The 128,852-nt window shown below is 42.1% G+C and overlaps 4 protein-coding genes and 1 long non-coding RNA gene across 11 annotated transcripts; 2 read left to right on the forward strand and 3 right to left on the reverse strand.

Moving 5' to 3' along the window:
* Positions 1-2,646: 2,646 nt before the first annotated feature.
* On the reverse strand, positions 2,647-17,571 carry LOC142664841 (extracellular tyrosine-protein kinase PKDCC-like). The gene is made up of 7 exons (XM_075844222.1): positions 17,037-17,571; positions 12,223-12,345; positions 8,883-9,154; positions 8,117-8,196; positions 7,935-8,036; positions 6,432-6,611; positions 2,647-3,253 (listed from the first exon to the last, which is right to left on the reverse strand). The coding sequence occupies exons 1-7, from the start codon at positions 17,520-17,522 to the stop codon at positions 3,147-3,149; spliced, it is 1,350 nt and encodes a 449-aa protein (XP_075700337.1). The 5' UTR covers positions 17,523-17,571; the 3' UTR covers positions 2,647-3,146.
* On the forward strand, positions 14,748-32,931 carry LOC142664840 (cholesterol 24-hydroxylase-like). Of its 2 annotated transcripts, none has more exons than XM_075844221.1 (15): positions 14,748-15,120; positions 24,641-24,718; positions 25,134-25,215; positions 25,925-25,995; positions 26,117-26,203; positions 26,804-26,942; positions 27,285-27,395; positions 28,645-28,801; positions 28,993-29,055; positions 29,151-29,223; positions 30,881-30,965; positions 31,705-31,815; positions 32,056-32,144; positions 32,277-32,343; positions 32,605-32,931. In XM_075844221.1, exons 2-15 carry the CDS (start codon positions 24,669-24,671, stop codon positions 32,752-32,754), a joined length of 1,335 nt encoding a protein of 444 aa, XP_075700336.1. In that variant the 5' UTR covers positions 14,748-15,120; positions 24,641-24,668; the 3' UTR covers positions 32,755-32,931. The 2 variants fall into 2 exon arrangements, with proteins under 2 accessions (XP_075700336.1, XP_075700335.1); XM_075844220.1 differs by lacking the exon at positions 14,748-15,120 and adding an exon at positions 22,340-22,681.
* Positions 32,932-34,599: 1,668 nt separating this feature from the next.
* On the reverse strand, positions 34,600-44,198 carry WARS1 (tryptophanyl-tRNA synthetase 1). Of its 2 annotated transcripts, none has more exons than XM_075844225.1 (11): positions 44,113-44,198; positions 42,253-42,440; positions 41,152-41,365; positions 40,464-40,572; positions 39,160-39,279; positions 38,585-38,767; positions 37,678-37,778; positions 37,473-37,585; positions 35,768-35,941; positions 35,027-35,167; positions 34,600-34,889 (listed from the first exon to the last, which is right to left on the reverse strand). In XM_075844225.1, the coding sequence occupies exons 2-11, from the start codon at positions 42,364-42,366 to the stop codon at positions 34,731-34,733; spliced, it is 1,428 nt and encodes a 475-aa protein (XP_075700340.1). In that variant the 5' UTR covers positions 42,367-42,440; positions 44,113-44,198; the 3' UTR covers positions 34,600-34,730. The 2 variants fall into 2 exon arrangements, with proteins under 2 accessions (XP_075700340.1, XP_075700341.1); XM_075844226.1 differs by lacking the exon at positions 44,113-44,198 and adding an exon at positions 43,894-44,055.
* A 66-nt stretch (positions 44,199-44,264) lies between these two features.
* WDR25 (WD repeat domain 25) lies at positions 44,265-119,902 on the forward strand. 5 transcript variants are annotated; one of them, XM_075844229.1, is made up of 7 exons: positions 44,265-44,288; positions 46,053-46,702; positions 81,344-81,491; positions 85,051-85,181; positions 108,799-108,969; positions 112,480-112,620; positions 118,773-119,902. In XM_075844229.1, the coding sequence occupies exons 2-7, from the start codon at positions 46,091-46,093 to the stop codon at positions 118,992-118,994; spliced, it is 1,425 nt and encodes a 474-aa protein (XP_075700344.1). In that variant the 5' UTR covers positions 44,265-44,288; positions 46,053-46,090; the 3' UTR covers positions 118,995-119,902. The 5 variants fall into 5 exon arrangements, with proteins under 5 accessions (XP_075700344.1, XP_075700343.1, XP_075700342.1 ...); XM_075844228.1 differs by lacking the exon at positions 44,265-44,288 and adding an exon at positions 44,432-44,510; XM_075844227.1 differs by lacking the exon at positions 44,265-44,288 and adding an exon at positions 44,459-44,545.
* LOC142665124 (uncharacterized) lies at positions 50,279-54,779 on the reverse strand. Its single transcript, XR_012851437.1, has 2 exons — positions 54,698-54,779; positions 50,279-50,481 (listed from the first exon to the last, which is right to left on the reverse strand). It is a non-coding gene; the product is annotated as an uncharacterized LOC142665124 (long non-coding RNA).
* Positions 119,903-128,852: the final 8,950 nt, after the last annotated feature.

Consider the following 128,852-nt stretch of genomic DNA (forward strand, 5'->3'; position numbering starts at 1 on the left):
TATAACTACTATAATACTGCCCCCTATATACAAGAATATAACTACTATAACACTGCCCCTATATACAAGACTATAACTACTATAAGGGCATGACCACACATGGCGGATTTGCTCCGCAACTGTCCGCATCAATGCCGCACAGAATCTGCGTTGCAGATTCTGCTGCGGATCTGCACAAAATGTGCAGAAAATTGATGCGGACTAGCTGCTGCGGACTGCGGGAAAAGTGCTTCCCTTCTCCCTATCAGTGCAGGATAGAGAGAAGGGACAGCACTTTCCCTAGGGAAAGTAAAAGAATTTCATACTTACCGGCCGTTGTCTTGGTGACGCGTCCCTCTTTCGGCATCCAGCCCGACCTCCCTGGATGACGCACCAGTCCATGTGACCGCTGCAGCCTGTGCTTGGCCTGTGATTGGCTGCAGCCGTCACTTAGACTGAAACGTCATCCTGGGAGGCTGGACTGGAGACAGAAGCAGGGAGTTCTCGGTAAGTATGAACTTATATGTTTTTTACAGATACATGTATATTGAGATCGGTAGTCACTGTCCCGGGTGCAGAAACAGTTACTGCCGATCGCTTAACTCTTTCAGCACCCTGGACAGTGACTATTTACAGACGTCTCCTAGCAACGCTCCCGTCATTACGGGAGCCCCATTGACTTCCTCAGTCTGGCTGTAGACCTAGAAATACATAGGTCCAGCCAGAATGAAGAAATGTCATGGTAGTAAAAACAATACGCTCCGCAGCACACATAAGATCTGCGGACTTCATTGCGGAATTTTGACTCTCCATTGAAGTCAATGGAGAAATTCCGCCATGAGTCCGCCACTGCTCCGCAACAGACAGAGCATGCTGCGGACACCAAATTCCGCTCCGCAGCCTATGCTCCGCAGCGGAATTTTACGCCTCGTCTAAACGAACACTGCTAAATTAAAGTGTAAGTCAATGGACAAACGGCACCGCTGCGGATTAACGCTGCGGAGTGTCCGCAGCGGAATTTTAGTGAAATTCCGCCACGTGTGAACCCGCCCTAATACTGCTCCTATATACAAGAATATAACTACTATAATACTGCTCCTATATACAAGACTATAACTACTATAATACTGCTCCTATATACAAGAATATAACTACTATAATACTGCCTCTATATACAAGAATATAACTACTATAATACTGCCCCCTATATACAAGAATATAACTACTATAATACTGCCCCCTATATACAAGAATATAACTACTATAATACGGCCTCCTATATACAAGAATATAACTACTATAATACTGCTCCTATATACAAGAATATAACTACTATAATACTGCCCCCTATATACAAGAATATAACTACTATAATACTGCTCCTATATGCAAGAATATAACTACTATAATACTGCCCCTCTATACAAGAATATAACTACTATAATACTGCCTCCTATATACAAGAATATAACTACTATAAGGGCATGACCACACATGGCGGAATTCCTCCGCAACTGTCCGCATCAATGCCGCACAGAATCTGCGTTGCAGATTCTGCAGCGGATCTGCACAAAATGTGCAGAAAATTGATGCGGACTGGCCGCTGCGGACTGCAGGAAAAGTGCTTCTCTTCTCCCTATTCAGTGCAGGATAGAGAGAAGGGACAGCACTTTCCCTAGTGAAAGTCAAAGAAATTCATACTTACCGCCCGTTGTCTTGGTGACGCGTCCCTCTTTCGGCATCCGGCCCGACCTCCCTGGATGACGCTCCAGTCCATGTGACCGCTGCAGCCTGTGCTTGGCCTGTGATTGGCTGCAGCCGTCACTTACACTGAAACGTCATCCTGGGAGGCCGGACTGGAGACAGACGCAGGGAGTTCTCGGTAAGTATGAACTTATATTTTTTTTTACAGATACATGTATATTGAGATCGGTAGTCACTGTCCCGGGTGCAGAAACAGTTACTGCCGATCGCTTAACTCTTTCAGCACCCTGGACAGTGACTATTTACAGACGTCTCCTAGCAACGCTCCCGTCATTACGGGAGCCCCATTGACTTCCTCAGTCTGGCTGTAGACCTAGAAATACATAGGTCCAGCCAGAATGAAGAAATGTCATGGTAGTAAAAACAATACGCTCCGCAGCACACATAAGATCTGCGGACTTCATTGCGGAATTTTGACTCTCCATTGAAGTCAATGGAGAAATTCCGCCATGAGTCCGCAACCAGTCCGCCACTGCTCCGCAACAGACAGAGCATGCTGCGGACACCAAATTCCGCTCCGCAGCCTATGCTCCGCAGCGGAATTGTATGCATCGTGTAAACGAACACTGCTAAATTAAAGTGAAAGTCAATGGAGAAACGGCTCCGCTGCGGATTAACGCTGCGGAGTGTCCGCAGCGGAATTTAAGTGAAATTCCGCTATGTGTGAACCCGCCCTAATACTGCCCCTATATACAAGAATATAACTACTATAATCCTGCCCCCTATATACAAGAATATAACTACTATAATACTGCCCCTATATACAAGAATATAACTACTATAATACTGCTCCTATATACAAGAATATAACTACTATAATACTGCCCCTATATACAAGAATATAACTACTATAATACTGCCCCTATATACAAGAATATAACTACTATAATCCTGCCCCCTATATACAAGAATATAACTACTATAATACTGCCCCCTATGAACAAAATTATTTATCTAAATGGGTACAAGTGTTTGACTGGAATTGCGCTTTAAATTTAAATTGGCTTTTTGCCAGCTACATAACTATATACACATATATATTTATAGAATAAGACAGTAAATTACTCCACGTGGGGGGAGCAGCAGCTAATTATAGAAAGACAACTCTTTCCTTTCAGAGACAAAACTGGCAGAGGAAGCTGTATCAGTCCATAGCTGATAGGTACTGGTCCTGGTACCTAAGGGGCCCCAAAATCTTGTCTACCACATAAGACACACTAGCATTATAAATGACCCATGGAATGTGGGGGGCCTGTTATACATTTAGTATTGGGGCCAGCAGCTACGCCTCGTGACTTGTAGATATGTAGCTGAGCCGCTTCTGTTTCCATATCATTTCCGTAGTGGAATCAGCTCTGGATATAATATGTAGCCCTGGTGATGATGATATATGGAGTCCTCTCTCATCTCTTCTGCATGTCGCTGTGACCTGATCGTTTCACATAGAGACTGTAGGTTTCATCCGGAACAAGATGGAGGCAATTTTTAGTGAACGCAGTAAGATAGCGGCCTGTGAAAAAAATAAAAACACGAAGTTAAAAGGATTGTCCAGATTAGAAAAACAATTTTCACATGCCCTATAAGAGAATTCTAAGTTGATAAGAGGGGAACCTCATCTCTAAACCAGAAAGGGGAGTGACTGCAAGGAGTGTCTCTCTGTGGGACGCGGCATGTATGTAATGCTTCATTTCTCCTGTGGTGGCACTGCAGGGGAATCGAACACTTGTTGGATTCCGTCGCAGATTACAACTGATCGCTCAGGGTCATAGCAGCGGAACATTCTGTGATCAACTTAATTTCAGGGAAGATTGTAAAAAGTGGACGACCCTTTTAAGTTCAATGCTAGGTTTTTATGAATTCTTAATGAAATTAATTTAAAAACAAGCGTTGTTGTGCGGTTTTTCTAACAGAATTTCCGCTACGGAAGAAAGTCCTCATACTTCGACCCCATGCACACGACCGTGCCCGTAATTACGGTCCATGGTTTGGGGGCTGTGCTCCAATTAAAACGTTTGGGAGCACAGTCCGTAAAATAAAAAAATGGGACATGTCCTATTTTTTACGGTTTCTACGGCCTCTGGTCTTGTACATGGGGCCTTACCGCCTCCGTATTCTCTGCGCGTAGTCCGGCCTCCTACGATGACGTCGCAGGCCATGTAGCGTTGCAGCCTGTGATTGGCTGCAGCGGTCACATGGGATGAAATTCATCCCAGAAGGCAAGACTGCAGGAAGGAGGAGGGTGTTCTGGGTAAGTATGATTTTTTTTTCCCCCGGAGTTGCGACTTTTGCGGCGTAATCGCTGCAATTACGCCACAAAAGTTGCAGCACTTGGCTTTCTGTTGCGGGTTTTGCATCCCTATAAGGGTATGTTCACACACACTAATTACGGACGTAAATCGGGCATATTAACCCCCGAATTACGTCCGAAATTACGGCTTGAAAGCGTTGACAAACATCTGAACATTGAAAGCAATGGGCTGACGTTTGATTGTTCACACGAGGCGTATATTTACGCGCCACTGTCAAATGACGGCGTGGACGCACGCGTCAAAGAAGTGACCCGTCACTTCTTGGGGCGTAATTGGAGCCGTTATTCATGGACTCCAATGAAAAGCAGCGCCAATTACGTCCGTAATGGACGCGGCGTTCAAGCGCCTGCACATGCCGTTACGGCTGAAATTACGGGGATGTTTTCTCCTGAAAACATCCCCGTAATTTCAGCCGTTTCGGACGCTGTCGTGTGAACATACCCTCAATGCTGCGGAATTTCCGCACAGAATTCCGTTGCAGAAATTCTGCAGCATTTGCGCTACGTGGGAACCCGGTCTAAAGAGCAAAAAAGAAAAAAACGTAGAAAAAAAATATCTCCCATCCATAACAAAAATATATATATATACCGTACATTTTTGTATATTTTAATTACCAATAAATGTGACCGCAGATCCGGCCGCCCTCTATTGTTTATGTCCAGCTTTTTTTTGGCCACACCTGCTACTTGGACCGGACCCCCCCCCCCCTCCCCTCCCCCCGTTGGCTTGAATGGTAAAAGCTATTCAGTAAGGGAACAGAGGCTCCAAATGTCCCTAAACCGTGGTATTCCAAATACAAACAGCCTGGACCTGCGCCTAGATCCCAATCAGCAGATTTTCGTGCACGTAACCCTGACATGGGGACACGAGGCGCATGTAATGTATTTCAGAATTTGTCCGCTGAGCACTTTTCCAAAGATTAAAAAGTATATATACAAAGAGTTCTGAGATATTGTCAACACCACGAGCCCTGTGGCACATTATGTGCTGGCATTCAATAAAAGCCTCCTTAATATAATCAAAATGTTGCGCTGCCAGGATACACGTATCTCCCAGAGCCATCGCACACCCGAAATATAATTACCAGGATAACGGCCGTGATATGGATCTAAAGAGCAGAGAGATGCTGGGAAACGCTCCTACAATTAAAGGAGAATTTACAGCAATTCAGCGCCGAGATCTCGTGAAGTGAAGGACGATCAGAATTAAGGGGCAAATTTGGTTTAAAGGGAAATTCAGGGTGAAAATATAGGAGGAAGGACTGAGGTTCTATCATCTGTTACAATATAGCGACACACAACGCTGATAAAGGCACAAACAAGCACAGGCAGAAAACTACACACATATAGACACACATATTCTGTATTAATTCTTCACTGTTAAGATCTCTGCTTGCTGTTATTTAGTAGGACTCTTCGTTGTTTACTTCCAGTGGATAAAATTCTGTCCCGGTCATGTGATGGACACACAGGTGCACGTCTCGTTACAGGGTCATGTGATGGACACACAGGTGCACGGCTCGTTACAGGGTCATGTGATGGACACACAGGTGCACGGCTCGTTACAGGGTCATGTGATGGACACACAGGTGCATGGCTCGTTACAGGGTCATGTGATGGACACACAGGTGCACGGCTCGTTACAGGGTCATGTGATGGACACACAGGTGCACGTCTCGTTACAGGGTCATGTGATGGACACACAGGTGCACGGCTCGTTACAGGGTCATGTGATGGACACACAGGTGCACGTCTCGTTACAGGGTCATGTGATGGAGACACAGATGCACGGCTCGTTACAGGGTCATGTGATGGACACACAGGTGAATGGCTCGTTACATGGTCATGTGATGGACACACAGGTGCATGGCTCGTTACAGTGTGTGTATCAGAGCTGAGTCTTGTAACGATCCGTCACCTGTGTGTCCATCACATGACCATGGACAGAATTGTATCCACCGGAAGTAAACAATGAATGTTCCTACTGAATAACAGCAAGCAGAGATCTTGAAAACGGTGAAGAATTAATACAGAAAGTATATTGGAACAGTATATAGCTTTTAATTATATATTAAAAATATAACATTAGTTTGTTAAAACTGGACAAACCCTTTAACAGATTAAGTCTCTCTTAACAGTGGCCTTTTTGCCAGTCCGTCAGCGTTTCTGGTATTTTTGATGGTGAGATCTGGATTTGTCTGTATTCGTTTGCAAACAAGTCCGTCATAGCTGTCATGGCCCCGTTATATCATTCACCCATTAAATTAGTAGTTGGAAATCAAGGCGCCCCCTGCTGTCTGTGTCCATTCCTCCCCATCAGCTCGCTCTAGTCTACAGGGACATCGTACACTATGACTGATACCAGTCCCCGGCTACGTACCAGTCCATGTCCTCTGCTGACTTATAATAAAGTTGCGACACTGTGGATGTCCGTTGCAGAACTCGGCAGCCTCCGCCGCACTGTGCATGGACAGCAGACATCCCTGGTGGTTGTAGGACGGCCAGCACCTGAAATCTCCGTCCGTGTCATTCATGCGGTGTCCTCGCAGCACGGTGTAGTCTGGGATATAGAGCAGGAGAGGATTAGGTTCTGGGCTGAAGTTCAGATTCAGTTTAACCCTTACTTCTCTCCCGAGCGAAAAAGGTCTAGAGCACATGTAGCCAATTTTTGTCACACATAACTGGTGTAATGAGATGATACATATGTCAAAAACAATGGCGCACACAGTGGTGGGGGATGGTATGACAGCTTTAGACCCTCCAGCACACCAACCTCCCTCTTCCATGTGCATTGGCAGCACTGGTCATTCGGGGTTTGTGCTCCGGATGCCAAGCAGAATTATTTCCAAACCATGGTAGCAGTACGAGCCGCACTGCTGTGTAAAGAGGGGGCATGTGGCTGGCACTGTTGGTGCGGGCTATAGGCTGTCACTATTTATGGGGCGTGTGGCAGGCACTATTAAGGCTTGTAGCTTACACTATTGGTTGGGTAATGAGGCTGACACTGTTGATGGGGCATTTGGCTGACACTATTGATGGGGCATGTGGCTGGCCGTATTGATGGGGCATGTGGCTGGCACTATTATTGGGGCCTGTAGCTGGCTGTATTGATGGGGCATGTGGCTGGCACTATTGATAGGGCATTTGGCTGGCCCAATTGGTGCATGTGAATGGCACTATTAATGGGGCACGTGAATGGCACTTTTGATGGGGCATGTGGCTGGCATTATTGGTGCATGTGGGTGGCACTTTTTGTGGTGGCATAGGGCTGACACTATTGATGGGGTATGTAGCTGGCACTGTTAGGGCATGTGGCTGGCACTTTTGCTGCATTTAGCTGATACCATTTATGGGGCATGGGGCTTAGACTATTGATGTGTCATTTGCCTGGCACTATTGGGGCATGTGTCTGGCACTGTTGAAGCATGGGCTGGCACTAATGATGGGGGATGTAGCTGGCACTAATCATGGGGCATGTGTCTCACACTATTGATTCTGCATGTGGTAGGTACAATTGATGGGGCATATGGATGGCACTAATGATGGGGCAGGTGGCTGGCACTGTTGGTTGGAATTGTTGAGGGGGAATAAGGATGCCACTGGTAAGAGAGGCATGCAGTTGTAGTTGTTAGGGGGGACCATGTAACCACCAGTATTAACACTTAGATCACCATCAACCGCTAGAAATCCTAAAAAATGATCTTCAGCGCGCTGTTGGACGACTCCTATGACCCGCCAGGTCAGAATTCTGGGTGTGCCCCTCAATACAATGTTGTGTGGGGGCAGAAATTGGTGCAACCCGTTAATAACTAGTGCGAACATGTCATAAACTGAGTGAGGTTATTGCGCCATTTTCCGGGAAGATAACGTAGTTGTAACTCACCATGTAAGTGATGGGTTTGGCTGTGATTCCTTCCTGACTTGTACAAATGTAATACATCATCAAAAGCCTCGAGCGTCTCGTTTATCCCGATATGTAAATCCCCTGCAATGAAAAACCGTGTCAGAACCTGTACAGGAAAAAAGATAAAGTCCAAACAGGAAACATGGAGGAGAGGACATTACCCGTCACATTCATAATGTCTTCAAGGAGCGCTCGGAGAGCAGGAGGAGCGGCGTGAGGTAAGAGGTACGTGAAGAAAAATCTGAAACATCAAAAACCAGCATTATACAACCAATCCCATACACCCAGGTAGTGAATGACCCCCAAACCTACATGAGATACTCACCTATAAAATGTGGCGCTGTTCCTGCGCCGCTGATCACTGGAGCCCCCTGAACACGTCGCTACGACGATCAGCGATTGGTTGCTGCAGTCATGTGATGTGCTGGATGACATAAGAATCGATGGGGGACTCCAGTGATCAGCGGCACCAAACTTTAAAGGTGACTTTATTCCCCAAAAATTTTTAGGGCTATTTCAAGCCGATCGGAGGATTATATTAGGGCATGTTCACACGGCGCAAAAAAAAAAACGGAGTGCAAAAGTGTCAAATACGCTAGCGTTTTTATAAAAATACAGGCGGTTTTAATGTGTTTTCCGTGTGTTTTTTTTTAACGTGTTTTGTGAGCGTTTTTTGCGTGTTTTTGGGCGCGTAGTTGGGACTCCCATTGATATGAGAATATTTGTCACGTTTCCTGCACCAAAGAATTGATATGACGTGATTTAAATACGCTCGCGTAAAAAAAAAAGCGTATGTACTAACGACTCGTTTTCCCATTGATGTCAAGCATTTTTTAACTCTTATTTCTGCGGGTAAAAGGCGTCAAAATACGCTTCAAATACACGCTGTGTGAACAGGGCCTTAGGGGCTGGATTCCGGAGTTATACCTGTAGGCATTGTAGAGGTTCCTCTTCTCGTTGGACCCCGCGCACCTCCCAGTATCTAAGCAGGTCATGGTGAATGTCTTGGCAGGGAAGGCGAGTGCGCAGTCTGCATCTCGTCTACACGTCGGCTCCTCGCTGCTGGCGTCATCCATGTCAGTCACTTTCAGGCTTCCGTCCACCAGGACAAACTGTCTGGGCTGGAAATCCAGGAGGGCGACGGAGCCCATGGGGGAGTTTGCCAAATAATGCAACAACTGCACCAATTCCCAACAAATCTGTTCACAAATACAAAAAGAGTGAAATAAATCCATACGTAGCCCCACCGCCATGTCCTGTGAACCCTATATAGTCTGATCTGAGTGGACGTCACATTGGGCCTTGTATGGCCAAATTAAAGGGGAGATTTATCAAAACTAGTGCAAAGGAAAAGGGGAGCAGTTGCCCATGGCAACCAATCAGCTCTCAATTCTTAAAGACCCTTTTTAAAATGAAAGCTGGAATCTGATTGGTTGCCATGGACAACTGCTCCACTTTTCCCTTTATCCAGTTTTGATAAATCTCCTTCCTGAGTTTCAGGATTCTCCACGATTTCCTGCAGCGGAGGGCTCCCATCCTCCTCATGTTTGGCTTGGCCGAGCATACATGTTATTTCAATGGGGGGAAGGGTTTTTATAAATGGCTGCCCAAGCCGGATGCATCTTTATATAAAACGTTCACAATCCTATTAACCAGTCATAGCTCTCGTCTTAGGGAATGTTCACACGGTAAACAAAAAACGGCTGTAAAATACGGAGCTATTTTCAAGGGAACACAGCCTCTGATTTTCTGCCGTTTTTTATGCATCAGGCGTTTTTTGCTGCGTTTTTTTCCCGGCCTTTTTTGGAGCTGTTTTTCTATTGACCCAATGAAAAAACGGCTCCAAAAACGTCTCAAGACGTGACATGCACTTCTTTTTATGAGGCGTTTTTTTTACGGGCTATTTTTTCAAACGCCCGCGTAAAAAAAACGCCCCGTCGGAAAGAAGCGCCGTTTTTCTCATTGAAATAAATGGGCGTTCAGCCTCCATATTTTTTGCCGTTTTTCGGGCGTTTACGGCCCGAAAAACTGCTGAGAATAAGCCGTGTGAACATATCCTTCCGTTATTCAATATGTTGCCACGGGAACGGTTTCTCCAGTCTTATATTAGTAAAGCGAAGTCGTGTTCATGTTGTCATCGGTTACCATTTTTTCACATTGAAGCTTAGTTAATGTATGATGTAAATTTCTGCAACTTTCACTATTTTCGAGATCTCTGCTTGTTGTCAGTGAACGGGAACATTTCGGTTTGCATCTCCGGTTAGCTTACTGTTACATTGTAACAACTGTCAGCTGTGTGAGAAGGACTGGGTTTTCATCCTCTGAATGTAAACAACATTGGCGTGGATTTGTGAATACTGTCCTAAAATTAGACAGAATAAAACCAGACCTGACCGTGAAAAACCGCGGCAATTTTTTTTTACAGTGGTGCACGCTGTCTGAAATATTTGGCGCATCTTGCTGGACATGTTAAACACCTTTCTCTTTCTCATGCCACCTCATGGCTGGCGGCACACTTTACACCAATATTTGACGCCAAAAGAATGACACGCGTCGTTATTAAATTTGGCGCCTTTTACGATTCCACTTTTCAAGACTATCTAGAGAGGCGTAAAGAGTGTCTAAAACACATAATTAATTTTGCACACGGTGTGTACGCCAGTTATTTGGCGCAATTTGAGACAGAATTCTGGCGCATTATTCTTTGTAAATCTCCCTTATTGTTTCCGTTCACAGACAGCAAGCATACACCTTGAAAATGGTGAAGAACTGAAACACACGGGGGAATTGACTAAAACGGTTGTCTCTTAAACTCATGTGCGCTGGAGTACAAATTTATTAAAAACCGCACACCTTATAAATAATTTGATGTTTCTTTGAGAGTTGCAGAACTTTTTGATGGAACGGCTGAAAATACGGAGCGGATTTCAAGGAAAAAGCAACTTGTGTTTTTTGCAGCGTTTTTTTACGGCCGTTTTTGGAGCTGTTTTTCTTTAGAATCAATCAAAAACGGCTCAAGAAGTGTCATGCACTTCTTTCTACATAGCGTCTTTTTATGCGCCGTTATTTGAAAATGAGGCTTAAAATAACGCCCCGTCGGAACAGAACGCCGTATTTCCCATTGAAATCAATGGGTAGATGTTTGTAGTCGCTCTGCTTCCAATTTTTCAGCCGTTTTTCGGGACGTGAAAAACGCCCGAGGTGCATTCGTGCTCAGCGCTGCGGTACGCAATGTCACGCATCCACCATAGTTGAGAGTCTATGGAGGGATGCGTGAGGCGCGAAAAGAACGGACATGTCCTATTTTCACACGGACCCTTCACACGGTCTGTTGAAACAACGGCTGTGTGAACGGCCACATTGAATAACATAGGTCCGTGGGACGGCCGCTGTTTCAACGGCCGTCCCACGGACGTTTAGCACGCTCGTGTAAATAAGGCCTTAGGATGCGGTTAGAAACGTATAAAAAAACACCAGCCTTTTTTGATGTGGTTGAGGTAAAGAAAGCAGCCGCCTCGAAAAACGCACCAAATGTCAGTAAGGGTTTTACGGAAGAAAATGGTGCGTATTTTGCTACGTTTTTCTCGATGTTGGGGGATGGTGACGCCTCCTCTGAAAAACGCAGCACTTCAGTCCACTTTCCGCAGCAGGAATTGATGTGCTGCGGAACTAAAAAAAAAAACGCACCGCAGCTGAATTCCGGGACGGAAATGTTACGCAGCGCGTGGATGAGACTCGTTACATCTCGCCCGCCTCGCCGCTGCTGTATTCCGCTGCGTATTTTCCATCCGCAATTCCGCTACGTGTGGACGAGCCCTCAGTGTAGCCTAGAAGCGCGCAGTAGTATGAGATTTTGTTGCAGCAATGTATCACGCCGTGGGGTTCCATACGTTGATACCAGGAATGCGGTGCCATAAAAATTCCCTTTCTGCCCTCCGTATCTTACAGTATAATGACTCCTTGTGTGACCTCCGACCTGTTTACTGTGCCACTTATAAAAACACAGATCTGAGCTGTGAATTGTAAATGGCCGCTCACCCACCCCCGGTGACCCTGCGGAGGGGACATTGCCCGGCTGTTTGCACAGACCTCTATGGTAATCCCTTTTGCTCAGGGAATCCTTGACTCATTAACCATCGCACAGCTGGAGGGAGATTGCATTGAACAGGGGTGCAATAAGCTGCCAGCAATTCCCAGCTGTTCGCCGGTTAATATCACCTGCCATGCAGGGCCACTGACACAATTGCCATTGTTTGCCTTCACTTACTTTAAATCTCTCCTCCCAGGGGGTTTGCAGGAGCTGAATCATCTCCAGGGGAGATCCCAGTTCCAGCATAGCTGTGACCCTGATGTCAGGGGGCGCACCATTAACATCGCACTGGCCATGTAACTGCAGAGAGAAAGAATTAGTTGGGGTCAAACAATGAGAAAATGAGGCGTGAGGTATATCGTACCTCTGTGATCGCATATTAGTATGCGTACAGTGTGACGATGGGAGTGATAACGTAATTATATAGAACTACGAGCATTGATAGCGAATCCACATGTGATGCCACTTTAAAGGGGTTCTCTACTCTGGACAATCCCTACTTGTTAGAAGGGTCCCTTCACAATAAACTGATCACAAAGTGGTGGGACCCCCACCGATCAGCTAAAAACTGTGCGGAAACCTGGCAGTAAGTGTTTCATTTCCCTGCAGCGCCACCACAGGAGAAATGAAGCATTACACAGTGTCAGGGTGGATTTACACGAACGTGATTTACGTCCGAGCAACCCGCGTGATTTTCACGCGGGTCGCACGGACCCATGCAAGTCTATGGGGCAGTGCAGACTGTCTGTGATTTTTGCGCAGCGTGAATCCGCTGCGTAAAACTCACGACAGGTTCTATATTTCAGCGTTTTTCGCGCATCGCTCACCCATTGAAGTCAATGGGTGCGTGAAAATCACACGCAGCATATAGAAGCACTTCCGTGGGACGCGCGTTATTCGCGCAACGGCAGTAAAAAAAAGAATGTAAACAGAAAAGCACCACGTGCTTTTCTGTTTGCAAACATCCAAACGGAGTGTCATTTATGAGGGCGGCTGCGTGAAAAGCACGCAGCCGCGCACCATATGAACATGACACACGGAGCTGTTAAGTGCCTTTTGCGCACGCAAAACGCTGCATTTTTTGCGTGCGCAAAACGCACACGCTCGTGTAAATCCGCCCTAACACAGGACAGGTCAGGTCCTCCAGAGGGAGAGACGCTCTTTATAATGGCTCCCTACTCTGACCAAGCAATGAGGGTCCTGAACAGAGGACCCCCCCTCTATTAACTCAGAATCCCCTAAGGATATGTTCACACGCAGTGACCAAAAGCGTCTGAAAATACGGAGCTGTTTTCAGGACGAAAACAGCTCCTGATTTTCAGACGTTTTTGTAGCAACTCACGTTTTTCGCGGCGTATTTTACGGACATTATTGGAGCTGTTTTTCAATGGAGTCAATGAAAGACGGCTCCAAAAAACGACCCAAGAAAGTTACATACAGTTCTTTTTCGCGGGCGTCTTTTTACGCGCCGTATTTTTACAGCGACGCGTAAAATTACACCTCGTAGGAACAGAACACCGTAAAACCCATTGAAAGCAACGAGCAGATGTTTGTAGGCGTAATGGAGACGTTTTTTCAGGCGTAATTCAAGACGTAATACGCCCGAATTACGTCTGAAAACACTGCGTGTGAACATACCCTAATAGGCTGTATGGAAATGGGTTTTCTAAACTAGACAACCCCGTTGCGACAATCACAACGTCTGCACACATAACCCTTAGGGCTTATTCAGACGAACGTGATATACGTCCATGCAACGCGCGTGATTTTTATGCCACACGGAGCTGTTAAGTGCCTATTGCGCTCGCAAACGCAGCCTTTTTTTGCGCGCGCAAAACGCACACGCTCGTGTAAATCCGGCCTTAGGCTATGTTTACACGCAAAACAAAAAACAGCTGTAAAATGCGTTTTTTACGGCCATTTTTGGAGCTGTTTACCATATTGATCCAATGAAAAATGGCTCCAAAAACGGCTCAAGAAGTGACATGCACTTCTTTTTACGAGGCGGTTTTTTATGGGCCGTTCTTTCAAACGGCAGTGTAAAAAAATGGCCCGTCGGAACGGAACGCCGTTTTTCCCATTGAAATCAATGGGCAAATGTTTGGAGGCATTTTTCAAGGCGTTTACGGCCTGAAAAACAGCTGAAAATCGCCCGTGTGAACATACCCTTAATGTCCACTTCTTGTATAATGACGTGTGAGATGTGGATTTTGTCGCCCGGTCATTTATATTACTCTCCGTTATCTGGGCCCGAGTAAAGATGGCATTTGCTAATTTACTCCATGACACCCATTAGTAAACAGGAAGTTAATAAATCTAGGAAAGCTGGATGACAAGCAAAATATCTGCCATTACATCTCCCACAAGGGTCGTCACTCGGCTCTCCTAGAGTCCTGAATGGCTCATCTGTCTAGTAATATAATACAATATCCGCTCGTATATCACTGTATAGAGAGGCAGGAGCCCCTTATCTGAATTCTGGGAACGCCATTTGTTGAGGGACATATATATGTGTGATAACCCTGTAAATTCCGTTTTGGCGCCATATTGGTTGTCACCCAGCCTTCTCACAAACAGATATTATGTTTAATTCTGAGGCCTAAAACATGTAAGATCCTGTAAGTATAAAGTGGGAGTGATGCTCTGCAGAAAGTGCCGTATACTGTGTATGAGATGACATAGTGGCACCGAGGCGTTGTCACTTCACACGTGTAAAGCAAACCGGCTCCCTGTTTATCCAAGGAAGTGTCCTGAGGAGTCGTGAGGTAGACACGAGCCTCCTGCTCTGTCCCCGGTATCACTGCTGCACACACGGGACAATCTAAGGTCACTACTGGTCTCCACCCTGACAATAGACCTATTAGGGTATATGGACGCCATAGATCGGGGGGTCTTCATCTCCGGGGGAACTCGCTTTGACCATGATTTCAATTAGCATCGTGTCAGTGTCAGGAACAAATGTTTGTGTGGAAGAAAAAAAACAAAAACAAAAAAAAACACCTCAAAATTTGGCTGAAATGGTCACAATCGTGACAGGAATTCTGCCTAATCTACTGATGTTCTTCTGATCTTCTGGTGAGTCATAGAGATCTGTCGACAGATGACATCATCAGGGGTGTGAGCCAGGGCTGCTGCGCTCAGTAAGGCTAAAGCGACACGGCGGCTTTGGCCACGAAACAGGTCGCGTGCCCAAAGATCGTTGTGTCGAGCTGCGTACATTGAAGTAACGTAAGTGAATGCGGTGGCTCTGCGACCAGCAAGACACCAAAGTCGCAAGAAGTGCAGCGGGTTTGGATTCCTTGCGACTGTAGTGTCGCTGTCGCAGTAACTTGCGGGTCACAAAGCGACCACATCGACTTTAATTAGGCAGCGCGACACAGCGATCTTTGCCCGCTCGGCCGTAGTCACTGAGTAGCCCTGGCCTCAGGCTGCCTTCATACAGTTTTTTGTAGCCTTTTTTTTTTATTTTATTTTTTTTATCGTAAATGCGTCTTTTATTATGTTTTGTGCCATTTTTTTTTTTAAAGTGTGTTTTATTACCTGCGTTTGTTTTGTATGACTTTATTTACATTTTTTTTTACAAGTTTTTTTGTAGTCACACATTTTTTACCAGGCAGGTTGGAATTGATTGATAGAGCAGAGTTGTGTCGGCGCGTCCAATTTCTGGACATATCCAACCAGTGCGGAAGATCTTCGGGACCATACTGTGCACTATATAAGGCCTCCAACCAAAGTTTATGCTATATTGGCCCCATACATGGTCAGACAACTATCATGGGAATGTCTAGCCGGTGTCAAAGGGGTTCGGACATTTCACCCAGGAGAATTGCAACTCCGTCTGGGAATTACTGGTGGTCCCAATGGATCCCACCATCTCTATACGACTTATCAGAAGATAGATGGAGATGGAATTCCCCTTTAATGTCTATGGCCGTCTTTTGTTCTCTTGTATTTACAGCCCCAACCCAGAGCTGGAAGATAAGCGGGGGAGGGGAGGGGGTGTAAAGATGACAGCAGGGAGGTGAACCAGACCCACTAATTACTTCTCTCATATGTTTACAACTGTTACTTATGGGGCTTTGATGTGTGGAGGCTCTAATGATTAATAATATTAAGAGGGTTCTGCCCCGGAGGCCCGGGAGTATGGGTCATTTCATCATACGGGGTGCCAGCCCCATACACATGCCATCAAGTTAGTTTACAATTTGTCACAGTGTATTTTGCGTTTTTTTATTGTCTCTTTTGTGCCGTTTTTTTTTTTCAGAATAAATCATGTTTTGCAAAGGGAAATATTTGAGTCACTTGATTTGCAAAGTAAAAAATGACACATAAAAAGAGCAGGTAATAAACACACTATTAAAAAGAAGACAAAAAACGCTGGAAAAAGCGCATATATCATTAAAAAAACAGTGTGTTTTTACACGCGTTTTTGTGAAGAAAGCCTAAAATGCGCAACCAATTCTCCTCTTTTATTTGACACCCTAATGAAAGAACACATAGGACTTGACACGTTTGGCATTTCAACAAAGATCACTAATCATTTTTCTTTTACAAAAATTTTCAAAAATTTACAAAAGTGAAAGCGGATTTTAATCATTTTCGAAACAATTCCAATTCTTTTTTTAAAAAAACAAAAAACTAAATGAGCAACAGTCATAGTCCCTTCACGGCCAACTATTTCTGTTCCCGGCCCCATTTCAGGTGACACCACCTAATCCTTGGACACAATGCCAGTAAGGCACCGATCAGCCACCACATCTAATCAAAAACTCCACAACTCTACAAGCCAATGGCACTTGCTCTTAAAAAAAATAATCCCCCATATTACACAGCATCACAATGCAGATTATTACCCAGTCTGGACTGGTCCTTTAAGACCCATCAGACTCCTATGCACTTTTTTCAAAAACATTTTTTAAGATTGGAAGGAATGAGATTAATTCTGACTACCCCTAAAAATATCAGTTTATTACATGACGTGGTAGATTCACCTGGATTATTCCTGGATGGCGGAGGATCTGCAGTAGAGCAATCTCCTTTTGCAGTTTATAGGTGGCCAGTCGGTGGCAGCCGGAGTGGTCGCCATATTGGCGTACACATTTCTTCATGTCATTGCCTTCACCATGGACGGACTTGAGGGCGATGGATTTGCCATTCAGTAACGTTCCTTTCACCACCACCTTGGTAAAACCTGATCCAACATAATCCAGTGCTGTTATATGGCTTAGATCCTTACAGGTCAATGTCTGAGGGACCTCCAGGTCCACCTCCAGGTATCTCATAGCGTCCTCCGGGGAACCTTCTTTAATCCCCAATAGGGTTTGATAGAAAAAGGCCAAATCCTTGTGTCTCTCCATAATTTCTCGCCTCATCTGCCGGCTGTGTTGGGAATACAGGAACGGTCCAGGAATGGAGAACTTAAGATACAAAGCTATAAGCATGAGTGCGGCTGCAGAGAAGACGATGTGTCCTTTCATTGTGCTGTTTTGGCCAACTTCTCACCTCTGTCCTCTTACTGTAAATGAGTTCATTAAGAAAGGAATGCCTGCCCCTGTTCGGCTAATGGGGTGGGTTAATGGGACTGTGGACACCCATTGAGGAGGGTCTAATAAAACTCATCCCTTACCTGACCTCACTCTGCAAACTTTTGATCCTTGGGTACAGTCAGCTCTCTGCTGCCACCTAGTGGGGAAAAAGTGGGAACAACAAGGTAACAGAACTCAGATGCAGAAGGGACATTCCAGAGTCCTGACACACACACAATACAGACAAATATTTGCACGGTTTTATTATCACGAAGGTACAGTATTTTTAGCTTACTAGAGGGAAATACTTTTGATCTATGTGAGGTTCACATTGGAAACGAACGTCACAGTTTAGTATTGATATAAGAGCAAAGTCGCGATATAGCAGAGTTGAAATTAAATATCACGCTTAAACAAAATCTCATATTAATCTAATATATATATATATATGTATATGTATATATTGATATTACATGGGACGTTCAGTCTTATGTACATAAAACTAAAAGGAGTTGGCCCCATGACAACCCTTTATTTTACTTTTATAACCTGTCAATCAGACAGGTTATAAAAGTAAGAAGGGTGGGGGTCTGACCTCTGGTTGCCGGGAAGGAGGGGCCCTTAGTCTCCATTCTCGGCTAGAGAGCAGGATGACAGACAAACATGCACTATCACTCTCCTAAGACTTGAATGGGGGTGTCAGGAATAGCCAAACACCCCAATTCAAGTCTATAGGGAGTGCCCCTTGTTCTCCACAATGGTGGGGTCCCAAAATTGTTGTCGTGGGAAAACCTCTTTAATTTCTGTATAAAAAAAAGTTCTACCGCTTTCTAATATACTTTGTGTTGAAATTCCCCACGATTTTCAAGATATCTGCTTAGGGCTTATTTACACGAGCGTAGTTCACGTTCGTGATATGCTCGTGAAAATCACGCGCGTCGCACGGACCTATGTAAGGCAATGGGGACACTCAGACATTCCGTGTTTTTCACACAGCGTGTGTCCGCTGCGTGAGACTCACGACATGTCCTATACTTGAGCGTTTTTTTGCGCATCACGCACCCATTGAAGTCAATGGGTGCGTGAAAATCACGCGCAGGACACGGACGTGATTTGCGCAACATTAGATCAAGAAATGAAGGGAAAAATAAAACCACCTCCTTCATTTATTTTTCTAAACCTCAAAACCGCGTGTCATAAGGATGGCATATGTGTGAAAATCACGCCGCCAACACTTATGACAGACGGAACTGCAACGCGCAAAAAAAGCAGCGTTTTTTGCGCGTGCAAAACGCACACGTTCGTGTAAATAAGACCTTACTGTCAGTAAATAGAAGCATACGCGTTTATATATAGGGGCTGAAAAGCCCTCCTAACTTAGTCTTGCTCACATAGCGTTTGCTACAATGTATCTGTGCAGGTAAGAGCATCAGCCTCAGGGCTTATTCAGACGAACGTATAAGGGTATGTTCACACGGCCTATTTACGGACGTAATTCGGGCGTTTTTGCCCCGAATTACGTCCGAAAATAGCGCCTCAATAGCGCTGACAAACATCTGCCCATTGAAAGCAATGGGCAGACGTTTGTCTGTTCACACGAGGCGTAATTTACGCGCCGCTGTCAAAAGACGGCGCGTAAATAGACGCCCGCGTCAAAGAAGTGACCTGTCACTTCTTTGGCCGTAATTGGAGCCGTTATTCATTGACTCCAATGAATAGCAGCGCCAATTACGGCCGTAATGGACGCGGCGTTCAAGCGCCTGCACATGCCGTTACGGCTGAAATTACGGGGATGTTTTCAGGCTGAAACATCCCCGTAATTTCAGCCGTTACGGACGCCCTCGTGTGAACATACCCTAATACATCCGTGCTACGCGCGTGATTTTCACGCGCCTCGCACGGACCTATGTTAGTGAATGGGGACGTTCAGACTGTCAGTGAATTTCACGCAGCGTGTGTCCGCTGCGTAAAACTCACAACATGTCCTATATTTGCCCGTTTTTCGCGCATCACGCACCCATTGAAGTCAATGGGTGCGTGAAAACCGCACACGGCACACAGAAGCATTTCCGTGTGACGAGCGTCATTCGCGCTACAGTAGTCAAAACTATGAATAAAAACAGAAAAGCACCACGTGCTATCCTGTTTACAAACATAAAAATAGCGAAAATCACGCAGCCGCGCACCATATGACGATGACACACGGAGCTTTTGCGGACCTTTTGCGCGCGCAAAACGCCATGTTTTTTGCGCGCGCAAAACGCACACGCTCGTGTCAATCCGGCCTCAGGCACAGTTGTGCTTCGTTTAGCTTCCAGAGAATTGCCTGGACTGATACGTTATAACAAACTACAGCTGTGTGAGCAGGATTAGGTCAGGATGGGGTTTTTCAATTTCTGAACGTCTACAATATTTACATTCACTGACAGGAAGCAGAGATCTTGTTAATGATGAGGAATTGATATGAGACAGTTGTATACATTTTTCATTATACAAGTATTCTATGGTTTTCTTGGACAGTGCTTTTTTGTTAGAAGGGTCTCCTGATAATAAGCTAATTACAAGGTATCATTCTGCTGGAACCCCCAGCGATCAGCTGTTTTCTGTGGGAGAAGCGGGCACCAAGTGTTTAATTTCCCTGCAGCGCCACCACAGGAGAAATTAGGCATTACCCTATTTCCATTTAAATCAATGGGTTGTCTGTGTAATGAATGGATGTGCCGGGTCCTCCAGAACAAGAGACACTCTTTGTAGCTATGCACTACTCTGGCTTATAGATGAGGGTCCTGAATGTTGGACCTGACTCTTTTTAATCTCTAAGAGGGTATTTGAAAATGGGTTTTGTAAACCAAACAACCCCTTTAAGTTGTGTAAGACTTGACAACCTTTTGAACAGTTTGGTGTTGTCGCATATTGCGATGGGTCACAGGTCAATGTATGGCATGGGCATGCTGACTTGATCCGAGATGATTGAGCTCATCTATGGCATAAAGTGTGATGTTTTATCGCCATCTGCTGCCGTATAATAGGTATTACAGATGAAAACATTCCATCTAAAACAGAAAAGTGATTTTATTCGCCCCAGCAATTCTTCTTTTCCTTGCTTTATGTGAGGATGCCATTGTTATTCAGATTGAAATTTCCTAAATTCAAGCCCATCATTCTTCTCTACAGAGCCTATAAAAAGTATTGCCACTCCCCTGGACTTTTTCATGTTTTATAATCACATCACAGAGGATTTTATGAGGATTTCCTGACAATGATCAACAGAAAAGGACTTAACAACTTCAAAGTGGAAACAAATCATCACAAAGTGATCAACATTTATTATAATGTCTCAAGTCTTCACCCGCGTCATGTCAGTGCTTATCATGGGCACCTTGGGCAGCAGTAGACTACGATTTCCATCCCGCCGGATACCGCACAAAAATGTATACTGTGCGGCACACGTTATTCTTTAACCTTGAGGTCTACGGGGTGATGGATGCCGCTGTATGGAATCCGTCACATGTATACATTAAACGTATGTGTTGGGAAGCTCTAGGGCCGTAACTGTCCATACGGTGACAGTTATTGCTGGAGCCTCGTGACGCGGTAGAGCCTGCCCTGCCTGCACGATCTTTACAGCCAGAGTCCCCGGCTGCTATCTCTGGGGAAGCTACATCACTGGATCTTCCATGGGGTAGCCCCAGTGACGTACTCTTCCAGGGCACAGGTAGCCGAACTGCTAGTTCTTGCAGACACAGGGGATATAGGGCCGCCATGCGGGTGGTATCTGGAGGACCCGGTCAGAGCGCTTCAATGCCCGGGCAGGGGACTCCAGCACTGTAATGCTCCTGACATCACTGTCCGTAGTGATGTCAGGAGTTTCCCCGGGCACATTGCTTCAGGTAGCGATCATCCCGGGGGGCTCGGGCCACATATCTTTCTGTATGCCTATACAGTGGGATATGTTGCAGTCTTCTATCGGAGGTAGACGTCGGGAGTCCCAATGTAGGAATGAATGTGATGTGAATCATGTGCGATACTGTCTGCTGAGACAGTGTATCTAAGCCTATCATATGAGATACTGTTGGCTGAGCTGGTGTATCTGAGGCGATCATATGTGATACTCTCTGCTGAGCTGCTGTATCTAAGACTATCATGTGTGATACCGTCTGCTGAGCCACTGTATCTAAGCCTTTCATGTGTGATACTGTTGGCTGAGCTGGTGTATCTGAGGCGATCATATGTGATACTCTCTGCTGAGCTGCTGTATCTAAGACTATCATGTGTGATACCGTCTGCTGAGCCACTGTATCTAAGCCTTTCATGTGTGATACTGTTGGCTGAGCTGGTGTATCTGAGCCGATCATATGTGATACTCTCTGCTGAGCTGCTGTATCTAAGACTATCATGTGTGATACCGTCTGCTGAGCCACTGTATCTACGCCTATCCTGTATGATACAGTCTGATGAGCTGCTGTATCTAAGCCTATCAAGTGTGATACTGTCTGTGAGCCCCTGTATCTAAACATAGCATGTTTGTTACAGTTTGCTAAGCCAGTGTATCTGAGTCTGTCATGGATGATGCAGTTTGCTAAACTGCTGTATCTAATCCTATCATGTGTGATACTGTCTGCTAAGCCTCTGTATCTAATCCTATCCTGTGTGATACCTTCTGTTGAGTCAATATGTATCTAATCCTATCATGCCGGTTTATCTAAGCCTGTCATGTGATACTGTTTGCTGAGCCGGTGTATCTATGGGAGTGTAGAGTCCAGGCCGGGGATGGCAGCAGTGGATTAGTCAGGATTATTGTGTGCGCGGCCTCCATGTACACAGCACCACAGGCCGTCCTCTCTCAGACTCCTGCCCCTTCCTGGTTGAGCTGTCTCCTCCTCATTACGTCCTGTGTATTCTGTTCTGCAGCAGATAACACACAGACATCTGAGCTCAGCCTGAGGAGCAGCGCTCTGTGTGTGGCCCCTCACCATGGTCCTGTGGGCTCTTATCTCAGGGCCCGTCCTGCTGCTGCTGGGCCTGGCTGCTGCCTGCTTCCTGCTCTACTGCGCTTATATCCAGTATATCCACATGAAGTACGACCACATCCCGGGACCCCCCAGAGACAGGTGAGGGTTCACATATATAACAACTGGCACATCCAGCAAACCTTACGACCTGCAGAAACCAAAATGGGGTCCATGGGGGGGGGGGTCATGCCATAACACCCCCGTCCTTCACAGTAGCAGCCGAAGCTTGTTGACACCCCCTTTCCCCTTGTAGGTGGCATGACCTCTTGTCTGTTGCCCCCTCACTCGGTAGTGTTGCTGTGATTGCAGATAGTGGGAGGTCATAGAGGTACAAGTTGGGGCCCCTCTTCTCATGGGCTCCGCAGCAACTACATGGGCTATCCTTATGGTATAGAATTATCCACCATTACTCTTCCCGCACGATATTCTTCGATCTATAATGAGAAATGGTTGTTAGTAGGTTACTAACTAGAAGACCGCCGGCTCTGGCGAGTACCTTTTCAACTATTAATGTATGTGGGTGTAGAGAGTGCACGTTAAACCCTGACATCCTCCGAACATGAACGGTGGAAGTCGAAGGAAGGGGGAAGTATGGCCTTGTAGGCCTGCTCCATACGCTAAGGGTGTCAGCTGTATATACAGCTGACACCCTGCTCTTACGGCTGGGATCGGAGATAACTTTGATCTCGGCCTATTAACTGCTTAGATGCCACGATCAATAGCGACCACGGCATCTTAGCCGTTGGATAGGGGGGAGAACCTCCTCTGTCACCCCATCGGTCGCTGGGTGCCGATAGTGGTCATGGCAGTCTGGAGGAATAATGATGGCCCCCAGGTCTGCCATCTTTGTCCTCTTATTGAACGGAAAATGCCCAATAACCAGACTTATTATTTGTCTGCTTCTAATAGTGAAGTGTTCATCTATGTCCAGGAACGTAAAGGTCCTTTTACACTGGCCAATAACGGCAGTGAAAACGAGCGCCGATCAAGATCATTGATCGGTGCTCGTTCGCTCCTTTGACAAGAAGCAATCACTGGTTATGTATGGGGACGAGTGATCATTTGTCCCCAAATATTTGCATCATGTCGGCATGATGTGCTGCCGACAACGATAATATTTGGTGTTGCATAAAAGATACGTTCAGCCAATAAACGTGTGTTTCACGTTCATCGACCCGTGTAAAAGGATCTTTTATCTGATAAACTCTTCTTCTATCAGATCTAATGATCGCATGTTCAAATCCCCTAGTGGGATTAAAAAAATGGAAAAATAAAATAAAGTTTTTTGAAATGTACAAACAAATGATCAGATCTATGTTTTTGTGCAATCACTAAGACTATGAGTAAAAAGGATATCAGTCTGAAACGCGTCAGCTCGGCTCTGTTTCGTCTCCATTGATATGTTATCTGGATTTAAAAAAGAAGAAATACTTTTAGAAGCTTGTTGGTGCCGGTCTTGTTGAAGTTTGCTCACACTATCAAGGTGAGCTGACCAAGCTGGCATGTTGACACCTCTATAGTATGTATGCCCTTAGTAGTGCCCGTTATCACTGCTGGCCATATTCAGCTTTAGTACCCAGCTACCGCCATTCAGTGTTCATAGCGCCATTGCCCAAAGAATACCCAGATAAATAGTGAATGAATTGCCCACATAAAGCTATACAGTGGGCAAACCAAATAATGAAATGTAGAGTACAGATCAACCATACATACACTGGCCAAAACGTGTCATATCGTGCCCAGCCTTACTTTGTGCCCTCTGTGCCCACTCCTCTCTTGGAGAGCACAGGAGTGCCAGCCTCATCCTGGACGTCTTATCTCCATGTCAATACAAATCCTTGTATGTATTTGCCCCCACCCCCATCTCCGCCATGCCCCCACCCCATGCTGTCAATCTCTTTGCCCAGGATTGACTGTTACTGTAAAGCCGGGTACAGGTTTTAACAATATAGAAGGAAACAAGTGCTGGACTATCAGAATTTTATGGACTAATTGATGCCGGATTAATGGACAGCTACTGTTTTATTCTTTTTATATGTTTATATTTTTTCTTTGCAGTTTTTTTTTGGGTCATTACACCACCCTGATGAGGTCCATAAAGGACAATAACCTGGTACATGAACTGTTTCTGCAGTGGTGAGTCCGGTCTCCATGTTATATAAATGATATGATATTACGATGTATATCGTCCATGTTGCACGATCCTCTGTGAGCTCCACACATCAGTAGCACAATTTTCTCCCCTGTCCTGATAGTTTGCTACAATGTATCAGTGCAGGTAAAATATATCAGTCTGTTGTATTGAGGATTGTCTAGACTGGATACAATTGTAGCAAACTCTCAGCTGTGGGAAATATGAGGTTTATAGGGTTTTTTCTTTAGCCTCTGGATGATAAAAAAAAAACCAAAAACAACACACATTCACTGACAGCAAGCAGAGATCTTACAAATAATGAAGAACTGAAACACAAAGCGTATTAGAACGTGGCAGAACTTTCCATTATACAATGATTAAGCTTCATGTAATTAAGTTTTTATGATTTCTTGCCAGGGCTCAGACGTATGGACCTGTGGTCCGGATTTACGCCTTGCACAATGCGATGATTCTCATCACCAGCCCTCACGGAGTGCAGGTATTGAGTGTGTGATCATCTGTCGTAGAAAAATAAGGAGCATTTACCCCCAATATGAAAAAACCCACAATAAATATTGAGCTGTCCTGCTTCTGGGAAAGCTGAGTGACATCCAATATGGCCGCCATTACAGATCTTACCCAGCTTTTCTCATCACCGACAATCGATTTTATATAAGAGCTGGCGCGGCGATCCGTGGTGAGCCTCTGACGTATGCCACTGTATAGGTATATAGTGGCACGCATCGCTCATAGGCTTCCATTGTAAAAAAAAAACGTATACCGCGTGATATGCGTTTTTTTTACTTGATGCCTCTGTACTGAATAGCGCAGTCGACTACGCTATTCCATACAGGTATACCTGAGTGTGCCGGCCCATTGGATGGCAAAACGACACTCTTTTGGCATCCATTGGGTAAATAGGGCCTTATGAATACAATCAGCGGGTGCGCCGGGTGCAGCATGGACCCTTATAGAGCGGCTCTCCGTTCCGAGCGGGGGACACCCCTCAATGCCATCCATATACCCTAATACGGCTTATGGACAGGGGTTATCATCACGAGACATGCCCTTTAATGAAAAATCTGCCAAGTTTTTCAGAGACAGATTTGCCGGTCAGGAGCTTGGGGAAGCTGGGTGACCAAATGGCGATGTGATTTTTACATTAAAGCAGAAACATCTGCTTAACCCTCTTGTATTATCATTCGCAGGAAATTCTGATGTCACCAACATACACAAAAGACGCCGTCTACAAGCACGCGTTCAGCCTCTTTGGCGTAAGGTTGGTGAACGTTTCTTCTATTAGTCTATGTCCCATGGACAGCGCCCTCTTGTGGCGCAGCTGATTTTTGCAGCTGGAATTCTCTACCATGTCATTCTTCATTCTACGCTTTTCTTCCCAGGTTTTTAGGGACTGGTTTGCTGACGGATCGTGATTATGATCATTGGCACAAACAGCGGAGAATCATGGACCCCGCCTTTAGCAGAACGTAAGTTAAAGGGAAATTCGTATAGATCCCTCAGGAAGACGGGCAGTCCCATGTAAACAAGAGACCAGAAATACTCAACTATGTTTCTAATTGGTTATATCCGGTCAGTCTTCCTCTTGTGGTCTTGCAAATTTCCAGACTAACAGGCAGTGTGCTGTAACCATGCCGGACTATCAAATGCTTATATGAAAGAAATCGATAGTCATAGAAAGAAACATGGAGCGTTGCACTGAACAATCTGATCCCAAAATAAGAAAAAATCCCTAATAAATATAAGTCCTTGAGTTGTCCTCTTCTGTCAAGGGGTTAAAAATTGTCCCTGGAAAAGCTGGGTGACAACCAATATAAAGTAGCACCCATTACAGCTCACACAGGGGTTGTCACCCAGCTTTTCCCAGGCTCCTTAAAGGAGTTGTGTCATGTTCTGTATGGGCCCTATACAACAAATGTATTTATAGGGTTACTGTATAACTAGGCGGATTTATCATTCAGGAGTATGGGAAAGCTGGGTGATAACACCCAAATATCCCTAAAAAGTAGCTAAGCAGCCGCCGGATTGAATTTTAATCTACTTCCGTTATCCGTCTGTCCTTCCTACAGATACTTAATGGGGTTAATGGGAACCTTTAATGAGAAAGCTGAGGAGCTGATGGAGAGACTGTCAGACAAGGCGGACGGCACATGTGAGTTCTCCGTCCACGAAATGATGAGCAAAGTGACGCTGGACGTAATCGCTAAGGTAGATCCTGACAGATGCATCACATGCCCCGTACAGTTCTACACTTATAGGATATCGATGGATAGACCATAAATGTCTCATCAGTGGGGGTCTGACTATTGGGACCACCACCGATTCTGAGAGCCGGGTCGGCCAGTCTCTCGATTCTGATGAGGAGGTGGCCACATTATAGTGAATGGGAGATTGGTCCTGGTACTGGTCCTAAAAGGACCCTAATGGCTGAAAGGCTCCAAAGATCTTATGGGACAGGGAACAGTAGGAGTAATGGGATGTGATGGTTGGGGGGACCCTGGTACAGGCGCGGGTTCCTGGTCCTGGATAACCAAATGTCATGAATTGCAGGTGGCATTTGGAATGGAACTGAAGTCTCTGCAGGACGATCAGACTCCATTCCCGCGAGCTATCTCATTGGTCATGCAGGGTGTGGCTGAAACTCGAAACCCCCTGGCAATGGTTGGTATGATCCATCCGCGCTATAATATGTTCCCAAAATCCAAGCACAACATTAACTATTGATAACTCATGTCTGCTAACCCATGTATCTAAGCCTATCATGTGTGATATTGTCTGCTAACCCATGTATCTAAGCCTATCATGTGTGATAGTGTCTGCTAACTCCTGTATCTAAGCCTATCATGTGTGATACTGTCTGCTAACCCATGTATCTAAGCCTATCATGTGTGATACTGTCTGCTATCTCATGTATCTAAGCCTATCATGTGTGATACTGTCTGCTGAGTTGCTGTATCTAATCCTATCATGTGTGAAACTGTCTGCTGAGTTGGTGTATCTAATCCTATCGTGTGACAGTCTGCTGAGCTGCTGTATTTAAGCTTCTCATGTGTGATACGATCTTCTGTATCTAAGCCTCTTGTGTAATACTGCCTGCTGAGATGGTGTATCTAATCCTATCATGTGTGATACTGTCTGCTGAGCCACTGTATCTAATTATATCATGTGTGATACCGTCTGCTGAGCTGCTGTATCTAACTCTATCATGTGCGATACCATCTGCTGAGCCGTGTATCTAATCCTATCATGTGTGATACTGTCTGCTGAGCTGCTGTATCTAATCCTATCATGTGTGATACTGTCTGCTGAGCTGTGTATCTAATCCTATCATGTGTGATACTGTCTGCTGAGCTGTGTATCTAATCCTATCATGTGTGATACTGTCTGCTGAGCTGTGTATCTAATCCTATCATATGTGATACTGTCTGCTGAGCTTGTGTATCTAATCCTATCATATGTGATACTGTCTGCTGAGCTGTGTATCTAATCCTATCATGTGTGATACTGTCTGCTGAGCTGTGTATCTAATCCTATCATGTGTGATACTGTCTGCTGAGCTGTGTATCTAATCCTATCATGTGTGATACTGTCTGCTGAGCTGTGTATCTAATCCTATCATGTGTGATACTGTCTGCTGAGCTTGTGTATCTAATCCTATCATATGTGATACTGTCTGCTGAGCTGCTGTATCTAATCCTATCATGTGTGATACTGTCTGCTGAGCTGTGTATCTAATCCTATCATGTGTGATACTGTCTGCTGAGCCGCTGTATCTAATCCGATCATGTGTGATACTGTCTGCTGAGCCGCTGTATCTAATCCGATCATGTGTGATACTGTCTGCTGAGCCGCTGTATCTAATCCGATCATGTGTGATACTGTCTGCTGTCTCCTGACACTATTTAAACAGTACACCCCGGGGAAACGAGCTTTTATCAAAGACGTGCAGGACAGTGTGAGATTGCTCCGCCAAACCGGTAGGGAATGTATAGAGAGGAGACAGAAGGCGATACAAGAAGGAGAAGACGTTCCAGCTGACATTTTATCACAGATACTTAAAGGAGCAGGTACGTTATAATACTATAAAAATTCACAGGGCACTGAGGATGTGTTGTATAGGGGCTATACATTGTTATGAAGCCTGTGTGACTCTGTGACTACATTATACCTCTGTAGCTTCTAAAAAATGGCTGCTGTATATTAGCTGTTTCCTGGACTAAACTACGATTAGTATAAAGTGTCTTCTGGATCTTTACAGCGCTGGAAGATACTTGTGACAAGGAAAGTTTGTTGGATAACTTTGTGACTTTCTTCATAGCAGGTGGGTATAAAGCAGAAGTCATTACTATGATCTCACCTCTAGGGCAGGACATGCTTTTTAATTTGGGATTGACTTTCAATAAATTATTATTTTAGGCCAAGAGACCACAGCAAACCAGTTATCTTTTGCAGTAATGGAACTGGCACGAAACCCTGGTATACTCGGAAGGTGAGTGCAAATATCTGCCTGAGTGTATGCATAAAAAGTTGGCACTTTGTAAATATATTACTTATCTTGTACTGATCCTGAGTATAAAACAGGCTGAAACAAAGTGACTACCAGTAGAATAGTGAGTGCAGCTCCGGAGTATAATACAGGATATAACTCAGGATCAGTACAGGATAAGTAATGTATGTACACAGTGACTCCACCAGCAGAATAGTGAGTGCAGCTCTGGAGTATAATACAGGATATAACTCAGGATCAGTACAGGATAAGTAATGTAATGTATGTACACAGTGACTCCACCAGCAGAATAGTGAGTGCAGCTCTGGAGTATAATACAGGATGTTACTCAGGATCAGTACAGGATAAGTAATGTAATGTATGTACACAGTGACTCCACCAGCAGAATAGTGAGTGCAGCTCTGGAGTATAATACAGGATGTTACTCAGGATCAGTACAGGATAAGTAATGTAATGTAATGTATGTACACAGTGACTCCACCAGCAGAATAGTGAGTGCAGCTCTGAAGTATAATACAGGATGTAACTCAGGATCAGTACAGGATAAGTAATGTATGTACACAATGACTCCACCAGCAGAATAGTGAGTGCAGCTCTGGAGGATAATACAGGATATAACTCAGGATCAGTACAGAATAAGTAATGTAATGTATGTGCACAGTGACTCCACCAGCAGAATAGTGAGTGCAGCTCTGGAGTATAATACAAGATGTAACTCCGGATCAGTACAGGATAAGTAATGTAATGTATGTACACAGTGACTCCTCCAGCAGAATAGTCAGTGCAGCTCTGGAGTATAATACAGGATGTAACTCAGGATCAGTACAGGATAAGTAATGAATGTATACAGCGACTCCACCAGCAGAATAGTGAGTGCAGCTCTGGAGTATAATACAGGATGTAGCTCAGGATCAGTACAGGATAAGTAATGTAATGTATGTACACAGTGACTCCACCAGCAGAATAGTGAGTGCAGCTCTGGAGTATAATACAGGATGTAACTCAGGATCAGTACAGGATAAGTAATGTAATGTATGTACACAGTGACTCCACCAGCAGAATAGTGAGTGCAGCTCTGGAGTATAATACAGGATGCAACTCAGGATCAGTACAGGATAAGTAATGTAATGTATGTACACAGTGACTCCACCAGCAGAATAGCGAGTGCAGCTCTGGAGTAGAATACAGGATGTAACTCCGGATCAGTACAGGATAAGTAATGTAATGTATGTACACAGTGACTCCACCAGCAGAATAGTGAGTGCGGCTCTGGAGTATAATACAGGATATAACTCAGGATCAGTACAGGATAAGTAATGTAATGTGTGTACACAGTGACTCCACCAGCAGAATAGTGAGTGCTGCTCTGCAGTATAATACAGGATGTAACTCAGGATCAGTACAGGATAAGTAATGTAATGTATGTACACAGTGACTTCACCAGCAGAATAGGGAGTGCAGCTCTGGAGTATAATACAGGATGTAACTCAGGATCAGTAATGTATGTACAGTGACTCAGTTGTTTCTGTAGATGAATTCTATATATACCCTTTAATAGCCCAGGCATGGTCATATTGGGGTGCCATCTTGATCTTACAGCTGTTATACTTACAATTACTTTATATACTTATTATAATAGGGTCCAGGCTGAAATAGACGAGGCAATAGGTTCAAAAAGAGATATTGAATATGAAGATCTGAACAAGTTTCAGTATTTATCCCAGGTAAGTCTGAAAAGTGATTATGTAAGAGAGGAATAGAAAACAAAATCTAAAAAGCTAGAGATCAAAAGATAACCTACTGTGTAGTTATAGGCAATCTATTGTCCCCTGTTATCAGCCATGTCAGCATGTGTGAGTAATATCAGCAGCTGGTTTAGATTTAGTGGCCCTTTAACGTAATTCTATTTTTCACAAAATTTTCCACTTTTAATCAATGTATAAACTTGACTCACTTTGGAAATACTTTGCTCCCTGTATTGTTGTCTCCATTCACATCCAGAGCTGCTTTCAAAATTCTTCTGGTTTCCATTGGGAGCAGTTGGTGCTTTTTCAGGCATGTGACATAACAGTTTAGCTCTGTGTAATAGGAGCTCCAATAATCTGTAACACAAAAAAAAAACAGCAGTCTGAACGCAGCTTTAGACATGAACGGAGAAGAAAATGTAACACAAAATCAGTTGAAAAGAATTCAAGCAAAGTACTCCGTATACGTGACACTTACTTACACTTATATAGAGTATTTACAAAGTTACACAACATTCTACGAAGACATCTCCAGATCAGTAAATACCCGCAGTCCTATGTAAATCCACAAGGAACATTCAGCTCTGCTACATCTGACTTCTGCACATGCAGTGGTTTATCATCGCCTTGTGGAATTGACAGTAGATTTATCATCTCAAGCTGCAGGGTTGTCGTATTATAACTAATATATCCATTTTATTATTATTTTTGGTCAAAGATTCTGAAAGAAACTCTCCGGTTATATCCCACTGCGCCCGGGACATCGCGTCTTCTGGATAAAGAAGTGGTGATTGAAGGATTCAACATCCGGCCTAACGTGGCCTTAGTGGTAAGTCGCCGTACACAGCGGTAAAATATTACAACAATTCTCCTGACTGGTCTGGGGAAGTCGATGGCTACGACACTGTCGGCGCCGCTTATCTCGGGTGAAGCATTAGGTTACAGTAGGCCCCTTACTCACCATTGCCTGGGTGCGACTGCTACCTCTACATTCTCTATGGCTACGACTCTGGTGAAATATTCAAACCGACTCTCCCGCTATTAACTTCTGGTGTCATCCACTCCACAGTTTAACTCATATGTCTTTGGAAGAATGGAGCAGAATTACAAGGATCCTCTGACCTTTGAGCCAGATCGTTTTAGTCCTGAATCCCCGAAGTAAGTGACAACATTACAGATAAAAATCAGCCGTCCCATCACTATCATCTATTGCAGTAGTCTCCGACTACAACTCCCAGCATGTAAACCGACACTATTGGGTATTGATATGTTGCGTTTTATTGCTCTCAGGCCGTACTTCACTTACTTTCCATTTTCCTTGGGGCCTCGGTCGTGTATAGGACAAGTGTTTTCTCAGGTAAGGGAATATCTACATTTTGTAGGATCTCTCCAGAGGCCATATTGCGCGGGAACCAAGTTGTCAGGCCTCAGACACGCCCAGTGTCATAGCCCTGCGAGGTCCAATATTTTGGTAGTCACCTCTTCCAGGAGGGAAAAGTCATCCTTCTTGGTCTTGGAGATATTTGGGGTAGTATTCGGGTGGCAGGGGGTTACTAAGAACACCAGAGAAAGTTACAGCTTCAATTTTCATTTGGGTTTTCCGTTTTTTTTTTAACAGATGGAAGCGAAAGTGGTGATGGCGAAACTTTTGCAAAGATTTGAGTTCCAGCTGATAGAAGGACAAAGCTTCGACATTGCGGACACCGGAAGTCTGCGACCAAAAGATGGAGTCATGTGTCAACTGAGGCCTCGGACTAACAGGAATTAAATAAATGACCGCAGTAAAATGTTTCCCTTCGAGGGGAAAAACCCTGTCGAAATTCCTACATTTTCCCCTATAGAGAAACATTGAGGTAGCAGTGACCGCACGTCGCCGTGTAGCCTGGGCATTAAAGGGGATTTCCAATTTTATGTAAATAAAACGTAATCATTGTCTAATAAAAAATTGTACAACTTTTATTTCTTACCATTTTCAAAATCTCTGCTTGCGGTCAGTGAATAGTTTACACCCAGAGTTTGAAAAGCACTACCAACCGAATACTTCTCACAGCTGATAGTTTGTTGCAATTGTATCCGGTCTAGATAATCCTCTGTGAGCTGAACACATCCACAGCAGGAATCTCTCTCCCTTCCTGATCGTTTGTAACAATGTATCAGTGAAGGAAGGGGAGACTTGTTACCTCTCCTTAGACTGGATACAATTCGTGCAAACCCTTGAGCTGTAGTATCTGGTCTGTAGTTGTTTTAGCCTCTGAATGTGAACAAGATGGTTTCCACTCACTGACAGCAAATGTATCAGTGCAGGTAAACCGTATCAGTCTGGAGTCCACTCTTTAGCTCACAGATGATTGTCTAGACTGGATACAACTGTAGCAAACTCGCCGCTGTAGAAGTATTAGGCCCCATTCACGTTTCAGAATACCGAAACAAACCGTTTTGTTTTTATCCGTTGCAGAAATCTACCGGGGGAAAAAGCCGTCTGATTTCCACACGCGGATTAGCCTCATAAATGGAGTTAATCCTTGTGCGAATCCACCGCACATTTACGGCAGAAATACGACATTTCTGCCGCGGATCTTGCAGTGAATACCTGTCAGATTTTCCATAGGTAAACCTGACAGGTGTGAACATAGCCTTAGGTCTGTGCAGGTTTTCAGCTTCTGGATGTAAACAAACGTTTTCTCATTCACTGACAGTAAGCAAAGATCTTAAATAGAAATTGAAATGCAAGGGCGGAGATTCTTCAAATGATTGGGGGGGGGGGGGGGGGGGGGGGTTAGGCGTGAGGGGGCAGGGCCAGCATAGATCCAACAGAATTAGAGAAAGCCAAAGGTGCGCCACACTTATTAGGCCACGTTCACACTGAGTTTTTTGCAGGCGGAATTTCTGCCTCAAAATTCTGTTTGGAGGTTTGAGGCAGATTTTTCTCTCCCTGCACGCCGATTTTCGCGGCGTTTTTCACCCGCGGCCATTGAGTAAAACGCCATGAAATACGCTTTCTCTGCCTCCCATTGAAGTCAATGGGAGGTCAGAGGCGGAAACGGCCGAAGATAGCCCGAAATCAGTGGGAGATATTTTCGGGCTGTTTTTGACGAGTTTTTAGGCGCGGTTTCCGCGTCAAAAAACTCTGTGTGAACTTAGCCTTATATAGGTGAGCAACACTTAATTAATTTGGTGTATATTACTCCAGCGATGTCTGGCGTCTGAAACATCAGTCTAAGTAAATCTGCCGCAAAGTTTATTACAAAGTTTTAGAACTTTTTAATTTACTTACAGTATAACCGGAAAACCCCTTTAATTTTATATATATATAGAAACAAAACCTGCACCAAAAATGCCCAATTATAATACTGAGGTATAAAGGTTCCAGCATCGGGAATCGGCAGCCGCCTTCCTCTCTTTCCAGCACTGAAGTGATGTTGGTGCCGCCTCCAGATCTGCCCCACAGCATTGGGATCGACATGTGTCACCCAATGGCTGTAGCCCGTGTTGCTAAGCAACGACCTGAATGTAATATTCTGCGGACACCCCGATGAATAGATACAATGTCTAGTATCTGATTTTCAGCGGAATTCCCCTTTAAACTGATTGTATCCAGTAACCAGAACTCTGATCAGATCAGTAGAACATTTTATTGCAATAATTTACAATATAACTTTATGGAATACGGTAAAAGGATCGTCCCCGACTATGGCTGACGCTTGGATCACGATGTAGACTGTGACAGGAACATTGTAAAAGTCGCTAAAAGTCGAAAGCCAACTTCCTTGGAGTCATGAACCGTTTGACCGCGTCCTCTGTGACCCGTTTCCTCCGCTCCTGGTGCGCTGCGATCATCGGCTGTAAAGTTTCTATCAAGATTTTCTTCAGCTCTCCCGTTAGCAAAGCTCCGCTGGTATAATCCTGAAAGAGACAATATTAAAACGCATTGCTAAGAAATAGAAAACGCTACCTGTGGATGTAGCAGAGCCGAGATTGTCAATGTAGTTGAGCTGAGTGGTAGAATTATTGCTACTTTAGACATCATGCCTACTTTATACCTGTTTAATTTTTTCGAGCTTCTCGTCGTCTTCAAGGAAGAAGGTCAGGTACATGTAACAGACATCGACTTCGCAATTGCCGCCATGTTTCCGGTGTTCTTCGATGGTATCTTTCCCCCCGGAGAACGCATGCTTGTTGACCTAAAAATAAAGGAAATGTAGGACGGTACAAGGGGTAAATGATATCACTGGGTGGCTGGATCGAACGTGACGGTAATGATCGCAGGAAGTCTCAATGACGGGTCCTCAATGCTCACAGAAAGTTGTGCTTACAGGGGCCCCGGGCAGAGAGGGGTCCTACTGATCAGTAGAAATCTATAGGGTCCATACTGTGCCCCCAATTACAAGCGGGCGAAAATATTGTGCCATGTTCCGAATGCTATATAACAGAGTAACGCTTATAGGGGAGAATACGGTGATGTACATCGGCACAGAGCGCCGACAGCGCTGTAATATACAGCCACAGGGGCTTTATTTGCTGCCATACATGCTGGTTGAGCATGAGGCATTAAAAGGGTTGCATAGAATTAGAAAAACATGACTGCTTTATTCCAGAAACAGCGCCACACCTGTCCACAGGTTGTGTCTGGTATTGCAGCTCAGCCTCATTGATGTTAATAGGGCTGAGTTGCAATACCACACATAAGCTGTGGACAGCGGTGGCGCTGTTGTTGGAAGAAAGCAGCCATGTTCTTCTAATCCTGGACAACCCCTTTAATTGAAACTTTATCATTCTCATACCTTAGTCTTGATCTGTTTGGGGGAGTCTGTGAGGAAGATGGAAGAATTGGGATCGCTGGCGCTCATTTTAGTTTGTGCCCCTTGCAATGCAGGAAAGAAGGTTGAATGTAATAAGGCTGGTTTAAGGAAGCTGATCCTGGGGGCGACATCCCTGGTCATTCTGAAGTATGGATCCTGGAACAGAAGACATTATTGTAACTTTACAGAACTCTGGGTAATTAATACATGGCAGTGCAATAGAGGGGTTATTATAATATACTTTATCTCAGAATCCCCCCCCCCGTTATCTGTGTGCAATAGTCTGTTCCACAACATACAGGGCTTCTCCTACTGCATTGCAGCGGAACAAACCACTGCACACAAATAATGAGGGGGTTCATTAATGGCTACCAGGGCACTATGCTAGGTTATTCTATACAAAGGGATACAGTAGAAAAAAACACGTATATCGCGCAGTAAACTTTTACCCACAATGGGGCCCTAACGTCGGAGGCACATACGTTGGGAGATCCCCCAACATATACTGAACCTATGATGGAAAGCGAAGATGTCATATAAACAGAGCTAAAAGAACAATCAATGAATAAAGTATGTCATAGAATATGGTTTACACATCTCTGTACAATAAAGGTCCCCATAAATATAACACTATTAAACGACACGACCAGAAATACCATCAGTGAATATTGTTATGTGAACCTCAGCGATCAGCTGTGATCTGTGGGGAACCTGGCTGTAAGTGTTCAATTTCCCTACAGCGCCACCACAGGGGAAATTGAGTATTACACAGTGTCCAATCATATCAATGGGTTGTCTGTGTAATGTCAAGTCCTCCAGAGATACTCTATGTAACCGCTCTCCACCCTGACCGAGAGATGAGGATCCTGAACAGAGGACCCCCGATATTAACCTAGAATGCCCTAATAGGGTCTAAACTTGACAACTCCTTTAAATCAGGTTTTTATTAACATATTTGGTGTTTTCATTTCCATGTGATCATCCATAGTAAAAAGAAAAAAAATCCTGACGTATTCAAGATCTTACATTGGCCACTAGTGCAGACACAATACGCTGACATTTCCTGTTTTCTGCAGTTCACTTGTCAGCTTTGCTGTGTAGACTGGGTCAGATTCAGCAGAATCATCTCTTTACCAATAAAGGACGGGGTCAGCAGAATCATCTTATTGTTAGAGGGTGGGGTCGAGTTTTCCCATCTTAGACATTTATGGCATATCCACAGGATATGCCATAAATATCTGATATGTGTGGGTGCCAGAGGTGGGACCTATGTCTATCTCCCCAACAGGGGTCCCCGACCCTGTCCCACCTGGTGAGGCGCACGCTGGCAGAGAACCAGTACAGAGGTGGCAGGGAATTACGGAAACAGCTGAGTTTGCTGTGCTCGGCGGTTTCCAAAACACAGGCGGGCTATTAATAGGAGCTATGGTAACAGCCCGTTTCCGGAATTCCTGGCCACCTCTGCACTGATTCACCGCCTGGATGCGGCGGCCAGCAGTATGACAGATGACAGCTCCCTTGTACTGCTGGGTGCCTAGATAACACAGGATAGTAACCCTATACACACATATATATGGTCTGTATGCAGAATGGTCTCCAGGGGCGAGGGGAGCTGCATACAGACCATATATATGTGTATTAGTATCAGGGTACATTGTCCGGTGTGAACCCATTAAGACTGTTGTACCTGGTCGATGGCACACGGGATGAGACACTGAATATCTTTTCTGCCATTGAATATTTCCGGGAAGGAGCTGCTGAAGGACGGCGCGGCCTGAATGGCGGGGAAACTGATTTTACCTGAAAGACAACAAAGCGAAGAAAAGCCAAAATAAAACGGACGAGCTGGACAATCCAGGTGGTGATATCACATCGGGGGTCGGCAGACTCACCAATGCAGTCGCTGTCTGTGAAGCCGAAGATCCCTTTAACTTGGTTGAACGTCACGTGTTTCTGGACTTGCACAACATTTCTGTAGAAACCCGAACTCATCCTGTTAAATCCATAAATATCAAATATGACAACATATGGAGGTTATTCATTCATCTATCCGAGCGCTTCAGCCGCTTCGTTCTAGCGATCGGCGGGGGTCTCAGCGCTCGGACCTCCACCGATCATGACTTCTGACATGTCAGAAGTTTTTTGAAAGTTTAGTTACTCTTTAAAGGGGTTATCCGGGCAGTAAAAAAAATATCTCCAAATCAAATACAAGTTCAAATTGATTAAACTTACTAATATATATATTTTCATTCTTGCGCCGTTTCCGTTCTTCCATACCCTCCGAGGTCGCCGGAAATCCTATAGTTCTGGTTGCAATAATGTCATCATCCCATGTGATCGCTAGCTCCAGCGGTGTCGGGCTGTCATCATCTCACGTGACCGTTAGGGAGCTGGCGCTCTGACGACCCTACAGAAGTAAGTCAGCCCCCTTCTTCACTTAGCTATCGGGTGGGCGGCGATCCACGGCAAGAGGAGGATCGATGTGCATGATGGGACTTGTAGTCTATCGCGCGCGCGCAGAAATTTTAAGTCCCGTTTCTTAAACGGAAGTCCGCCCGTGGCTAGTGTTACATCGGGGATCGGTAAGTAACACTAACATGTCATTTTCTGGCGGTAATGTAGTTGAATATTCACATAAAAGCCACTTGTTTGTGGGTTGTTGTGTTTTTTCTCTTACTGCCCGGATAACCCCTTTAAGTAAGATTGTAGGACAATTTTTAGGGTTAATATCCCTTTAAATGTTATACTTCCATGGGTTTCCGGAAGCAATCCCCGGATAAGAGGGGACGAGTCACTCACCCCAGGTATTCCAGGTCGGAGAAGATGAAGGTTTTGTTAATATCGAAGCCCAACGCTATGATGTCCTTGGCGTTCTCTATTGTGTACTGATAGGCTTTCTCTAAGGTCAAGTCTTTCCAGAGATACTTTTCATCGTCGGTCATCTGGACGACCAGCGGGACATTAAACTCTTCCTGTAACCACCTGCATATAGTAAAACGAGCTTTGTATTTTATGGTATCAAAATCCCCCCGTAACACAGGCTGGGCTTATAGGAAAGGGAAGGAAAAAGTATAGGATCCCCCCCTTAAAGGGACAGTAAACTCAAAAGCTGAAACCTTATAAAGGTTAATCAGCAATAGAAGTTGTCACCCCTCTGTATGGAGGAGTTCAGCACCGGAGGTAATGTGGGTGGGGGTGCAGGGAGTTTTCTTCGCTGCCTGTCACTCATGAAGAACACTACAGTCTGAATGGCTGATAACAGGGAACATTAGATTACCATCAAATGCGCAACAGATAGAGGTTAACTGTCCGTTGGTGCCTCTTTACATTGGTGTCCGGCTGTTACATATAGAAAGTAAGAATCGGTTGCTTACTTGGTGAAGATGAATGGAATGAGGTGGCCGACATGCATTGCTTCGGAGGACGGGCCTCTTCCTGTATAGAGGTAAAATGGCTTTTTGTTCTCCACTGCATCCAGAATTTGGTGCATGTCCCTAAAAAAAAATATCCAAAGGAAATAATTACTACCTGATCGGCAATTTAACGTACCGGGCGTGTAGACTTTTGCAATCGTATTATTATTGTTCCATTGCATCTAAAATAAATAAACTAAGAGAATTTGCAAATAGTCTTGATTAAGGCTATGTTCACACGGGGTATTTTGCCGAGTTTTTTGACGCGGAAACCGCGTCGCAAAACTCGGCAAAAACGGCCCGAGAACGCCTCCCATTGATTTCAATGGGAGGCGTCGGCGTCTTTTTCCCGCGAGCAGTAAAACTGCCTCGCGGGAAAAAGAAGCGACATGCCCTATCTTCGGGCGCTTCCGCCTCTGACCTCCCATTGACTTCAATGGGAGGCAGGAGAAAGCGTATTTCTCGCTGTTTTATGCCCGCGGCGCTCAATGGCCGCGGGCGAAAAACGGCGCGATAATCGCTGCGAAAATCGGCGTGCAGGGAGAGGAATATCTGCCTCAAAGTTCCAAACGGAATTTTAAGGCAGATATTCCTCCCCCAAAATACTCCGTGTGAACATAGCCTAAAAGATATTTCACCATTTGTGTTTACAGCTCCTATCCAAACTTATGTGTCTCCATGGATACAGACTACCAACCAACCCTGCGTGTAGTCAGGACCTGATGCCATGTGTTACTCTTCTCCCACTGCTTACTTACCTACAGATGAGGGGGCAGGGAACGAAAGTAACACAAGACTGTCAGATCAGACTACACAGGGTTTGTTTGTAGTCTGTAACCATGACGACACATAGGTCTGCAGACAAAAAATGTGATTTTCAATCGAGAATATTTGCAAAGTTTGTCCCTTTTTTTGTTTTAAATTATCATTTTAGATGCATTGGAGCAATAACTAAATGGTTGCAAATGTCTACATACCCTATAGAAGGAAATTCAATTTCTGGAGCCACGTCATATAATACATAAGTAGTGTAATATAATGCTGTGGTAGCACCTATAGCAACATGTAGGGCTGCCGGGGACCTCCTATATCCTCGTGTCTTCCCTGCTGAGCTGTTATACCAGACGCAGCCACTTATAGAGGCCTATATTCTGCTAACGGAGTACAGACTACAAGCCGCCATATAATCTGACGGATCCGCAAGGTCACCGCAGGTATAGGGTTATACAGTGTCTAGGAGGGTAGAAGAAGAGGACGGGACATACCTGTGTGAAAAGAAGATTCCTCTTCGTAAGAAGTGATGCGCCTTGTTCCCGGTGACCCGCTCTATCCGATCTATAAGATCCTTGTCAATCTTGCTGCTTCCAAACCGAACTGTGGGAAAGTTATGAGCAATAAAATGATTCTTCTCATCAGAATTAATTACAGGTTGTAAAGAAAAAGCATTCATTAAATAAAAACCCTCACTCTCCATATAGATCTATATATTGGGAAAATTCCTCTAATCCGGCATCCGATAATACAGAACGTAAAGGTCCTTAAAACTTTTCTATGACCATTTGATAATACAGAATATCCACCAGTCAGGTCCTATTGGTGCTGGATGAAAGGATTTTTACTCATTTTGTTTTGGGTTTCTAACACCCAGCTTTCCTAGACCCCTGAAGAGCAAATCTAGTTATGAGATCCATCTCCCATATTGCTGTATAACTAGGCAGAGTTGCTCTTCATGGCTCTGGGAAAGCTGGGTGACATAAGCCACATAAGAAACTATAATGGCAATGATATTGGTGGTCACCCAACTTTCCCAGGAACAGACAACTCAGAAACAGCTGAATAGACCGGCTGTCAGTACTTGATGGGAGTTGTAGTAACGCTACAGCCGGAGAGCCACAGATGGATATTCCGTGTCTCGTCACATTTCCGGTTCGTAGTGCGTCCGCCGTCGCTTACCTATAAGTTTATCATAGTCCACCCCCTTTGCGTTGCCGGTTTGAACGGTCCAGGGATCCACAAAGTCGTCCCCCTCGCTGGCAGCAGGCAGCCCGTTGTAGGTATTTGGGGGGTCACTTGAGGGTGGGGAGCCCGGCTTATAATCCTCTCCTGCTGCCGTCTTATAGTCGACTTTCAGGGTCAGCAGAAGCTTCACTGCGGCATCGATTTCATCCTTCAAAGTAAAGCCACAACCAGACATGTTATCTAACAAGCCCCTCCGGGTGTGAACAGCGTGCTATCTGAGGCATGGGAGGCTGGGGGAGGGGGCAGGCGTGGTAGTCGGCCTCAAGTGAAGAGGATCAATATTCAATGAAAGTGATAAAGGTCGTTCATTATAAACTTTGTGTAAATCTTATCTTCTGTTAATGAGGACCCACTGGCGGCCCCTGCAGGAGAAAAGTGGTATTGCATGGCACCTGATGAAATCAATGGCAACCAGTGACAATGTATCGCCTGTATTGACAGAGAGCTGCACTGTGCTCTCCGCTCTGGATAATGGTGGGGGTTTCGAGTAGTGGACCCCCCTCTATGAGGTACATTTCCCTTAAAAGGGCATATCATGTATTACAACCCCTGTATTCGCAACTCTGACATTTATGGCATATCTATAGGATATGTCTGAAGGATGTGGGTTCCACCTATGGCACCCTCACCTATCTCCAGAACAGGGGGTCCCTGATGCCTATGCCACCTGGTGGTGCGGCCATCACATTCTACCTTAGAATGGATGAAAATGTGGCCGCGCATGTCGGCTACCTCTCCAGTCATCCTCCGTCTAAATGCAGCGACGGACAGCCTTCTCACAAGGCGAGACAATGGTCGAGGGACCCCCATTCTGGAGATAGGTGAGCGTCCTATAGGTGGAATCCACATCCATCAGATATATCCTATGGAAAAATTAGGCTTGGACAGGTTTTCAACCTCTGGATATGCACTGACAGCAAGCAGGGATCTTGAAAATGGTGAGGAATTCCAATGCAAAGTATATAATAAATGTGCGGTTATTCACACAGTACATACACATGACATACATCACAGACCTATATACACAATACTTACTTTTGGGGCCTTTTCTGTTTTCAATGTGCGGACTTTTTCCCCCTGTTCTGACACCCGGTTATACAGCTCCAGGGGTGTGAGCGCCCCACCATTACCAGATCCGGGGTCGGACATGACGTGGTGAGATGTGAGGATAAAAAATCCACTCAAATGCCAAATAAATCAGCAACCCCCGGGATGTGCGAATCCTGGAGAAAGAAATCATCTCTTAGAATTACCCTCCAATGTGATATGAGCCATTATAATGGTCTGCGGTCACATTAATATAGGGTATATATGTATATACATAGAAAGCAAAACAGCGGTCCCCCCCCCCAAATATTACAACTGTACAGAATTTCTTGCACGCTGCACGGGCATGTGAATGACAGCTTAGTGACATAATTCTTATATGGCACCTGTGATATCACATAGAATTGCCCTGAGATCGATATAGTGGGCAAAATTGTAGAGAATATGACACATGACGCACCCTATACTATAATATTATATAGATTATGACTTGTAATACCACATATGACCCCACCGGACCCATATATGGGACTCCAGAGTGCAGGCAGGTCCCACACATGATCCTACATATGAGAATATAGAGGGCAGGCTGATCCTATATTATTATATGATAGGGAATATGACACAGGAGCCTATATTATTATATAGTATATGACCAGTGCAATATCACATCTACATACAAGATTATATAGGGCAAACTGACCTTATATTATTATAAGGACTATGACACATGATCCTATATATGAGATATAGAATGCAGGCTGATCTCATAGTATTACATGATATGGACTATGGTTTGTATTATGAAACATGACCCTATATATGAAATTATACAGGAAAGCTGGTCCTATAGTATTATATGATAGGACACATGATCTTATATATGAGATTATAGAGGGCAGGCTGATCCTATATTATTATATGATAGGGACTATGACACATGATCCTATATATTAAAGGGCAGCTGGTCCTATATTATTATATGATAGGGACTATGACACATGATCCTATATACTAAAGGGCAGCTGGTCCTATATTATTATATGATAGGGACTATGACACATGATCCTATATATTAAAGGGCAGCTGGTCCTATATTATTATACGATAGGGACTATGACTTATGATCCTATATATTAAAGGGCAGCTGATCCTATATTATTATATGATAGGGACTATGACACATGATCCTATATATTAAAGGGCAGCTGGTCCTATATTATTATAGGATAGGGACTATGACACATGATCCTATATATTAAAGGGCAGCTGGTCCTATGTTATTATAGGATAGGGACTATGACTTATGATCCTATATATTAAAGGGCAGCTGGTCCTATATTATTATATGATAGGGACTATGACACATGATCCTATATTATTATATGATAGGGACTATGACACATGATCCTATATTATTATATGATAGGGACTATGACACATGATCCTATATTATTATATGATAGGGACTATGACACATTATCCTATATTATATGATAGGGACTATGACACATGATCCTATATATTAAAGGGCAGCTGGTCCTATATTATTATTACACGAGCAGGACTACGACTTGTATTATGACACATGATCCCTTCAGAACCATATGGGAGATTGTGCTGACTTACAGTTCCGGATGGTAAAAGTAATAGCCCCCAGCTCTCCCCCGGTATAACACAGGGACACATGGAGGAGGGTGCACAGCCTGACACCCCACACAGCACGTTACTATATGATTATTACAGCACATGACACTACAGGAGCTGGCGAGGGCTTGTCCGCGGTATATAATACATCTGTCATAGACATTTATCACACAGGTGACTATAGAGTGACAGCCGCTATACCTCTCATCTGCCTCCACCTCGCCTGCCCCGTGTGATACAAGCAGCCGGTGCGGAATGCTGCACTCCCAGGTTCCGCCCACCGTGCAGCCCGCAATACAATCCCTACAGAAACATGACCGATCACTAAGGTTCCTACTCCCAGAAACCATAGGAAACACCTCAAAGCAGAAGCGCTGGTAAAATAACGGGAAGTTATACGATTTTATTAATAAACCGATGTTATATAAAATGATATAGAAAGAATATCATAGGTTATTAATATAGAGTTCATTATTGCAAAGCGGAACTTTCATGTACTCGCTCTCGTTTCCGGGGGGAATGGATTTGCGGAGTCTGGGCTGTTTGATTCAGTAATGGACTGGAGGGATTCCCAGCATGCAGTGCGTGGCTGTCACTGAGTGAGTGGGGGAGTCCTGTGTGTGCAACGAGGGGGGTAAATATTATTCCCACTAAATTCTACTGTCAATGTATAAATATAATCCAGTGTTGCGTATTATATCGTGATATGAGTGTAGCCTGTAGTCAGGCTGGGTTGTCATAATCTTTGTGTAATGAAAAGTGATGTCCTGCTCACACAGCTGCAGGTTTGGTTACAAAGGAGAGTTCTGATACACTGTAACTACCCTGCACCTGTGTGAGCAGCAGGTTTTTAGATGCTCAATGTAAACAGCAAATGTTTATGTTCACTGACAGCAAGCGGAGATATTTAAAATGGTGAAGAAGTGATAGACCAACTATATTCGAAAGCTGCAGTAAATTTTACATGGACTGTAAACCTTCACATGTTCAATGGAAGAAATCAGCCTGATGGAGATCATAGGAATGTGTCGGCCACGCCCCCTGCATTCCGGTGTTTTTTTGTTGTTGGAATGCTTGTCAGGGAAGGAGCATATACAAAATTTCCCATGATACGATCGAGTCTCCCTAAAATCATGGGGATATATCTTATCTGTAATTTGAACTTCCTTTAATGCAGCATTAATTCTGAAAATTTGATAATTCGGCATTTGCTTCCAGCACGGTATTCCCATCCCGGACATTTATAGCATATCCACAAGATATACAATAAACGTCCGATAGATGCGGGTCCTATCCCTAGAACGGGACCCCCTGATCCCCATCTTACCTTGTGTCGCAGGGCTTCAGCCACTGACGTACATGACGGCCGGTACTGAAACAGCCGAGCGCATTTCGCAACGCTGTTTCCGGAACTCTCATAGAAGTAAATGGGATTTACGGAAACAGTGTGGTAACAGCTATGAACTGCGTAGCTCGCGTTGCCACGCTATTTTCGAAATTTCGGTTCGCTTTTATGAGAGTTCCGGAAATAAAGTAGCAAAGCGTGCGCGGCCACCTCGTAAATCAGCGTCAGACGGTAGGATGGGGGTCACAGGGACCTGTTCTAGAGACAGGTTCAGGTACCAGAGGTGGGACCCGCATCTATCAGTCATTTATGGCACATCCACTTCAAATACCCATGCACAGGACTCTCCGTGCACCGTACGGTTGCCTTGGCAGCTGTACCGCCCAGCGTGCCCCCAACTCCTCTCCACCTCCGATGTCAGATCGTGCAGGTGAATTGGAGGGACATGTTAAGGCTCAGTTCACATCTGTGCTATGGCTTCCTTTGATAATCGCACAGCAGACGCAAACCGCGCCTGACAGACCCCATATTTACGAGTCCACCGCCCGGCGCCCCCCGCCTCTCGCCACCGTTTTCCATTTCTGATAATGTATCTACCTATAAACATCTGATCTACTTTATGATAATGCAACTTTTTAATATACTTTGTGTTTCAATTCCTCCCTTTTTTTAAGATCATTGCTTGCTGTCAGTGAATGAGAACATTTATTGTTTACATCCAGGAGCAAACTACCCGTACAGATCTAATACTGCTTCCAGCATACATATGTGTATATATAAGTCTCTTTATCCCCAGTCGTCCCTCGTGGCTCAGGAGCCTTCTCATCTTCAAGAATGAACTCCTTAGTGGCCTATGACGATTCCGATTCGGAGACGGAAGATGGCAGGCGCTCCCATACGCCTCAAGTCGCTGAAGCTCTTGCAACGCCTCTTGTGCCGCACCAGCCACAAATTGACGCTGCGCTGCACCCTACAAGCATGGACACCTCGGTGGGATCCTCATCTTTTGGCAAAGACTTCTCTGTGACTGAGCAGTACCGAGTGCGCGCTGCTAGTTGTAATTCTACATACAAGGGATTGAGTAATTCTGCAAAGGAGAAGTCCGTCTTTCCTGCTCCGAAGAGACCTCAGCTCGGCGGGGAAGGAGCGGTAAAGCCTTATGTTCCTAAAAGGCTCCGACAGGAGCAATCCAATATGGCTGACGCGGTTGAAGGTGGCGCACTGATCGGGTCACATGACCGCATGAGCCACTCGGTAAGGAATATCTACAGAGTCTCCGATTATCTCGGACCTTATTTACCCTTGAAATACAGCAGCGGCGGGATTCCTAAAAAAGTGATTTTCCAGATGGAGGAGCACTCGGGGCCAGTGAACAGGGTCCAGTGGTGTCCGGTAAAGCAGTACGGTCATTTACTACTCTCCGCATCCATGGACGGAACATGCAAGGTAACCATTATACGTCTTATAAAGGCATCCTATAGATATTTAAAGTCGTATATACCTTTTTTAAAGGGCGGTTCCAGTCACTATAAATATTATCCTGAATAATAAAACGCTCCTAAAATGTCCCTCAACACTTTAGCGCTGCAGTTTATGCCAAAACCTGCCGTAAACTAGATTATAAATGTGGGCCTATAGGTTTTTGACTTTTTTTTTTTTAATAAATTTTTTTAAATTTGCTGATTTATAAAAAATAATGATGTAACATCACGTGACCGCATTGTCCAATGGCTGCTATGGATGAAATGTTGCTGCATCCAACTGCTATTGGATGATCAGGTCATGTGACATTGTGCCACTTTGGACGAAACATCAGTAAGACCGCTGTTACTGGACAGTAGGGTGCTGGGTGATGGCAGCAGATTACGCTGCTCCTGGGCACGCCGCGAACACGCCATACCCACGTCTTTATATTTTGTGTAATGGCACGTTTCATTTCATAGAGAGACCTCATGCACACAACCTTATTTTTGCAAATTGCGGACTCATTCTTTTTTTATGAGCCCATGCACACGAGTGATTTATACGGATCGGTGCGGGGGGCGCGAAACCAGACCGCAAAAACTCAGGACAAGTCCTTTTACGGTCCGGATTTTTGGATTCACCAATACCGGTGAATTGTTGTGGTTCCATGAGTCCGGGTGACACACATATGCACAACACAGGTTTTTTTGCGGTTCGGCAGGTCTGACAGCAAAACCAATACGGTCGTGTGCATGAGGCCTTAATCTGTGTGTGTGGACATGTACCTAAAAACCCATTGCGGTCAAACCTCATGTCTGGAGGGACCGTTCTAGACCCGCATCCCGCTGTCCTTCTTTGCTCCGTAAATGCCCCTGTTATTATTTGTCTCTTTATTGCAAACCAGTTCACACTGTGCAGATTACTTAAAGGGGTTGTATGAGATCAGAAAAACATGGCTTCTTTTGTCCACATTCAGCGGCACTCCCGTCCATGGGTTATGTCGGGTATTGCAGTTTTGCGTCATTGAAGTGAATGGAGCTGAGCTGCAATACCAAACACAACCTATGGACAGGTGTGGCACTGTTGTTGGGGAAAAAATAGCCATGTTTTCCTAATCCTCGACAACCCCTGTAACTTTTATTTATTTTTGGTGATTTTCCGTTTATATATTCTCCTGCATTTTTGTGGATATTTGTCATTGAAGGACGCTGAAGAACCCGTATCTTTTGTCCAATGAAAATCTCTGTGATTATATGGATCTACTAGACACTATACTAGCAGTATGCTAGACAGTATAATATCACTTATTAAGCCCCCCCTTCACAAAAAAGTAGTCAGATGCCCCTCATAACTTTCAAGACTCGCTAACTTTTCATTGTATCATGACGGTCAAAGAAAAATCGGGGCCTTTATGGTTTGGCGGCAAAGGGATTTGTCCAACAATATCTTATGACCTTCTAATATATTGGCTGTGGCCACTGAAATAAATGGGAGTTATTGGAAAAACCCTTTGAGTTTCCCATAGCAACCAATCAGGTTGTGCCTTTCATTTTCCAAGGAACTTATAAAAATCAGAGCTGGCATCTGATTGGTTGTGAAGTGTGGTGAAAATGGCTGCACACACTGTGGGCCTAAACTGCCTCAGAGAATCAGTAGTTTTGTTGCCATTAGCAACCAATCAGATTGCAGCTTTTATTTTTTAAACTGCATTGGAAAACTGAAACATGAGTTCTGATTGGTTGCTATGGGTGACAAGGAAAGGGTTTCTCTAAACATGAAGCCCTGTGTATATAATGTATATAATGATAGGGGATCTTCCTCCATTAAAGGGATTGTCCCCTTATCACATTTCCATCAGAGATTTAAGCAGTCAGACCCACAGCGAACAGTTTCCCCGTAATGAGAGCTGCCACCAGAAAGGGAAAGGAACATTGTTTCCCTTCTTCCCTGACTCACACGTAGGCCGGATGGCTGCCGTAAACATAAATTGAGCCATAAAAATAATTTATTCGATGTTTATTTTGCGCTCACCGAATACTTAATCTTAATGAAGGTTGAATTGTCGGCTATTTATTTTGCTGTTCGCAGCAGAATAATCGTTACTATTGTGCTGAAGTGTTTACCTGATACAAATGCGGAGATCGTGTTCCTCAGCGTAATTTTGGTCGCTGACATAAATCGCAAAAAACCTCCACAGAAAATGGCAATCCTTTAGTCGTCCTCTCCTGTCAAGTAGTTAAAAAGTCTCTGCAGCCGTGTCTTGGTTTTGTCCGTTTCCGGAAAAGCGGGGAAGCAAGCAATATGGCCGCCATTACTGCCTCCATAGCGGTTGTCACCCAGCTTTCCAGCCTCAGAAATGGCAAATCTGCCTCGTTACGTAGTGAATTCTTCTAATCCGGCATCCTATAATCCAAAAATGTTGATACTCTGGTACTATGTCAGTATTTTGTTCTTCTTACCGGACTCCATCTTTGTTCACGTGAACGTATTTCTCGTCCGTTTGCTGACAGCACCCGGACCCATCCAAGACAACGGGGCTATTCACACATACGTTTTCTTTCAGCGTATGTCTATCGCGAGAAACTCACAGCATGTCCATAAAGTGGAGCCAGAAAGTGCTTGCCGTAGCGAAAAAATTGATGACATACGGATGTAAAAAATGGATACACGGAACGCACACCGTTGCAACATTGACAATCATAAAACAGTCCTTTTTTTGCGGACGCAATTCGGACACGCTCGTGGGAATAAGGCCTTAGAAGTAAATTTTAGATGCTTTTTTTTATGACCGCCTGATAATCCAGAACAGCTGGTGTAAAGAAATGCAACGCATCCCTCTCCTCAGTAGAGCTCAACCTCCTTTGGAGACCCTGTAGTCCATGTGACTGCTGCAGCCTTTGATTGGCTGTAAAAGTCGCATGGGACGAAACATCTTCCCAGGAGGCCGGCCTGGACGGAGAACAGAGGATCGCGTCGCTATGACAACAATATCGCACCGCAGGTCAATTTATGAACGGTTTCTCTGCAGATTTTTTTCGCAACCTGTGGATGACATTTGTTCAGCTCTCACCCACGCTGCTGCTGTAAGACACTGCAGATTTTACGCAATTAAATCCGTTGCGGAAAATCTTCCGTTGTTTACACTGTGTGTGGCCCGTTGGGCTAAGGCCCCATGCACACGACCGTATTTTTCATCCATCTGTAAATACGGATCCGTAGTCATCAGTTAAGCATCCGTAAATACGGCCCGTAGTGCATCCGTATTTACGGATCCACAAAAAAGCCAGGGAGGAATCTAGGGTAATCCCCTGGCGTTGCATAGCAATGCTTCCGTAATTACAGAAAAAAAAAGATGTTCTATAGTTTCTACGGCACGGACACCCATCCGTAAAAAAACGGGAAGGTGTCCGCAGCCCATATGAATGAATGGGTCCATAATTACGGATGAAAAATACGGTCGTGTGCATGGAGCTGAAGTCTCCACCAGCTTTGTACGCTGGTGGAGTGATTTTTGTGTATTCTTCCGGCCATATTTGCTCCAGACAAGTGTGTTGACTCTTTGAGGGGGTGAATACTTTTATTTTTTTCTTCATTTCCTTATTGTCGTCGTCGTCTTGGGGCGATGGGGTGACCCATGTCCTGAAGATCTGACCTGTAAATCACTTCTGAGAGGACAGGGTTAAAAAGCCGTTCCTGGTGCTGCAGCCTCCTCGCCTGTTTGATAATCATGGGCGCGCTTCATTAGGTTACAGCTCCATAGTCTAGAAATTATAACGGAAGATTTCCAAACGTAATTAAAACAGACCATTATTATTATAACTCTCGGAGGAGGCTCAATTATAACCTTATATCGTGCCAGGAGGGATCCGTGCCCGCCAGTCAATGTGTCACATTTGATGGCTTTGTTCGCAGGCGTATGCAAATCTTCAGCTTGTTTATGAGATGACAATGAAGACCTAATTCCTGCAATTAGCAAATCGGATGCCACTTATTAATAAGCCACGGCTGAGAAATAAGGAGCGGTTTGAGGCCGGCCAGAGTCCCGTGTCGCACAAAGCAGCGTCCCGTTTCGACTACCCTTAGTCGCAGAATCCGTTCCCACATACCAGTATTTTATTGCAGAGGTTACATTCGGTAGAACAGCTTTCTAATGCACTTCGAGCTTTAATGTCTAACCATTTTCAAGATCTCTGCTTGCTGTCAGCGATTTGGGAACATTCTTGCTTACAGAGGTTGAATACCTGTGCAGATCCAATATTTCTCAGAGCTGTGGGTTTGTTACTATTATATCCGGTGGACTCCAGACTGATACATTTTCACCTGCACTGATACATTGTAGCAAATGGGACAGGAGAGAGATTTGTGCTGCTGTTAGGGCCTGTTCACATCTGCGTTGGAGGTTCTGTCACAGATCCGGCTGTAAACACCAGAAACAATAGTGCAGCATGCTGCGCTACTGTTCCCAGTAAAGCCACGGACACCCCAACGGGAACTATTAGTCAATGGGTACCGTCGACCACCGGTAGTGTCCGTCAAACAACAGAACCGGCTCTTCCGGTATTTTTGTTGTTTTGCTCCTTTGACGAAGCAAAGCAACAGAAAAACCAACGCCGATGTGAACAGGCCCTAAGAAGTATTGTCAGCACAGATTTTCAGACCCTGGATGGAAACAAGAATGTTTCCATTCACTTACAGTAAGCAGAGATCTTGAAGAATTACAACACAACGTATATTAGAAAGTTGCAAAACTACCAGGACAGGATAGAGGTTTGTGCTGCTGATGTGTTTTGCTCACAGAGGATTGTCTAGACTGGATACAATTGTGACAACCCCTACAATGTGAGAAGTATTAGGTCTGTACAGGTGATCAGTCTATGAATGTAAAGAAGAATGTTCCCATTCACTGACAGCAAGCAAAGATCTTTGAAGTCATAACACAAGTAGATTCCAATGTACAATGATTTATAGGGGTTGTCTCATTAAGACAAGCCCTTCACTAAAGACTGGCGCCCCAGCAATCCGCTGATCGCTACGGGTCCGGCTCCTGGGACCCCCGGTGAATGGTCGACCGTACATGGACGGGCTAAGTCCATCATACGGGGGGGGCGCTTTTACTTAGAGGCTCTGGCTCATAGAAGGGGGTCCTGAGCGGATATTGATATTGAATCCTCCATAGAGATATAAGTGGGTTTGTAAAGTCGCCGAAATAAAAGAACTGAAATTATCGGCGACTTTTGTCCTTTTGTTCGGAACATCCCTTCACGTGACAGGAGCCAAGGCAACCGCGTCTCTCTCCTGGATCGTGAAGTGACCCCCGTAATGTCGCGGCGCCCGTTCTATCCGCGCGGTTTAATGCTGCTCATTGATAGGCTGCAATGTAAAACTGATGAGAAAAGCGTTTTCATTGCTTTTGTCTTCCCTCCGTTTTGATGTTGGATCCTTGTTGCCATGACAACAGACTCTTGTTGTTCTGCGCGGCGGCGACGGTAGAAAACCTTGGCCTGGATTTCGTCCTCTAGTCGGCACTATGTGCACAGTTCTTGAACTTCCTCTCCCGCAGATCGCACGTCTAACTTCCAATTCTTCCCCCGTATATTAAAAAAACCTCCAGTTAGGCTGAGTTTTCATGTCGTGATCAAAACGGGGAAAAAATGCTCTTTGATTGCGACGTGTGCCCTCCTGCCGTCGTCCTCTATCAGTTTAGGTTAAGCAGTTCTTAGTTCTATCCGTTTCTAGGAAAGCTGGGTGACAAATATTAGGGTATGTCCACACGCAGTGTTTTCAGGGCGTAAACGCCTCGAAAAACGGCTGAGAAGATGGAAGCTGAACACCTATAAACGGCATTTCGCTCAGAGGAGCGTTTTTTACGAAAAAAACCGCACGTAAAAAGAAGTGCGTGTCACTTCTTGAGCCGTTTTTCATTGTGCCAATAGAAAAGCAGCTCCAAAAACAGCCGCAAAAAAAGTTTTGATGCTTTAAAAACGGCTGAAAATAAGAGGCGGTTTTCCCTTGAAAACCGCTCCGTATTTTACAGCCGTTTTTACTTTAGCGTGTGAACATACCCTTACTGACGTCATTATAACTCCCACGGGTGGTGGTATCCAGCTTTCCCAGACTTCTGAGTGGCAAACGTGCCTAGTAATAGAGGAATGGATCACTATATTACTAGTCCTTCTTGCCATTCAGCAGTCTAGGAAAGATGAATGCCAGTCCTTTTTGGAGAAGCAACCATATTGGATATTAGTCACCCAACTTTTCCAGAGTCGGACCGGTTGATATATTGCATGTAGTGCCCCCATAATAGTACCAGCCACAGATCCCCCCCCCCCCGCCAGTAACGGCCTCGTTTTATGCTGTTTAGATCCATACTTCCCTGTGAGTAACTCCCCAGGGTTTCTTGGCCCTTCTCTTCATTAAAGGCCCTTTTACACGGGCCAATTATTGGGCGATCGCTCGTCTGATCGTATCCTTTCTGCAGCATGAAGTATTATCGTTGGCAGTACATCTCGTTGTGTAACCCGGGAGACGCGCTGCCGGCATGATGGAGATGTATGGGGACGAGCGATCAGAGTAACGATCGCTCATATCCATATATAGCCAATCATTGGTCCTTGTGAAGGAGCAAACGAGCGCCGATCAACGAGCTGTCTCATTGATTGGTTCTCGTCTAAACAGCCCATGTCGGGCTGCGTGAGAGGACCCTTAGTTTAGGGTCACTTTCTTGAGCTGTAGACCTGAGTGATCTAAGACAAACTGGTTGCTATGGAAACGTTGGCTGACAACACCATTGTAAAGGTTGTAGTTGTTAGGCAGTGAATCCATAGCAACTAGACTGTCCTATAGGACGTCGTTCTAGGGCTGTAATGGCCGTGTGATGAGAAGGGGGAGCAGGTTGCCATTCCTGATCTCCGTCCGCGTTATTAATCAGATTTTTCTACAAATAATATGTTAATATCGCTTAAAGTTCACCTTCACACCTTCACACGCAATCTTTTCATTGTTCCAGTGTATCTAAAATAAGAAACAACCCAACTTTGCAAATTGAAAATCTCCTACAATATTGTGCATACAGCTCCTATGTGGTCCTATATGTCTCCATGGTTACAGACTACAAACTAATCCTGTGTAGTCGACTCTCACATTAAGTAGTTCTCTTGCCAACCTACTAAATGTAAGTTAATAAGAAATAGAGGGCAAATAGAAGGGAGGATGACCGCAGAACCTGACTGCACAGGCTTTGTTGGCAGGCAATTACCATGGAAACCTATAGGTCTGCATAGGAGCTGTAGACTCAAAACGATCGGAAACGATTAAGACTGTTTGCTTCATTATAGACACACTACAACAATAAAAAAAAATGCTTGAAATGTTGAACCAGCCATTATAAAAGTCAAGATGGCATTTGACCTGTACCAACATGGATAGCCCAGGCCTTAAAGGGGAACTCCACCTGTAGTTGCCTCCTGACTTGTCATAGAGAATGATAAAAGGTTGTGATCTGGGAGCCGGGTCCATTACAGATTTCCAGAACATTGGCGCTATACGGCGCTCTGTAAAGTGCCCCAACACCTTTGTTACGGGTCGGAAATATCGGACCCATTTGCCATTCCGTCCTAAAGCTTCACCTATCCGATAAATCCTTTGTAAAGTGATGTGGGAACTCGAATGGTTAAACATCGCGTTTTCCTTGCTGTCATCTATTTGTGCCGCTTGATTAAAACAGTTTGTTAACGCCGTTTGTCGGCGCCATATGGCAAGTTTCGCAAATGTTTCTAATCTACGGAGGGAGACCAAGCGGGAACCGGGTAGAGGAGCGCACGGCTGCAGCGAGGTGAAAACATATGGCGCGTCGCCGTAGATCTGACATAATCCGATAAATGAACAGTTGTAAAGAGATTGATAACGACTCGGAAAGTCTAACGCTAAATGTTTAACCCTGTGTGTGACTAATGTAGATGGGAAACTTGCTGTAGTCACCTGTAATATTTAAAGGGATTCTCCATGAAGGGCCATAGATTGCAGCCACAGTGACAGCATTACTTAGTAACGATCATCACCACAAATATATTCGTCTTACCTTTAGTGTTGCTTATCTGCCCGCCCATAATTCCATGCTCATTTGCATACTCCCTCCTATGTGGGCGGGGACTATAACACTTCATCCAGAGCTTCCTGGTTAGCCTGGAGTACAATAAGGACTGTCACTGGCAGGATGGTAGGAGAGGATAGCAATTCAGATTTTTAAGGAATTCTGGGTATGAGAAAAGCTGGGTGACCACCTCTGGGAAGCATCGTAATGACTGCTATTAGGGGTTGTCACCCAGCGTCTGTTTCCTATATTAGGACTCCAAGATAACATATATATATTGTACATCAATAGGCTTGAAATCCGGATGGTATCCCAACACGGACTCAAGACTGGACTGTCAGGTGCTGTAGTCCTTAAAGGGGCAGTCCACTTTTAAAACCCATTTCTATTTGGCAGGAATCATGGTGACCAGCTGATTTGAGACCCCCCCCCATGATCAACTGTTATAACCAGGGCAGGTTTTATGGATAAACTTGTAGTGCATGGCCTTCCCCCCTAATAAAGGGGTTTATCCAAAGTGGACGGTTCCTTTAATTTTCTGTTTTTATTAATTAAAGGGCTTTTCCTATCATAGGATATGCAATAACAGTGCGGTTGGTGGGGAAGGAGATAAATGAGATTTTGGTCACATGGTCATTGGCTCCGGATCTTCAGGGGTTAATATTTAATTTAAGTTGCCTGAAGCGGAGTGGAATATGCGGGAACGTGCCTCCGATGTGACCATATGCCACACAGCGCCGCCGCCATGGAACAATATCTCTGTAGCGTTTCTCCGGTGCTGCTGTTGTCATGGTTACCGGGATTGTTGTACTTTGTCTGGTTTATCTGGAGATTTATCTTTAATGGAAGTGTCAGCTCCTGCTGAAGATCTTCTGTGTCGTCGTGGGATCTCTGCGCGGGCGCGGTAATCATGTCTGGTCTGCGGTCTGTATTTAGGGGTTCTGGTCTGCGGTCTGTATTTAGGGGTTCTGGTCCGCGGTCTGTATTTAGGTGGTCTGCGGTCTGTATTTAGGTGGTTTGTGGTCTGTATTTAGGGGGTCTGGTCTGCGGTTTGTATTTAGGTGGTTTGTGGTCTGTATTTAGGGGTCTGGTCTGCGGTCTGTATTTAGGTGGTTTGTGGTCTGTATTTAGGTGGTTTGTGGTCTGTATTTAGGGGGTCTGGTCTGTGGTCTGTATTTAGGGGGTCTGGTCTGTGGTCTGTATTTAGGTGGTCTGGTCTGCGGTCTGTATTTAGGGGGTCTGGTCTGCGGTCTGTATTTAGGTGGTTTGTGGTCTGTATTTAGGGGGTCTGGTCTGCGGTTTGTATTTAGGTGGTTTGTGGTCTGTATTTAGGGGTCTGGTCTGCGGTCTGTATTTAGGTGGTTTGTGGTCTGTATTTAGGTGGTTTGTGGTCTGTATTTAGGGGGTCTGGTCTGTGGTCTGTATTTAGGTGGTCTGGTCTGCGGTCTGTATTTAGGTGGTCTGGTCTGCGGTCTGTATTTAGGGGGTCTGGTCTGTGGTCTGTATTTAGGGGGTCTGGTCTGTGGTCTGTATTTAGGTGGTCTGGTCTGCGGTCTGTATTTAGGTGGTTTGTGGTCTGTATTTAGGTGGTCTGGTCTGCGGTCTGTATTTAGGGGGTCTGGTCTGTGGTCTGTATTTAGGTGGTCTGGTCTGCGGTCTGTATTTAGGGGTCTGGTCTGCGGTCTGTATTTAGGAGGTCTGGTCTGCGGTCTGTATTTAGGGGGTCTGGTCTGTGGTCTGTATTTAGGTGGTCTGGTCTGCGGTCTGTATTTAGGTGGTTTGTGGTCTGTATTTAGGTGGTCTGGTCTGCGGTCTGTATTTAGGGGGTCTGGTCTGTGGTCTGTATTTAGGTGGTCTGGTCTGCGGTCTGTATTTAGGTGGTTTGTGGTCTGTATTTAGGGGTATGGTCTGCGGTCTGTATTTAGGGGGTCTGGTCTGCGGTCTGTATTTAGGGGGTCTGGTCTGTGGTCTGTATTTAGGTGGTCTGGTCTGCGGTCTGTATTTAGGTGGTTTGTGGTCTGTATTTAGGGGTCTGGTCTGCGGTCTGTATTTAGGAGGTCTGGTCTGCGGTCTCTACTTAGGTGGTTTGTGGTCTGTATTTATTTAGGGGTTCTGGTATCTGTGTGAATATCTCCGCATGAAGTCCGAGGCATACAGAGGTTCAGTAGTTCTCCAAGGACTTCCATAGGTGCTGTATTATGGCTCTATATAAGAGGTAATACAGTCGTGTACTTGAGCCCTAAGAAGGTGTTGATCCACCCACTAACCCCTCTCCTCCATTATTCCGTTTTTTAAAGCAGTTTTGCTGCAATTTTCACGTTTTTTTTCTGGCCTAATGGGAACGCCATTTTGGAGCCACTTTAACCCTATTGCTGCTGCAACACTTTTCAGGGCATTGACATACTCAAATAAAACCTGTATGATCAAATAAAAAAAATCTCTATCTCCATCTCCATATCTCACTTCCTGCTCTCACTTGCAGCTCCCCCTCCTCCCCTACAAAGACACAGAACCGTGAAGTAAAACTTTTCGTCCCGCTCTCCAACTTCATCCTGAATGTTGCACCTACATCTTTCATTCTGGTGTCATTTAAAAGCTACGATTCCGGCCTTTAATATGATGCCAAGATTGATATGATACTAAGCCCCGCCTCTTATATTCTAGGCGTGGCGAGCACTGGCAGTGAAAGGGTTAGATATTACATTAGGAAATTGCATTTTGAGCTGTAGAGAATTTTTAATTCCACGTCCCTTCTTCATGATCACAATCCGGTCGCCATTTACATCAACCTGTTTCTATGGGGGGGGGGGGGGGGGTCTGTATACCGTTGAAAGCAACGAAGGGGCAATTAATTTTACACCCCCCCCTTCTCTCCCCCAGCTCTACCGCCTTACTAATGACTCCCGCTCGTAAAGTAAATGATTCCAATAATATTATATTAGAGAATCGCTTGTAGTGCAGTTCCCTAATCTAATATTTATAGCCGCCCTCGGCCCGGTTGATGGCAGGTTGATTGATGTTGGTGAACTAGGAGACTTCTATGTGAGCAACAAATATACAGATTATCCGGGCAGCGCTGTCAGATGTGTCGTGAGCAGTTTATCTCCAGTGACAGCCAGTCATTTCATTATGATGCGGTGGCGTTTTAATTTGCAGTCGCGGGGCAATCATGGTAATGTCTAGTTAGTTTATATTCACATTAATTGGCGGTGTCAAAAGAGACGTGAAACTCTGACCGTGAATACCTTCCAGCCAGGTTATAAGTATACGTGGATGTATTCAGGACCTGTGTAGAAATATAACATTGGAGGCAGCTCTTTGTTTGGGGACCAGGATGAGTTTTGGCTGTTGCTAACGTCAACAAGAATTTTTCCATTCACTGACAACGAGCAAAGATCTTGAAAACTGTGAAGACCTGAGATACTAAGGCCTCAAGCACACATCCGTGGCTCTTTGTATGGCTGAAAAACACGGGCCGCACACGGACGGCTTCCATGTGCGGTCCGTAATTTTAACGGACCAATGAATAGAATGACTGACTGACGCAAAAACGGACAGGAATAGGACTTGTTCTATGATTTGTTGAACGGCCACACGAATCCGTCAAAAAAAAAGTATGTGTGCATGGCCCCATAAGAATGAATGGGTCAGTGTGCCATCCGTTAAAAAAAACAGATAGCACACTGACGCGTTTCACTGAAGTGGGTATGAGGCCTAAGTATATTAGAAAGTTGCAGAATTTTTCTTTATACAACGATTTTAAGGGTTTGTCCAATTGTGAGCATAATTTTACATTGTATTATAGAATCTACGTAATTGTAAATACATTCCATTACATACGTTGTACTGAACTTGAGTTACATCCTGTTTTATACTCCAGAGCTGCACTCACTATTCTGCTGGTAGAGTCACTGTGTACATACATTACATTACTTATCCTGTACTGATCCTGAGTTACATCCCGTATTATACTCCAGAGCTGCACTCACTATTCTGCTGGTGGAGTCACTGTGTACATACATTACATTACTTATCCTGTACTGATCCTGAGTTACATCCTGTATTATACTCCAGAGCTGCACTCACTATTCTGCTGGTGGAGTCACTGTGTACATACATTACATTACTTATCCTGTACTGATCCTGAGTTACATCCAATATTATACTCCAGAGCTGCATTCACTATTCTACTGGTGGAATCAGTGTGTACATACATTACATTACTTATCCTGTACTGATCCTGAGTTATATCCTGTATTATACTCCAGAGCTGCACTCACTATTCTGCTGGTGGAGTCACTGTATACATATATTACATTACATTACTTATCCTGTACTGATCCTGAGTTACATCCTGTATTATACTCCAGAGCTGCACTCACTATTCTGCTGGTGGAGTCACTGTGTACATACATTACATTACTTATCCTGTACTGATCCTGAGTTACATCCAATATTATACTCCAGAGCTGCATTCACTATTCTACTGGTGGAATCAGTGTGTACATACATTACATTACTTATCCTGTACTGATCCTGAGTTACATCCTGTATTATACTCCAGAGCTGCACTCACTATTCTGCTGGTGGAGTCACTGTATACATATATTACATTACATTACTTATCCTGTACTGATCCTGAGTTACTAGATAAGTAATGTCATGTTTGTACACAGTGACTCCAGCAGAATACCAGTTCCAGGTAGCCGATGCACCTAGAAATGTATATCTGCCACCTTGTATCTATGGAAGTTCTTATTGCTTGGCTACTAAATTCTCATACTGACACCTGTGGTGGTCATACTGCCGTCTATAGTCTACAGTCATTTGTCTGCCCCTGTAATAAACCCCTCTTCTACTATAATCCTATATTCACAGCACAAAGCAAAAAATAAAACTAAGGCACAAAATGAAAACCTTTCTCTGGTTGATCTAGATAATTTTGTGTCGTCTGGTGGATAATGAATTCCGTCTCCTGTTGGGTATTTTTCCTTGGCAGCTCCTCCTCGGACATGAATGGGAAGGTGAAGAGATAGTGGGGTGTATGTGTGGATTTATAAGGGTACGATAGAGTTGAAGGACGTGGAGTGGTACGCCAGTGTTGGGGCTGTGGAATGATGCGCCATTGTGGGGACTGTAAAATGGTACGCTAGAGTTGGGGGCCATTGTTTGGGTCTGGGAAATGGTGCACCGGTGTTAACCCCTACCCGCACCAGGACGTAACTGTACGTCGTTGCGGGAAGTTACTTCCCGCACGAGGACGTACAGTTACTGAGTTAATCCCGGTGCACACTGTCGGCGACAGTGTGCACCGGGAACCAGGAGGTCAGCTGTCGCCGACAGCTGACACTCCCCTCTTGCCGGCCAGCGGTCCTTTGCCGCTGATTTCGGCGCATTAACCCCTTAAATTCGGCGATCGGGTGCAATCGCCGAATTTTAGGGGTTTCTAACATATCGGCAGACCCCCGTCCGAAATCGCGGGGTCTGCCGATAGTTAGTATGGCAAACGGAAGCCAAACAATGGCTTCCGGGTCTGCCATGGACAGAAGCCCATCAGGACCAACCTTCGGCTGGTCCTGATAGGCTTCCTGTCAGAGTGACAGAAAGTCACTGTGCCATTCCCGATGCACACTGTCGGCGACAGTGTGCATCGGGAACTTGGAGATCAGCTGTCCCCGACAGCTGACACTCTCCAGTGTTGCCGATCAGCGGCTCATCGCCGCTGATTTCGGCAATTAACCCGTTACATGCGGGGCTCGATTGCGATCTCCGCATGTAGCGGGTTTGTAGCGCATCAGCAGCCCCCATGCAATCGTGGGGGCTTCTGATGCTTGTGATGGCACCCGGGGGCCAGACAACGGCCCCCAGGTCTGCCATGTATGTCAGCCTATGAGGATCAGCCTCTGCTGATCCTCGTAGACCAACTGTCAGAGTGACTGTGACGTCACACTGACAGTTGGAATACGTTACACTACCTAGGTAGTGTAATGTATTCTAGCAGCGATCAGAGCTGCAGGTCAAAAAAAGAAAGTGTAAAAAGTAAAAGAAAAGTTAATAAACAAAAATATAAAGTGTAAAAAGTAAAAAAAAGTTAATAAAAATGTTTTATAAAAGTGTAAAAATAAAAGGTTTTGTTTTCCTATAATAAGTCATTTATTCTAGGGAAAAAATGAAAACGTTAAAAAAAAAGTACACATATTTGGTATCGCCGCGTTCGTAACGACCCAATCTATGAAACTATAATGTTAATTTTTCCGCACGGTGAACGCCGCAAACAAAATAAACGGAAAACTGTCAGCATCGCTATTTTTTGGTCACCACCCCTCCCAAGATATAGAATAAAAACTGATCAAAAAGTCGCATTTACCCCAAAATGGTACCAATAAAAACTACAACCCGTCCCGCAAAAAACAAGACCTCCCACAGCTTTTTTGACGAAAAAATAAAAAAGTTACGGCTCAGAATAGCGTGTCCCAGAAAATAAATTATTTTATAGAAACTTAATTTTATTGTGCAAACGCTGCAAAACTTAAAAAAAACTATACACATATGGTATCGGAGTAATCATACCGACCGGCAGAATAAATTAAAACGTAATTTATTGCGCACGGTGAACGCTGTAATAAATAAAGAATTTAAAGCGCCAAAATCGCTGTTTTTTGGTCACCCTAGCTCTAAAAAAGATCCTGAGGGGCCAAAATGCTCACTATACCACTAGAAAAATTCCTTGAGGGGTGTAGATTCCAAAATGGGGTCACTTTTGGCGGGTTTCCACTGTTTTGGTCCCTCCAGGGCGTTGCAAACCCGACATGGCACTGAAAATCAATCCAGCAAAATCTGCACTCCAAAATCCAAAAGGCGCTCCCTCCCTTCTGAGCCCTGCTGTGGGTCCAAACATCAGTTTACGACCACATATGGGGTATTGCCGTAATCGGGAGAAATTGCTTTACAAATTTTGGGGTGCTTTTTCTCCTTTATTCCTTGTAAAAATGAAAAAAATCTATGTTTCCACAGAAAAATAGGTGATTTTCATCTTCACAGACTAATTCCACTAAATTCTGCAAAAAAACTGTGGGGTCAATATGCTATCTATACCCCTAGAAAAATGCCTTGAGGGGTGTAGTTTCCAAAATGGGGTCACTTTGGAGGGGTTTCGGCTGTTTAGGTACCACAAGACCGCCTCAAACCTGACATGGTGCCTAAAATATATTCCTAAAAAAAGGAGGCCCCGAAATCCACTAGCTGCTCCTTTGCTTCTGAGGCCTGTGTTTCAGTCCATTAGGACACTAGGGCCACATGTTGGATATTTCTAAAATCTGCAGAATCTGGGCAATAAATATTGAGTTGCGTTTCCCTGGTAAAACCTTCTGTGTTACAGATTTTTTTTTATTACAAATGAATTTCGGCAAAAAAAATGAAATTTGTAAATTTCACCTCTACTTTGCCTTAATTCCTGTGAAACGCCTAAAGGGTTAAAATATTTTCTGAATGTGGTTTTGAATACCTTGAGGGGTGCAGTTTTCAAAATGGGGTGATTTATGGGGACTTTCTAATATATAAGGCCCTCAAAGCCACTTCAGAACTGAACATGTCCCTGAAAAAATAGCCTTTTGAAATTTTATTGAAAATATGAGAAATTGCTGCTAAAGTTCTAAGCCTCGTAAAGTCCTAGAAAAATAAAATTACGTGAAAAAAAATGATGCAAACATAAAGTAGACATATGGGGGATTTTAACTAGTAACTATTTTGTGTGGTATTACTATCTGTTTCACAAGCAAATACATTTAAATTTAGAAAAATGCTAATTTTTGCAAATTTTTGCTAAAATTTGAAGTTTTTCACAAATAAATATTGAATTTATCGACCAAATTTTTTCACTAACATAAAGTACAATATGTCACGACAAAACAATCTCAGAATCGCTTGGATAGGTAAAAGCATTCCGGAGTTATTACCACATAAAGTGACACATGTCAGATTTGAAAAAATAGGCTGTGTCCACAAGGCCAAAACAGGCTGTGTCCTAAAGGGGTTAAAGGCCGTGGAATGATACGCCAGTGTTGGGGGTTATTGTTTCAGGCTGCTTAAAGGCGCACCAGTGTTGGGGGGCCTTGGAAAGGTTTGCCAGTGTCGGGGGGGTGGGGGCTGTGAAATGGTACACCAGTGTTGGGGGGCCTTGGAAAGGTTTGCCAGTGTCGGGGGGGGGGGGGGGGGCTGTGAAATGGTACACCAGTGTTGGGGGGCCTTGGAAAGGTTTGCCAGTGTCGGGGGGGGGGGGGCTGTGAAATGGTACACCAGTGTTGGGGGTTGTTGAATAGTTCACAGTTGTTGGGGCTGTTCAATGGTGTTCCAGCATGGGCGTTGCGGAAGGGTGCACCAGTTTTGGGGGCTGTGAAATGGTACTCTAGTGTTGGGGGCTGTGGATTAGTATGCCATTGTTGGGGGCTTGGAATGTTGCACCATTGTTGGGGGCTGGGAATAATACGTCGGTGCTGAGGGCTGTGGGATCATGGGCACTGTGGTCGTGTATTGACTGTGCGCCAATGTGATCTCTGTGGAAAGGTGCGCCACTGGGCTCTGTGCACTATTGGCGGCTGCAGAACAACCCATCAGACCATGCACCACTGAAGGGTGAGAATCCGGGCACCAGTGGAGACGATTGTGGCTAGTAATGACGTGTATAGTAGAGGTCACATCTCCCGTGATCTGGACCTTGGCCCCTGTATTTCTGCCTGGGCTCCGCTGTATATTGTGTGCTGCTCTGTATTATATTCCGCCGGTTACACAGTGTAGCGTTGTTCACCGCCAGCAGCCGCTTCCTCTAATGCTCTAGATAAATGTGCCGGTTCCTCCCGCACGTCCCCGCTCTGCGCACCCCGGGGACCGTCTTCTCTACAGCTGCAGCTTTGTACCTCTGCTCTCTGTTTGTCAGGTCGGGTAGTCTTTGTTTTCTGTCCAATTTATGATGGCCTGGCTTGTTACCAGAGCGGGGGGTCCCGGGGGCTTCCACGCTTCGGATGTACAATATACACAATAACTCCCGGCACTGAGATAGGATTTTCCTGAACAGTAGAAAATAATCACATGCAGTAAGCGGCAATATTTTACTTCCGTATAAACTTTTTGCACTTGTTTTATTGTTCTATATTGATAGAAATATATTTCGATAAGTGCAGCCGCCCCCACAAAAAAAAAAAAAAATCAACATACTCCTCTCCTAAAATACTCTGTGCTGATGGGGACACTTATCCTCCTACTATGTAACTCAGTCTGTGATTTTCCACTTGTCTCCTTCTCCCTCCTCACATCATACAATTTCCACCCCCCATGCAAGATCAGCGCGCCCTCTTCTGAAATACTCTGTGCCGCTGATGCACCTCGCTCCTCCCGCTGTATAACTTTCAGCCGTGATCTATAACTTGTCTCCATTTCCCTCCACACGTCATTACCCTGCCTCCTTATGTCCTTATTGATATCATCACATGAATCGACAGGTCTCTACCTCACACAAGGTCAGCACGCTGCTCTACTGAAATACTCTGTGCTGCTGAGGGACTATGCTCTATTTCTTGTCTCTATTTCTCTTCCCAAATGACCTGCCCCTTTGTTCTCTGGGTCTATTGGGGCCCTAGTTCCCGGACCCTCCATCTTCAGAAAAGATGTGCACAATTTATTTAAACTGACCTTATACAGCCCAATATTTTTGCCCGATCAGGTCAATAATGGGACCTTATAAAGGACTGCTAATAAATGATCTAAATCAGTCAACATGGTGCCAGCACAAGGAGGATGGGGGGTCCCAGAGCTGCCGGCTGGTGTGACCCCCCCCCCCCTATCTATGACCAGCAAAGCTTCAACGCTCATCCTGTGGATTGTGATATTGGATAGGATCGAAGCAAAATCAATTTACTGTTCTGTTACAGTCCTCAGCGTCTGACATCCCTGCTGGGTGTGACCGCTTGGCTCCTTCAAATTTATCTTGTGTTCTTCTGAAATTGTATTGGAGTTAAAGAAAATGTTCCCCTGCAGGAAAACTTTTACAATCCACCGGAGCAGAAACCTACAAATAATAAGAGGTCAGTGGGTCAAACCATTCCCATAAAATCTGTCCTCTGCAAGCGGTTACTCTGGTCTGTCCAGTGATCGCCAGACTTCAACTCAAGACAGCGGAAATCGTTTGTTCCGGAGCTCGGTGGACGGGCAGCTTAATGCGTTTATTCTGCAGCCGCCCCTTAAAGTTATTGTCTGGTTTAGAAAACCCGCCTTCCTATACCCTTCTAGGGAAATCTGAGTTATTAGAGGGGAGGATCCTCTGTTACGGTGCAATCCTCCGTTACAAAGAGCGTCTCTCCCTCTGGAGGACCCGTCCTGTCCTGTATTACACAGACAACGCATTGATATGAATAGACACTGTGTAATTCTTTATTTCTCCTGTGGTGGCGCTGCAGGGAAACTGAACACTTACTACCAGGGTGCCCCACAGTTTACAGCTGATCGCTGGTGGTCACTTTGTGATTTGCTTATTGTCAAGGGACCCTTCTTAAAAGTAACGAATGTCCAAAGCGTAGAACCCTTTAAGCAATTTGCAAAACTTTAAAAAAAACGGACAGGCATTGCTAGTAGAGCACCTGTCAAATTAAGAGGAGCTCTAGTCATTAATATTGAAGTACAAGATGTATAATAAATACGGCTTTGCCTACAGTGGGTTTAGGGGTGAGCGGAAAAAATGCAAAAATATTTCGGGACTGATGTACAAAAAAATCTACCCGTTGGGAAGTAGAGCAGAGACAATGGGATAAGCGGTCGGGTACGTGTGTAGGAAGGTCACGAGCGGACGAGAAAACCAAACAGAGGATATGGAGGGAGGCAAAGGACGCGGCAGGAAGGACTTTATTTTCGCCTTTCATTCGTCTCCGGCTTAGGACCAGGCGGTGGGAATCCATTATTATGCCTTATGGATTCGTTCTCCCTTTTCTCTCGGGCTTTTGATTATTTGACCCCTGAATGTTTTGTCAGTTCTAAAATAGAAGCGGCGTATAATAGAGGTTTACGTAACACGCTGGCAGAAATCTATAGGAAACTTAGCGGCAAGTTTATAATCGCTGCCGTGCTGCTCCGGATACTCCCCTCTCGTATGTAGAAAACGATTGCAATAAATTCCTACGTAACGTATTTATAGCATCGGATTAAATGCTACATTAAAACGAAATGATGCTGTTTTAGGAGGCCCATTGAGGTCCTGACATACGGCCGTGATTCAATTATAGCAGCGTTTCATGGGAAATCTCCATTAGGACCCCTGCACGTTGAAGATTTGTTTTCGATTTTACATCCGCAGGAAAGTAGAGGAGACTGCTGAACGTTTTCCGCACGGAAATCAGAGCATGCTGCGAAAATGAAAAGAAAAACGCGCCGCAAATCCGCTACATGTGTGGGTACAATAAAGCCCCGCGCACACGGTGGAAAATTCACGACGAGTTTTCTGCATCAGAATCCGCAAGTGTTCCGCTTGGAAAAAGACTCCCATTGTTGTTCAATGGGAAACTATCCCGTTCTTCATATGGGCGGAATTTTTAGCAAGCGAAATTAAAAAACGCGTAGCTGAAAAAAAGAAAAGTTACATTCTTGACAAGGTTTCCATGGCTTCTTCCTCTGCAAAATGTTGTTTTTACTGCAAAACCGCGGCAGGAATCTGAGGGTCAGCGTCAAATTTCTGCCGCGGAATCTCAGCCTAATCCATGCCAGATTTTTCCTCAGGAAAAATTCTGGGTGTGAACATGGCCTTAAGGTTTATTCACACAAATGGGTGTCAAAGTTTTTCATTTTCATTTGCCCCCGTGCGGAACCCGATTTCACAGATCCCTCGTAGACTTGAGTATATTGAGGGATCCGTTAAAACGGGCAAAAATAGGACTCACCCTATTTTTTCACGGTCCGTTCACACGGCCTGTTAAAAAAAACAAACAAAAAAAAACGGCCATGGGAATAGCCCCATAGAAGTACATTGATTTGAATGCATCCGTCACACGGCCGATTATTCGGTTCATGTGAATAAGCCCTTAGGGTACCCACACACTTAGCGGATTTGTTACAGATTTTCCACAGCGATTCTGCAGCAAAATCCGCACGTAACACGCGTGGATTTTGTTGTGGATTTTGTTGTGGATTTCACAGAGTAAAATCCGCAGTGGACCTCCAGATCAGAACGAGCATGGTGGGTTTTTGAACATGCTCTGATTTCCATGCGGAAAATGTTCAGCAAAAAAAAATCTCATCCACTTGCCTGCAACAGTTTTCTGCTGTGGAGTTTTCGCCCGCAAATCCGGACAGAAAAATTGCAACAAATCCGCTCCGTGAAGAGGGGACCTTCAAAGGGTTTTATTTGAGATGGGAAACAATCTGGCCAAGTGGGGGAAATGCCACAAAACGACAAAAGACGCATTACTCACATGTTAAATCCCCCCCCCCGACTACTGGGGCCCCACAAGTTCTGAGACTCTGCATGTCTGGTTCCCATTTCAGTTAGTGGCCATGCACGAGGTCGCTCTCTTTTGAAGCCATTTTATGGTTTCAGGCAAATAAGGAGTAATTACTTTACATAGAGCGTCTCCCACTCTGGAGGATCAACACATTGATATGAATGGACACTGTGTAATACTTCATTTCCCCTGTGGTGGCGCTGCAGGGAAATGAAACACTACCAGATTTCCCCACAGATGATCGCTGGAGGTACCAGCAGGGGGACACCTTTGGGCTTTGTTTATTAAAACTGTAACAATAAAACCAACTTTACTGCCCGTAACAACCAATCAGACCTTAGCTTTAATTTTTTTCTGAGCAGTTTAAGAAATTAAAGCTTAACTCTGATTGGTTGATATGAGCAACAAGGACATTTTGTGATTAATAAGACCTTTTGTGATCTGCTTAATTTCAATGGACCCTTGTGGCAAGTCGGGATTGTCCAAAGTGGAGAATCCCTTTAATATAAATGTAATATTCTCTCCAGAGTTTTTCCAGGAATACACATTGTCTATCTTTAGGATTTAATTGGGGTCCGACCTCTGGGACCCCCAGCAGGACAGAGGTTGTGGTATAAATGAGCAACATTACCATGTACAGCTACACAGAAAAACATTGAAGGGGTCCCTTGGTTCTGGTGATCGGTAGGGGTGCCGGGGGTCAGAGCCTAACCAATCAAACATTGATGGCCTATCCCAAGGATAGGTTATCGATTGCTTATTCCTGGTAAAACCCTTTAAGTAATATATAATATACAGATGACTTCAAATAGCTATGACTGATCTCCGAGACAACTTCTCTGGCTGAGCGGCAGCGACGTTGTGACACCGTGAGTGCATGTGGGCATCATAGAGGGCGCTCACTTAGGCAAACCCTTCCCTTCTATACATATATATTACATAGATGGCCATTGATTTGAATGGCTGGCATGTCATACTACATTTTCCATGTAGGGGGTATGTATGGCCAACTTAGAGGTGCCGACTCCGCTCCGACACCCGCTCCAAATGTTCCTACACTTCCCCCACTGCCCATGGGTGACTACTCTGTAGACCGCGACCGGCGAATCTGACTGGGAAAGCCCATACCTCTTTAGATTCCATAGACTTTGATATTACGTCCTGTGCCTTTAACTAACTAGTCCATTATGACCTGCGGAACCCTTTCACATAATTGCGTAGCTGAATCCCTTATATATGGCGGCGATAATTATTTTCTTGCAGCAGTTGATAGATTTGAAGATGATGTTAAGCCGCTCAACCGTTAATTCCGCGGCCGATAGTGAAGCAGGGAGGATGTATTGTCACATGGTGATATAAGGTTGGCTTATATTTTTGGGCCTTTTAAAAAAAAATAAAAAAATAAAAAAAATTCAAAAATATGGCATCACAATGTCGTGGAGAATTTATTTCTAATCTCAAAGCTTCAAGTTTAAATGGCTTCTGTTTCTTTCATCTCTTGGGAACGTTACTGCTCATTTAATCTTCTGTTTGATGGCAATTTAACCCATTTTTTGGCAGGAGCCGCACAGTCCTCTTTAAATTGTAATTCACCTACTTGTGCGACTGTGCGGCCGCTATTGTTAAATACCTTTCACAAATAGAAACGGAGCTAGTTGGCGTCTGTGCGTGGAGATTCTCAATGAAGGGGATAAATTGACTCAAAAATTGTAAAGCCCCCCCCCCACCCCCCTCAAAAAAGCAAATGTAAATCCTCGAGTTGTCCGAATTGCTATGACCTTTGCTCAGCTTGACAGATCTGTTACTAGAAATTTGGGTGGTAACCAACACATCTCCCATTACTGACGTCGCCGGTGTGATGACATCACCAATCCCAGCTTTCCGAATGGGTTCTGATTGGACACTCTCTCCATGTTGCGATGTGTTCCCTAATATCTTGGCCGATTTCTTTTCAGGAGTCTGAGAAAATCTAAGTGAGGACCCCATGGGAGCTGTAATGGCGGCCGTATTTGTTATAACCCAGTTTTAGCATCCTATTGAGCTCCTTGTATCTCATGGCTTACAATTTGTACAGTACCAGTGGCACAGCGGGAGGTAGAGGTCATTGCCAAACTACCTATGCAAGGAAATTCCAGATCTTATATGTCATGGTGTAATTGAAGACACCTTGGGATGGATGATGGGTATAAACCTCTGTACTATTGGGAAACTGCGGAGGAACCCCCAATGTTGACAAACATTAGGAGGGAGAAGCTGGGTCACACCATGCTCCTTTCCTACAAGGGATGGGAAGATGGGGCGTAAACAAGTGCCAGGGTGAGGAAATGGGTATAATACAGAATGAGAAGTGGGCGGAGAATGACACAATCACCATAGAAAAGGTGCCGGGTTAGGACTTGAAAATGAGGACAGTCCTAAATTTCCATAGTGGGATTCCCCTTGATGGTAAAGAGAACGGGGTGGGTGTTAGTGCCGCTATCCCCCAAAAAATCTAATATACAGTATACCAGGAGTGGACTGAGTCTGATCTGGGAATAGGACTAACCTGTGACCGCTTCAGATGGAGGTCCAACTCTGGGCGCTACCCTCTGTATACACCATTGGATCCGTGTTTCCCACCTGACTGCCCCCTCCTCTCAACCCATATACATTTCTACATCTACTTCCAGTGCGTGGTTATAGTCTTGTGCTATGTTCACTTGATGGGAAGATTCGGCCCTTCTATGAGACAGCGGGCTAGAAAATCCTAGTGTAAAGCCTCTATTGTTTCAGGCTCTTTCTGGACTTGTCTGCTGCCATCAACTTACAAGGTGAAATACCAGTTACGTTTCTTATTATAGACAACAGTCACTTACAACCCTTATACTGTCAGGATTCTTTTCAGCCCCGATCCGGCTATATAGTAATTCACACAAGAACAGTAGATAATAATTACGGAGTATATAAACACTCCAGCCGTATTACGAGCAGCGACACGATCAAGCAGAGCCGAGTCATTGTCAGGTAGAAAAGCTTGACGGGAGATGATATCGACAGCAGCCCCAGGTTCCTTCATTGCTCTGGATTGTGTTTACTGAGATCGCTGCGAAAAGAGGCTAAAGATTGCTGAATGTTGTGTCTTAGACCAGGATCACACACAGTTTTTATGTTGTTTTTGGCACAGATTTTTTGAGCCAAAGCCAGAAGTGGATCCGAAATGGAAGGAGAAGACTGATGCATCGCATTTCTTTTGTTTTGGACTAAAAAAACGTAATCACAAACTGCATCAAAACTGCGTGTGTGTTACTGGCCGAAAGATGTCAGCCATTGTGCGGAAGGAACCCCTATGTACAAGAATATAACTTGTATAATACTGCCCCCTATGTACAAGAATATAACTGCTATAATACTGCCCCCTATATACAAGAATATAACTACTATAATACTGCTCTCTATATACAAGAATATAACTACTATAATACTGCCTCCTATATACAAGAATATAACTACTATAATACTGCTCCTATATACAAGAATATAACTACTATAATACTGCTCTCTATATACAAGAATATAACTACTATAATACTGCCCCCTATATACAAGAATATAACTACTATAATACTGCCCCCTATATACAAGAATATAACTACTATAATACTGCCCCTATATACAAGAATATAACTACTATAATACTGCCCCCTATATACAAGAATATAACTACTATAATACTGCCCCCTATATACAAGAATATAACTACTATAATACTGCTTCTATATACAAGAATATAACTACTATAATACTGCTCCTATATACAAGAATATAACTACTATAATACTGCTTCTATATACAAGAATATAACTACTATAATACTGCTCCTATATACAAGAATATAACTACTATAATACTGCCCCTATATACAAGAATATAACTACTATAATATTGCCCTATATACAAGAATATAACTACTATAATACTGCGCCTATATACAAGAATATAACTACTATAATACTGCTCCTATATACAAGAATATAACTACTATAATACTGCCTCCTATATACAAGAATATAACTACTATAATACAGCCCCTATATACAAGAATATAACTACTATAATACTGCTCCTACATACAAGAATATAACTACTATAATACTGCTCCTATATACAAGAATATAACTACTATAATACTGCTCCTATATACAAGAATATAACTACTATAATACTGCTCCTATATACAAGAATATAACTACTATAATACTGCCCCTATATACAAGAATATAACTACTATAATACTGCCCCCTATATACAAGAATATAACTACTATAATACTGCCCCTATATACAAGAATATAACTACTATAATACTGCCCCTATATACAAGAATATAACTACTATAATACTGCCCCTATATACAAGAATATAACTACTACAATACTGCCTCCTATATACAAGAATATAAACTACTATAATACTGCTCCCTATATACAAGAATATAACTACTATAATACTGCCCCCTATATACAAGAATATAACTACTATAATACTGCTTCTATATACAAGAATATAACTACTATAATACTGCCCCCATATACAAGAATATAACTACTATAATACTGCTCCTATATACAAGAATATAACTACTATAATACTGCTCCTATATACAAGAATATAACTACTATAATACTGCTCCTATATACAAGAATATAACTACTATAATACTGCCCCTATATACAAGAATATAACTACTATAATACTGCCCCCTATATACAAGAATATAACTACTATAATACTGCCCCTATATACAAGAATATAACTACTATAATACTGCCCCTATATACAAGAATATAACTACTATAATACTGCCCCTATATACAAGAATATAACTACTACAATACTGCCTCCTATATACAAGAATATAAACTACTATAATACTGCTCCCTATATACAAGAATATAACTACTATAATACTGCCCCCTATATACAAGAATATAACTACTATAATACTGCTTCTATATACAAGAATATAACTACTATAATACTGCCCCCATATACAAGAATATAACTACTATAATACTGCTCCCTATATACAAGAATATAACTACTATAATACTGCCCCTATATACAAGAATATAACGAGTATAATACTGCCCCTATATACAAGAATATAACTACTATAATACTGCCTCCTATATACAAGAATATAACGAGTATAATACTGACCCCTATATACAAGAATATAACTACTATAATACTACATCCTATATACAAGAATATAACTACTATAATACTGCCCCTATATACAAGAATATAACTACTATAATACTGCACCCTATATACAAGAATATAACTACTATAATACTGCCCCTATATACAATAATATAACTACTATAATACTGCCTCATATATACAAGAATATAACTACTATAATACTGCCCCTATATACAAGAATATAACTACTATAATACTGCCCCCTATATACAAGAATATAACTACTATAATACTGCCCCCTATGTACAAGAGGGGTCTCCTGCAGTAATATGAGGACCCTGTGTGGGGGCAGCGAGTTTTGATGTACTGAACATAAGATTTTAGTCTATATTCCGCATGGAGAACGTCTGCTATCTGCTGCTTGTGCGCTGTGTGAGCTGCAGCCGTTGTTGCGTGACATAAATAATGTAAACACTTATTTTGCCTCCTCCGCTGTGTGAAGTACAGGGTGTACTGCAAGACAATAAAATTCTTAACAGACTAAAATTAAATTATAAGGCGCTGCGCTCGGAGGGGACGCTTCTGGAATATCAACGCTCAGTCTCCAGCTTTCTCCGAGCGAGGGCAGAGAAAAAAAATCACCGGGCCTGACACTCGGATATGTGACAGTTTGACAGTTCTGTGAACAATTTTTACTCCATCAAAACTGAATGAAACGCAGGAGGATTCCACAAATTGCCGTCTCTTCTGAAGACTTGTAGCAGCAGGTGAAGACGGATCCTTTGTACATACAGGATCAAATCCACACCAGGCATTATAAAAAGCACAATCCAGAATGTAGCGCTCAACTTTTGCACATCATTTTATAGTTCAAATCTTCTAATAATGTTGAATAACTTTTCAAAAAATTGCTTTTACTTATATTGTACTGATCTTCCTTATACTCTGGTCACATCCAAAGCGGCATTTAGTATACTGATGGAATCCTTTTAGATCCCGTGTTGGTTCAATCCCCTGCTGTGGTGTCTTGTAGGAGGTCTACTCCAGGCACGGTATAGAAGTCTGATGTAGAAACAAATCCTCATCACCCACAATGCACCTAGGGCCACATTTATTACAACAGAAAAAGTTTTGGCCATAATGACCAATCAGAGCGCAGCTTACATTTCTTAATTTGCTCTGGAATAATGAAAGCTGCACTGTGATAGGATGTTATGGCAAACAAAGCCAGATTTTCTACTAAATTATGATGTTAATGGTGTGTCTGTCAACACAGTGCTGACAGATCCCAAGTGGCGAACAGCAGAATTTGACATTTTCTCTAGATGGGATTAGAATATTATATACGATGTAACACAGCAATAGCACAAGATAAACTAAGAGAAGTATATACAAATACTATATATAGATGCATTCAGCGTGCGTCCGTTTTCTAATGGTTGCGCTACAAAAAGCCTCTGTGTAGCCCAGGCGTTAGGAATTCAGGCAAAATACTAATGTAATGCACCACACCCTAAGAGTGTCATGCACCGCCCCCCTCAGGCCCTTCGCCAGGTATAACACAATGTATCAGTGTTGCCTGGAGTGATGGAAACCATCAACAAGCAGGTATAGTCTTATTATAGGTATGCTTTTTTTTAATACTTGAATGTAATGGTCGTAGGCTTACAGCTAAGACACTTTGTGTAAAAACGCACAGGTATTTAAAAAACGAAACAATTTATTTATTTATTTTCACAGCATTGGAGAACGCAACAAAAACGCGCAACGTGAACCCGCCCTAAGAATCGTTCACTCAAATTACTAGAGATGCATCATGAAGAGAATAGATCCATCAGCAGCAGCTTGTCTATGGTTTCCAATTCACAATCCTGGACATAACTGCACATCCTGGTACGGGGGTTGAAGCATGAAGCGTGCTTACGCGCTGAGCCCGCTTCATACGCTGCAGTGTATTACAGCCCCCACCTCGCACGAACGGCCAGTAACAGAGATCACGCTGTTGATGGCCGTTTCACCACTTCGATGCCGCAGTCAATAGCGACCGCGACATCTAAGCTGTTAGAAAAAGGGGGGCTGTCCCCTCAGACAGCGCATATGCCCCCCAGCAACGCGATCACGGGGTGCCGATGGTTGTTACAGCAGCCCGGGGGCCTATTGAAGGCACCCCCATGTCTGTCTTCTTTCTTCTATTAACCGCGGCCTCAAAATGAGCCTGTAAAAAAAAAAACAATCACTTCGATACATTAGTATCTGCAGATTGCTGGTTCAAATCCCCCGAGAGGGACTGTTGAAAAATGCTAAAAGAAAAAATTCGAATTTTTCCTCTATAGTAATGTAAAAAAAATAAAAAATAAACAGTAAAAAAAAATTGGTATCATCGCGTCCATAACACTCCAAACTATTACAATATACCATTATTTAACTCGCGCAGTGAACGCCGTAAAAAAAAACAAAAAAAAAAACCACCAAAATCTAAAAATAAATGTAATAAAAAGTGATCAGAAAGTTGTATGTACCAAAAGTCAGTACCAATAACAACTAGAGCTCGTCCCGCAAAAATGTCCTCGCACCGCTCAATCAAGGAAAAAATTAAAAAAAGTTCTGGCTCTCAGAATATGGGGACACAAAATGAATTTTTTATTTTAACAAAATAGTAGTAAGGCAAAACCCATTTCTGTAAATCCACGCCAACCAGTGCGTCACTCCCAAGCCGAAAATGCTGAGAACGTTAAAAACTTTAACAGAAAAAAGTAGATGTCACTAATGAAATCCTAAAATATCGATCTACCCTGGAAATAAATATGCCAATCTCGACGTAGACTTATGAATGATAACTTGCAGGAAGGTCGTTTCGCATAAAATCGCGGTTATTCAATTTAGAAGCGGTTGCCACATTGGCTCCTCTGTGAAGGTGACATATTGGATAAAACGACAATTGTCACCCAGGGTTATGTAACATAATAATAGCTCAAAGTTTGAATAAAACTGCTCAAGTTCTGGACAGAGCCGAGCGGACAGGAGACGAAGTAGTCACTATCCTGGCACAGCGTCCTGGCGAATGGTAGAAGTTACATTAGTCCGATCCTGACTGAGCGAATATTAATAACGTATCCTAACAATATGTCATCAATGTTTGCACTGATACACCCCCTTTAAAAAACATAGGTCTTACCTTTCTGTCAGCTACATATGAAAAACTATGTCGGAGGAGAAGCTAGCTACTTCCTCCTTACGAATGTCATTATTGAAAAAATAACTTCACAGAATGCTTTGTGTTTCAACTTAATTGGAAAAAAAAATAAATTGGTTAGTTTAGAGGCTACGAATGAGGGTGAAGGCCCTGGTCTGTCTGACACATCAATGATGGACCGATACACATTTGGTCACCGATACCAGATCAGGTTTCACAATTTACAGGCGGAGTTCCAGTCAACAACATCTCTGCCCAGTGAGAGGGGTGGTAGGAGTACGGTTCTCTCAATATGACTGACTACTAGTAAGACCAGAAAAAGTAAGAAGCATCTGGGTGGCCGTGTGACAGAGAAAACAGAGCATGAGAGCTAACATGGCTGACTAGGGTAACGGTCAGAAAGCTACTTCCGGTCTCAGTAGCAGAAGTCAGGAGAACTTTTTCAGTATCCTTAGTGCCATGAAACGGGTGTCCCAAATGCTGAAAATAGGAGTTATTGGTTGACAGACGGCTTCCTGTCATGGGCAAAAGATGAAACTTATCTTGATGAGCTTCACTGCAGGAGTCGACCAAAAACCTCGATTACAGATTTGTCCTCTTCCGATGCCTTTTCTTCACACAGTAATTACCGGTGTACGAACGGTCGACTCACAAGATCAGTTCTATCACCCCCCACGGGAAACATTAAGATATCAATCTCTTACACGGCTGTAGCATTCAATGAGTTACAAACTCTCCCCGGCACTGGAGTGCTAATGAAAAATGAAGATCTGACCTGTTCTTAAAGGAATCCTGAAAAGGATCCGTAACAAGGTATCCAGAGATAATAACACTCACACTGAGCAAGGAGGGTAAAAACATCATAAAAGGAATACGGCAAACTAAAAGAAATGACCGGCACGGCACTCACCCAGATCACTCGTGTGACTTTAATTAGCGTATTATTCCTTATCCACAAAAAACACATACAGGATAGCTCCATCCACAGGTGCGGAATATGGGCGTCTGCCGTATCTGCAGAAGGAGCCTGCAAGGCCTATTACCTGCTAGTAGTATGCCGCACCTGAAGTGACGCTCGTATTTGTCTATGGGATTTGTATAAGAGGTGAAGTACCGATTATCTCTCATTGTAACGCCACATCCTAAACAGGAACACGTCAGGATAGTAAATTAAAACTGATAAATAAAAAAAGACGACGTTCTAAGGAATTGTAGAGCGTATGATCTACTTCTTATCTATACAGATACTAATACATGTCCATAGGGGGCAGTATTATAGTAGTTATATTCTTGTATATAGGGGGCAGTATTATAGTAGTTATATTCTTGTATATAGGAGCAGTATTATAGTAGTTATATTCTTGTATATAGGGGCAGTATTATAGTAGTTATATTCTTGTATATAGGAGCAGTATTATAGTAGTTATATCCTTGTGTATAGGAGGCAGTATTATAGTAGTTATATCCTTGTATATAGGAGCAGTATTATAGTAGTTATATTCTTGTATATAGGAGCAGTATTATAGTAGTTATATTCTTGTATATAGGGGCAGTATTATAGTAGTTATATTCTTGTATATAGGGGGCAGTATTATAGTAGTTATATTCTTGTATATAGGAGCAGTATTATAGTAGTTATATTCTTGTATATAGGAGCAGTAGTATAGTAGTTATATTCTTGTATATAGGGGCAGTATTATAGTAGTTATATTCTTGTATATAGGAGCAGTATTATAGTAGTTATATTCTTGTATATAGGGGGCAGTATTATACTAGTTATATTCTTGTATATAGGAGCAGTATTATAGTAGTTATATTCTTGTATATAGGAGCAGTATTATAGTAGTTATATTCTTGTATATAGGAGCAGTATTATAGTAGTTATATTCTTGTATATAGGGGGCAGTATTATACTAGTTATATTCTTGTATATAGGAGCAGTATTATAGTAGTTATATTCTTGCATATAGGAACAGTATTATAGTAGTTATATTCTTGTATATAGGGGCAGTATTATAGTAGTTATATTCTTGTACATAGGGGGCAGTATTATAGTAGTTATATTCTTGTATACAGGGGCAGTATTATAGTAGTTATATTCTTGTATATAGGAGCAGTATTATACTAGTTATATTCTTGTATATAGGGGGCAGTATTATAGTAGTTATATTCTTGTATATAGGGAGCAGTCTTATACTAGTTATATTCTTGTATATAGGGGGCAGTATTATAGTAGTTATATTCTTGTATATAGGGGGCAGTATTATAGTAGTAATCTTGTATATAGGGGAGCAGTATTATAGTAGTTATATTCTTGTATATAGGAGCAGTATTATAGTAGTTATATTCTTGTATATAGGGGGCAGTATTATAGTAGTTATATTCTTGTATATAGGAGCAGTATTATGGTAGTTATATTCTTGTATATAGGGGCAGTATTATAGTAGTTATATACTTGTATATAGGGGGCAGTATTATAGTAGTTATATTCTTGTATATAGGAGCAGTATTATAGTAGTTATATTCTTGTATATAGGAGCAGTATTATAGTAGTTATATTCTTGTATATAGGGAGCAGTCTTATACTAGTTATATTCTTGTATATAGGGGGCAGTATTATAGTAGTTATATTCTTGTATATAGGGGGCAGTATTATAGTAGTTATATTCTTGTATATAGGGGGTAGTATTATAGTAGTTATATTCCTGTATATAGGGGCAGTATTATAGTAGTTATATTCTTGTATATAGGGGGCAGTATTATAGTAGTTATATTCTTGTATATAGGAGCAGTATTATAGTAGTTATATTCTTGTATATAGGGGGCAGTATTATAGTAGTTATATTCTTGTATATAGGAGGCAGTATTATAGTAGTTATATTCTTGTATATAGGGGACAGTATTATAGTAGTTATATTCTTGTATATAGGGGGCAGTATTATAGTATTAATCTTGTATATAGGGGCAGTATTATAGTAGTTATATTCTTGTATATAGGAGCAGTATTATAGTAGTTATATACTTGTATATAGGGGGCAGTATTATAGTAGTTATATTCTTGTATATAGGAGCAGTATTATAGTAGTTATATTCTTGTATATAGGAGCAGTATTATGGTAGTTATATTCTTGTATATAGGGGCAGTATTATAGTAGTTATATTCTTGTATATAGGGGGCAGTATTATAGTAGTTATATTCTTGTATATAGGAGCAGTATTATAGTAGTTATATTCTTGTATATAGGAGCAGTATTATAGTAGTTATATTCTTGTATACAGGGGCAGTATTATAGTAGTTATATTCTTGTATATAGGAGCAGTATTATACTAGTTATATTCTTGTATATAGGGGGCAGTATTATAGTAGTTATATTCTTGTATATAGGGAGCAGTCTTATACTAGTTATATTCTTGTATATAGGGGGCAGTATTATAGTAGTTATATTCTTGTATATAGGGGGTAGTATTATAGTAGTTATATTCTTGTATATAGGGGGTAGTATTATAGTAGTTATATTCCTGTATATAGGGGCAGTATTATAGTAGTTATATTCTTGTATATAGGGGGCAGTATTATAGTAGTTATATTCTTGTATATAGGAGCAGTATTATAGTAGTTATATTCTTGTATATAGGAGGCAGTATTATAGTAGTTATATTCTTGTATATAGGAGGCAGTATTATAGTAGTTATATTCTTGTATATAGGGGGCAGTATTATAGTAGTTATATTCTTGTATATAGGGGGACAGTATTATAGTAGTTATATTCTTGTATATAGGAGCAGTATTATAGTAGTTATATTCGTGTACACAGGGGGCAGTATTATAGTAGTTATATTCTTGTATATAGGAGCAGTATTATAGTAGTTATATTCTTGTATATAGGAGCAGTATTATAGTAGTTATATTCTTGTCTATAGTAGCAGTATTATAGTAGTTATATTCTTGTATATAGGGGGCAGTATTATAGTAGTAATCTTGTATATAGGGGAGCAGTATTATAGTAGTTATATTCTTGTATACAGGAGCAGTATTATAGTAGTTATATTCTTGTATATAGGAGCAGTATTATAGTAGTTATATTCTTGTATATAGGAGCAGTATTATAGTAGTTATATTCTTGTATATAGGGGCAGTATTATAGTAGTTATATTCTTGTATATAGGAGCAGTATTATAGTAGTTATATTCGTGTACACAGGGGGCAGTATTATAGTAGTTATATTCTTGTATATAGGAGCAGTATTATAGTAGTTATATTCTTGTATATAGGAGCAGTATTATAGTAGTTATATTCTTGTCTATAGTAGCAGTATTATAGTAGTTATATTCTTGTATATAGGGGCAGTATTATAGTAGTTATATTCTTGTATATAGGAGCAGTATTATAGTAGTTATATTCGTGTACACAGGGGGCAGTATTATAGTAGTTATATTCTTGTATATAGGAGCAGTATTATAGTAGTTATATTCTTGTATATAGGAGCAGTATTATAGTAGTTATATTCTTGTCTATAGTAGCAGTATTATAGTAGTTATATTCTTGTATATAGGGGACAGTAATATAGTAGTTATATTGTATATAGGGGGCAGTATTATAGTCTGTATATACTTGTATATAGGAGCAGTATTATAGTAGTTATATTCTTGTATATAGGAGCAGTATTATAGTAGTTATATTATTGTGTATAGGGGCAGTATTATAGTAGTTATATTCTTGTATATAGGGGGCAGTATTATAGTAGTTATATTCTTGTATATAGGAGCAGTATTATAGTAGTTATATTCTTGTATATAGGGGCAGTATTATAGTAGTTATATTCTTGTATATAGGGGCTGTATTATAGTAGTTATATTCTTGTATATAGGGGCAGTATTATAGTAGTTATATTCTTGTATATAGGAGCAGTATTATAGTAGTTATATTCTTGTATATAGGAGGCAGTATTATAGTAGTTATATTCTTGTATATAGGGGGCAGTATTATAGTAGATATATTCTTGTATATAGGAGCAGTATTATAGGAGTTATATTCTTGTATACAGGGGGCAGTGTTATAGTAGTTATATTCTTGTATATAGGGAGCAGTATTATAGTAGTTATATTCTTGTATATAGGAGCAGTATTATAGTAGTTATATTCTTGTATATAGGAGCAGTATTATAGTAGTTATATTCTTGTATATAGGGGCAGTATTATAGTAGTTATATTCTTGTATATAGGGGGCAGTATTATAGTAGTTATATTCATGTATATAGGGGCAGTATTATAGTAGTTATATTCTTGTATATAGGGGGCAGTATTATAGTAGTTATGTTCTTGTATATAGGAGGCAGTATTATAGTAGTTATATTCTAGTATATAGGAGCAGTAGTATAGTAGTTATGTTCTTGTATATAGGAGGCAGTATTATAGTAGTTATATTCTTGTATATAGGGGCAGTATTATAGTAGTTATATTCTTGTATATAGGAGGCAGTATTATAGTAGTTATATTCGTGTACACAGGTTGCAGCATTATAGTAGTTATTTATTGCATCATTGAGGCTCATATTCAGATTGGAGTTGACCTTTTAAGGTGTACAGTATATAGTATAAATCAGAATTATAGATACAGCAGTGGGTATTCTACTATGAAATTATTGATATTCTGATTTTCTTTAACGTTGTTCTTCAGGTGTGGGATGCTGTGGACTCTGGTAAATCTCTGTGTACGATCTCATGTCACCGCGCCGCTGTACGTGATGCACAGTGGTCAGTCTGCGGCAAGCGAATCCTCACTGGGGGCTTTGACTCCTTCCTGCATGTAACAGATGTAGAAACAGGTGAGTTTAGTCAGATATGACAATTATTCAGTTGGCCGTTTTCCAAGGATTTGAAGAAACGTTAAGTTTCCTGGTATCCTGATAAATGTTCATGACCTGAAGGTAAGGCACTTTTGCTGCTCCTCTCATAACTCCTTGCACTTCAGCACTTTTTCAAACACTCTGCTAAATGCAGGGGTTATTTAGCACAGTTGATGAATTGAATGCTAAAAATGCAGTAAAGACTGACACACAAAGAGCAGAAATAGAGGACTTGGGGGGTGCAACAATACATCTATACACTGTTCAGGGGCTGCTGCTGTAACGGATGTCACTGGTACTTGTGAATTATTTCCTCTGAATAATTTAAACATCATTGTAGTTTTAATTTAACACCGAAGCGTTTAGCGCTGTAATGTTACCGTGATTTCTAGTCGATTGTGATCTCATCTGATTTTATACACACAATTACCTTCCCCCTTTCAGTGTCTTGCTTTACTGTGTTGCAACAGCGGTAACATAATTACTATGTCAGGTACAATTTGTTACATTATGTGTCATTGTAATGTTGGGTTTGAAAATATGTTTTGACGAATGAGAACATGTGGCAGCTTCGCCGTAATCTGTCAGCAGCCAAAAATATTTCATACAGGACATTATGCTGTAAATGTTACTTGTGTAATTGCATCATTATTAGCACAAAATATCCCAACTGAAAAATATGTACGGAAAATGACCCCCCCCCCCCCCCGCATGTAATGTAATATCTCCTACATGACCACCAAAAGTATGTGGATCCCCCCTTTCTACTTTTTGAGTTTGTGTTTCGGCCGCACCCCCTACAAACAGATTCATAAAATCAAGCACACAGCCATGCAATCTCCATAGAGAAACATTGCTAGTAGTATGGGTCGTATTGAAGAGCTCAGTGACTTTACGCGTCATAGGATGCCACCTTTGCCACATGCCCATTTGGGAAATTTCTGATCTGCTAGATCTGCCCTGGTCACCTGTGAGTACTACTATTATAATCTGCTAGATCTGCCCTGGTCACCTGTGAGTACTACTATTATAATCTGCTAGATCTGCCCTGGTCACCTGTGAGTACTACTATTATAATCTGCTAGATCTGCCCTGGTCACCTGTGAGTACTACTATTATAATCTGCTAGATCTGCCCTGGTCACCTGTGAGTACTACTATTATAATCTGCTAGATCTGCCCTGGTCACCTGTGAGTACTACTATTATAATCTGCTAGATCTGCCCTGGTCTCTTGTAAATGTAATTATTATCTGCTAGATATTCCCCATGTCACTTATAAGTGTTATTACCTGCTAGATATGACCAGGTCACCTTTAAGTGCTATTATTATTTGGTAGATCTTCTCCAGTCACCTGTACATGTTATTATAATCTGCTAGATCTGTAATTGTTATTATCTTCTAAATCTGCCCCGGTCATCTGTAAGTTCTATTATGATCTTCTATATCTTTCCTGGTCACCTGTAAGTGCTATTATTATTAGCTAGAACTGTCCTGGTTACCTGGATGTGTTATTCTTCTCTGCTAGATCTTCCCTGGCTAGCTGTTAGCACAATTATTGTGAAGTGGAAGCGTCAAGAGTCATAGCTCAGCCACGAAGCAGTAGGCCCCACAAACTTACAGATTGGGGCTGCTGAGTTCTGAAGTGCGGGGTGCGTTAAACTCACCTATCCTCTGTTGTATTGCTCAGTACAGAGATCTACACGGCCTCTGGAAGTGACATGAGCACCAGAACTATGCACCCGAAGCTTCATGACATTTTTTCCATGGTAGCTGCACACAAGCCTAAGACCATCATGCACAATGCCAAGCGTCAGCTAGAGTGGTGTAAAGCACGTCGCCACTAAACTGTGGATTAATGTGTTCTGGAGGGGTGAATCACGTCTCACTATCTGATGGAGGAATTTGGGGTTCAGTTTTTTTCCTGTTCCAGCATGAGTGTCCCTGTGCATAGAGCGACCAACATAAAGACATGTGGTGAGGAGTATAGTGTGATGGACCTCGAGTGGCTGCACAATGCCCGAACCTCAACCCATACAACACCTATGGGATGAATTGGAACTGAGATTGCAAGCCCAAACTTTTTCCCCAACATTAGCGCCTGACCTCACAAATAACCTCTTGGCTGAATGGGCACAAATTCCCACAGACACTCCAAAATCTTGTGGAGCCTTCTCAGAAGAGTGGAAACTTTTATAGCCACACAAGGGGCCATATTTATGGCAATGTTTGTAAAATGGGATGTCCAACAAGCTCATGCAGGTGTGATGGATACTTTTGGTTTGATAGTATATTTCACATTGTGAGATCTCTGGTATCTAAACAGATCTGTGTCCAGACTGTGAATGACGCAGCTCTCTCCTTCCCCTCTTCCAGCAGGAAGTCACAGCACGAACTAAAGCACCAATCCGCAGCTGAAATGCATCTAGCGAATCGGCTATCTTAAATCAAAGCCATATTTGTTATTTTGAGACCCTGTTACTGGGGACACCAGTCATCAAAGCCTGGACTAAACGAGCCTATGCTGTCATCAAACCCTTGAGCACTGAATCTCCAAAAATTCTGATTTTATATACCCTGAACAAAAATTTTTCAGCATCTTTAATACATATTACATGTTATGTAATCTAAATAGGTCCAAAATGTATTTCGGACCATACCTACATAGGGCATTGGAGACGGCACTAATGATACAAAGCTCTGAATCAGCTCTCATTGAACTCCTTATTAAATGTCTTCAGTGAGCTCCCCCTTGTGGTGATTGCAGGCAACCACATAGCTATGTGCATGTAAGCAGAGGATTTGGAGCTGTGTTTCAGAATAACTGACTCCACCCCCTAATTAGATACAGTATAAAATGAATTGGCACAGGATTTTGGACCGATTTTAATACAATGAAACATTTTTCCATGAATTTGCAAACAAACCCAGCTTCCTTCATACCTTTCGCTGCCCCTCCCCCACCCGCAGCAGTCGGTATGGCGTTCAGGATAACAGCAGTTACAGTAGCGTAGATGTTGGAAGTAGTTAATAAAAATGCCACGGGGAGGGGGATTGTGACATCAGAACATGTCACGACGAACGCAGACTGTAATTAGGCTCAAAAGCCTTTTTAAATTACAGTGGGCTCGGCGTGGCACGCCGCCGTTTATACGATGCAATCTTCCTCAGCTGTCAGGCACTTTGCCGAAGGTTTTGTTAATAAACTTTTTGCATAAAACTACTGACTCGTGCTCATAATTACATCTCAAACAGTGTTGTCATGGTAACCAGGCACCCCCCACCTTTAATATCTCTGTTATTTTCCATAGGGAAATTAAGTGCGTCCGTTCACACGTTCAGTTTGTACATTAAAACGGGGAATTAATGCAATTTGCTCTAAATTAGATGCAAAGACAAAAAAAAATGTCAAATAAAATGTACACATGTATTTTTTTTTTTTTAACAATGGGAGAATTACAAAAGAAGTTGTGAAGTTAATCAGTCACCGCTTTCTTTCTTTTTTTGTTACAAAACTTTTTTTTTTTTTTTTTTTAAAGGGAAAGACCTGTTCACTGCCAAGAATCCATGCAAGATTAGCGCCGTCCGCTTTCACCCGTGTGATCCTAATCTGTTTATATGTGGCGGTTTTTCCCCCGCGATAGCGGCCTATGACGTACGGATGCGTAAGGTATGGAATCCATTCATTAATGGCTACTCATTCCCAGTGCATGTTAGAAAGGTCACCCCTCCCTAGAAACGCCTTTGGTCTTTCCCTTAAGGTGCCTGTACACATTCTATCAGGACTGGCTGACTATGTCATTTATATGGGGGTGTCCCGACCTTCCCTCGACAGCAGATGTTGGGTGAGGGGGGAGATCGGGCATGTTGAATTTCATGTCAATCCTTTATCTTTGCGGGAAATCATTTTTGCCTCTTCCTATTAAAAAAACGGGCACGCTTGGCCGAGCGTAGGGGGGCTATCAGGAGGAATAGCTGTCGGCAAAATCCTGTTGTAAGTGTATGGGCACTTTAAGGCTGCTGTTAGTATTTAAAGGGGTCTCTCATCAGGTCCCCTATCCTTTTGTATTTGCTTTATATATATATATATATATATATATATATATATATATATATATATCCCTGTATGCAAAGCCCAGGTAAAAGGAGGGGGGTGGGGGTCCTGCAGAAACTTTCTCCTGTAGGAGAGGACCACCATCCATGTTCCCTATTTGGGCTTGGGGCCACGGGCCGATGGGGCGCCGCTGCTAGTGGAGACTCTCATTTTACAGGACCTTTGTGTGTTGTACATTCAGCAAGTGCCATGTAATATGTGCCGGTAGGGAAATCAATTTGCCCGGGGGGATGGGGGGGTTGCGGACGGAACAAATGTCTCCCCTAAATCGACAGACCCTTTATTTACTCCTCTTGAATTGTGACAATCACTCTACTGTTCAGGAAAATAAATGAAAAATAATTCCTGCGTATTTTTCCACATGAGATCAGCCACTTTCTCCTCCTCACAAATCTCAGATCAAACTTGTCTCTGACTGTAAGGCAACTGGTTGCAGCAGTAGCCCTCCACCCCTGGTCAGTCTGTAATCTATGAATACAGCGACAACTGGGTGTTACTATTCCCCTGATCAGTAGGGAGTGGCTGGCACTGTCAGCACTGATTGGACAGAGTGAGAGACGGTGTATGGACCCCCCATTGCCAAGTAGAATGGTAACACCCATTTATGTATTCATTCATACATTTCCAGGAGGAGTAACCGAGGAACAGCACAACGTATAGTTTAAAGAATAAATGCTCCAGGATTGGTATCTCATAGGGAATGCAAGTATTTACTAAAGCCGACATCTCAGGGGAGCGGACAGGTCCTCGTGCCTGGCACTGCTGAGGTTGGCATCGGGTCTGCTGTCCCTCCAGGCTGTTTTATAAATTTTTGAGGTGCAAGCCCCCAGATTCATTGTCACTGATGCTCCCCCTAATTGTGGCGTTTTTTGATTTAACTGTATTGCTAGGTCATGCCAGGGGGAAAATAAAATCTGAAGGGTCTTATGGTTTAAGCATCACATATTCTATGAAACTGGAACAAAACTGATTGTTGTTGTTGGAGTTCCCCTTTAAATACAAATTATTGTTTAAAAAAACAACAACATTTTCTTCCAGTTTGTTATAACTCCTCTCAATATGATCGACACATGAAAAATTAAATGGGTGGTGAGTGCCCTTTAAGAGCTCCCCCGAAGTGCTCGTCAGAGGGCTGTGACATATGCCCCCCCCCCCCCATTCTGAACCCTCCCATCCATAATTCACATGGATTTACCAAGGAGTCGGGGTGCAGATCTATATTTTTTTTTTGCCCCACTGGACATCTAATTTAAAGGGGACCTTACATCATTCATACCACAAATTCGTAACACCTCGTGCCTCACATTAATAAGTGAAAGGAAGCAGTTTTTAGTTTCTTTTTTTACAGCGTACACATAAATGGCGCTATAAATTTGTTGTGCAGGTTATTACGGCCACGACGATACTGAATATTTTAATGTTTATTGTAAAAATGGGTGTATTTTTTTTAAACTTCTTTATTTAACTACTTTTTTTGTACTTTTTTATTTTTAAACTTGAATGTACTGGCATATCTATATACTGATCGTACACAGACAGCTGTTAGGATATACCTCAGTATGCCCTAACAACAGGAAATATGGTAAGACAGCCCTGGGGTCCTTCAATGGACCCTGGGCTGTCTGCCCATATATGGTATGTCCCTCGATCGCATCACAGGGATTCCCTGTGACGTGATCCGGAACATCCCCCTTCTCATTTTCCCCATGGATGCTGCGGTGGTGGTCCGCTGTGATCCCAGCATTCAAGGGAATAGTGGCGGAGATGAGAGGTTTCTCTGATCTCCGCCATTAGGGAGGGGCTGCGGCTGTGTAAAATATCCATTGCTCCGCTCCTGACAATAAGTGTGCGCGCGGTCAGCATGATGTGATGAGGCCGGCGCTGCACTAATGAGCGGCGGCGCCGGCCCTGAAGACAGAACATGTGTCTGCAGTGCACCTGCCATGTTCTCTATCTTCAGTGCCGGCCGCATCACGTCATGCTGACCGCGCGTGCACACTTTCGGGAGCGGGGCAATGGCTGTATTACACGCCCGCAGCGCCGCTCTAACTACATTCATATTTTACAATACTAAGCAGCACGGCCGCACAGCTTAATATCGAAATACAAGAATTAAACGTATTGAGCCGTTTGAGGGTGCACGGCATCGAAATAGTACCGATATTTTGATGCATCGTGTAACCCTATGGGGGACCCTTCTCACTTATTAGTGCAGGACGATATAATAAGTTTTTCCAAAATGGACAGCGCCTTTAAATTTGAATGCATGTGAAGTCGCCTTCATTTTTTTCCTATACTATTTATATGGCATTTAACCTTTTAATGACCAGCTGTCTACATGAACATTGCTATGCCACAACCCATCCGTAAAGCAGCTGCCACCTGTTGCCAGTCATTATAGTTTGAGAAGATGCAAAATGCACCAAGTCCTTCTCTCCATCCGTAATTGGCTGCGCGCCGGACTCTGCCGCGAGCCGTTTGCCAGTCGGCTTGTCATTGTCGCCTTTGTATCCTGAAATTTATGAATGACACTGAAGTGCCTGTTTACAGTGTTTGGCCGCTGTCCTGAGAAGAATTTCTATCTCCGCATTACACTGGGCAGGAATAATTCTGATTAATTACTGCGGACCGGCGCCTAATTACCATAACGTTCGCTTGACAGAGCCAGAGGCAGCCTTCACACGCCGGGGTCTCGCTCGTTTCGATGGTGATATATCGTGTAGATTTTTTTCAATTCCTTTAATGAGATTTTTGCAAATCAGCAGAAAGGACAACATTTTTTTATTATAGTTTTTGGAAATTTTTGTGTATTCGCAGTGTCGGGCTGGGGTACATTGGGCCCCTCCAGACTCAATTATCCTGATGGTCCAGCCGTCAAATGTACACAATAAATTTATGTTCAGTATTTATAGGACCTTTAAAAAAAAAAAAAGATCCATTCAGCAGGGGGGTTGGCCTTGGGGTTGTCTTTGTTGAACCACGTCGGCCCTGTTGTGACTGGGCCTCATAATTGTGTAAGAATCTGGGCCCACCATAGGACCCTCTTGTGGGACAGTCCAACCTTGTTGGCAGGTACCAAGTCAGGTTGGTTGAGAGTCTATTGATCCCAACAAATTTGCCCATAGCTTCTGAACTTTTTTTGTAGCAAAGCCATGTTGTCCACAAAACACAACACCGAAGGTAGCATAGGGCGTATGTAGGGCATATGTAGGGCGTATGGAGCAAGGGTTACATTGGAAGTGGAGATCCCTTTTTCAGGGCGGCTCCATGTCCCAACTGTTACCCATCAACATTCCCATAACAAAGTCTCGTACAATCCCACCCTTCCCATCACTGGTTGGAATGAAGAATGGTATGAACCTGAGGCCATTTCTCCCCCTCCCCCTTGTTACTGTACATTGTGGTGCCCATGGAAAAGAGGAGTGTTGTACAGGGCACGTGCCCATATGGAATGGAGAAGGACCAACCTGAGATAAGATTGAGCCCCCTTATGGTTTCCAAAGCAGCCGTCTGGGATTCCTCTTGGAGAGTGGAGTTATTTCTCCAGCACCGCTCCAAGGTGTTACCAGTTATCTTCAGAACAACGTATTAGAAGTGACCCTAACATTGGAGGGAGGGCTCTCCGATAAGAATGAGAGGGTCCAATTATGGAAGCCGAGCGTTCGAGCAACTACGAGACGAACAAGAACTCACCTCCATCTCTGATTATAAACAATATATATTGTAATAAAAAGGCGGGGCTGTGACTACTTTCATTAATTTTAAAGGGCTATTCTCATCATAGACATTTATAGCGCGTTGAGGATACATAAATGTCTGATAGTTGCGGGTCCCACCTCTTGTCATGACCCCGGTCCCACCCGGTGAGTCGGCCTCCGCGTCCTGGCGGAGAATGAATGGAGAGGTGTCTGCCCCAAGTGGGCTAAGCTGTATCTATAACTCCTATAGAAGTTAAGCAAGAGCTGCGCCAACCTCTTTATTCATTCTCCACTTGGATGCGGCGGCGGCTGCCTCATCGGGCGGAACAGGGGCCCCTATTCTGGAGATAGGAGCGGGTCCCGCCTCTGAACCTCCTCCTGTGGATATGCCACAATTATCTATGATGGGAATACCCCTTTAAGGAACAGGAGACTGGTTGTCATGATTAATAAGTTAAAATGTCATTAATGTTGTCCAGGTGGCGGAGAAAACCTGCAAACTAAGTACAAGGTAGAATGACATGGTGACGGGGTAAGTGTGGTTTTGGGGGGTAGAAATAAGTTAGTTGGATGTCAAGTGCTTAATTCCACTTGCTCCTCAGCAGTAACAGAAGAAAGTTCTATCACTAATTACTAACTTTACTTAATTGCATGTAATTTGTCGGTAATAAGTCACAATTAGAACATGGTGATTCCATTTTGCTCCTGGCATTGGTACAGTATGGCACGCGCCAGTCTACAAGGCTGAGATTGTAGATTCTATTCCATATATATTATTTACCATGGACCAGTTAAAGGGAAACTCCAGTGAAAACCATACTTCCCCATGTTAATGCTCACCTGTCACCATGGTGTCTGGTGTCACTCTCTCTTTTGCAGGTTTTTGAGTAACACAATATCAGACAGGGCCGTTACATAGCTAGAATCCAAAAATGCTTTGGGTGACCACCACAAATCTTCTTAGACGTGTGGTCCCTGAATCTCTTCCAGACTGCTTCCTGTTTCGTGTAGATGATGTAAAGCTATTGCCAACCAATCATCTCTGCCCAAATCATATTTGCACACTGCCTGTGACATGCATGCTGCTGCATAGGGCACAGTCTGTAGCCTCTCCTGTGCATCCGTGTATAAGTATCCTGCTTAACATATGGAATGATCTCTGTAACTTTAGCTTCTGACAGGTGTGATCTGACCACCGGTAGAAGGAAGGACAGGGGTCAGGGATCTCACTCTAGAGTTAGAGGTGGGACCCCTCATCTATCGGACATTGATGGCATATACTGTGGATATGACCATTATCTGAGATGGGAATAACTCTTTTAGTGCCACTAACTTTCCCTGTGGTTGAACCTCTGGATATGTGTTGGCCATAGATGAACCAGACCATAGAAAGGTTAGAGTTACGGTTGCTAGGCGTAAAACCAAGAATAGTCTATCCACGTACCAAGAGTATGATGTAGCAGAATAGCAAGCTGAGTACGTGGTACTGGTGCGGTGGACTGGAGCATAATCAGGCAGTCCATGGTCTGGCAACGGAAATGTAGCAGAGCTGGGTATGTGGTACAGAGGCAGTCAGCGATAGGATAGTCATTCAGTATAGGTTTCAGTTACGGTATGCAGCAGAGTCGGTAAGTATGTAATACAAAGCATTATCCAAAAATTTAGTCGGGAACAGATCGGGTCAACACTGTGGATCAAGTCCAAATACAAAGTCAGGGACAGGGAGAAACACAACCGGGTTAAGGGCGAGACTGCAATAAAGGGCAGAGAGGTCAAATAGCAAGCCCTGCGTTCTGATTGGCCGTGAGCACGCGCCAACAAATACCCCAGCCGAGTAAGTCATAACGGGCGTGACGAAGCAAATACATGACCTCTGCCACGTAAGAAGACACCAGCGTTATAAATGCCACGTGGCAGGTGGGGGGCCCTGTCATAGATTTTACACTGGGGCCAAGGAGCTTCAAGTCACGCCCCCGAGGATCATTCAGACACATATGTGGCCATCGTATATCAAGATTTGTCCAGCCCCTTTCCATGGCCGCCCATGGGATGATTTTTATGGGAAGAAGTTGTTCAGTCGGTGGATTTCTATATTCATCACAACTGGATAATACAATGCCGGGAATGTAAAACGTAAAAACAAGATACCACTTTACTCCGGCGAGGACCAAGTCCTTAGTTTCCATGGTAACCGTTTGTTCACATTATGGCCGCTTACCGTATTCTCTTCTGCCTGGGTTAAGTCCTGTGCAGTAATTGTTTCTCATGAGTCGGCAGTGAACCCCTTTCAGCAACAATTGTTGACCTTATTATCTCTTGCGCTCCCATCTGTCACAGTAATTAAATTTGCCATTAAAATTTACCAAATACGGAACAGGGAGTTAATTCGCCGCGGCCGTGAGTCACTTCTCCGAGCCATTTGCAAAATGTCTTTTAAGACCTAACACTGGCAGGAAGGAAAGCTGAAATATTCGCAGCGGAGTTCTACTTTGTGGAGCTTTGGAAGCGTTTTATAGATCATAAACACAAAATACGGTCAATTCCCTTAATTCTGGATTATCAGAAGTTGTGGATTACTGGGTAGTCCTCCAGTTCTATGCCTATATATATTAATGGATGCCCTATTAAAGGGGTTCTCTTTCCAGTCGCTTTCTAATATACTTTGTGATTACATAACTCCATAGTATCAAGAGCTCAGCTTGCTGTCAGTGAATGCAAACATACCTGCCATGACCAGCTGCAGAAGGGAAAGCTTTGATACTGTAACGAGCCAATCACCAGTATCACATGGAAATCAGTAGGGGTTTTCAGACTCTTAATGGCTCAATTCACTGACATCAAGCGGAGATCATGAAAATGACGAGGAATTAAACTCTTTCCCGCAAAATGATGTACATAGACGTCATAGATTGGCCTGTGCGGTCACCATGGGAACCTCTATTGCTGGCCGTTTAACCCCTTAGATGACGCTGTCAATAGCAACCTACGGTGTTTGTCAGGGAAAGGTGACTCCCTCTGTCAGCCTATCGGTACCCTGCGACGCAATCATTGACGATGACTCTTGGAGTGACGCAAAAACGGAAAAATTTGTGTGCATTTCACTTTAATAGGTAGAGGAGGATAAGCCGCTGCCTGATACCTACGGCACCACTTATCTCCAGAGGAACAAACGCTCAATCCTTGTTAGCGGGGTTGTCGATCAGCTGACCTTTATATACTGTGTATGGTCGGCTTTACTATCTGACATGTCTTGTATAGGGGGCAACCGTGGCTCCCTCCAAATATTCACACCCTTTTAGTGCTTTAGGCATGTGGGGACAGTGGTTGAAACTTATGGGGTCACTGATTAGCTCTTATGGGAACATTTTGGCTGCTCTTAATGGGGCATTATACCGTGCCCATTGAGGGGCACTAGGGGTCTTTTGTGGGAGACCTGTGATTTGCTCTCTTATGGGGGCACTGAAGAAGAGGCTTGTGAAAAATCAGTGTGTATATTGTTAAGGGGGGACGGGGAGTTGTACTTATCTAGTGATTCCAGATTGTTGGAGGGCTCACGTCACGGCTTCATAGTGCGCCGTTGTATCATTTGTGGTGAATAGTAAATCCGATATATGAACTATATCGTAACATTCTGTACGGAAGAGTCAATGCGAGATTCACGATCCCTTATATTTGGATATGGAAAATATTACAGAGAAGATACTTGACCTTCAAGATAACATCTCGCTTTTCACGTTACAGCCCGGAGCTCCGAGGCGAAACCACTGACCTCCGATTACTGCGGAATCAATATGTGTCCGTTTAATTGTTTGCTGACACGAGGGACTTACAAACCAAATGTATTGTATCTAATTCTAGCGGCCGCGTCCTTATTACAAACCTACATTAGAGGGGTAATCCAGCTCCTCTCCGCCATACAGACCGCTCATAATTATTCTATGGTGCTCGGGATCAAATTTGCGCTGACGGTTCGGACGACCTTCCCAGTAGTTTTGACGGTAAGATTAGAGACGCCCGGCGGTTGTGTTCTTACCGTCAAACGTACAGGACCCCCAACGGACCCAGTTAGAGTCAATGCGGTCCGTCAAAAAACTGACCGATCACCCGGTCATGGTCCAATTCTAAATGGAAGCCATGACGGTGGTGTGAACAGAGTTTTAGAGGGAGGACGACCCCCTTACCAGCTGATCGCTGCGGGGCCGACTTTTCTAACATGGAGCATCTGCCTATGCGTTACACGGCGGCCACTCAAATGAATGGCTGTCTATATAATGCATGGTTGGGCCGGATGGGTGGCTCTCTGTTCTGGCGCATAGAAGGGGGTCCCGAGCTGGGGTCCCCCTTCTAATGACGTCCATGGACCGGGTATATAGATAGGGGTTTTCCAGTTGTATGCAAAGAAAGCCTAATCGTGATATAATAAATAGTTCTAAAACGTTCTAATAGACTTTATTTATCGATTCCTCACCATTTTCCAGCTCTGTTTGCTGTCAGTGAATGGAAACATCCCTGATCACCTATAACTGACACAGGTGCACGGCTCGTTGACGCACTGTAACAAGGAAACTGGGTGCTAATTTGAATCAACTTTATTATTTTAGGTGGAAATGCCCTTTAATTGCGACGTACGTTCTTCATCGAGTTCACCGCTTGTTTGGATCCATCAAACCGAATGCTTCCATATTGTCAATATGCAAGAGACTGATGAACTGAAAGAGTTGTCTGCGATCAGACTTCACATCAGAATGATGGGAGTTGTACTTCACCTTCTCCGCACCCGGCCCTCGTGACATATTGCAGAACAAGGCTTTCCTGACAGGCGACGCTTTCATCAGTACAAAGGCGTCTTCTCCGCTCAGCATGAGCAAAATGGAAAAGAAGCAGCAGCCGCGGCAATGTCTTCTGTATTCTAAATTTAGTGTCAGCAATGAGACGTTACGTTCCCCGGAATAAACCTGAAAGAAGTAAATATTCGCATGCAAACCAAATATAACCTGGGACTGGTGCCTAGTTATCCCCCGTAATGCAGAAACGGCTGCTCTTGTGTGCGGATCTCAGGTTTATTGACGTAGTCCCTTAAAGGGTATCTTCCGGCACTTTAATATTGATGGCCTATCCTTAGGATCGGTGGGCGTCTAACTCCCAGCACCCTCACTTCCCAGCTACATGAAGGGGCTGCAGCGCCAGGTCCCCTTTATTATTTACCGTGGCACAGCGCCGTTCATGTGGTTGTGGCTCTGCCCGGTACTGCAGCTCAGTCCTATTTACTAAAATTGGACTGAGCTGCAGTACCAGGAATAGCCACAACCAAATGTACGGCGCTGTGCTCAGATATATAGTCCATTCTAGTGGCTACAATCCCCAGTGATAAAGTTCCTCCATCATAGAGCAGTAACCACCTCCTCTTTGTTCCTATAAATTCAGGACAGGTAAGGGACTGCACCCGAAGTATGGGATGTAAATCTGGCCCTAGATATTTTAATGCAGACTATGGGGCCCCGTGCGCCATCTCTCCTCACTTCGCTGGGCAGAAAATAAAAAATACCTCACCGCTTCTCTTCACTTCTCCGGGTTCCCTCACTCTGGTGCATCACATACAACGTCCTGGCGCTGCCCGGCGTCAAGACCTTGTAAGACCTTGTATAAGTCGCATGCTGAGGGAGCCAGGGGTGACCCGGAGGGGAGATAGGAAGCGGTGAGGTCGGTAAGGTTGTTCAATCTAGAGGAGCAAGTTACATGGCTTGCCACGGGGGTCTACCTTGCTATGCCCCCTAGAAGCTGGCGTAGATTTCCTCTATAATTAATGCCTGTATTCTGGTGTAAATTATAATACATTTGTTGGGCTGCTGTGACCCTGCCCCCTTTTGTGAAGCCACGCCCCTTTCGGTAAAATGCCAAGAGTGGCGTAAACAGGCGAAAAGTCACAATTTGCTACTCTTTCTATTAGGCCGGGTTCACACGTAGCGGAAAGACTGCGCATTTTCTGCAACGTATTTCATTGCGTAAAATCCGCAGCATAATACGGTAGCACCAAAGTGGATGAGATTTGTACAAGTCCCACCCACACGCTGCGTAAAAAAATGCTGAAAAAACGTTCATAAATTGACCTTCGTTGCGTTTTTTCCTGGCTTGCGGCTTTTTAATCGCTGCTCTTCTGTTTTGCCCCATTTGAATTCAACGTGGAGGTAAAACCCGCAACAAATAGCAGATTGAACTATGACAGCCCGGCCTCCTGGGGCGACGTGTCATCCCATGTGACTGCTGGAGCCAATCACAGACTGCAGCGATCACGTGGGATGAGACGTCATCCCAGGAGGATGGGCTGCAGGACGGCATAGGGACGCGGCGCCATGGTTATCGGAGAGTATAGATTGATTTTATGTTTTTTTACGTGGAGTTTTCCGCAGCGGACATTTAGACTAAAAAACCGCACCACAATTTGGTGCGGTTTTTCCGCCGGAATTCCCTGCTGGGACCAAGGCGGATACGCTGTGTGCTTTTCCGCAGCATATCCGCAATGTGTGACCATGGCCTTACAGTATAAATCTGGATACAGAAAGTTTCTATATGGTTACCCCCTATAGCCGCTGCATGTTCCAGTAACTGATGTATGGTAGGGGCCCCTGCGTAGGTCTGTGTTATAATAACTAGGTTTTCCGTGAGAAGTTCGTTTGCTGGTGTAATTTTACATGCAAAACAAATAAACCCGACTCGTCGATGCTCCAGACGCCGCCTCGGTGAACGTTATTATTCGGGATCCCTGTGGTGCGGCGATGCACTCGCTGTATTCTGTCTGTAAAAATCACAGCTGGATAATACATTAAAATGTTTCCTAAAAAATATCTAAAATCCGTAGTGTGGCAGCTCAAGTCAAGTCATTGATTCAGGGACTAGAATTAATTTAGTGATGTGATGCGATGCATAATAAATGGTCGCAATGCAAAAAAAAACATGTGATCATGTGACTTCATGCCGGTTGTCAACCCCTCCTCCTCACGATGCGCATTACTAGAGTTCCATTCTTGCCATTATGTTTTTATAAGAATTTGTACCCTGTGTGACCTGTAAGGCACTCTCTGTGCACTGTGTGGGTAAAGTATGGCACTGTGTGGGTAAAGTATGGCACTGTGTGGCACTATGTGGGTACTGTTTTTGGCAGTGGCTCGCATAGCAAGTTGATCACCATCTCCAAGCTTAGGTTTTAACGGAGTGGTGGTCATGAGATGGTGGTCACATTGCTAGGCGAGCACCGATAGTACTGCCTCCGTGTTTCTTCCTGTAAATGATGAAAACACACATAGTACTGCTTCCCCATCTCTCCTTATAAATGACGTTGGTACAGATAGTACTGCCTCCTTGTCTCTCCCTGTAAATTATGGCGGCACGGATAGTTCTTTCTCCCTGTCTCTTTCTGTAAATGACGTAGGTTCTGCCTCCTTGTCTCTTCCTGTAAATGATGTAGGTACAGATAGTACTGCCTCCCAGTCTTTCCCGTAAATGTTGTAGTCACAGATAGTACTGCCTCCATAAATTATGTAGGCACAAATTGTCTTTGTGTGGAGTAACCATGCCACAGCCTCTCCACCACACTTCTAAGTAAAGATAGCAGGGATTTTGTAATGGAGAAGTCAGTGGATATATTTGATACCTTTTTGTCTATTTCTCATTAAATTGTATAAAAAAATAACAAAATGAGTGTTGTCCTCCGGCAGAATAATCTTTGACTTTGCGTAATGATCTTGGGGAGCCCTGGTGTCTGCTGGGAAATCGCGGGACAGGTGCATTATTGTTATTGTAACTGGGAAACATCTCAATAAGCGGCAATTTGGTTTTGTCCAGGATTATATTCTGCACGTATCCTACCTCCCGAGGCAAGAACCCAACAGGTGGAACTGGCATTTAATTGTGTCTGAACCAGGGAGCTGAGCGGAAATTGGTCCCCTAGAACACGAGGCTATTTCTGTATATGAGAACTGCTTACAAGCCTCCTCCTGACACCAGAGCACATAGATACAGCGCACTTCATCAGCCTCTTACATGGAGTTTATTTTTACTGCTGGATCCCGGGGCTGGGTCATGACATTTTGTTGGGTTTTGTTCCTGGTGTATTGTATGGAGTAATATCTAGTGGTTGGCATTTAAAGGGACACCGTCACCAGAACAGGTTATGGTGTCTATAATGATGGGGTGCAAGTAGAATGCCCATTAGGTACCCTAAGAAGGGCCAGTGCACACTCCGTCCACATGATCTTTAGCAACTGGCGTATTCCATTTTTTGGAGTCATGTGACCCCCTTTTCGGCTATGCTTATGGCAGAGAGGGGGAGGGGGACTAAATGTATAAAGATATTGCCAGGCCGAACGTCCTGTTAACCCCTGTGGATTCACATCCCGATCCTGTAAAATATTGATGACCTCTAAGGACTATAATATTATATTGGAGGAACATGAATGACACCTGGTATCATTCCATTTAGAATAATCTCTCAGCCATAACACATAGATATCAGGCTGAAGATCCAGCAGGCGGCAACTGACACCAGATGAATACGTTATTCTCCTCCCATATAATAGCTGTGACTCCCAACAGAAAACATGTCATTAAGGGCAGCCGCCCATGTCGGCTGGGAAATAGGGACTAATCTGTCAGTACAACACACAAGGGACACCAACAAGCACCAGCTGAGCGCACACCTAGAGAGGACAATATCCCAGATTTCAATAAAACGGCTCAACAATCCTCAATGAGTAATACATATATTTCTACCTATGTTTTTTAAAATTCTGTGTTAAATTTACCAGCAGCAAAAAAAAAGCAAAATATGGATTTATATATCTTTACCCCGGACTAAAAGAGGCAGATACATGATCCGATAATTCATTAATAAAGGGTCAATAAGCTGCACTAAAAGCAACAGAAAGCATGAATTCTTCTACTCCTCCAGATACTTCCAGGGCAGTATTATAGTAGTTATATTCTTGTATATAGGAGAAGTATTATAGTAGTTATATTCTTGTATATAGGAGCAGTATTATAGTAGTTATATTCTTGTATATAGGGAGCAGTATTATAGTAGTTATATTCTTGTATATAGGCGGCTGTATTATAGTAGTTATATTCTTGTATATAGGAGAAGTATTATAGTAGTTATATTCTTGTATATAGGAGCAGTATTATAGTAGTTATATTCTTGTATATAGGGAGCAGTATTATAGTAGTTATATTCTTGTATATAGGGAGCAGTATTATAGTAGTTATATTCTTGTATATAGGGGCAGTATTATAGTCGTTATATTCTTGTATATAGGGAGCAGTATTATAGTAGTTATATTCTTGTATATAGGGGGCAGTATTATAGTAGTTATATTCTTATATATAGGGGCAGTATTATAGTAGTTATATTCTTGTATATAGGGGGCAGTATTATAGTAGTTATATTCTTGTATATAGGGGGCAGTATTATAGTCGTTATATTCTTGTATATAGGGAGCAGTATTATAGTAGTTATATTCTTGTATATAGGGGGCAGTATTATAGTAGTTATATTCTTATATATAGGGGCAGTATTATAGTAGTTATATTCTTGTATATAGGGGGCAGTATTATAGTAGTTATATTCTTGTATATAGGGGGCAGTATTATAGTAGTTTATATTCTTGTATATAGGGGGCAGTATTATAGTAGTTATATTCTTGTATATAGGGGGCACTATTATAGTAGTTATATTCTTGTATATAGGAGCAGTATTATAGTAGTTATATTCTTGTATATTGGGGCAGTATTATAGTAGTTATATTCTTGTATATAGGGACCAGTATTATAGTAGTTATATTCTTGTATATAGGGACCAGTATTATAGTAGTTATATTCTTGTATATAGGGGCAGTATTATAGTAGTTATATTCTTGTATATAGGGACCAGTATTATAGTAGTTATATTCTTGTATATAGGGGGCAGTATGATAGTAGTTATATTCTTGTATATAGGGGCAGTATTATAGTAGTTATATTCTTGTATATAGGGGCAGTATTATAGTAGTTATATTCTTGTATATAGGGGGCAGTATTATAGTAGTTATATTCTTGTATATAGGAGCAGTATTATAGTAGTTATATTCTTGTATATAGGGACCAGTATTATAGTAGTTATATTCTTGTATATAGGGGGCAGTATGATAGTAGTTATATTCTTGTATATAGGGGCAGTATTATAGTAGTTATATTCTTGTATATAGGGGCAGTATTATAGTAGTTATATTCTTGTATATAGGGGGCAGTATTATAGTAGTTATATTCTTGTATATAGGAGCAGTATTATAGTAGTTATATTCTTGTATATAGGAGCAGTATTATAGTAGTTATATTCTTGTATATAGGAGGCAGTATTATAGTAGTTATATTCTTGTATATAGGGGGCAGTATTATAGTAGTTATATTCTTGTATATAGGGGCAGTATTATAGTAGTTATATTCTTGTATATAGGGGGCAGTATTATAGTAGTTATATTCTTGTATATAGGGGGCAGTATTATAGTACTTATATTCTTGTATATAGGGGCAGTATTATAGTAGTTATATTCTTGTATACAGGGGGCAGTATTATAGTAGTTATATTCTTGTATATAGGGGGCAGTATTATAGTAGTTATATTCTTGTATATAGGGGGCAGTATTATAGTAGTTATATTCTTGTATATAGGAGGCAGTATTATGGTAGTTATATTCTTGTATATATGGGCAGTATTATAGTAGTTATATTCTTGTATATAGGGGGCAGTATTATAATCGTTATATTCTTGTATATAGGGGGCAGTATTATAGTAGTTATATTCTTGTATATAGGGGTAGTATTATAGTAGTTATATTCTTGTATATAGGGGGCAGTATTATAGTAGTTATATTCTTGTATATAGGGGGCAGTATTATAGTAGTTATATTCTTGTATATAGGGGCAGTATTATAGTAGTTATATTCTTGTATATAGGGGGCACTATTATAGTAGTTATATTCTTGTATATAGGAGCAGTATTATAGTAGTTATATTCTTGTATATTGGGGCAGTATTATAGTAGTTATATTCTTGTATATAGGGACCAGTATTATAGTAGTTATATTCTTGTATATAGGGACCAGTATTATAGTAGTTATATTCTTGTATATAGGGGCAGTATTATAGTAGTTATATTCTTGTATATAGGGACCAGTATTATAGTAGTTATATTCTTGTATATAGGGGGCAGTATGATAGTAGTTATATTCTTGTATATAGGGGCAGTATTATAGTAGTTATATTCTTGTATATAGGGGCAGTATTATAGTAGTTATATTCTTGTATATAGGGGGCAGTATTATAGTAGTTATATTCTTGTATATAGGAGCAGTATTATAGTAGTTATATTCTTGTATATAGGGACCAGTATTATAGTAGTTATATTCTTGTATATAGGGGGCAGTATGATAGTAGTTATATTCTTGTATATAGGGGCAGTATTATAGTAGTTATATTCTTGTATATAGGGGCAGTATTATAGTAGTTATATTCTTGTATATAGGGGGCAGTATTATAGTAGTTATATTCTTGTATATAGGAGCAGTATTATAGTAGTTATATTCTTGTATATAGGAGCAGTATTATAGTAGTTATATTCTTGTATATAGGAGGCAGTATTATAGTAGTTATATTCTTGTATATAGGGGGCAGTATTATAGTAGTTATATTCTTGTATATAGGGGCAGTATTATAGTAGTTATATTCTTGTATATAGGGGGCAGTATTATAGTAGTTATATTCTTGTATATAGGGGGCAGTATTATAGTACTTATATTCTTGTATATAGGGGCAGTATTATAGTAGTTATATTCTTGTATACAGGGGGCAGTATTATAGTAGTTATATTCTTGTATATAGGGGGCAGTATTATAGTAGTTATATTCTTGTATATAGGGGGCAGTATTATAGTAGTTATATTCTTGTATATAGGAGGCAGTATTATGGTAGTTATATTCTTGTATATATGGGCAGTATTATAGTAGTTATATTCTTGTATATAGGGGGCAGTATTATAATCGTTATATTCTTGTATATAGGGGGCAGTATTATAGTAGTTATATTCTTGTATATAGGGGTAGTATTATAGTAGTTATATTCTTGTATATAGGGGGCAGTATTATAGTAGTTATATTCTTGTATATAGGGGGCAGTATTATAGTAGTTATATTCTTGTATATAGGGGCAGTATTATAGTAGTTATATTCTTGTATATAGGGGGCAGTATTATAGTAGTTATATTCTTGTATATAGGGGCAGTATTATAGTAGTTATATTCTTGTATATAGGGGGCAGTATTATAGTAGTTATATTCTTGTATATAGGGGGCAGTATTATAGTAGTTATATTCTTGTATATAGGGGACCAGTATTATAGTAGTTATATTCTTGTATATAGGGGGCAGTATTATAGTAGTTATATTCTTGTATATAGGAGCAGTATTATAGTAGTTAAATTCTTGTATATAGGGGGCAGTATTATAGTAGTTATATTCTTGTATATAGGGGACCAGTATTATAGTAGTTATATTCTTGTATATAGGGGCAGTATTATAGTAGTTATATTCTTGTATATAGGGGCAGTATTGTAGTAGTTATATTCTTGTATATAGGAGCAGTATGATAGTAGTTATATTCTTGTGTATATGGGGCAGTATTATAGTAGTTATATTCTTGTATATAGGGGGCAGTATTATAGTAGTTATATTCTTGTATATAGGAGCAGTATGATAGTAGTTATATTCTTGTGTATAGGGGCAGTATTATAGTAGTTATATTCTTGTATATAGGGGGCAGTATTATAGTAGTTATATTCTTGTATATAGGGGACCAGTATTATAGTAGTTATATTCTTGTATATAGGAGCAGTATTATAGTAGTTATATTCTTGTATATAGGAGGCAGTATTATAGTAGTTATATTCTTGTACATAGGAACAGTATTATAGTAGTTATATTCTTGTATATAGGGGCAGTATTATAGTAGTTATAGTCTTGTATATAGGGGGCAGTATTATAGTAGTTATATTCTTTTACATAGGAACAGTATTATAGTAGTTATATTCTTGTGTATAGAAGCAGTATTACAGTAGTTATATTCTTGTATATAGGGGGCAGTATGATAGTAGTTATATTCTTGTATATAGGGGCAGTATTATAGTAGTTATATTCTTGTATATAGGGGCAGTATTATAGTAGTTATATTCTTGTATATGGGGCAGTATTATAGTAGTTATATTCTTGTATATAGGGACCAGTATTATAGTAGTTATATTCTTGTATATAGGGGGCAGTATTATAGTAGTTATATTCTTGTATATAGGGGGCAGTATTATAGTAGTTTATATTCTTGTATATAGGGGGCAGTATTATAGTAGTTATATTCTTGTATATAGGGGGCAGTATTATAGTAGTTATATTCTTGTATATAGGAGCAGTATTATAGTAGTTATATTCTTGTATATTGGGGCAGTATTATAGTAGTTATATTCTTGTATATAGGGACCAGTATTATAGTAGTTATATTCTTGTATATAGGGATCAGTATTATAGTAGTTATATTCTTGTATATAGGGGCAGTATTATAGTAGTTATATTCTTGTATATAGGGACCAGTATTATAGTAGTTATATTCTTGTATATAGGGGGCAGTATGATAGTAGTTATATTCTTGTATATAGGGGCAGTATTATAGTAGTTATATTCTTGTATATAGGGGCAGTATTATAGTAGTTATATTCTTGTATATAGGGGGCAGTATTATAGTAGTTATATTCTTGTATATAGGAGCAGTATTATAGTAGTTATATTCTTGTATATAGGGACCAGTATTATAGTAGTTATATTCTTGTATATAGGGGGCAGTATGATAGTAGTTATATTCTTGTATATAGGGGCAGTATAATAGTAGTTATATTCTTGTATATAGGGGCAGTATTATAGTAGTTATATTCTTGTATATAGGGGGCAGTATTATAGTAGTTATATTCTTGTATATAGGAGCAGTATTATAGTAGTTATATTCTTGTATATAGGGGGCAGTATTATAGTAATTATATTCTTGTATATAGGGGCAGTATTATAGTAGTTATATTCTTGTATATAGTGGGCAGTATTATAGTAGTTATATTCTTGTATATAGGAGCAGTATTATAGTAGTTATATTCTTGTATATAGGGGGCAGTATTATAGTAGTTATATTCTTGTATATAGGGGGCAGTATTATAGTACTTATATTCTTGTATATAGGGGCAGTATTATAGTAGTTATATTCTTGTATATAGGGGGCAGTATTATAGTAGTTATATTCTTGTATATAGGGGGCAGTATTATAGTAGTTATATTCTTGTATATAGGAGGCAGTATTATGGTAGTTATATTCTTGTATATAGGGGTAGTATTATAGTAGTTATATTCTTGTATATAGGGGGCAGTATTATAGTAGTTATATTCTTGTATATAGGGGGCAGTATTATAGTAGTTATATTCTTGTATATAGGGGGCAGTATTATAGTAGTTATATTCTTGTATATAGGGGACCAGTATTATAGTAGTTATATTCTTGTATATAGGGGGCAGTATTATAGTAGTTATATTCTTGTATATAGGAGCAGTATTATAGTAGTTAAATTCTTGTATATAGGGGGCAGTATTATAGTAGTTATATTCTTGTATATAGGGGACCAGTATTATAGTAGTTATATTCTTGTATATAGGGGCAGTATTATAGTAGTTATATTCTTGTATATAGGGGGCAGTATTATAGTAGTTATATTCTTGTATATAGGGGGAAGTATTATAGTAGTTATATTCTTGTATATAGGGGGCAGTATTATAGTAGTTATATTCTTGTATATAGGGGACCAGTATTATAGTAGTTATATTCTTGTATATAAGGGGCAGTATTATAGTAGTTATATTCTTGTATATAGGAGCAGTATTATAGTAGTTAAATTCTTGTATATAGGGGGCAGTATTATAGTAGTTATATTCTTGTATGTAGGGGACCAGTATTATAGTAGTTATATTCTTGTATATAGGGGCAGTATTATAGTAGTTATATTCTTGTATATAGGGGCAGTATTGTAGTAGTTATATTCTTGTATATAGGAGCAGTATGATAGTAGTTATATTCTTGTGTATAGGGGCAGTATTATAGTAGTTATATTCTTGTATATAGGGGGCAGTATTATAGTAGTTATATTCTTGTATATAGGAGCAGTATGATAGTAGTTATATTCTTGTGTATAGGGGCAGTATTATAGTAGTTATATTCTTGTATATAGGGGGCAGTATTATAGTAGTTATATTCTTGTATATAGGGGGCAGTATTATAGTAGTTATATTCTTGTATATAGGGGACCAGTATTATAGTAGTTATATTCTTGTATATAGGAGCAGTATTATAGTAGTTATATTCTTGTATATAGGAGGCAGTATTATAGTAGTTATATTCTTGTACATAGGAACAGTATTATAGTAGTTATATTCTTGTATATAGGGGCAGTATTATAGTAGTTATAGTCTTGTATATAGGGGGCAGTATTATAGTAGTTATATTCTTTTACATAGGAACAGTATTATAGTAGTTATATTCTTGTGTATAGAAGCAGTATTACAGTAGTTATATTCTTGTATATAGGGGGCAGTATTATAGTAGTTATATTCTTGTATATAGAGGGCAGTATTATAGTAGTTATATTCTTGTATATAGGGGAAGTATTACAGTAGTTATATTCTTGTATATAGGGGGCAGTATTATAGTAGTTATATTCTTGTATATAGGGGGCAGTATTATAGTAGTTATATTCTTGTATATAGGGGACAGTATTATAGTAGTTATATTCTTGTTTATAGGGAGCAGTATTATAGTAGTTATATTCTTGTATATAGGGGGCAGTATTATAGTAGTTATATTCTTGTATATAGAGGCAGTATTATAGTAGTTATATTCTTGTATATAGGGTGCAGTATTATAGTAGTTATATTCTTGTATATAGAGGCAGTATTATAGTAGTTATATTCTTGTATATAGGAGCAGTATTATAGTAGTTATATTCTTGTATATAGGGGGCAGTATTATAGTAGTTATATTCTTGTATATAGTGGTAGTATTATAGTGGTTATATTCTTGTATATATGAGCAGTATTATAGTGGTTATATTCTTGTATATAGGAGCAGTATTATAGTAGTTATATTCTTGTATATAGGGGGCAGTATTATAGTAGTTATATTCTTGTATATAGGGGCAGTATTATAGTAGTTATATTCTTGTATATAGGGGCAGTATTATAGTAGTTATATTCTTGTATATAGAGGGCAGTATTATAGTAGTTATATTCTTGTATATAGGGGCAGTATTATAGTAGTTATATTCTTGTATATAGGGGCAGTATTATAGTAGTTATATGCTTGTATATAGGGGGCAGTATTATAGTAGTTATATTCTTGTATATAGGAGCAGTATTATAGTAGTTATATTCTTGTATATAGGGGGCAGTATTATAGTAGTTCTATTGTATATAGGAGCAGTATTATAGTACTTATATTCTTGTACATAGGAGCAGTATTATAGTAGTTATATTCTTGTATATAGGGGGCAGTATTATAGTAGTTATATTCTTGTATATAGGGGGCAGTATTATAGTAGTTATATTCTTATATATAGGAGCAGTATTATAGTAGTTATATTCTTGTATATAGGGGCAGTATTAAAGTAGTTATATTCTTGTATATAGGAGCAGTATTATAGTAGTTATATTCTTGTATATAGGGGGCAGTATTATAGTAGTTATATTCTTGTATATAGGGGGCAGTATTATATTAGTTATATTCTTGTATATAGGGGCAGTATTATAGTAGTTATATTCTTGTATATAGGAAGCAGTATTATAGTAGTTATATTCTTGTATATAGGGGGCAGTATTATATTAGTTAGATTCTTGTACATAGGGGGCAGTATTATAGTAGTTATATTCTTGTATATAGGGGCAGTATTATATCGTAGTTATATTCCTGTATATAGGGGCAGTATTATAGTAGTTATATTCTTGTATATAGGGGGCAGTATTATAGTAGTTATATTCTTGTATATAGGTGCTGTATTATAGTAGTTATATTCTTGTACATAGGAGCAGTATTATAGTAGTTATATTCTTGTATATATGAGGCAGTATTATAGTAGTTATATTCTTGTATATAGGGGGCAGTATTATAGTAGTTATATTCTTGTATATAGCGGCAGTATTATAGTAGTTATATTCTTGTATATAGGGGGCAGTATTATAGTAGTTATATTCTTGTATATAGGGGGCAGTATTATAGTAGTTATATTCTTGTGTATAGAAGCAGTATTACAGTAGTTATATTCTTGTATATAGGGGGCAGTATTATAGTAGTTATATTCTTGTATATAGAGGGCAGTATTATAGTAGTTATATTCTTGTATATAGGGGAAGTATTACAGTAGTTATATTCTTGTATATAGGGGGCAGTATTATAGTAGTTATATTCTTGTATATAGGGGGCAGTATTATAGTAGTTATATTCTTGTATATAGGGGACAGTATTATAGTAGTTATATTCTTGTTTATAGGGAGCAGTATTATAGTAGTTATATTCTTGTATATAGGGGGCAGTATTATAGTAGTTATATTCTTGTATATAGAGGCAGTATTATAGTAGTTATATTCTTGTATATAGGGGGCAGTATTATAGTAGTTATATTCTTGTATATAGAGGCAGTATTATAGTAGTTATATTCTTGTATATAGGAGCAGTATTATAGTAGTTATATTCTTGTATATAGGGGGCAGTATTATAGTAGTTATATTCTTGTATATAGGGGCAGTATTATAGTAGTTATATTCTTGTATATAGGGGCAGTATTATAGTAGTTATATTCTTGTATATAGAGGGCAGTATTATAGTAGTTATATTGTTGTATATAGGGGCAGTATTATAGTAGTTATATTCTTGTATATAGGGGCAGTATTATAGTAGTTATATTCTTGTATATAGGGGGCAGTATTATAGTAGTTATATTCTTGTATATAGGAGCAGTATTATATTAGTTATATTCTTGTATATAGGGGCAGTATTATAGTAGTTATATTCTTGTATATAGGGGGCAGTATTATAGTAGTTATATTCTTGTATATAGGGGGCAGTATTATAGTAGTTCTATTGTATATAGGAGCAGTATTATAGTACTTATATTCTTGTACATAGGAGCAGTATTATAGTAGTTATATTCTTGTATATAGGGGGCAGTATTATAGTAGTTATATTCTTGTATATAGGGGGCAGTATTATAGTAGTTATATTCTTATATATAGGAGCAGTATTATAGTAGTTATATTCTTGTATATAGGGGCAGTATTAAAGTAGTTATATTCTTGTATATAGGAGCAGTATTATAGTAGTTATATTCTTGTATATAGGGGGCAGTATTATAGTAGTTATATTCTTGTATATAGGGGGCAGTATTATATTAGTTATATTCTTGTATATAGGGGCAGTATTATAGTAGTTATATTCTTGTATATAGGAAGCAGTATTATAGTAGTTATATTCTTGTACATAGGGGGCAGTATTATAGTAGTTATATTCTTGTATATAGGGGCAGTATTATATCGTAGTTATATTCCTGTATATAGGGGCAGTATTATAGTAGTTATATTCTTGTATATAGGGGGCAGTATTATAGTAGTTATATTCTTGTATATAGGTGCTGTATTATAGTAGTTATATTCTTGTACATAGGAGCAGTATTATAGTAGTTATATTCTTGTATATAGGGGGCAGTATTATAGTAGTTATATTCTTGTATATATGAGGCAGTATTATAGTAGTTATATTCTTGTATATAGGGGGCAGTATTATAGTAGTTATATTCTTGTATATAGCGGCAGTATTATAGTAGTTATATTCTTGTATATAGGGGGCAGTATTATAGTAGTTATATTCTTGTATATAGGGGGCAGTATTATAGTAGTTATATTCTTGTATATATGAGGCAGTATTATAGTAGTTATATTCTTGTATATAGGAGGCAGTATTATAGTAGTCATATTCTTGTATATAGGAGGCAGTATTATAGTAGTTATATTCTTGTATATATGAGCAGTATTATAGTAGTTATATTCTTGTATATAGGGGGCAGTATTATAGTATTTACATTCTTGTATTAAGGGGCAATATTATGCTAGTTATAGTCTTGTACGTGGGGGGAAGTATTATAGTAGTTATACTATTGTATAAGTGTGATTTTGCTATATGTGTAGTATGGTGTGTGTGTGTGTGTGTGTGTGTGTGTGTGTGTATATATATATATATATATATATATATATATATATATATATATATATATGTGTGTCCTGGTTAATCTCCAACTAAACCGAATATTCTCTCCTTGTATTTATCATATAGGAGATCCACGTGTACACAGCAGCTGTGCAGCAACACTTCGACCTCCTCTTCCTCGCTGACGGTAGAGAATTTCTGAGCACAACAGACTGTGTGAGTCGTGACTCTGCTGACCGCACTATCATTGCTTGGGATTTTGCCACAACTGCAAAAATCTCCAATCAGATATTTCATGTAAGTCTCGTATTTCTTGATGCCATTACTGCCACTACAATGAGCACACATATGGCTGTAAATGTCTGGATATATATGAAACCAAGTCACGGGGGATGGAGGTGTTGTGAACTTCTTATATGGCATCTCAATAGAATAATACTCTCCTGTGCCGGAAATAACTGATAACATGGAACAATAGACTGCATTCAATGCACAATGAATGGAGATTGGGTAAACTTTAGATTTACTTTACCTTTTTTAAGTAATGTTTTTTTGCAAATCTATTGTTTCAGATAGTTTTTGGCTTCCAGTTCAGTGGCAATTACGCTTTGAGCTGAAGATTTGATTAATCTGAAACTGGTTGCTAGGAAGTTTCTTCAAAAAAGTCTGTGGTTACTTCGTAATGGACCCCTAGTAACCAGATTGTCAGACATGAATCAGACCCTTAGCTAAAAGCTGAATTGGCACTGCCCAAATAGCAGAAGGAATAACGGCTTGGCAGCAGTCACACCTTGTCATTCTGCCAAACTTTTCCCGCCACCTTGTCATTCTGCTAATCCTTCCCGCCACCTTGTCATTCTGCCAATCCTTCCCACCACCTTGTCATTCTGCCAATCCTTCCCACCACCTTGTCATTCTGCCAATCCTTCCCGCCACCTTGTCATTCTGCCATTCCTTCCCGCCACCTTGTCATTCTGCCAATCCTTGCCGCCACCTTGTCATTCTGCCAATCCTTCCCGCCACCTTGTCATTCTGCCAATCCTTCCCGCCACCTTGTCATTCTGCCAATCCTTCCCGCCACCTTGTCATTCTGCCAATCCTTCCCGCCACCTTGTCATTCTGCCAATCCTTCCCGCCACCTTGTCATTCTGCCAATCCTTCCCGCCACCTTGTCATTCTGCCAATCCTTCCCGCCACCTTGTCATTCTGCCAATCCTTCCCGCCACCTTGTCATTCTGCCAATCCTTGCCGCCACCTTGTCATTCTGCCAATCCTTCCCGCCACCTTGTCATTCTGCCAATCCTTCCCGCCACCTTGTCATTCTGCCAATCCTTCCCGCCACCTTGTCATTCTGCCAATCCTTCCCGCCACCTTGTCATTCTGCCAATCCTTCCCGCCACCTTGTCATTCTGCCAATCCTTCCCGCCACCTTGTCATTCTGCCAATCCTTCCCGCCACCTTGTCATTCTGCCAATCCTTCCCGCCACCTTGTCATTCTGCCAATCCTTCCCGCCACCTTGTCATTCTGCCAATCCTTCCCGCCACCTTGTCATTCTGCCAATCCTTCCCGCCACCTTGTCATTCTGCCAATCCTTCCCGCCACCTTGTCATTCTGCCAATCCTTCCCGCCACCTTGTCATTCTGCCAATCCTTCCCGCCACCTTGTCATTCTGCCAATCCTTCCCGCCACCTTGTCATTCTGCCAAACCTTCCCGCCACCTTGTCATTCTGCCAAACCTTCCCGCCACCTTGTCATTCTGCCAAACCTTCCCGCCACCTTGTCATTCTGCCAAACCTTCCCGCCACCTTGTCATTCTGCCAAACCTTCCCGCCACCTTGTCATTCTGCCAAACCTTCCCGCCACCCTGTCATTCTGCCAAACCTTCATGCCACCCTGTCATTCTGCCAAACCTTCCCGCCACCCTGTCATTCTGCCAAACCTTCCCGCCACCCTTTCATTCTGCCAAGCCTTCCCGCCGCCTTGTCATTCTGCCAATCCTTCCCGCCGCCTTGTCATTCTGCCAATCCTTCCCGCCACCTTATCAGTAAGCAGTATGCTCCCCCTAGTGGTGGCTGCAGGCAGGTAAAATTTGATCATTTAACTCTATGCTGGGGATTTGGAGCTCTGTATCAGAAAATCACTTTAAACATATATTTAAAAAAAATAAGCAGCACAGAATTTTGACCTATTTAGATAAAAAATAAAAAAAGAATAGGGATCAAGTGTGGACTTTCAGTATCTCATGTAAAATACCACATTTCATCTATTTGTACATTTTCAAGGACACACCGAAGCTTCAGCATTTAGAAATGTAAGTTCATGCGGAGCTGAAAGCCGCCTCGATAGTCCTCAGTATAATGAGCATCTACAGAGTCTACCATGTGGAAAATAACGCTGACTTGTAGTAGAACCGATTAATATTCCCCCGTCCCGCCGCCGCCAGGCCCGATACTGTGTGAGTGTTATTTATTGATTGCAATTCATGAGATTGTATTAAATGTGAAGCGTCAGATTCTCGTCATAAGTGAAGTCGACAATGAGGGACACTTGACTTCATCTTATCGGGGGAGCTTGAAACTGATACGTATATTTTTTAGGTTATTTTTCATAAAAGTAAGACTCTAAGCTGGTTTTCACTTCTGATGATTGCCATATGCAGCCACTGTTGTGGAACTATAACTCCCAGCATGCTAGCTGTTGTAGTTTTACCATAGCTGAAGGGCGTAGGTAATAAAGGGTTACTATTCATCTCATGGGCACAGTATAGGAGGCTGTACACGCTGCCGGGCATCCAGCTGAAAAGGACATGTGGGAGGAGCATTATGAGCTGCTCTTACCCAATCATCTGGGCCTGGAGTTCTCTCAGCAATTCCGATAGGCTGACAGTTGATTCCTCCCAAATGTCCGTTTCAGCTGGATGCCAGTCACAGTATACCAATCCCCAACCTCTTGGAGCTTTGAGCACCCACTAGTTTAACCCTTTATCAGCATCTTATAGTTGTCCTGGTGCCGCTGTTCTATGGGAGAGACCACCTTATAGCCTATGTACACCGTCGAAAGCGATTTTATTCCTTTTTCTTTTAATAAAAATGTCTATCAGTGTGTTTGGTGCAACTTTCTAATTTGTTTTTATGAAAAATTATTTTAACTTTTTGAGATACAGCTGCTTTGTATCCTTTATACAGAGCAGCTGTGTCTAGTGCTGAGACCTGAATCCGTCAGGTCAGTGGGACTGACGGGTTCAGTGTCAGCGGGTCCTGCCTGTCTCTGACATGCAGGATCCACCTGTTACCGATCACATCTAAGTAATAATGTGATCCAATACGCAGGTCCCGCTGACACTGAACCCGTCACATGTCACTATCACATGTCAGAAGTTTGTTAAACGTTAAGCTACACTTTAGGATATCTGCTTGCTGTTAGTGAACAGAAACATTAATCTTTAGATTCAGAGGCTGCAAGTCTGTCCTGACGTAATCCTGCTTACACCACTAATGGGTTTGTTACAGTGTATCAATGTAGGTAAGAACTATCAGCCGAGAGTCCAGGACCGGAGAGAGATTTGTGCTGCTGTGCTTGGCTCACAAAGCATTTATTAGTGCATTGTAACAAACACTCAGCTGTGTGAGCAGCACTAGGTCCGAGTGTAAACAAGAATGTTTTGGGTCATAGATTTTACAGCATGATTATTACATGTCACCGGTGGATTCTGTGGTTCAGCAACTGCATACAGCGACACACGAGAATATCACATACAATTTCTTCAGAAATTAAAATGTTCATGTATCTCCCTTTTTTTGTTTAAGGAAAGATATACCTGCCCAAGTCTTGCTCTGCACCCGAAGGAGAACGTGTTTGCAGCACAGACTAATGGAAACTACATTGCCTTATTCTCCACCCAGCGCCCATACAAAATAAATAAGAAGAGGAGGTTTGAAGGGCACAAGGTAATGTATGTGTACCTTAGTGTACCACTATTCTTGTCCATAGGGGGCAGTATTCTAGTAGTTATAGTCTTGTATATAGGAGCAGTATTATAGTAGTTATATTCTTGTATATAGGGGCAGTATTATAGTAGTTATATTCTTGTATATAGGGGCAGTATTATAGTAGTTATATTCTTGTATATAGGGGGCAGTATTATAGTAGTTATAGTCTTGTATATAGGAGCAGTATTATAGTAGTTATATTCTTGTATATAGGAGCAGTATTATAGTAGTTATATTCTTGTATATAGGGGGCAGTATTATAGTAGTTATATTCTTGTATATAGGGGGCAGTATTATAGTAGTTATATTCTTGTATATAGGGGCAGTATTATAGTAGTTATATTCTTGTATATAGGGGGCAGTATTATAATAGTTATATTCTTGTATATAGGGGCAGTATTATAGTAGGTGTATTCTTGTATATAGGGGCTGTATTATAGTAGATATATTCTTGTATATAGGAGCAGTATTATAGTAGTTATATTCCTGTATATAGGGGGCAGTATTATAGTAGTTATATTCTTGTATATAGGAGCAGTATTATAGTAGTTATATTCTTGTATATAGGGGCAGTATTATAGTAGTTATATTCTTTTATATAGGAGCAGTATTATAGTAGTTATATTCTTGTATATAGGAGCAGTATTATAGTAGTTATATTCTTGTATATAGGGGGCAGTATTATAGTAGTTATATTCTTGTATATAGGGGCAGTATTATAGTAGTTATATTCTTGTATATAGGAGCAGTATTATAGTAGTTATATTCTTGTATATAGGGGGCAGTATTATAGTAGTAATATTCTTGTATATAGGGGGCAGTATTATAGTAGTTATATTCTTGTATATAGGAGCAGTATTATAGTAGTTATATTCTTGTATATAGGAGCAGTATTAGGGCATGGCCACACGTGGCGGATTTCCTCCGCAACTGTCCGCATCAATGCCGCACAGAATCTGCGTTGCAGATTCTGCTGCGGATCTGCCCAAAATGTGCAGTAAATTGATGCGGACTAGCTGCTGCGGACTGCGGTAAAAGTACTTCCCTTCTCCCTATCAGTGCAGGATAGAGAGAAGGGACAGCACTTTCCCTTGTGAAAGTCAAAGAAATTCATACTTACCGGCCGTTGTCTTGGTGACGCGTCCCTCCTTCGGCATCCAGCCCGACCTCCCTGGATGACGCGGCAGTCCATGTGACCGCTGCAGCCTGTAATTGGCCTGTGATTGGCTGCAGCCGTCACTTAGACTGAAACGTCATCCTGGGAGGCCGGACTGGAGACAGAAGCAGGGAGTTCTCGGTAAGTATGAACTTCAATTTTTTTTACAGGTTGCTGTATATTGGGATCGGTAGTCACTGTCCAGGGTGCAGAAACAGTTACTGCCGATCGCTTAACTCTTTCAGCACCCTGGACAGTGACTATTTACTGACGTCTCCTAGCAACGCTCCCGTCATTACGGGAGCCCCATTGACTTCCTCAGTCTGGCTGTAGACCTAGAAATACATAGGTCCAGCCAGAATGAAGAAATGTCAAGTTAAAAAAGCAAGACGCATCCGCAGCACACATAACATGTGCATGACAGCTGCGGACTTCATTGCGGAAATTAGAATCTCCATTGAAGTCAATGGAGAAATTCCGCCATGAGTCCGCAACCAGTCCGCCACTGCTCCGCAACAGACAGAGCATGCTGCGGACACCAAATTCCGCTCCGCAGCCTATGCTCCGCAGCGGAATTTTACGCATCGTCTAAACGAACACTGCTAAATTAAAGTGGAAGTCAATGGAGAAACGGCTCAGTTGCGGATTAACGCTGCGGAGTGTCCGCAGCGGAATTTAAGTGAAATTCCGCCACGTGTGAACCCAGCCTTATAGTAGTTGTATTCTTGTATATAGGGAGCAGTATTATAGTAGTTATATTCTTGTATATAGAAGGCAGTATTATAGTAGTTATATTCTTGTATATAGGGGGCAGTATTATAGTAGTTATATTCTTATAGATAGGGGCAGTATTATAGTAGTTATATTCTTGTATATAGTTGGCAGTATTATAGTAGCTATATCCTTGTATATAGGAGCAGTATTATAGTAGTTATATTCTGTATATAGGGGGCAGTATTATAGTAGTTATATTCTTGTATATAGGAGCAGTATTATAGTAGTTATATTCCTGTATATAGGGGCAGTATTATAGTAGTTATATTCTTGTATATAGGAGCAGTATTATAGTAGTTATATTCTTGTATATAGGAGCAGTATTATAGTAGTTATATTCCTGTATATAGGGGCAGTATTATAGTAGTTATATTCTTGTATATAGGAGCAGTATTATAGTAGTTATATTCTTGTATATAGGAGCAGTATTATAGTAGTTATATTCTTGTATATAGGGGACCAGTATTATAGTAGTTATATTCTTGTATATAGGAGGCAGTATTATAGTAGTTATATTCTTGTATATAGGGGCAGTATTATAGTAGTTATATTCTTGTATATAGGAGCAGTATTATAGTAGTTATATTCTTGTATATAGGGGGCAGTATTATAGTAGTTATATTCTTGTATATAGGAGGCAGTATTATAGTAGTTATATTCTTGTATATAGGAGCAGTATTATAGTAGTTATATTCTTGTATATAGGGGCAGTATTATAGTAGTTATATTCTTGTATATAGGGAGCAGTATTATAGTAGTTATATTCTTGTATATAGAAGGCAGTATTATAGTAGTTATATTCTTGTATATAGGGGGCAGTATTATAGTAGTTATATTCTTATAGATAGGGGCAGTATTATAGTAGTTATATTCTTGTATATAGTTGGCAGTATTATAGTAGCTATATCCTTGTATATAGGAGCAGTATTATAGTAGTTATATTCTGTATATAGGGGGCAGTATTATAGTAGTTATATTCTTGTATATAGGAGCAGTATTATAGTAGTTATATTCCTGTATATAGGGGCAGTATTATAGTAGTTATATTCTTGTATATAGGAGCAGTATTATAGTAGTTATATTCTTGTATATAGGAGCAGTATTATAGTAGTTATATTCCTGTATATAGGGGCAGTATTATAGTAGTTATATTCTTGTATATAGGAGCAGTATTATAGTAGTTATATTCTTGTATATAGGAGCAGTATTATAGTAGTTATATTCTTGTATATAGGGGACCAGTATTATAGTAGTTATATTCTTGTATATAGGAGGCAGTATTATAGTAGTTATATTCTTGTATATAGGGGGCAGTATTATAGTAGTTATATTCTTGTATATAGGGGACAGTATTATAGTAGTTATATTCTTGTATATAGGAGCAGTATTATAGTAGTTATATTCTTGTATATAGGGGCAGTATTATAGTAGTTATATTCTTGTATATAGGGGGCAGTATTATAGTAGTTATATTCTTGTATATAGGGGGCAGTATTATAGTAGTTATATTCTTGTATATAGGAGCAGTATTATAGTAGTTATATTCTTGTATATAGGAGCAGTATTATAGTAGTTCTATTCTTGTATATAGGAGCAGTATTATAGTAGTTATATTCTTGTATATGGGGGCAGTATTCTAGTAGTTATATTCTTGTATATAGGGGGCAGTATTATAGTAGTTATATTCTTGTATATAGGGGCAGTATTATAGTAGTTATATTCTTGTATATAGGAGCAGTATTATAGTAGTTATATTCTTGTATATAGGAGCAGTATTATAGTAGTTGTATTCTTGTATATAGGGAGCAGTATTATAGTAGTTATATTCTGATTTATAATATTATTTTACTAATAACATTAGCAATAGAGGGCAGTTTAGCTGTTGCTGGTATAATTAGCTTCACCAAAGTGAGCCCAGAAAAGAACAACTCCTTGTGTGACCTTACAATGTTTTCAGGACAGTTGTCACTTTCCTTCCCCCACTCCCCTATATAACTCATAGACGTCCCAGCGCATTACTCAGTAGTGGTTCACATTGCCCACAATTCTCCATCCTGAGACTGTAGATTGAATATATTTCTGTGCTGACATTTTGTTGCCTCTCCATGTTAATTGTGGTGGGAAATTCCTTGGAGGTTGATATTATTTAGTGCTTTCTCTTATATCTGATGTATTAGGAGGCATCGACCCAGCATGTCTTGGATACGACACCCTGCAGTGAACAGTCAGTTTCCCGGCTGTTCCTATGTACAGGAGGTCACAGTAAACGACTTGCGAAATAATCACAGAACTTTTCCCTTTAAATCCACGCACTTTATTATAAAGGTAGATTTTAGTGTATTTCCTGGGCTGCGTACATAAAACGAGCGCCGTAGGTTATAGACAATAGATCCTGCCATTCAGTAAGCCGCGCTCAGCGATCGATGTCTGGATCATTTATTATTCATGTTGAGCTCGGTGTCTGAATGTAAATGTTTTACCTGTGGCTGTGAGTTCAGGAGTCTTCAGAAATACAAGTTCATATTTGGTTTTCAGGCTGCGGGTTTTTAGATACTGAATTTTTTTTTCTTGTACTGCTAATTTTTGCTATTTTTTTTAATATCGTCTCGTACTCCATGGTAAATAAAGCTTAATCAATATAGAATAAAATTTTTGCAACTTTCTAATATGTGTTTCGATTCTTCATTTCATAATCTCTGCTTGCTGCACCCATACAAACCTATTGCTTGTCACAGCTGAGGGTTTGTTACAATTGTTTTGCCAATCCTCTTTGAGCTAAACAGTCAGATTTCCAGAGTAATAGGGTAACGCCAAACGTGTCATACTCTCCAACGCGGATTTAGTTGCAAAATCTTCATTGAGATGCTGCGGACTGGAAAATCGTAAGCATGTCCTCCATTCCGTGCTGATGCTTTTAAAAACCTCATCCACGTAAATTGTACTGTAAATCGCTGCATTTTTAGTGTGGAATCTACACCGAAACGCCGAGGCAATTCTTCAGCGTCTTAATTCACCCAATACATTTACCTGATACATTGTAGCAAACTCTCAGAACTGAAGAGAGATTTCTGCTGCGGGTATGTTTAGCTCACAGAGTATGGTCTAGACTGGATACAATTGTAGCAAACCATCAGCTGTGAAAAGAATTAGGTCTACATGAATTTTCAGCCTCTGATTATACACCAGGATGGATATAATCCCTCAGCTGTGTCATGTCTAGATCTAGGTTCGGATGGGTTTACTGTCTTAGGATGTACACAAGAGTGTTTCCACTCACCGACAGCAATCCGAGATCTTGAAAATGGCACGGAATTGAAAGGTAAAATGTATTAAGAAGCTGCTGAGCTATTTGTTATTCATCAGGTTTACTATTTCAGATGGAAGCCGTGTAAAAGTGAATTACCGTATGTATGTCTGTGCTTTCCAATGACATAGATCCACCGTTAGATGTATTATTTTTCGCGTTTCTTAAAGCGACCCTTCCGGGCCGTTCTCAGGACAAAATTATAAATGTGATGGTGTATATGGAGTAATATTACCGGTTGCCCTCCAGTTGTACCCCTCTGCCATGGATCTGCCGTTTTAGGGTCCCCTCTGTGTTGTCTCAAAATGCCCCAGCTCGTCTTAAGACACTCCCTCTGGTCACTAATTGGACAGAACTGCTCACGTGAGCAGCTCTGGCCAATCCAAGAACAGTGGGCGTGTCTCAGACTCATAATCTAAGAAGCGCTTAGGGGGACCCAAAAAAGGCAGAGCCACGGCAGAGAGGCAGAACTGGAGGGCACCAGGTAATATTACTCCATATACCCCATCATATTTAAAATGTTGTCCCGGGACCGGGGGGGGGGGGTGTGGCTTTAATACTGAGGATCAGTTGAGGAGTCAGGACCCAGCAGGAGATCCAGAAGCCGGAGGTTCTCTCTACAAAGATTATTCTGATTTCTCCCTCTGCGTATTCTATCATCTCTCCGCAGCCTTGTAAAACAGCAACAAAGTTGTCGAACACATTGAATTTATGGCCTTTATTACGGCTCCGTCGGTGTAAGTAGAGGAGTAGCGGGAGCCGAGGCGCCTTCCTATTGTTTATAGTAAAAAGAAATGTTTTTTGCAGCGATCCGGTGAGAGGAGAGGATTATCTGTGCAGGAAAACTCATTAAGATGCTTTGTCTCTTTCAAACAGGTGGTAGGATTTGCCGTGGGATGCGAGTTCTCTCCGGACGGATCCATCGTCGTAACGGGGAGTTCTGAAGGGAGCGTCGTCTTTTACAACTACCATACATCCAAAATCATTCAAAAGCTCCCCAGCCATGGGAGCGCCTGCGTTGGCGTCAATTACCATTCGGTTGTCCCGTCGCTGCTGGCAACCTGTTATTGGGATGGAATGATCCAAATTTGGGAATGAACAGAGTTTATTTTAAATTTTATTTATTCATACATATATATTTACATTTCTATAGGCCTTAATGCGTTCCTATTGTTCAGCCAACCCCCAAAAAAATCGCCATCCAGCTGATGTGTATCAGATGCCGCATTGCAGGAATGTTGTGTAACCTGGAGATTTTGGGTCTTTTCCCTCCTCTTCTGGTTTCGGTAAATGAACATGTTCTCTCTTTGTCGGCCTATAACTGGTGTGATGTCAGAGCGGTGGTTTAAGCCAACCAGATGTTTTCTCCGCTGCTCCCACCCCCTTTGCATTAAAACACTGAGGGAGAAATACTGCAGCTGCATCCCCCTCCTCTCCCTCTTTATCTATTTAGAATTTTATTTATTTTTTTGGTATCGCAAAGGAGGACTACAGGCTACTGGAGGGTAAGGAAGATGCCGCTTACACCTACACAATCATATTTAAATGCAAGGGCTAAAACCAGTGCTGACTGAGTTCTGCTCACAAAGCTAATAGGTTGTTACAATGTGTCAGTGTAGATAAACCTTGTAGAGCTAAACAGCCTTGACTCTCGGTTGATGTATTTTACCTGCACTCAGAGGAGAGGGATCTGTGCTGCTGATGGATTTAGCGCACAGAGGATTTTCTGAACTGGATACAAGTGTAGCAAACTCTCAGCTGTGAGAAGTATTAGGACAGTATTCGTTTTGCCTCTGGGTGGCTTTCCACTACGGCCGGCCTTAGAAAGCGTATGGCATAAAGTTCAGTGAGAATCTTGAAGAGCTGCATTATTTGCTGTGTTACTTTCTTCTTGTTACACATTGTTTCATTTGCTATATATCAATGTATATTCTGTCCGGCATTTTACAACCTGACCCACAAATTGTCAAGTTTACATTGAGACATTAAAATGGTTTAAAGTTTAATCCCCTCCCCCTTATTGTGGCTCCTCCTGTCAGTCGATCAATCCTGATAATCTTCTGTTCCTCACTGGAGGTTTAATTACTTGTAGTTTATAATCATTCTGTCCTCGCTGTAATAGAAATACTCTTTCCATGTGCTGAGCTTGTGCTTCTACACAGCAGCCAATCTGAACAATGTGATCTGCAGTGTAAAGCATGGGGGCAAGATTAAAGAGGCTCTGTCACCAGATTTTGCAACCCCTATCTGCTATTGCATGTGATCGGCGCTGCAATGTAGATTACAGTAACGTTTTTATTTTTAAAAAACGAGCATTTTTGGCCAAGTTATGACCATTTTTGTAGTTATGCAAATGAGGCTTGCAAAAGTCCAAGTGGGTGTGTTTAAAAGTAAAAGTCCAACTGGGCGTGTATTATGTGCGTACATCGGGGCGTTTTTACTACTTTTACTAGCTGGGCGCTCTGAAGAGAAGTAACATCCTCTTCTCTTCAGAACGCCCAGCTTCTGACAGTGCAGATCTGTGACGTCACTCACAGGTCCTGCATCGTGTCGGCCACATCGGCACCAGAGGCTACAGTTGATTCTGCAGCAGCATCAGCGTTTGCAGGTAAGTCGATCTTACCTGCAAACGCTGATGCTGCTGCAGAATCAACTGTAGCCTCTGGTGCCGATGTGGCCGACACGATGCAGGACCTGTGAGTGACGTCACAGCGTGATCTGCCAGAAGCTGGGCGTTCTGAAGAGAAGTGGATGATACTTCTCGTCAGAACGCCCAGCTAGTAAAAGTATTAAAAACGCCCCGATGTACGCACGTAATACACGCCCACTTGGACTTTTACTTTTAAACACACCCACTTGGACTTTTACTTTTAAACACACCCACTTGGACTTTTGCAAGCCTCATTTGCATAACTACAAAAATAGTCATAACTTGGCCAAAAATGCTCGTTTTTTAAAAATAAAAACGTTACTGTAATCTACATTGCAGCGCCGATCTGCTGCAATAGCAGATAGGGGCTGCAAAATCTGGTGACAGAGCCTCTTTAAAGCCCCTTTTAGACTTGCCAATTATCAGGCAAACGAGCATTCAAAGAATCAGCGATCAGCAGATGAACGAGCAAACGCATCTTATAATTTTAAATATTGAAAATATTATCGTTGCCGGCAGCGCACCTCTCTCTGTGTAAACGTGGAGACGCGCTGCCGACATGATGATAATGTATGGGGACGAGCCATCGTAGTAACGAGTAATCCATAATAACGTCCCCATACAAAGCTCCTTGTGAAAGGAGCAAACGAGCGCCGATCAACAACAGGCGCTGCGTGTAGGTTTGCTTTGCCAAGCCCCTTACATCTCCTTTAAATATGTAAATACATCAGCAACATAAGAAGGAAAATAATATTGTAATATAGAAAAACCCAACCATACGCTCAAGGACCGGCATCGCTTTTTCAGTCGGGGAAAACAGCACGCTACTACTGTACAAATAATACCACCATACACTGACAATATAGCAGTCACATAGCAGATCTACACAGTTTTATCACGCTGCAGACCAGACAAGAGAATACAAAACTGATCAGACTCGGTCACAAGAAGAATATGTGATTAAAGAGAATCCGTCAGCTCTCTGGACCTGTTTAAGAAAATATATGTATTCCCCATGAAGTAACAATTCTGGAGCATCTTTTCTTACAACTCTTACAACAGGGATTCTCCACTACCGGACATCTGATGACCTATCCACCAGATAGGTCATCCGTATATGATTGGTGCTGGTCCGACACCCGGACCCCGCGCCGATCAGCTGCTCCGGCACCCGGACCCGCGCCGATCAGCTGCTCAGGCACCCGGACCCCGCACCGATCAGCTGCTCCGGCTGCCTCCGGGCACCAGACGTTCATGCCGGAAGCACAGAGGAACAGAGGAATGGCACAACAATGAGTTTTAAGATGCTCCAGTATTATCATCTCATGTGGAATACAATAATTTACTATAACAGACATGTCAGGAGAGGTGACAGATCCTCTATAAATCCAGTGACTCACAGGTGACGTATTTTCTTCTCCCTCTAGCCCAAACCGACGTGACGACTTTTCCTGACAACTGCAGAGTTTCCTGCCAAGACGTCTATGGCTTTAAGCTTGTCCAGCCATTCCTGCCTAGTAATAGAAATAAATTCAGACCCCAGACCAGACTGCAAATCAATTCAAACCCTAGACAAGACCCCTAAATAAGTTATATAAAATAATAGTGCACCAGAGAGTAAAAGTGTCATATTTTGTACCCCACTAGGTAATAGTGCCACATTTAGGCCACAAACCATAATGGTGCTCCTCTTAGTGTCCCCCCTCCCTTTGTGCTCCCACACAGCAATAATGACCCTTTTGTGCCCCTACGTAGTAATCATGGCCACTGTTGTGCCCCCAATAAAGTAATAATGCCCCTTTTGTTCCCTCTAGAAAGTAGTAATGCCCCCTTGACATTAAAAATATCTCCTTACTGCCCCACAAAGCTCATATGATCGGCCCATACGGAAGTCGAACATTCCTACCAAGGTCATATCAGCGGCCGATATAACCTTTGTAAGTGCCTATGACTTCTGTAGGTGCTGATGTGGCTTCTAGGGTCTTCATCTTCATCTGGCGCCTCCACAAGGATTTTTTTGTTTTTTTTCACATTATTCCTAACTATCTTCACCATCGGCAGAAGTCTGGTATCTACCTACACCCCATGTTAACTCAGGAGGCTTTGCATACTGTGGATCGGTTATATGCAGTGATACACTGCCAAATACATGAAAATTTAATTGTGCCGACTACCCTGCACAACCAAAATAGGTGAGTTGGTCACAACTACATAATCACGTATACAATTATCTGTCTTTTCACCTGTATGTATCCTGATGATATTTACCTTATAGCAGCACCTTTCTTTTGTTCTCTCTCATTTTTTTGGTATACATATAAATTTGTATTGTGTCAAAATCTGCATCTCCCAGTATGGCCTGAGCAATGGTAAGGAGTTGCTGTTTCACAAAAAAGAATGCTACCATCCATCATCTCGCTGCAGATCATACAGTGACTACAGTACTGATCAGTCAGGGAGAATAAAACATTTACATTCAGTGACTCACAGGTGACGTCTAGTCGTTCTTTTTCTTCATCCGGTCTAGACCTCCATAATGACTTTTCCCGACCACGACCAAGTTCTGCAGAGTTTGCCACACAGATGTCTTTGGCTCCTCACTTTTCCAAAATTTCCACACCTATAAACTAATATAAATTTCTCATGGGGCCACACACTATTCCCCTAAATATAATAGTACCATACACTGTGCCCCTGAATACAATTGTGTCAAATACTATGAAGTAAAGCACCACACACAGTGCCCCCTGTAGATAGTGACATTCACAATGCATCCTGTAGAATGTGCCTCACACAATGCCTTATGTAGATAGTGCCCCTCATATAGCCCCCCTGTATATAGTGCCCTTTCATTGACTTTCTCTCATTGAAGTTCTTGATGATCTGATAAATGGTTGATTTAAGGGCAATCTTACAAGCAGCAATATCCTTGCCTGTAAAGGCCTTTTGTCTACGCATGTTTCCTTGCAGGTAACCATGGTTAACAGAAGAAAACAATGATTTTAAGCAGCATAATTCAGAGTGATATCAGCTGCCTTGTCCTCGTTAACACTTTCTGCTGAGCTAATGGGAAGATCACTGGCCTGAAAGCAGGTCATTTTGTGGCAGGGCTGAAATGCACTGGAAATGTGTTGGTTTTTTTTGTGGTTAAGATCATTTTCATGTCAAAGAATGACTTTGCAATTAATTGCATTTCATCTGATCACGCTTCATAACAATCTAGAGTTAATGCAAATTGCCACTGTGAAAACTGAAGCAGCAAACTTTGTGAAAACCAAAATTTGTGTCTGTTTCAAAACTCTTGGCCAGGACTGGGCACTGTACACATGAATAATATGGGACCCATGCCACACATGTGCCACTCACACATAGAACACATGTCGCACACATGCCACTGAAAACGAGGACATTAACTTACAATGGGGTTTATCGTACTAGAGCAGTAGTTTCCAACTGGGGTGCCATGAGAACGGTCCAGGGGTGCCGTGACACTCCGCTCCTCTACTCTAATTGTCAATTTATTCATACATTTCTAGGAGAATTAACAGAGGAACGGTATAGCGTGGAGATCGAGGAAAAGATGTTCTAGAATTGTTATTTCATGGGGAATACAAGTATTTACTAAAGCAGACATGACGCGAGAGGGGATAGATCCTCTTTAACATTGCGACTTTACGAGCTAAAACACTTTAAGGCTGCATTTTAGAGTCCGTATTATGACCGCAGTACCCGGACCTCCCGCGGTTCAACTGAACTTGGATCACTGTAGGATCCTATGGCGATCTTAGTCCACTTCCATAGAACCGTGGAAGGTACTTGTGGTCATAATATGGACTCTAAAATGTGAGCACACTATGACAGTCTACATATAGTCTTCAGTTTGACTTTAATCTTGTGCCAACCATTATGTGTGAAAATGGTGGATGCCATGAGTTTTGAGGCCGTGTTCACATGTATCATCTGATGTAGCAAACAGGATTTTAAAATGTCCATTTCACACAATGCTTTAGGGCCTGTTCATCAGAGTTTGGTTTCCGTTGATGGGTTCCAACAACGGAAAGTTCTGACGGAACCCATGAACGGAAAGGCAAACAGAAACCAAAGCTTCCATTTGCATTTCAATGGTAATGCTTCCGTTGCAAACGGTTTCCGTTCCGTAAGGATTCAATTTTTTTGGCGGAATCAATAGCGCAGTCGACTGCACTATTGTTTCGGCCAAAAAAGACAATAGGAAACCATTTGCAAAGGAAGCTATGGTTAACGTTTGCCTTTCCGTTGATGGGTTCCTCCAATGGGAAGGTCTGATGGAACCCATCAACGTAAACTGAACGCTGATGTGAACAGGCCCTTACAGACGTGCCATACAGAATGCCCGAAATGTTGTGGCAATTTCTCTAATTGACTTCAATGGGTGTGGGTTTGGAAAAAGCCGGAAGGGCTCAATAGTGGCAACTCCAGCCTTTTCTGCTTAGGGTTTATGTATATTTTTTTACAATAACGGTTTGAGTTGCCAATGAACTGCTAAACTGACATTACGGTATGAAAGGTCCTGGAGGGGCTGCAGTGAAGCTTCTCCTGTTACAGTTTCTGCAGAAATGGATGGATCATGTTTCAACCAGATGCAGGTAAGAATTATTTTGTATTCCGTACCCTGTGCACATATCCTGTCCTTGTTTGCTTTAAACAAATATGCAAAATTAAAAACGAGGTCCGGCACAATATTGCGTTTCTTGTATTTTTCACAGCCGGGCTCCGCATACAGACAGTCGCAATTATCGAGCCGGACGGCAGAGGGGCAGAGATTGGTTGGTAGCCAGCGGTACAATATGCAGTTAGATGATTCTGTAAGGAGCTGCTCCACTTACCTCTGCCGACCTCCGGAGTCTGCTGTAAAGCCGGTTCTCTGAGATGAATCACTTCTACTTTTACATAGCGAATAGCCAGCCACTTATTGAATGCCAAGCACAATTTAACATTGAGTATGATTTTTACACTCATTCAGTTAATGCTCGAAGGTCGGGAAATTGGCTTTATAAAGATAGAATCCCAATATGGCCTGGTTTTCAGGATTTTAACCCTGTTTTCCAGGATTTATTATAGTCCTTAGGAGAGGTGATCAAAATTTGATCAGTGAGGATCGAGCCTCCTACTGATCGACACAATAAATGGGGCCATTTCATTGTTTACACAGGCATAACAGCTCGTCCATACAGGCGCTGTGCTTTTTACTACAGCTCAGTGCCATTTAAGTTAGTCCGCACCCCACCAATCAAACATTAGGATAGGCCATCAATGTTTAGGGAGTAAGTCCAGGGTTAGAAAAAACGTATCTATTTTTTTTTCTAGGAACAGTGCCACATTTATCCAAAGACTGTGTCTGGTATTGCAGTTCATTCCTATTAAAGGGAATTGGAATGAACGGCAATGCCCGACACAACCTATTAAACAGACGTGGGGCTTTAGTATTGGGCTGCGCACAGGTTTGTTTGAAGTCTGTAACCATAGAGACGCATAGTTTTGCATAAGAGCTACAGCCACAAAACGGTACAATGGCTTTAATTGAGAGTACCAGCAAATTGCTCCGTTTTTTGGAACTCTGAGGGTATGTTCACACGTAGTCAACAAAAACGTCTGAAAATCCAGAGCTGTTTTCAAGGGAAAACAGACCCTGCTTTTCAGACGTTTTTTTACCAACTCGCATTTTTCGCGGCGTTTTTTACGTCCGTTTTTGGAGCTGTTTTCATTGGAGTCTATGAGAAAACAGCTCCAAAAACGTCCAAAGAAGTGTCCTGCACTTCTTTTGACGAGGCTGTATTTTTACGCGTCGTCGTTTGACAGCTGTCAAACGACGACGCGTAAATAACAGGTCGTCTGCACAGTACGTCGGCAAACCCATTCAAATGAATGGGCAGATGTTTGCCGACGTATTGGAGCCGTATTTTCAGACGTAAAACGAGGCATAATACGCCTCGTATACGTCTGAAATTTGGCCGTGTGAACATACCCTGAGGGTATGTTCACACGGCCTATTTACGGACGTAATTCGGGCGTTTTTGCCCCGAATTACGTCTGAAAATAGCGCCTCAATAGCGCTGACAAACATCTGCCCATTGAAAGCAATGGGCAGACGTTTGTCTGTTCACACGAGGCGTAATTACGCGCCGCTGTCAAAAGACGGCGCGTAAATAGACGCCCGCGTAGAAGAAGTGACCTGTCACTTCTTTGGCCGTAATTGGAGCCGCTATTCATTGACTCCAATGAATAGCAGCGCTAATTACGGCCGTAATTGACGCGGCGTTCAAGCGCCTGCACATGCCGGTACGGCTGAAATTACGGGGATGTTTTCAGGCTGAAACATCCCCGTAATTTCAGCCGTAACGGACGCCCTCGTGTGAACATACCCTTAGTCTTACCTCCCCCGTTTGTCGTCCTCCAGCCTAGAATATCAGTAAAAGTGTCGGACTACCAGATACCAGATGTTTGGAATTTTACTAAACTGGGAATAGCTGAGGCTCCGGTTAATATCATTGGTATAAGTTCCCAGCCCCGAAAGTTTCCTGATTTGTTTTATTGTCTGGAAATGAGACCTCCCGGGATCGGTAATAATAAGGAATATGTCAATGACTTGGAGCTGCGCACATATCGGGGACATAGGGATGAGTGTAATATACAAGACTCTCCGCTGTAGAGCAGGTAAAGATGTAACATGGGCTGCCGCGGAGCTGGATGTGAAGGTCGGCTATATCCTCTGCAGCTGGAGCATTGTCTCTAATTAGACCCAAAGGAAATATATGTTTGCAGAGATGTTCTTTTCTCGTAAAGGTCGCCAGAAATTGAAAGTGTTTCAAAGCTTGCCGGAGTCGAGGCTTTAACGATCGTCTTGACTATTTAGCGCAAGAGAATACAACTTCTTGGATTTTGCTTACAAATTTACATGTTCAATGGACTTGATGCATCTGTTGCATAGAAGAGGGGAATATAGGTGGAAGGGGACCGGGACAGGCTCCCAAGTATTGCTGCAACTTGTAGCTTCCTCTAAATGCCCCCCTAGTGCTAGTCAGGAATAACTGAGCGCTTCTGGTTTAGTGGGGTCAAGGCAGCAGGGAGCTGTGTCGTGTGACCCTCTTTTCGAGCTTGAAAATGCCTTCAATGGGAAGGTGAAAAGTTGCCTCTATGTTGGGTGAATAAAAATTTTGGATCTTTATAATATTGGAGTGCTGCCTCTTTTCCTCTGGATTGCGATTGTGCGTATTTGGGGTTTCATGTCAAGTCTCCCCTGAGGATAGCACCCTCACTGCAAGCTACAGTGCAGCTCCTATACTTTGCTTTTTCCTACATTACTTATCCTATACTGATCCTGAGTTATATCCTGTATTATACTCCAGAGCTGCACTCACTATTCTGCTGGTGGGGTCAGTGTGTACATACATTACATTACTAATCCTGTACTGATCCTGAGTTACATCCTGTATTATACTCCAGAGCTGCACTCACTATCCTGCTGGTGGGGTCAGTGTGTACATACATTACATTACTAATCCTGTACTGATCCTGAGTTACATCCTGTATTATACTCCAGAGCTGCACTCACTATTCTGCTGGTGGAGTCACTGTGTACATACATTATATTACTTATCCTGTACTGATCCTGAGTTACATCCTGTATTATACTCCGGAGCTGCACTCACTATTCTGCTGGTGGAGTCACTGTGTATATACATTACATTACTTATCCTGTACTGATCCTGAGTTACATCCTGTATTATACTCCGGAGCTGCACTCACTATTCTGCTGGTGGAGTCACTGTGTACATACATTACATTACTTATCCTGTACTGATCCTGAGTTATATCCTGTATTATACTCCAGAGCTTCACTCAGTATTCTGCTGGTGGAGTCACTGTGTACATATATTACATTACTTATCCTGTACTGATCCTGAGTTACATCCTGTATTATACTCCAGAGCTGCACTCACTATTCTGCTGGCGCAGTCACTGTGTACATACATTACATTACTTATGCTGTACTGATCCTGAGTTACATCCTGTATTACCTCCAGAGCTGCACTCACTATTCTGCTGGTGCAGTCACTGTGTACATACATTACATTACTTATATTGTACTGATCCTGAGTTACATCAGTAATTTGGTGAAGGAAAAACTGGCTGCCTCCTGCATTGCAGCAGCTAAGCTATCAGGGGAGTGTCTTACAACAAGCTTGCTGACTGTTTCCAATGACAAATAGAATTAGGATAAGACAAGTAATGTCATGTATGTACACCGTGACTTCCCCAATAGTGAG

The sequence above is a fragment of the Rhinoderma darwinii genome, chromosome 12 (genome assembly GCF_050947455.1).
Source record: "Rhinoderma darwinii isolate aRhiDar2 chromosome 12, aRhiDar2.hap1, whole genome shotgun sequence".
NCBI classification, from domain to species: domain Eukaryota; kingdom Metazoa; phylum Chordata; class Amphibia; order Anura; family Rhinodermatidae; genus Rhinoderma; species Rhinoderma darwinii.

Coding starts and splice junctions, on each gene's coding strand:
- LOC142664841 (XM_075844222.1), bottom strand. CDS start 17,522: ATGAAAGGACACATCGTCTTCTCTGCAGCCGCACTCATGCTTATAGCT. Junction 12,346..17,036: donor GCCATCCAGGAATAATCCAG/GTGAATCTACCA, acceptor TTCTCTCTGCAG/TTACATGGCCAGTGCGATGT. Junction 3,254..6,431: donor TCAGCAGAGGACATGGACTG/GTACGTAGCCGG, acceptor TTTTTTTCACAG/GCCGCTATCTTACTGCGTTC.
- LOC142664840 (XM_075844220.1), top strand. CDS start 22,545: ATGGTCCTGTGGGCTCTTATCTCAGGGCCCGTCCTGCTGCTGCTGGGC. Junction 22,682..24,640: donor CCGGGACCCCCCAGAGACAG/GTGAGGGTTCAC, acceptor TTTTCTTTGCAG/TTTTTTTTTGGGTCATTACA. Junction 26,204..26,803: donor GACCCCGCCTTTAGCAGAAC/GTAAGTTAAAGG, acceptor TCCTTCCTACAG/ATACTTAATGGGGTTAATGG.
- WARS1 (XM_075844225.1), bottom strand. CDS start 42,366: ATGTCCGACCCCGGATCTGGTAATGGTGGGGCGCTCACACCCCTGGAG. Junction 38,768..39,159: donor ATTCCATTCATCTTCACCAA/GTAAGCAACCGA, acceptor TACTATATGCAG/GTGGTTACAGGAAGAGTTTA. Junction 35,942..37,472: donor TCCCGTGTGCCATCGACCAG/GTACAACAGTCT, acceptor CTTCTGTTCCAG/GATCCATACTTCAGAATGAC.
- WDR25 (XM_075844229.1), top strand. CDS start 46,091: ATGAACTCCTTAGTGGCCTATGACGATTCCGATTCGGAGACGGAAGAT. Junction 85,182..108,798: donor ATGACGTACGGATGCGTAAG/GTATGGAATCCA, acceptor TTTATCATATAG/GAGATCCACGTGTACACAGC. Junction 112,621..118,772: donor GGAGGTTTGAAGGGCACAAG/GTAATGTATGTG, acceptor TCTTTCAAACAG/GTGGTAGGATTTGCCGTGGG.